Source organism: Xiphophorus maculatus, chromosome 2 (assembly GCF_002775205.1).
Source record: "Xiphophorus maculatus strain JP 163 A chromosome 2, X_maculatus-5.0-male, whole genome shotgun sequence".
Taxonomy (NCBI): Eukaryota; Metazoa; Chordata; class Actinopteri; order Cyprinodontiformes; family Poeciliidae; genus Xiphophorus; species Xiphophorus maculatus.
The window spans coordinates 30,308,277-30,447,789 of NC_036444.1; the positions used below are offsets into that span (position 1 = coordinate 30,308,277).

The window sequence follows — 139,513 nt, forward strand, 5'->3', positions numbered from 1 at the left end:
TTCCCAGAGCTCCACCGTCTATGAGCTGCTGTTCCGGTGCCACTAATCCCCTTCCAGTATTTGTAAGCCTTTTTCTGTCACTCCTTGCCAGATTTCTCCTTATTCCAGGCTGATCCGTTTATTCTCCTCTGGCCACACTTGTTAGAAGAATTATTATCTAGGTTCATTTACTTATGAGTTTATTTTAACAGTTATGTTTTCATATTATTATTCTGTTTTATGTTTACTTAACTTCTCTCTTTTGTAGTACTTTATTAATCTTTTGTAGTACATTATTAACTTTGTTTGGGATGTTTGCCTGGAAGCTAAAAACTTTAAAACATTCATGTGTTATCAGTTTCCTGCGAAACTGATTGGTTGCGGTCAGCCTCATGCCCTTGTAAGGGCATGTCCACAGAAGGTTCCAGAACATCCTATAGTAAAGATCGTTGGTCAATTTTCTGTGTGACTGTGTAAAGAAGCCCAACCTCCTTTTTCTATACATAATAAAGAGCAAATGCAGAGAAAGATCTGGTAGAGTTGATCACAGAATGGGCCCGGTGGAGTTGGGATGTCGTCGTCATCGCCCGTCAGATCTATCAAATCCGCTGGATCTTGCCTCTGCTGGTTAGTCGGTGTTGTGGCTCTGCTGGGCAGTCGGGATGGAGCCTCAGCTACCTCCGACTCTGCCCTGTCTGGGGCTTTCTCTTTTTCTTTGGTCTCTTTGTAGGTCGAAAGCCTCTGCAGGGCCTCATTACACTCTTGGTAATGACGTACCCTTTTAGCGAGAGGGTTCACCAGGATCCCGTCGATGCCCGCCGCCAACGTAGCTGTCTTTATTATGCTGTCATACTTCTCGGAGGGGCTGTAGACGATCCGCAGCTCACCAGCTTCCCATCCTTCGAGGAGCTCAGCGAACCATTCTAGCCATTCTTTAACCTCCGACTTTTTAGCGACCTTTACTGGACATCCGACGACTCCCAGTCGGTGATCATCCTTAAGCTGGGTGCAGTAATATATCCGAGTTCACACTAAGTGCTTCATCATTCTCTGAGCCACATCCTTATCGAGGGTGTAGTGAGATTCAAAGAAAGCCTTCTTATTCATCTCAGTCCAGGAATCCAATCCATCACCGAGTAATATCAGCTTTACAGGAAATTGTGATAACGTGGATTGGGAAAGACTAGGTCGATGACTCTCCCCGTCTCGGCTGATGTTGCTTGCCCCTTGTCCCGTCGCTGGCTTTGGCAGGGGATCCAGTTCCCTTCTTTCTCCTTCATCCATAGTTGTCTTTGTATTCAAGTTGCCTATTCCCCAAAGCCTCTCTTTGCGCTCTTGAGTAGGGATGGGTCCAGGCTGTGTTGGCTACTGGCTTCACTGTCTGGATACTGTCATTTATCCTCAGTAGAAGCTTTCCCTCACCTGTATGCTATACAGTTACTGCAAGGGTTGTGACCGATGGCCTCATCAGTCACCACTAACTCTCTTCTCTAAGAGCTAGCAATCCAAGTGAGCTATTCAGAATCACACATCTGTTTTTACTGACTTGGTATATTGGGCCCGCCTACTTGGTGGGGCCCCACGTTGGGCGCCATGTCTGTTATTACGCAATAGCCAGCTCCACCCACTCCTCACATCTTCTCCTGGGCTGACTACTGACCAGTTCTCTGTCTAACAGGTCCGGAAAATCTCTGAGACCTGGGTATTACCCTAAAAGAGATCTATAAGAGATAATCTATTCAAACTGGTGGCGAAAGCGATTCGTCTAGCTCTAACTACCTCCGATCCAGAAGTTACAACCCTTTACAGTTAAGAAACAATCAGCTGAGTAGCCCTCGCAGCTGCATAATTCCAATAACCACTTCTGTTAACGGTAGCTCGCTTCCTAAAATATAACTTGCTCTTGGAACCAGCTAGATTAAGTTTAGTGACTTAGATATAAGTCCCAGGGTCATTATTTACACTCACCAAAGGAAATTATGAAGCCTCCTATTTACTGGAATCATGTACATTAGTTTTACCTCAATTAAAAGAACTGAAAAATAATTAAATGACTCAATTAATTCCAATGTCCACCAACCTCATTAGAATTTTATAGTATAAATTTATTAAGCAAGCTTAAGCAGGGATATGTGACATATAAATTAACAATCAATCGTATATAATTCAAGAGCAGTATAATAAAATCAACATGTATAACCATACTATCCTGTCTCTTTTCCCTAACCTATGTCGCAAGTTCTGAGATAGATTTTTAGGGAGCAGATTCAACTCACACCCAGTTGTTAACGGATCTTTAGCAACAGGAACATCCAGAAGCCTTGGTCAGAGTCTTTGTCCTTGTGTGGAAAAATCCTCCTTTGAATAGAAGCAAAGCAGAACGGGTCCAAATCCTTCGAAAACCCAGCTCTTTTATCCCTCCGGGACCTTTGTCTTTTCTCCAAGTCTTTTGCAATATTTGGGTTGAGGCAGGACCGACGGTCAAATCAGGAACCGGGGCTTGGGCGTCAGGTTCTTGTCCCTTCTTGGCGGCGCGGAGTTTCGACTTCCCCGTGGTTCTGAGCTGCGGACCTCTGCTGTTTTTCAATCTGCCTCTCCGTGTTGACTCTTCTCCAACGTCGCGGACTAAGAACAGTTGGTTCCTCTTTTCAGCCCGTTTTTATACACTTCTCCACCATATGTGTGTATGGAGAGTTTTGGTCTACGTGACTTCCTGAGCATCTGCTGATTTTCATGGAAAGCCCCGATGGCCCCTCCTGTCTGCTGACTCTTGTGGAAACTCCCTTCTCTCCCCAACTTGCGACATATCCTGCCAGCCGGACCTCACCCATCCTGCTGACTTTAACGTTACTAACTTTCTCTCTTTTCTATAACTCTCATATTTTGTCTATTATAAATCATAAAACACATTCAACCTGTATTACTATAAAATTGATTTGAAATCATCACAACTTTGATATTCATTAACAATAAATCACATCTCTCCCTTATTATTTTCAAATCATTAACCATAATCATTACATTGTTGTTATCATTACAGATCACATTTCAGAAAATACATTTCAGAAGGTTATTATGTGATTACTTGTACTCATTTTACTGATTGTATTTCATACATATTCAATTTAATTATTATTTGAATCAAGCCACAAGATTGCTTTATCTCTCCCAGGCCTTTATGCACCTTTTCTGCGTGTACCTGGAAAGATCTCACAACCCCATGCCAGTTTTCTTGACACAGTGTTTGACGGCAGCTATCCAGGTCTGTTTTCAGCTCTCCTATTCTGCAGAAAAGTAATTTGTGTCTCTGGTTGATTCTTTGCAGGTTAGGACCTAAAATAAACCTATTAACACTGTTCCATTCCTGGTTCCAGATTTATGTCATCCCTGCCTTGAGATTTCTTAGGACTTTTTATTTTTCTAATTCTCTTTCACATTATTAAACCTTCACCTGCATCAAGATTATTCTGCTATCTCTACAACAACTCCACCAAACAGGTCAATTTATGGATTTATATGTTATTTATGTGAATTTAAAATGTGGTGAAAATGCAGAGTATCCCTTTGTTTCGTTCCATAAAGGAACGAAACAATAGATGTTCCATCCTTAAACACCTGTCTCTTTTGACTGATTTCTGCCTTTGAGAAGATGTGTTTTAGTTAATCCCATGACTGTGCTCTGATTAAACCAACGCTTTGCCCTCTGTGAAGGTCACAAGTTCACAGGGCAAAACATAATCAAGGTGTAGGTCACTTCCGGAGGAACAAATGCCGCAGCTTCTTACAGCACCTCATTCTTCTTCAATAAACCACACTTTAAAGAGACAATTAAGCGTTTTAAAATATTTTAACTCCTCATAAGCACCAACAATTGTTAGATATTTTCCTATGCCATTTTTATTGAGTTATCTGTAATTGATGTGTCCTAAAATTCAAGTGACCTGGGAAACTGAAGAAAAACATTGAATGATTTGTGATTTTTTTTTTGTTTTTATTGTATGATTATGCCAGCTGGATATCAAAGTACATAGAACCGGTCTTTTCCTATGTGTTGCTGTAGGAAGGCCTGACTCTACTCCCAGTAGGGAATTTTCATGGCAGACTTCCACTGTGGAATCAGATCCAGCATTATGTTTCCTTGTTGTTGGACTGATGGGGAGCCTTTTCCTCTGCCTCAGTGGGACTGAAGGAATGGTGTTTACTGCACATAGCCAACTGGCCTGTGAGACTACCACAAACACTGCAGTACAGCTATTAAAACTCAAACTGGGCTTCAAAGCCCATCAAACACACTGGAACAGAACTGGAGCTCCTTTTCGGACACATCTTGGCACATTTCTTTAATAACCTCACTTCAATATTTACACTTCTTACGACCACCAACACACACTACATCATATAACCCACAAGCACACACATGCATGAAACACCAGACCCCTCCCCACCCCAATCCTTATTGGCTCAATATTTCGTCACAGAGACAACAGCTGTTTCCAGGATGAAGAAGCTACTTTGAGGGTGCCAGCCAGTCTGCAGGCCTGCAACTAGAGACTCCCTTGGGTCTCGCATGGCCTTCAAAACGCACTCTCACACACGTGCACGCATTCACACACAGGCAGCACAACAGCACTAGGTCCCTCTCAGGAAGAAAGGAAATACACACTTCATCCATAATCTTAATGGTGAGTAGAAGACTACCTGGTTAGTCATCATCATGCAGTCTAAGTGTTGATGTCTTTTAATATGTTTTTGAGATGGAGACCAGAGGTCCCATCCCTAATAAATGAGTATTGATATTGTGTTTAATTTATTTACAGAACAAATGCTTTTTGTTTCAGTTCTTTATTTCAGTTACATTGTGACATTTAAACATTCTTCCAGGCAGAGGGACTGGCCATCCTTCCTGTACAGGGAGATTGTAGGGAAAATGTCAGTTTGTTTCAATTAGAGGTTAATTGTTTGAGTCTTACCTGTTGAGTGTGTCTCCTCGGCAGGGTGGAGCAGCAAAGGGATCTCCAGGTGCTGCTGAAAAATTCCTGGCACATACCATTTTCAATTAAGAGGGGTAATACTCCAAGGAGTTTATTAAGTTAAATTTATTCTTTGATTGACTTTAGATTAGTTTAGTTCTAATGATTTGCATGCATGTAAATATTTATTGGTACTATTTATTGTTTTGTGTTAGGCTTGTGTAAGTAATGTTTATTTCTTTTGTTTTATCACCCCTTTGCCTGGTATGAGTGTTGTAATTGTCCAAAGTATAAAAGCCAGCTTCTTTGTCTCACTGTGAAATGGGTGTTGATGTAGATGTGACCTGCAGCTCCAAATAAATCTACCTCGACTGCATTTTGTTGCCTTGCCTCCTTCCTAAACACAGAGCCTCTGCTGATCAATGGGACAGTTTTCATGCCTAAAGTTTACAGCTGAGAGTAATTGTATATAAAAATGCTTAAGCATGTTTATAGGATGATTCTTTCACAGTATTTGTTCTTAACAACAAAAGTCTGAAACTGAAACATATTAGAAAGAAAGTACATGCAAATTACAACAAAAAGACTTTGTGGTGGAGCAGCAATAATAAATTGTAATTTAAACTCGGGATGTCCCGATCATTTTCTTTTCTTTTTTTCCCCATTCTGAGTCCTTTGATTTTGAGTACTGGCCGACACCAAGTCCCGATCCAATACTTTTGAAGAAACAGATCCAGGATGTCCCTTTTTTCAACATTTTTTAACATTTAACAAAAAACTGAGGCTATGTAAATTAAATGCTGTAATATTGTTTTAGTCCGATAATTTCAGTAAAAAGAAAAAAACATTGAGCAACATGAAAAGCTATATTCATGTAGACTAGGGAAAATTTTGCTTCACATGAGACAATAACTGGGCTGTTTGCGCAGGGTTTTTTTCTATTTTCAATCATAGAAGATTACACAAAACGGTCCTGTCTGTTTAGTTCAACAAGCAGAAGATAGACTTCTATTTGGCTACCACAGATAAAATATTGCAAGTTTCCAGAATAACAAAATGCACAAAAGAAAATACAAGATAAAATTAAAAGAAGTCAGTGGTCTTTGGCTGCACAAGCAAATAGAATAGAATAGAGTAGAATAAAATGTACTTTATTGAAACCCAAGGGGAAACTGTTTATTAGTTGACAAGCTTCCCCATCCAAGGTGTTAAATATTAATAATAGAATATAACCATAAAATATAAAATTTGTTAAATAAGTGGTGTAAGTACTTCAATATGACTGGATATAAATAAATAAATAAATAAATAAATAAATAAATAAATAAATAAGCATTCACATGCAAATATGTTAGTCTATAAATAATCTATAAATGAGTGCAGAGAAAATTATATTTAAGTAAAGTTACTAAGAGTTGGGCATTGTAAAGTCTGATGGCTACTGGCAGAAAACATTTTCTGTGCCACTCTGTGCTGCATTTTGGTAAAATGAGTCTCTGTAATGAATTAATAATGTAATGTAATGTAAATGAATTAGCGCCTTATGATAAATGACAGTTCACATCCAAGCTTAGTACAGCAAAACAGAAAGTCCCAAAATGTATTTCTTGCCCAGTCTTGGGAAAACAGTAATCAATTTTCAGCAGTGCCCTCTGGTGACCAAAATATGCTACAACAGAGACTTCTTCTGTGGCGTTTCACTGACAGCTTAAAATCTAACAAACAACATGCTATCCCCAAATGAGCTGCATAGATATTGCCTTCTCATCCAAAATTCCTAATATTGTGACCATATTCCCAGCATTTAACCAATAATGTACTGACAGTTTCATTCGCCTTAGGTCCAATAGTATTTCATCAGTTTCCATCTGAAGGGCAGGGATTGCAGAAGTTCTAAAAGAACCAGAACATATCCGGAGTGCTTCAGCTTAGATCCTGTCTAAATCTAATAAAAAGGAATTAGCAGCTAATTAATAAACAATGTATCCATAATCCAACACAGACCAAATTAAAACATTATACATTGCGTTTATCAATGTTCTTCTGTACATGTAACTTAAATTAGAGTTTTACATCAAACTATACACCTAAGTACCTTATGTTATTGTTACGGTGCAAAACATTCAAAAGAGATTTGTTGATTGATGCTGCAACATTTAATTGAAAGTCTGTAACACAAAATAACTATTAGAAGTGCACTCGCTACACAGTGGTGCTTATACAGAATCATCTTAGCAACGGTTATCTTTTTATCTAACGCATATTTCCCAAGAAAATCAACATAGAGTCAAACATAGCAGACATTCCTGATATTTTACATATCGCAGATGGATTCAGAAAGGCAGTGGGTTTCTCCGTCTAAATACACCATGTTACTATTTTTATAACCAAAGTTATCAAATTTTTCTGATCTAACCCCAAGAGCATGACAAGTAAATAACACAGAAATCAATATTAATTTACATCGACTATTACACCAACATGGCCTATGTGACACATTACCATCTGCTCCAGTTTTTGCCCATCTACTCTAAGATCAACTGTAGGATTAGCCCTTTTCCTTGAGAAGCATATTGTGTATTTTCAACATACAAACAAAACCCCATTCATGTGACCATCTATCAACTCTATCATCGCTGATTGCATTTTATTTTTAAGATTGTTAATATTACCACCTCTCACCCATAATGACTCATGATCTGCATAGTGCTTACTGATGCTAAAATCTATATTATTAAAGATTTCATTAATCATATTAAAAAGTATTGGTCTACATACACTTCCTTGTGGAGTTCCATTTGTATAGTTCTCTCCTTTCTACATCTGATTCAGTTACTTTTTTTATTTCCTTGATTCATCGTTTGCCAGTCTATTTGCACTTCTTTTACAATAACCACCATTCATGCTACAATTATCTGAATCATCTAATGCTTAGCATCTTTCCATCTCACTTTATGGTTTGATTTAATCTGTAATGAAATCTGGTCACACCTCTGTCACTTATAACTTTAATAAAACCTTCAAGTTAGTTTGTCTCTTAGCACAATCATCTGTGTCCATCCCTGTGTGCCGATTGTACTTCTTTTCTTCGCACCAACTTCTGTCCAACAATAGAGACCAACTACATGGACGTATTTAAGTGTGCAACACATGCAGATAAAAAATAAAAATGCATCAGCAAAAGAAAATCACTCTGTAGCATTGTTGCTGTAACATAAAAGTAATGGCTGAGTTACAGTTGCGCTTTTGAAAGTTTGCTTTAAGCACACGCTAGAGAATATAGCAACGCTTATGACGCTTATGGTTAATGCGTAAGTTGGAGCCGTATTCTCAGAAAATGAGGCTTCATAGAAGGTTTATATAAATGCCAATGCAAGAGGACCTGTTCTGCAAGAGCATCTTCAAAATCGTCCATTTGTGTGAACGGTGATTCTTTCACAGAGCACAGTAACTTGTAGATGAAAAATGTCAATTCAATTCCAATTCAAAAACGCTTCATTGATCCCAAAGGGCTGTGACAGACTGGCGACCTGTCCAGGGTGTACCCTGCCTCTCGCCCGGAACGTTAGCTGGAGATCGGCACCAGCACACCTCCCGACCCTACTAGGGACAAAGGTAAAAGAATAGGATCCCAAAGGGAAATTAAATATTGTTGTTGTAACCCAGGTTAATATAGCCTCATTAAAAATAAGCCTTTCCATAGAAAACTAGCTATAAAATGCATAAATAGGAAATAAATAAATAGAGAATAAATAGGTCCTAAATTGGTAAAAATATAAAAAGTAATAATTACAAACATTAAGAATGCTGTATTTCATGTTATGATATTTTATTTGGTTAAAAATTTGTATAAAACAGAGTATTATTTTGTCAGCAGCTAAAACCGTCAAATTGAGTAAAATCTCTTATTCTGAAGGGTCACATTGATGTGTAGCCCATGTGACTTGCTCCAGCCAACCGGATTGCTACATTCTCTGGCGCTCGAAGAAGAAGCAGAAAGAGCGACGAAGAAGGAGAGAGAACGAAGAAGCTAAGAGTTGTGCTGTGAAAGATAGAGAGATAAGAGAAAATAGACGATTAAAAAGTCTACCTGCTGACTGGAAACCTTTTCCATTCTTCGGAGGAGGAGCTTTCCGCATTTTTTTACTGACTTCGTTCGGAGTGTTATATATTACAGAACTGGACTTGGTGAGTTAAAAAGTGTATTTTATTTTCTGTGAAGGATGTATTTGTAAGACAATTTTATTTCATTGAAACGGAAAGCTAAAGTAGCACATTTATGTTGTTTTATGTTCAAAAACCGTGGAAGTAACGGATGAGCTGGTGTGGGTGAAGCATGTTTCCTCCACACACACACACACACACACACACACACACACACACACACACACACACACACACACCACACACACACACACACACACACACACGATGTTCAGCCGCCAAATCGGGGAGTATGTTATTTTATTCAGTACAAAGTAAAGCTAAAAGAACTTTTGTTATGCTTTGTTGGTTATTAAACCAGGCCTTTTAAGGTTCTGCTGGAAATTGGACCGGGAAATTCCGAGTCGATTTCTGAGTTGGATTCCGCTAGTGAGAAACAAGATGGCGAGCCGTAACCCAGGAGCCCTGTAACCGCCGTCTAGCAGGAGCTACGCCCTCTGCTGGACATTGCAATTCATCCAAACTGGTAAGACCTGCCCATGTTTTCCTGCTGAAATAGCACTGGATTCAGAGAAACGGGATTAACCCTTCAGGATCATCAGAAAGAAAAGACACTGATTTGAAGCACAAGTTATTCGGTCTTTTGCTGGATTGTTTTTGTTGTGTTTTATTGCTTTTTCTTTTCTCGAACCACATTCAATATCCATTGTTAGTATTTAATGTGAAATTGTCTGTTGGTTATAATAGAAACAAGAAATGGTTAAAACAGGAAATTAAAAAACCTTAACTTCTTAAAAGAACTCTAAATAATTAAAATTAGATTTAAAAGATTAAAACAACCAAACTGTAAATTAAATAGATTAACAGTATCAACTTGAACTTACATGGAACTATAACCTAGGTTAAAATAAATAGTATCCTTTAATACCTAACATTAGGTTTAAAATTTCAAGCAGGGATAAATACAATATTCTGAAAGAAACGGGGAAACTATTTTGGATTTAATTTTGTGTCATTGTACGTCAATTGTTTGTAATATTGTTGTTTCTTTTCTTTTCAACAAATAATAAGCCGGCAGTTTAAACTTATTTTCTGGTCTGTGGTCATTAATACACCTGCACATTTCTCTACTCCCGTAGCCGAACCTAGCACTGGTCTGATTGTCTGTTCTATAAACTGTAAACACATCGTGAGTGATACATTGTAACCCATTAATTCAAAGTTTTCAAACAGTTATTGTAGATAGTGGTGGCTGCTGGCAGGAAAGATCATTTTCTGTATGACAGTGAATTTGAAGAAGCCTCACATGAAGAGGATGGTCAGGATTGTCCATAATTTTCTTGACTATATGAAGAATCCTTCTTTGCATCATTATTTCCAGACATTACTTTGCTTTGTTTACATTAAAAATGAGATGATTGTGTATTATGTCAATTTTACATACCACTGCTCCTTTGAAGGAAGAAATAACTCCCACTTACAATGTCTGGAGATGGAAATGGAAGAATGCTTTCATCAAAACCTCCTAGCATATTTAACCAGGAGAGTAATATCTGAGACAAAATGTAGACAGATGATGAGATCAACTTGGAACAGAGTCTAAGTGTTTTCCCCATCTTTATTTTTACAATTTTGGTATTTTTTTCAAGAACACGCAAAGCTGGAGAGATCACACATATTACCCCTACCAAACAAACAAAAATGCTGGTCTAACAAATTGATAACACATTAAAATGAAGAGTGTGTCATCAACCAGGCACTTCACTCAGCTTATGACATTTGTATAGATCACAGGTATCAAACTCCAGTCCTCAAGGGCTGCTGTCCTGCAGTTTTTAGATGTTCCACAGGTACAAAACGCTGGAATGAAATGGCTTAATTACCTCCTCATTGTGCAAATCAGTTCTCCAAAGCCTTGCTAATGACCTAATTATTCTATTCAGGTGTGGTGCAGCAGAGGCACATCTAAACGTTGCAGGACACCGGCCCTTGAGGACTGGAGTTTGACACCCCTGGTATAGATTGATGTGTTAGCATGTTTTCATTCTATTCATTTCATTCTGTTTCTGCTCTAGTTCTCTATAAATAATAATTGTGTTTTCCAGATATTGTGAACCTTTGTCCTTCAATTTTGCAGATCAGTCAGTGAATAAATGTGCACGACAATAACCAGACAATGGTACTGGAGGCTTACACAAATCTATGCAGACTTAGTAGATTTTGGTATTTCCCCCCCAAAATTAAAAAGCTTAGCAGTTCTAGTGTCAAACAGGCACACACTGCACACACACTACGGCAGCTTTGTCTTTCAGAACATGTTGCACATGTTGTTTTGAGTTAACTGCAACTGTCAGGACAACCAGCCATCTTATCTGCACCTGCCACTGACACAGCAAATGCATGTCCACACACAAACACACAGGAGAACAATGTCCAATTGATTTACTACAAGGCATGCTGGGAGACTGACATCCAGCTAGATATTAATCAGCTGGGGAAAGTAGGGACCGACCATTAGTGTTTATGCTTTGTCTTTCAACAGTTCTCAGTTTTGTTTTTTGTAATCAGAATATTTAGTGAAATTAAAAAAGATTCAACATGTACAGAAACTAAGAATTAGCAAATTATTATTGTGACTGTGTAACAATATAGCTCATAAATTTATTCATCCACTCACAGAAACAACAATGAAAACCTTAGCAGAATATATTTGAAGCCATGAATAATCACTTGCCTCGTCTCTGCTGTACATTTGTCTGACTTCTCAGTCCAAATCTGTGCAACTCTCATCTCATTCAGAAAAACATTTGGCGTTCTTACGGCAAATACACACTTGTGGCTGTACGCTGACTGACAGGCGTGGCAGGTGGGGCTCCTCAGTAGCAGCGTCCCACCTGTTGAACCCAACCCCCTCCATGCCCACAAACATGCTCCCTCATAACTGCTTTCCCCGCCCCCTCGACTTCTGACCCCATGACCAACTTCCTATCCCCATGGGCAAGGTAAAGGCCCTCCTGTCTGTACCAGCAACCAGAATCCCAGCTTCATAAATAAAACCTGATCTTCCCCTGCCTGGTGAAGCCCACCGCTGCCGTTCACAGGAACCCCTGCCACTTGGGACCCCCTCCCTCCCACCTACTCTGACACTTCTTAACTTCCTGTTAATATTAAACCTTAAAGTAGAGAATAACAGACTGATGATAGAAATAGCTAGTGCTTAAATGTCAAACTTAGTTTTATTTTATTTCACAAGAAAAGATAAAACATAAGAAAAAGAAGTGGACAAGGAGACAGAATATACTTATCACAAACTGATAGGATTAAAACCTTCTCCTTTATAAGTGATGAACTCTACGCCCCTGTAGTAACCCTCATAACTGAATTTGTCAGTTTGGTTGGCTTAAAAAAATGTAAATACTGAGTTGTTTTTTTAGAACATTTTTATTTTTACAGACCAATGGCATGTGGACCACCAAGTGTCTTTTTTTTCCCCATTATTTTGTGTGTGTGGTGTTTGTTGTGTGTGAGTGTGGCGTTTATCTTGTCTTTTTTATTTTTACCATGATATTACAACCTGTCAACTTTTCATATTCTCATTTTTTCATTTACTTCTAACTATAGTATAGATACACTATAGTACAATGAGTGGTAAGGTTAGATTCCTGTCCTGGAATGTGAATGGCCTAAGCAATCAAGTGAAAAGATCTCAGTAAACATGTTATTTTTTGTTATTTATTTTATGTTATTTTTTTCCAGGAAACTCATCTGTGCATCTGAGACCAAAGCAGACTAAAATCTCCATGGGTAAATCACATATTGCATTCAAATTTTTATTGTAGTGCCAGAGGCGTGGCAATTTTAATTAAGAATAAAATACACTTTTCTTTTGATGAGATAATCTCAGACAAGAATGGGAGATACTTAATTGCTGTGGGTACCCTGATGAACAATCCATCAGGGTACCCAGTGATTGTGATGAATGTTTATGCTCCAAATTTTGACAGTGTTCTATGTGTAAATAACCTTTTAGCAAATTACATTTGCTAAACTATATAACCTTTTTATATCCAAACATTTGTGGGAGGATCTTTTTGAGTTGAAACCCAACAGTAAGGTTTTCATATCACAAATACATACTATTATTGCTGCTTCGGGCAATCATTAAATAAAAAACATTGCTTCTAAATGGGAGCAGAAATTGGGTTTTAAAATTGGGAAAGATTATTGGGACAAAATAACTGACCGGATTTGTATATTATCATCTTGTGCTAGGCTTTCCCTTATTCAATTTAAGACAGAATACAACCTTCAATGTCAAAATCAAGACTATCAGAAATATATCCCAGTGTGTGTGAACTGTGCAGCAGATGGAACGCCTCCCCTTGTGATTTAACTCATATCTTTTTCAGCTGGTCATTGATTCAAACTTTTTTTATTATTTTGTTGTGCTCTCTATGGTTTGAATGTTACACTAAAACCCTGCCCACTAGTGGTGAATTTTGATTTTCCTGAGAATTCCACGATGAACCTTGGTCGAAAGCAAATGTTATCACCTTTGCCTCATGATTGGCACGACGCCGAATTTTGTTGGCATGCATGGAAAAGCTGCTCACCCCCTGGTGGCAACACTCTGAATGAAGGATGTCATGTCTTTCTCATAACTAGAAAAAAAAAATCAAGTTTAGGTAAACAGGAAATGCTGACAAGTTCTTCCAGATATGGAAACATTTTTGTTTGTACTCTTTGTACCAGAGTACAAAGAGTGGCAAATAAATTGCCACTGAAAATAAATTGCCACTTCTGTGATCACCTCACCACATTTAACTGATCCTCCAGCAGTTGTATTTCAGGTCATATTTTTAACATTTGCCTTTACAGGAGTTCTTTTTTAGAGCACACAGCTTTTAATCTTTTCCTTTAAGATTAAAGGAAAATCTTAATCTGACAGAAAAACTTTAACATTACAGTTGCGTTTCTACTCTTTTTATGTAGTGAGTGACGTTTCAACTCCTTACCGAGAATAGTTGTAATCCACAAGTAAACAGACCCTCAACGGATCGTCCTTCATTGGTCTTTAGGGGAGAAATGTCCAACTGTCATTCTGCTACACACTTAAAAGTTGGATGTACTTTTATGGAACAAACCTTGTTGCGCACCTGGGTCTGCTCCCCCTCTGGCAGCAGACAAGGCTCCTTCATCATTATTGTAAAAACATGTTTGAAGTATGAGCAATCCTTACAAATGTATCGATAACACAGTAAGAATATATATATACTGTATAATGCATTATGCAATAGTATTGAAAATGTATGCAGTTGTTTTGGTTGAAGTACTTGTAGAAAACCCATCAGTGCACAGGAGGATTATGCAAATTCATGGATCCTAACCCAGGACCTTCTTGCTGTAATGCTACAGGGTTAAATAGCACAGTTTGTTCTTATTTATGTGAAAAGGACAGGGAAGAGCCAAATGAATCATCAAGCACCGAGGTGTTGGGTGTTCCATGAAGCCTACCGGCCTCTTACCCTCCGATGGAAAAAGATGAGTGAAATTGTGAGCAACATGAAAATAAACTGCCATACTTCTCAAGACTGTGGGGAGAGGAGTGTGTTAGCTGTTGGCATGCATGCCGCTGTGTAAGCTGATACGTTCGACTGTGTGTGAGTGTGCTCTGTTGGTAGTCAGGCCAACTGTGAGTCTGCTTTGAGTCGATGGATTTTCAGCAGGCTGCGGGTTCAGAGAGTTGTGATCACGACAATAACAGGTGCTGGGAGATGGAAACATGATCAGTTGGACACATAGCAGATGTAAGCTGTAATTGATTAGAATGAGTTTTATGACAGTCAGGCCTTAGGCATCCAGCAACAGCTCATGCCTCATGGTGGTTCTTTATACCACAACTTCTTTTCAGAAAGCTGTGAATCTTTCTTATACTTATTGTAAAATAAAAACAATGACAAATGTAATTTCTTTGTCTCATTGAGATCCAAACTTACACTTACAAGAGATGATTGTGAATCTTCCTGACTGAACTATCGTCATCTACTGGGATAACTGTAGCCTGATATAAACTATCCCCTTGTACTACTCTTCAGAGTCTGGGCTGTCAGTTGTTAAGAAACAATTGCTTCCTGGAGGCATGGACTCTGTTGAAGTTTTACATTTTACCCGTCACATATGTAAGCGACAGTTTGGTGCTAAGAAGCTTACTGGAAATATCCTGTGCTTTAAACATCCGTCCTCCACTGCAAAGAGAGAACTGTGGAGTTGAGCCAGATGGCTAGTAATCTTAATTCAATATTTGGAAGCATGGCCAACACGGACTGAACGACTGCTTTCAGTCCGTGTCATTGCTAAAACTACAGGTAGACTACAATTCTGAAACAGCATAGAAAATGTATGTTATCATTTACAACTTTTGCTTCTGTTTGCTGATTGGCCTGTAGAAATTCTACCAGAGGAATCCAAGATAATGGGAGAAAGTCTCAATTGAGATGTAAGCGAGGTTTGAATCACGTGGTATAGCACATGAAGGCAATGTCTGGACTAGGCAAACTTAATTATGCTTGAGAAATGACTATGGGTGCAATTTTAAAGTACATTTTTAAGATTAAATGTCATTGCTAGAAATAAAGTCGGATTGAGAAACCCTTCAGCCCGCAAGAATGAAAACTTTTAGTATCTATTTCACTGGAAATCCAGCAAACACTGATACCTGATTTTCTACAAGTGTCTCATGGGCTGAATGTCAGAACTGGAGGAACGATTTCACACATGGATGCATAAAGAATTTGCTTTTGTTGTTATGACGATCTGTGCTACCTTATCAGGTTCTCGTATCATAGCCTATCTAGATAGATATCTGTCGGTCCTATCTGTTGAAACTGCTGGAACTGCTGTTGGGGTTTATTAATGATGCAGTTACATCTCCAGGCCCTGGTAAGGAGATTAATATAAATGACTCTGCAGTCGGGCCTTCTTGTTGTTACCTCTTCGGGGCGGAGCATAGTCACTCCTGAACATCCTGATTTAGAGCATGGACATTGGTGCATTAGAATCTGCCAACAGACTTCCACAGTTTCTGTGAGTGAGTTGAAAAGCAATTGAACACAATGAACATGAATAAATTCCCTCTCATGTTTCACAATTTCTAAATAAATGCACTACAATGCGTCTCATATATGTTTCTTTCCTCTCCATCTTGTGTTTTTTGACTAATGCAATGTATACTCTGGAATGACTTATAGACTGGAAAATATGATACTTAGTCATATACTTGCAAAAATAAGAGTTTGCAAAGGATGAGCAGACAGTGAAATTAGGTAAGTGTGTTTTTTTGTGCATCAGTATGCCTTAAAAGGGTCCCGTTTTCTAAAGTTAGGGATAACCACCACAGTGTTGACATGAGAACTGGTGTATATTTTTTTGCAGGTCTTATATAGAAAGTTATTTTTACATTTTGATAAAGTTATACTTATCACAAACTGATAGGATTAAAACCTTCTCCTTTATAAGTGATGAACTCTACGCCCCTGTAGTAACCCTCATAACTGAATTTGTCAGTTTGGTTGGCTTAAAAAATGTAAATACTGAGTTGGTTTTTTAGAACATTTTTATTTTTACAGACCAATGGCATGTGGACCACCAAGTGTCTTTTTTTTCCCATTATTTTGTGTGTGTGGTGTTTATTGTGTGAGTGTGGCGTTTATCTTGTCTTTTTTATTTTTACCATGATATTACAACCTGTCAACTTTTCATATTCTCATTTTTTCATTTACTTCTAACTATAGTATAGATACACTATAGTACAATGAGTGGTAAGGTTGTACCACTCATTGTACTATGAGTGCAGTTGTACCACTCATTGTACTATGAGCGCAGACCGTCTGCAGCGCATAGACGGTCTGCAGCAAGGGTTTTAGCCAAATGGGCATCTCCTCCTTCTTTCAACCCTCTGAAGAATTGTTTTTCCTCTCAGCAAGCCAATTAGAGGAACTGATGAGAACAAACTGTGCATTGGGACTTAGCTGGATGTGACAACAGGTCTGTTTTGATCAGGGGATGAGAGTGTCTTGGTTGCAGAGCTTAAAGGATTGGTGAAGAATGTAAATTCAGGCCTGCTATTGTGAGGGGTCAACATGGATGGAAGGGGAGGAGCTGACCTCAGTTAGATTACTGAGAGGCAAAACACTCAATGTCAAGGGCAGAGTGTGATGGAACAGAACATAAACAACCAATATTTTGGACTGGAGCGGGAGTTACAAACTGCAGTCAACATTCCTTTGTAACAATGTGAAAGACTGATGAAGTCCTTGCTGCTAACTTGTGTTAAAGCAGGTTCATGAGTGATGTGAACTTTTTTGGTGAACTTAGAACTTAAGAGTTATCCCTAGCAGCAGAAAAAGCAGCTCTCTATACTAGTGACATTTTCCATAAAGATGAGAGTTTTGTGACTGCTGTATGTTTTATTTAGTAAAAAAAAAAACACAATGAAGGAATTGAAAATTATTTGGACTTGTACTGTAAGTATGAATTTGAATTACAAACATGAAGTAATTTAGTTATAAACTCTGAACGAAGTGTTTCTGGGCAAAAGCGAAGTTTTCATCACTGATGATGCTGAAGGTTCTTCTACAGTTATAGTGGGAAGGAACTTACACTTGGTTTACACCCATCCTGTTTGTCTTCACTGGGCTTTTTAAAAGAAACTCACATTCTCTAGGGGAAGTGTGCTGTCATTCTGGCCAGTCCTGCATATCCACATTATTTGTCTTACTTTTCTTTACTCTTAATGCTAATCCTTATTTTCTTTAATTGCTGGAGGCACTAGTGACCTTGAGACAAAAGAAGCTGGACAGGAACAACAGGACAACTGCACCAAAAATCATAAGACCTTGCAGGGCTGTGCAGAGACCTTTGGGAAAATATTCTTGTCCATAATTTGATAGTTAGAGGGCACAGTTCCGCCTCTATTTACCATGAGTCGGGTGTCTTAGCAACATGGAGGCAGAGGCACTGAGAATCGTTCAATCATCTTTAGACAGAGGGTAGCCAGAGTCATTTATTTTTCTAAATTTGTATTTTTAACTAAGTACTTATTGTTGAGGGGCACAAGCAGGCCACCTGATGCACAGATTTTAAAAAATGAAAAGAAAACAAAAATTTGAGGCATCAAGTATAAAAATGGGGCCTGAGACCTTGTATCTTCTACCCACTCCTTTTAGAACAAATTGTGTAATATTGGATGTCAGTTTACATGACTATTTGTCATATCATTATCTGAGAAATGTATCCAAGGAACTTTGTGTTTTGGTAAAAACGTAAAACCATCTGGAAAGTAGACTCAAAGCAGCACTATCCTGTATGTGGGGGTGTGTGCGTGTGTGTGTGTCAGGACACACACACGCCCACCCCCACATATATTGTCATGGTGAGAGGTTACCAGGACTCGAAGGCAAGCAACAACTATGGACATCAAATGCAGTTTAACAGATTTATTGAATAGTTGAATGCAATGGGGAGAGAATGGAGAGGCGTTGATCTGCAGCAGGGAGGAACCGGGCCAGAGGAGGAACTGAGGAAAGGTGAGCGGTTAAACAAGGAAGCAAATGAAGGGAATGATGGTGTAACCTGGTGATGGCTTACTATCTGAGGGTTAGGATGAGCAGAGGTGGGTACATGGGTTTCCCAGCAGTTGGTGCAGTGTGGGATTTCCAGGTGGAGGAGTTCCAGCACGAGACTGAGGGTGCTGGCAGTAGCTGGCTGGTGGTCGTGGAGGTATCCAGGAGCTAGTTTTAGCAGAGCAGCGAGGATCAGGTAATTCAGGTAGTCTGAGCACCAGGAGGTGATCAGAGCTGGTTCTCTGAGGAGGGAATAGATGAGAGAGGAATCAGAACAAGTTAAACACAGTAACGGCAGCACAGAGAGCCAGAGTGTACCACTGTTGAAGCAAAATCATCTGGCGTCTGCCTCAGGGAAGCCACTCCTATTTAAGGCCTTTGCTGATGCAGAACCCAACCTATACTAACTATCTATCTATCTATCTATCTATCTATCTATCTATCTATCTATCTATCTATCTATCTATCTATCTATCTATCTATCTATCTATCTATCTATCTATCTATCTATCTATCTATCTATCTATCTATCTATCTATCTATCTATCTATCTATCTATCTATAGCTGATGAGAAAATTAAGAGACCACTTAAAATGATCAGTTTCTCTGATTTTATGTTTGAGTAAAATGAATAATGTTCTTTTATTCTATGCACTCCTGACATCATGTCTCCAAACTTCGAAGCAAAAATTTTGTATTTTAGATGGCTACTATGTATTTTCGATTGTTAGTTTAATAAACTACACTGCTGTGTGGATCTGTTCCATCAGTGCTGACTGATGCTTTTTGTGTGTTCCAGCAGTTCTGATATCACACAGCAGAGTCGCAGGCCCCTCTCCTCCTCTCATTATCCCGTGCAGATGTTCAGTCGGAGGTGTCAGGTGGCAACAAATCTAATTGATATCAAAACTCTGTTGTGGGAAACCAAAGTCCCTTTGTGATCTCAGGTTACAGCCCATTATAAGCCTGATCTGACTTTTGGTAGCCACTTCCAGCATGAAACTTGCCTGTCTTCACTTCAAAAGAGGTAGAAGATGAGAAATTATGTCCTTACAACACCTACAAAAAGACATACTGCGACTTTGTGTGAATTTTCAAAGCTTCCAGACCAGTTTGAGACTAAATTAAATTAATCAAGCTCATCAATCTTGCATGCCTGAGTAGAGGACACTGTCCCTGCAGAGAAAAGCTATAGCATTAATAAGCAAACAGTGAGTTTAAAATGGAAAAATGATCCATGGTAGGGTATTACAATGCAGCTGAGGGGAATTGGAAGCTTAAGGAAAGGATGTGAAGGTAATGACTTTAAACCAGCGTAATCCTTCCCATCTGGGTCGAGAAATTGTTTGGTATTTATGGCTGAAGTTCAGCACTAATAGGTCTGTTATTTTCTTCTGAGCAAATATAAACGAAAAAGAAAACTGGGAGAACGCTGTGATATGTTTTGTTTTCATTTTGTTTTGAGTTCAAACAACAGATCCCTTTCAGAGCTGTGGCTAATCTTCGTCTGTGTGTAGATCGGATGGAATCAGAATCTCAGTGTTGTATATACACAGTCTGCATGTCTGAGGTCAGATGACGGGACCAGCTCTCCTGTATGGCTTGTTTGAGTAGAAAGGGATGACATTTCTTAATATCATTCTTTTAAAAAATTATTCATATACAGCTTAAGAAAACCTTAAGAAACCACTTGAAGTTATCAGTTGATCTGATTTTACTCTTTATGTTTGAGTAAAATGAACATTGTTCATGAACCACTGACAACATGTCTCTGAAATTCCAAGCAAAAATGTATTTATTTGCAGAAAATGAGAAATGGTCAAAATAACAAAAAAGATCCAGTGCTTTCACCTTTCAGACCTCAAATAATGCAAAGAAAACAAGTTCATGTTTGTTTAGAAACAACAATACTAATGTTTTAGTTCAGGAAGAGTTCAGAAATCAATATTTGGTGGAATATTGATTTCTGAATCAATATTCTACACCTGCAGAAAATGACATTGTCAGTTTAATTTTAGTTTTCAGTTTTCAACATTGCTCTTAATTTAGGTTTAGTCATAATTTATTTATGATAATGTTTCACAAATGGCACCCCCAGGTCCTCTTCAACGGGACATTTGAGACCAGTGTCTATCTTTAAGAATATAAGTCATTCAGAAATATCTTAAATGAAAATAGAAATCCACCTAACAATCAGATATGAGTCCTACTACCTTGTCTTGCATTAAACAGAGAAATCACTGGATGAAGGAGTGCTTGTACCAGTTACTGTTCATTCAGAGAGGTCTGAGCTGGAGGCCAGAAGGCAGAACCTGGAACTCAGAGCATAAAGGCTGAGAGCCATCAGGAAGAGTGCTTTCAGTCCTCCCTATGTAATGTCACTATGTGATGCACAGATGCAATTAAAATTTGTCTGAGATTTTAGGGTTTTTGATTTGTTATAAAAGACAACCATGTATCACTACAAGATAAATACATATAAAAATACAAACAGTTGTGATACTTTGACTTGAACTTTTATTGAGCTGTTGATAATGTCAGCAACATTATCTGTTTCATTACTGTATGGCTACTACAATTGTGTAATTTCATTTCTGCTCTTTGAAGTGAGCAATAGGTCATTCTAAATTAAATGGCGTACTAAGTACTAACCTATTTTTATTGTTGTGCATTTTGATAAACTGTTTTTATAGAGTTGGAAATAAAATGTGAGAAAGAAAAATCATTTAACACTTTTATTAGAAGTAACTGTTGTAAAGTATTACTTTGGGATACATATATCCATGCTAGTTGCTGGGACTGTAATTTTTTACATAGAATCAGCCATTATCTGAAAACAGATTCTATGGTAGCGATAAAGAGTTCGCTGCCAATTTACAGGATGACCTTAGCACATGCTGTGTTCGGTCTGAAAGCCACATATTGCTGCTTCATTCAGCCTGTGGTATGTGCATGTTCATGCTGTACATGGGTCAGTGTCTGTGTGGTTAATAAACTATTTGAAGTATTGAGGTTCTGGAGTCCGTCTTGGTTCTTGCTTTCTTTGGTTTGAGACATTTGTTCCTGCAGCTGTACATTTTCTCACTTCTTCCAGCAGTGGACAGCTGCATTGTGAATTGCACTAAAACTGAAGTTTTACAGGGATTAGGCTGTGCAGTACTTCCATGTGTGTGTTTCCCTAGAGACGTTAAAACCCTGCACACAGAGCGCTTTAAGTTCTAGTATCAAGGCCGGGCTTCAAACTTTTACTACTTCTTTAAAGGAAAGCTCCAGGAGCTTTTATTTTATACTTTTTTCCCTAATAAAGGCCCTAAATGACCAGAAGTGAGGTTATCTCCACTCTAAATTAATTTTCATGTCACAATATGTCCCAATTTTTTTGCCTTTTCTTGCTCTTTAGTTGGATGGTTGTAAAAAATCAAGAAATGTGTTTTTTTCATTTCCATATCGAACAACTGATTTATCACAATTAACTTCTGAATGTAGCTGGAGTTTCTCACACAATACTAAGGGAACAAATGATTGCACCCTGGACTCTGTTGAGGTTTGAAATTTTACACAGTCAATAACGTTTGTCTGGGACGTATGTAATGTGCCAGTTCGACGCTATGGAGTTTATTGGAAATTGCCTGAACTGTAAACAACCTTCCTCCACTGTGAAGAGAGAAGTATTAATCTGAACAAGGCGGCTTTGAATGTTAGTTCAATATTTGGAAGTGTGACCAACATGGACCGAACGGTTTCGTTCACTTCCTTTGCTGTTATTGCTAAAGATACAGGCAGGTTACAATTCTAAAACAGTGCAGAAAATCAACATCGTCGTTCACAACGTCTCCTTCTATTGACTGATTGGTCCAGTAGAAAATCTCCTGGGGGAATCCAAGTAAATGGGAGAAGACCAGACTGTCTGTAAAGAGAGATTTTAACCACAAAGGAAGGCAATATCCAGCCTACCCTGATGTAAGTCTTTAAATGTTTTTCCATATAATGTGAGTTGACAGGTTTTGATGTTTCTGCTTTTCACCAGCAATCCTCCCGACCCCATTAGGGACAAGGGTGAACAGAAAATGGATGGATGGATGGATGGTATTTTTTATTCTTTTCCATACAACCTTGTCTTGTTTTCAGTCTTGATTGGAAATCTGTTATAGGCAGCTGGAGACTTGGTCAGAGGTTTATCTCCCAAAATAACAAGCAGAAAGAGAGTGGCAGGACATGAGAATAATTGGACATCTTGAAGCCAGCAGGGGTATGTCCTTACTTCAGAGATAACTTCCACCAAAAAGATTCCAGTGAAAAGAAATCACTCCAGTACTTCTTATATGATCAGAGGAATTTATGTCTGCAGGAGTACTTTTCAGTTTCTGGGTGAGTTTCAGATGTTTTACTGTTTTTAGAACACAATTACCATACATAGCATACCATCGGCACGTAGATCTGGACCTGAGCGGCCTGTCACTGCGCTACTGCAGCTGTATGGATGCACTACGACAGTGACCACATGGGTGAGCTGTGGTGCACCCTGCGCTGACTCACTGCATCTAGTAACTATAACACCTAAAATAAAATGACTGTTTGTGTCTGACGTTCTTCATGATGAAAGCAAACATTGTCTGACATGTTGTATTTATGCCTCCAAAGTTCAACATTCACAGATAACTCCATGACAAAGGCTCACAAAACAGAAACTGACAGCATTATTGGAAAATGGGAGAAGAGCTGAAAAAAAAATTCTATTCTAACTACATAAACGTAAACCAGGCAAAAGCTGACTTTTGTCTGCCAACCATCCCAGGCATACCTGTTGACAGTCAAAGCTGAGGGGTAGAATGGAGTTAATGCAAAATGTGTAAATGGACAGCCTTTTTTTAAGGCTGCTGTATGTAACTTTTATTAAAAAAATGTTGTTGCTGTTTTTTTAATACATATTTGTTAAAACTGTTGCTATGTTGTGACAGATAATCTGTGAAGAGATGGCTCTCCTCCACCTCCACCCTGAGCTGCTATTACCGGCTGAAGAAATGCAAAGCTCCCGACCTAAAACAACCAATTAGAGCCAGGAGGCAGGTCTTAACACTGTCAATTAACCTCATGTACTCACAGCTAAGTGTGCTAATGGTGGAGAAACAACTCACCATTACTGGAAAGCAGTTTATCCACTGTAATCAGAGCATTCACAACAGGCTGTGCCAGCTGCAGCGCAGCAGAGTGCAGGGGGAGAGAGAAGGAGGGATGAGCAGCAACATAGTGAGAATGATTGAGAGTGATAAGACCCGCTTCCTGCCTTTGATTGGTTGTTTCTTGTTGGCACTGGGAGAAGGCAGAAGAGCTCAAGTTTTTCACAGATGATCTCATAACATATTGTCACAACATAATGACAGTTTCAAGAAATATACAAAAAATATATTTTTCATAAAAGTTACATACTGCAGCTTTAACACCCCCAGGCAGCTCATCAGATACAGGACAGTTCTTCTGAAACATGGAGGTCTGTTTTCTCTCTTATCTTGTTTGCCGAGTTGTCAACTTTCAAATGGCTATATCTTCCTCTGTTTGTTATTTCTGCATGAATGACATCATTATAAATCTTAGAATCCACACTTTCAGTATCTGTAAATAACTCAAAATGTTATTCCTGGTTTTGTTGCTGCTTATCTGATTGATATGTGATCAGCTCCAGCCATGGAGGACAAAAGAGCTTGCATAAAATATAATATACACATACAGTTTTTGGGTATAACTTTAGGCACAAAACTTTAAAGTTTAAGGAAAAAACCTCAAATCCTCCTCAGCTTGTTATTCCTTATTTTAAGTTGTCCTACAGCACTGACTTTAGAAACCCTTTTCCTGTTCCGTAACAAAACACCATGCAGCAGAAAGAGAATTTCTGATATTCTAAGAGCCAGTTGTGTGTTGAGCATCGACTCAATCTGCTGAACCTGAGTGCCGTGCCAAGTTTCTTTTCATGGCAGGAAAAGGCAAAGCACCAGGCCAGGACTTCTGAAAATTCTGCTGAATTTGACATAGGCCCGCTGAAGTGAAAAGATCATGTCATGTATTTCTCCATGAACACTACTTCCAAGAAGACTTGGAAAGCTGAAATTTTGTAGCAGAAAGCTACCCAAGGATTTATCCAAGGAAATACCAATTTCATTTACCAACTTCAGACAAGCATATTAGAACTGGATAGAAAGTCTTGGAGAGCTTCCAAATAAAGTCTAATCTGTGGTAAATTATACAGAGTTGTAACTTATGACTGGCCAGATTTGATATATTGATTCTAATTCAATTTAAAAAAAGCCTAAATAGGCCTTTGCACCACTGCAAGCCACCTTGAAGCTAATTATGTCAAGCAATGAGTCACAATTTCTCTGACAGAACCTCCTGCCTTCCCTTGTCTGTCCACTGGCCTATTGAACAGCCAAGGATTTATCAAAGGTAAATATCTGAAGTAAGCAAGAGGTGATCACACAAGTCTTCCTTCTGACCTGAAAAACATGCTTGTTTGTGAAACAAAATAATCAGATTTGCAACAGAACCCCGACTCCACACACACACACACACACACACACACAGAAACTCAAGTTTCTGTGTGTGGTGAGTATTTTATTGTTATAAAATATTCTGATATTTTATAAAAAAAATATGATCTCAGATATGTCGGAATTTCTGTGTTCTGATCACTTTGGAATGGTTATATAAAAAAACTGGTTGTTGCCATGAGAATTGAGCCTTGTTACTTTACGTATTAAAATAAAAATAAATGTGTTCAAAAGTTTGAAATGTTATAATTTATGTGCATGCAGGGGTGAAAAGGGTATAGGGGGGGAAATTTATGATAATTTCAAGGGCACTTGACCAACAGGGCCACAATTTTTTATTTTTTTGTTCATAGAAATTAAAAAAATGGGGGGCTGTCAATTACAAAATTAATTATATTGTGTTTTCTAAAGTTGTTTTTAGCAGTAAAAATGAGATGTTATCCCTCCCAGACCAAAAAGCACACATTTGCCCTAAACACCCCCCTAGATCTGCATGAAATGGTTCGTTCTTGCTTGGACGGTTCAGTAGCAGACAGTGGAAGACAAGAACGACTGTGGCAGTTACTATACTGCTAAGAAACATTGTAGCTCCAAAGTGACAACTCTGGCACGGCTTTCTTAAGACGGGCTCTTTATTAGATGCCGTGAAAACTACAGAAATAAAACACAAAGCTTTAGACATAGATACATTTACAAACAGACAGGTGACACGTGCTTTGACAAAAAAGTTACCTCGTGGCCGCCTGCCACTTCGGAGGTCTTTAACCGAATGAGTCGTCGTTGTTCACTCTAAACCAAATATTAAGTAATTAAAACACCATAAGACACCATAACCAATAAATTCACAAAACATTACAAACATAACTACAAAATACCTTGATGACAGGACATGAGGCTGCTACACATAGCTCTGGCACGAGCTTCTGCTTCTTCTATGCTTACTTAAGTCTCGCAGCCTCACACATGTACACAAATCTCGCGATACCTTTCGACAAAAAATTATTTGACACGAAATAAAATACAATCATTTAACACAAATCTTAAAACGTGAACCAAACAACTTAAAATACATTATTTTATCTTTTAGAAATAAACATACATTTTTTCAAGAAATAAACTATTTTATTGACACTTACAAACATAATGAAGTTAGTTTAAAAAAAATAGAGAAACAGAGAGAGAAAAAAGTAAAAGTGCCAATTTGTAACCCAGTTTTTCTCCGCGAGGTGTGAGACTGTGTGAGATTATCAACCATAATCTCACACAGTAGTTTAGCTACAGACTACTGTTTGCCTCCATTTCTCTAAAATGTAATGAATCAAGGAAAGAAATTACCAGTGTTGTATAAAGTACTGAAATCTCAGAGTCAAGTAAAAGTACAAGTACCTCTCCAAAATATGACTTTGGTAAAAGTCGAAGTCACTGACTGAAATGTTACTTGAGTTAAAGTCTTAAAGTATCTGAAACTTCTTGTACTTAAGTATGGAAATTACTGTAAAAATGGATGTACTCAAGTAATGTAACGAAAAGTACAAGTAAAAAGTAAAACAAAGCAAATGCAGTTTGAATGACATTTTTTATATTTTGGTAAACTTGTCAAATACACTTAAAATAATGTACCCAACCAAGTGCAGGCAAAATTAAACCTGCTAATAGATATACCTGCAGCCATCATTTAGTTAAGAAAATTAGGTGCTTTACCTATAGCACAAGGTTAACTTAACCTGCTTTACAACTGAACCAGCTTCTTAGTATACCCTCCAGGACAGAAAATACAAAGTTTTTGTAAGCCTTAAGTTTTCCCTTCAAGTAAGGTCAGTGCTGAAAATGAGAAAAATAAATAGTACAGAAAATGCGGCCAACATGAAGAAAAAGAGCTGTTACGATTACTCTACTTCACAAATCAGTGAATCAGTCAATGCTACAGTCAGTAGGTGGTGCACACAACTGGTCATTATGCAAAAGAAAAAAAAATTGGGAGGGAAATGCAGCTTATTGGCATCTCTGTAAACCTGGTTTTGAACTTGCATGCCTTTCCTATATTCGTTAAATTTAGTCTAAATTGCTATCGCTATGGCTTCCGTCCCCCTTGAACAGAGGAGTCTAGGTAGCCTGCTACAGTCAACATTAGGCCTAAGCTAAATACACCACGTGTGGAACTGAAACAATGCCAAACAAAGTTCATTTATGGTCAAGATTTCACAATACAGTAGTGCCTAGTGACCAAGCTATAGTTACTGAAACAGGAGGATTATAACCATTTCATAAGACGTTACCTCGATGTGTTTCTTCAAGTTGGACGGGGAGTTTTTGTAAGATAGAATTTCCATGTGACTGCTACTGATTGCGAGACTTGCTTTGTGTTTAATGGGAGAAGCGAAACAGGTGTATCCTAATTAAAAGTAAAGAAATCAAGAAATGGCAAAAAATGTGGAATGAAGATAAGAAAGGAAGAAGATTATATGAAGTACAAAAGTCAGTTCAAATTCGAAGCATTAATGAAAGAAACAGAAGAGAAGAAATAATAATTAGTAGATTAAGAGTAGGTCATACCTACTTAAATGACATGCTTTATACAATAGGGAGGAAAAATAATGATAAATGTGAGAGATGTGGAGAGAAAGAAAATGTAGAACACATCTTGATGAACTGTAAGTCAAATGAACTCGAAAGGGAAGAATTAAAGAGAATAGTTAGAAATATAGGGCATGAATGGAATCTTAAAGGTATATTAGGAAATGAAGGAAACATAACAGATATTCACAAATTAAGAAAAGCATTGTTTATTTATCTTAAGAATACAAAATTAAAAAATAGAATTTAATAGATGTGAAGTAATGCTTCTACACACTCATGTACAGTAGGTGGCGGTATGCACCTGAAAGTTGCTTGTGATCCGCCATAATAGAAAAGAAGAAGAAGAAGGTGTATCCTATTGGTGGTGATGAACAAGCCCAGGCAAGCAGGCTACGGACTTTGTTCGGTAGCCTGCTTGCTACTTGCTAATCAGTAGGTGGGGTCAAAACACTTTGTTTCTCTCTCTCGCTTTTTTGTAACGAGTAACTAAACCACACATTGAAAATGTATCGGAGTAAAAGTACGCAATTAAGTTCGGAAATATAGTGAAGTAAAAGTGAAAGTCATCAAAAATTTTCATACTCCAGGAAAGTATGAAGTACTCCAAAATATACTTAAGTAAAGTAGTGAAGTATTTTTACTTCGTTACTATACAACACTGGAAATTACCAACATATTCATATATTGAACTTGTACCTGTACCTTTTACCAAACTTAACAACAGGTGAGTCAGTCAGCAGCAGCTCTAACCCATGTCCCTCCTGACCCGTTGTCTCTTAAATGAAATTAAAACTGCAGTATGTAACTGTAATTTTTTTTTTTTTGCATTTTTGTTAAAACTGTCATTATGTTGTCACAGTATGGCATGAGAGATAATCTGTGAAAAATCTATTTCCTCTGCTTTCTCCCAGTGCTCTCTAGAAACAACCAGTCAGTGGCAGGAGAGTTTTAGTGCTGTCAATCACAATCTTATGTGGCTGCTCATCCTTTCTCCTCCTCGCTCTGTCCTATGCTGTAGCTAGTACAGCCTGTTGTGAATACTCAGCCTAGTTACCAATGACAGCAGATAAACATTTTTCCTGTAATGATAAGTTATATTATTAGCACTATTTGCACTTTTAGCAGTGAGTGAATGATGTTGATTGACAGCGCTAAGACCCTCCTCCTGGTACTGATTGGTTGTTTTTGGCCAGAACATTGCAATACTGTAGCTAGTAATAGCAACTCATAGAGCAGGTGGAGGAGGTTGATTGTTTTCACATATTATCTGACATGGTGACAGCTTTAACAAATATAGAGAAAACATATTTTTTATTAAAGTTATATACTGCAGCTTAAAGAAAATGCAATAACAGCATTTTTACAAAAGTCTGGATTGCTTCATGTATATTTTGCATGTTGCCTATGACTGTTGCTCATGGGGAGACATTTCAATGATCTAAAACTATTGGAAAAAATTTAAGCAACCTACTTGCATACTGTATGCGGACTGTTGCATGTAAAATTCATGAGCAGTAAATATTGTGTTAGTATTAGTATTGGACCAAAAAAAAACAAGGCAGTTGCAAGCCTTTAAAATTGTGACGCTTTTGATGGGTCAGATAAACTCAAGAAATTGTAAAGAAATTGAAATGCCCATTGACCACTGGAGGCACCAGCATCCCTCCTGACCCCACTAGGGAGAAGGGTGTATGATAATGGATGGATGTTTGTTTTTAAAGAAGCAGTTCTTTTCTTGACCAACGAGGAACAAGATCTCACAGGTGTGTGTCCCCAGTGCAACCTTTTGTGGGTAAAAGAGAACTTCCTATGTTTAAGATTCATGCTGTGAACTGATGATATTTTTGCCCCAAAATATTTCTTACTGCTAACTGAACAATGAAAGGGTGTGGGAAGTGAAATGGAACCCGAAAGGATGTACAGTAGTTAATTACATTAAATTAAAACTGTCATTAGGCAAAATAATTCTTTCTTATTCCTAATGGTGTTTTGCCCAGATGCCTTTGGTTATGGGCTGGTTTAGTCCGAATGAACCTGATCTAGAGCTGATTGTTACCAATCCAACCTTTATCTTCCATTTATCCAGGATTACAACCTAAACCGAGAGACCTAAACTCTGCTCTCCCCAGCTACTTGTTCCAGCTCCTCCAGTGGAATCCCAAGAGGACCTGAACCAGCAGAGAAGCATAGTCCCTGCGGTGTGTCCTGGGTCTTCCTCTTGGTCTCCTCCTGGTGGGACGGGGCCGGAACACCTCACCAAGAAGGCGTCCAGGAGGCATCCTAACCAGATCCCCGAGCCACCTCAACTGGCTCCTCTCCATGTGGAGAATCAGCGTCTCTATTCTAAGCCTCTCCCAAATAATGAAGCTTCTCAAACTTATCCTATAAGTTAGAACCCAGACACCCTACGGAAAAAAATCATTTATATTCACAATCTCGTTCTTTTCAGTCACAACTCAAAGCTCGTTACCACAGATGAGGGTTGGAACGTAGATTGACCGTTATAACAAGACAGATCTTCACCACAACAGATCAGCACCAAGCCCCCCATCAATCTCCTGCTCCATTTTTCCCTCAATGGTGAAGAAGACCCCATCTGATGGCTCGATCCATGATATCTGATGTTTTTCTGTCTGAGGTCAAACGGTCTGTTGTCTGTTTTTCTGAGAGTTGAGGATGCCCAAAAAAATATGCATATTTCAAGCTGGGCTTTCACAACCTTTTGCATACAGTGTTAAGGATATAAACACCCCAACACTCAAAGTGTGGCATGATTCACCATGAAGGGCAATAAAAGCATGGGCCAGCTGGGTGACCTGAAGCTCAGAAGTCTGACAGGAGAAGCCTAAGCTCAGGAGATGCTGTCCACTGGTCTACCACCCGTTGCACCTCTCCAGATGCCCAGTGATGACAGAGACCCCCCACTATTGGCCGCAGCAGGATACTTGGAACTGATGTGAGCTGTCTGTTCTCTCTAAGGCTGGAGCGTGCCAGGCAACAGCTGCAGGGCTCAAGGTCTGTCCCCTCCTCTACAAAATCCTCAACATAATTCCGAAACACTTACATAAAACTCTGACCATGCCAAGCCACGTGGGGGAAAATAGTCCATCAATACAGCCATTGTTGTGTTCCAAGCCAGCTAAGCCTGGGATAGAAGAGGGATGAACCCACCTTTTGACCCCCCACCCCCACTCCACACACACACAGCAACAGTCATTAGTATGGTGATATGTTTTGAAAACTCTGCAGCTGTTTGCTGTATGAGAACAGGGAAAGTTCACTGCTCAAAACACACAAAGTTCTCTACAGACAATAACAGAACAAAGAAGCATTTTATATTTTACAGATCAAGCTTCACTCTAATGCACTCTTTGATTGGAAAGAATGCTAAATGTGAACTTTAATAGAGCTTTATCAAAGCTCTTCACACTACATTCAGTTAATCACCCATTCTACTATCCAATGGTGAGCTACTGGATAGTAGCCACAGCGGTCTGACATAGGCTGCCATACATTGGAAGCACCATGCCCTTCTGGTCACCACCAGACATGGCGGATCAAGTGCCTTACCCAAGGACACAACAGAGATAAACGGAACAGAAAACAACCCATCAATTGCAGAACAATCTCCTACCACCATTGTTGCACTAAAAGTTGCATTAAAAGTCCATTAAAAGTTTACTAAAAGTGTCAACTTTGCATGAAAAGTGGCATTATTTACCAAATGATACTTCATGACAACAGTCATAAATGTTCATGAAAACTAATTTATGTTCATTACAGGTGTTATATCATGTTTATAACAGTGTCATATCCGTTTTATGCACAACCCTTCAAATACCCAAAAAACTCAGAGTCTCGAAAACTTGCTCTTCAGCACTTAGAATAAATCAAAGTTGGCTCCAGCTTTTGTCTCCAGCGCTACAGGGTGGAAGTGAACAAACAGCAGTGTGCAAGCATAACATGACTGTAGTTGCATGTTGCACATTTGGTCATTAGAGGGCAGTACTGATTCATCATTTGGAGAAAACTTCTCCCTCACATGAATGTCTGAAAAAGTCAAGAGTACAGACTTTGATAAGTTGCTATAACGGAGAAAATCTTTTATGGGATACTGAGGAGAACTGTAGTCCTTTTGCACATTGGCATTTCCCAATTTAACATAAAACCCCTGACAGCCTGTGAGGTAATTTAGGATTTTCTCAGCAGAGCTTTTGAGAATGTCAAGATATCATAGATTGCATCTTGATATAAAAAGGTCAGTCATAGCAGGCAGGGATCAGATCTTATCTGACACTTTGCTCTATTGATTAATCTGTGGTTATTCTAGTGGCTGTGATCAATTATTCATGGGAATGTTTGATTTTCTGCCAGTAGACCTGTACATATACGTAGTTCTGGGGCATTTCAGAGTCTGAACATCTAACCCTTCTGTGAGAGGTTCTGGGTTGTGTGTGTTTGAAAACTTTGGGTCGAATATTTAGATATTAAATATTGCTTAAGTGACAGTCTTCTTAAATAAACTTGAATTTCTGAATTTGCCAGATAAATTCTAATGGCGGAGACATATAAGTTCATATGAAGTATATAGTACAGTCTTAATTTGGTTAACATTATGGATTGTGCTTTATGATTTTATGATGTGACTGGTTCTGTTTGTAGATTTTACAAAATACAGGTAAGTCAAACTATTACAAGCACAGTTCTAAAAGACTGTTTGAATAAATATAACACAGTAATACTCATGCAGCTTTTATAGACATTTTCTTTATGCTATTACTTTCCCACTTTTAATAGTTTTTACAAAACTTTTACAAAAGTCTAAATATCTTTTTTCCTGTGGAAAAAGATATTTACACAATGTACCTTTATAATGAACAGCTGAAGGGGAATCCACGTGGAGTACTCTTCCTCACTACAGCTGTTAGAATCCTCTTGCATATTGTTTTTAGTTTGGCATGTTTGTCTGTTTACTTGTCTCCTTTGGTTATGCTTTCTTTTGGATCTTTAGCCTATAGTTCAGTTTTTCTCAATTCTGGTCCTCAGGGGCCACCGTCCTGCATGTTTCAGGTGTTTCCCTTCTGCCACAAGCTTGACTTGAATAAATGGGGGATTAACAGGCTTCTGCAGTACTTGATGACATGCAAAGGAGGTCACATAATCTTTTTGTCAACATTTTCTTATGAAGGATTATTTTTACTCCATTCACCATCTAATAATGTCACGACATAAACTTGACTGTTTTCTTCTCTGCTTTCTTTTACAATGTGTGTTTTGGTTTCCCAGTAAGCACATTTTTGTCCAGATAAGTTTTGCATGTGGTCTCCAGGTTGAAGTTCTGCACTCCACGCTTTTTGGTTATAATATTTTTGCCTCTATACTTGTTTTTCTCATGTCTGCATGTGTAATATTGTATAATCTTGATCAGACTGTGACTGCTCTTGCTCTCTTGGGAAAAATAGGCCAATAGTTAGTGTCTGCTCTGCTCCGAATAAAAGACGTAAAAGTGAAGACAGTCAATTCATGAACTGTTGGGTTCTACAGCCAAAATCTATACAGACAATATACAGCAAAATCTATACAGACAATATACAGCAGGAGAGACGTCTTTAGAGATATATTTCTAATGTACTTTGGAGGCCAGTAGATTGTTACAAATATACCATCATTTAAAGATTTGAACTATATGCAAAGGTATTCTTTTTGTAGTTCTTAATAGGTAGAATAATAATAAAGAATTTAAAAAACCCCAAAAACAAACACCAAGATGAGATAATACACTAAATATGTGTTACATTTGGTTTGGGTTGAGGACCTTTTTTTTATAAGTTAACATTACAGGCTAACAGAATTATGAAAGAAGTTGAATTTCTGCAATGCTGCGCTGTGTTTGTTTTACTTCTCAAATGACAGAAAGATATTTTAAACCTACACATCAGAATGTTTGACTTTAAACATTCATCCAACAACTAAGTTAGGTCCAGGAAGTCTAAAGGTGTTTGTGATCATAATCAGATAATTGCATGAGTGTGTCAGTGTGTTAGGGCACTGTAATGCTGCTCCCCTCTGACAGCTGATTGGTTGCTGGAAAGGCTGTCTCCAGCAATCACTTTAATCCTCTTAGATAAAACAGAACCTTCATCCAATCCCCTTCACCAATCCTTTTCCCCCTCCTACTTTTCTCTCTCTCTCTCCCTCTGTCTGCCTGCCTGTTACATATGGAAGCAGAGTTTTTAATCCAAATGGATTGTGCAGCAAATTTGGCAGCCACGGAGAGGAGCAGAAACCACTGCGAGTGTGAAAAAAAGCAAAAACTGAAGGAGCCAAAGACAGATAAAATTGTCTTTGTCAGGTCCTAGCAGTCTGTGCTAGGTTTTCCATTCAGTTCATTGCAGATGGCTCTGAGATCTTCAAGGACTGCCTTTTTCCCTGACAAGGATCAGAGCTGACAGAAGATGCCACCTAAAGAACACGCTTACCAAGACAGTACGGAAGTCACAAAGGGTCAAAAGTCCATCAGCAGAAACCTTGGTACTCTGCCTGCTGCAAGCATGAGGAAACCATTCTCTTCAAACTCCTGATTATTCCTTTGAACTTTAAATCTGAATTCTCTGAGACATATGAACTGGGAATAACTTTGGGAAAGCAGGATGGAAACAGGAACATTGGGAATAAGGAGCTTACTGAGGATTCTGGGATGTTTCTGCTTGTGGATTCTGGCTGATGCTCAAATGAAGATCCCACCAGAGACGTAAGTTCTACCTTGTACTGTTTCTAATGGATGTTAATTTTCTCTTCTCAGTCACACAAAATGGAGCACCATACAGTAAAGGGTTTTCCAGCAAATGAATTAACTTCTCTTGGACGTGATGGTCAAACTTTTAAACCTTGAAAGTTTAAAAGTTTCTTGGCAAACAAGTTTCTTCTGTCTAGAGCAGGGGTCTCAAACTCCAGTCCTCGAGGGCCGCAGTCCTGCAACTTTTAGATGTGCCTCTGCTGCACCACACCTGAACAGATAATTAGGTCATTAGCAAGGCTCTGGAGAACTGATCTACACAAGGAGGAGGTAATTAAGCCATTTCATTCCAGCGTTTTGTACCTGTGGCACATCTAAAAACTGTAGGACAGCGGCCCTCGAGAACTGAAGTTTGAGACCCCTGGTCTAGAGTAATACTGCTGACTCTGAATCCGTGGAAGGAGATCCAGATTAAGGTGATGGCACAGAGGCATTTCAACCTCAAAGACTCATCATTAAATTTGAAACAATGTGAAATTACTCATTTCTGTCCATTAGACATAACTGATTTGAAGACGTGCAGTAGCAGAAGTACTTGATGACTTTTACTAAAAAAGTCCAATAGATTCCCAAGTACCTAATAAGTTGAGAAAACTACTCATCAGTCTATTCAATAACTTTTGAATCTTGCAATAGATGTCAGTTCATCTTTCAGTTTAAAAAGTTTTCTATTAAAGGAAACCCAGGAGACTGCATTGAGAGTTGAGCACGTAGCAACTCTCAATGCTACGTGCATTGAGAGCAGACAATTGCAGACAATTGCTTGCATTGTGTCGTTGACTTTGCAGCAATCCTTCATACTGAGCATGTACTGTATGTAGCAACAGCAGAAAGAAACCTTCAGCAGAACCAGAACCGAGCCCAGTACAAGTGACCAGCTGCCATGACTGACTGGAGGTTTGAGAAGACAGAGCAGGATGCACAAGAAGAAACAGAAGACCTTATGTGGAAGTACTTTTATGATAGTGAAAAGTAAAAAGTTAATAGAAGAAGAGGGAAAATATAAAGTTGTTGGCAGCATTATCAGTTGATGACAGCTTCCTGGAAGGTATCACAGCCAAACAGAACACCAGACCCAGATGTATACTCTACGAGAGGAAAAAACTCAGAGAAAACATACAGTCAGCTGTTGAGATAACAGCAAATAATGCAAATAGGAAAGAAGAAAGTAGTAGAGTAACAAAGTGGTCAGTTTGTCTTCCATTAGCAGAAACCCATAGCAGCATAACTACAGAGATTGCTTTCCATTTAGTTTCAAAGCCATAGCGTAAAGACCAATATAAAAGGAAACTCCATGAAGTTGTAATTGGCTCCAGATAAAACAGAATGACAAATAAGAGGGTCAGAAATCACAGTAATGTGGTAGACATGGTCCAGATTCTGTTGCATAACGATGCTATCCTTCTGACTGCATGTCTACCTTCTGTCCAGGGTGCAGCAGTGGGCATCTGTGTTCTCTGTTCAGCTCCGAGACTTTTCATCCAAATTCTCTGGCTCTCTGCTACTTCAGAAGGTAAAACAAAAACGCTTTAATGTATGGACAAACTTCACAGATGGATATGATTTGATTTTTCACTAAATTTGCTTCATTTGCTCACACTTAGACAAACAAATTCCCTTTTTGAATAATCCAATACAGCAGTTAAGAATCATCCATCCATCCATTTTCTGTGCACCCTTGTTCCTACTGGGGTCGGGAAGGATGCTGGTGCCTATCTCCAGCGAACATTTCGGGCGAGAGATGGGGTACACCCTGGACAGGTCGCCAGTCTGTCGTAGGGCAGAGTTAAGAATTAGCTTGAGGGAATCAGCTAAATACCCAACAAGTGTATATAAATGAAATACTGTGGCAGAAAAATAACAAAATATATTGTTAAATAATTTTTTTTTAAAAGTAAGCGAATATAAAGCAGGTCTAAATGACAGTAATGAGAGACATGTTATAAGGCTAGGTGTTATTAGATTTTTACACACACAAACACACATGTAGGAATCATTGTGATTCAGGACCTGGTCTGATCTGATTTTAGTCAAAATCTGTTTATCTTTCAGGTTTAAAATAGTCACCTCCAATCAGTTAGAATAGAATAGAATAGAATAGAATAGAATAGAATAGAATAGAATAGAATAGAAAAAGTGTTGGTCCCAATGGCTAAATTTAAGTGTGACAGCAAGAAGTTAAGGTAAGTGTGGACAAGTAATATAAGTAATAAAGGTAATGTGAAGCTGTCTTTGTTAATCCAAAGCAATATGTCACCTTAAGCTTGTTGGCAAGCTTAGGCAACTAGTTTTGTTGTTGTTGTTCAGAGGTGGGTAGTTCTGGTTACATTTACTTGACGAACATTTTGGAGACATAGTGTACTTTCATCAAACCATTATTACTATTTTAATCACTGAGCATATCTTCCTTACAGTTTGAACCAGAGATATTTGGGATGACTTGTTGGGTCTTTTACAAATAGTCCAGGTAGCGAGGTTATGGTACAGGTGGATAATTTGACACCAAAGATAACTTAACGTAATTTGAACTAATCTGCTGTTGTTTCTGCTCAAACTGAAACTAGATCTGCTTTTCTTTTCAGAAACTAAAGGATGTAGAATCCATTATCAAGATTACGGAGCTGAATGGAGATGATTTACTGAGGGACTACTCTGAGGAAATCGAACGAATGTTGGGAAGTAAGATGAAGTCTGTAAAGGTAAAACAAAAACCCCTCCTAGGTTATAATAGAGCATGTTTAAACACAGTGCTTGAAAGACCTAGTTCTTGTTGTTAATGGCAGAACAAAATATTAAAATGTAGCTGAATGTTGGATCAAAGAAAAGTCTTACGTTTGCTTCCTAAACCGAGTTGCTGGGTTTTCTGTAAGGCTGTTTCACAGTTCTGTGTTATGCGTATCGGTTCTCAATGTAGGTTTTCATTCTTATGTTGGGTATTTTAAATTCAGAGCCATATGGGAAGCCTGGCAATCAAAATCACATCCAATAAATAGAGCAGACTGAGAACCTTAGTCTTTTTAAAACATCTTTAAACAACATTAAAATAAATTCTGAATTGTACATGTAGCAAATGCAGTGACTTAAAAAATGGTTTCATATGAGCTCGCTTTCTGGTCTGCGTCTGTGCAGCTCATTTTTTGGAACAGTGGCAGCAGAGCTCCATTCTCTGTGGGAAGGCCAGAGCTGCATTAATCTATCAATTACAGATTCATTGCAGTTTCTGTATTAAATTGACAGAAGATGTCAAACTCTCCAAAGGTTCATGCAATTTTTGGGTTTCAGATGACGTAGCACCAAGGTCACCCAATGCAGATGGAGGGCAGGAAGTAAATGCAGCCCATTTATTTCTGTTGATCCAGCATCAAAATGTCTAAAGTTTGTGTCCTGTACGGTTGTTCCACGTTCTAATAGCGACAAAGATAAACGTTATTTTTGTGTTTCGAAGGTAGTTGGTCACAAGGGAGTTAATTTTAAGAAAAACTTACCGAAAAAAGAGGAGAAAAGTGGATCAACAATCTACAGCTAAAAACAGGCAGTGTGAAAACTATCAATGCCAGAGTTTGCAGCGCCGACTTTCTAACCGGTAACGATCACCTCATTTAAATTGTATTTTCAGATATTTTATTGGACAGTTACTTAGAAAGATAAGCATTCATATGTAAGGTAAGATATATTATTTTTACACATTGGTTGTTGTCCTCAGAGTGCTAATGTTTTTAGCAGCTAGTTAGAACTAAAAACCAGCGATCAGGCCCGAAACCTGGGAGTAGTGATGGACTCTGACCTAAACCTACAGAGCCACATAAAAACAGTTACAAAGTCAGCCTTCTATCACCTGAAGAACATTTCCAGGATTAAAGGACTAATGTCTCAGCCAGATCTAGAGAAACTCATCCATGTGTTCATCTTCAGTTGTATTGATTATTACAACAGCGTCTTCACAGGTCTGTCCAACAAATCAATCAAACAGCTGCATCTGATCCAGAATGTTGCTGCTGGCGTTCTCACTAAAACCAGGAAGATAGAGCACATAACACCAGTTTTAAAGACCTACACTGGCTCCCTGTAGCTCCAAGAAAAGACTTTAAAATACTGCTGTTAGTTTACAAATCACTGAACGGCTTAGCACCACAATACATCAAAGATCTGCTGTTGTTGTATCAACCCTCTAGATCTTTCATGTCTTCTGGTTCTGGTCTGTTCTGCATCCCCAGAACCAGAACCAAACGAGGAGAAGCAGCTTTCAGCATCTATGCACCACAAATTTGGAACAAACTTCCAGAAAACTGTAAAACAGTTGAAACACTGACTTCCTTTCAGTGCCTAGTCCCGTACAGAAAATATAATGTTTATTCAGAGGGACTTTCATGATAAAAAAAAGCTAAATAAATTACCGTATTTTCTGGACTATAGAACGCACCTTACTATAAGCTGCACCCACAAAGTTTTTAAAGAAAACTGAAAATGTACATATATAAGCCGCACCGGACCATGAGGCGCTGGTATCTCCGCCGCTCTCGGTTTTCCACATTAAGAAGGGCATTTACTTCCTGCCCTCCTTAATAAATCTGCTATTAAGGACCCAGTCCTGCGTCAACACCGAACCATGGATTTGTTCATGCCGAGCTTACCTGCAGTGTAAGAGCAGATCAATAGTGCCAGTTATTTGGATTTCAACAAAATGGAGGAATGAATGTCAATTTACTAATTATTAAGGCTAAATTTCACCTACATAAATGCAAATTTTTGAAGAAAAAAACACATTTTTTAGTTTTTTTGATCGAACTTAAACATTATTTATTAACAATTTAATCCTCCACTAATCAAAAAGCAGAATCAACAGTACGGGCTTGTAATCAACCTGTAATTTTGGATTATCTTTTATGTTAATGCACTGTGACATCTGGCACACATATCACAATTTGTGCTATTTCCTTTATACATATTTATATTGATTGTCGTTTTCTTATCTTCTTGCTTTATCTTATGCTTCCCCTGATAAATTATTATTATCTTCCTGAGTTTTGTTCACAGTACAATTGTATTGTTGTTTATTATAATAAATAAAGTTTAAAAAAAAAAAGATCGATAGTGCCAGATCGACATCCTTCAACTTAAAAGTGGCATTATATGAACTTCTGCGTGTTGTTACATGATGAGAGGCTATAAGTTTGAAAACATTTTCCAGTCGTGCCTGCTGCTAGTGTAACCTCGATAATTGTGATTGAGTTCTAGCTTAGTTCAAATCAGTTCTGCATTGTGTGAATAAGGGCCAGGAGACAGGATGAGATGAAATGATGACGGAACAGAATATGGACTGATCAGGAATTAGGTTCATCACAGCGGGTACAGCACCTTACGAGTGCCTTATGGGCGCTCTTTCACCCATTACACATGAACCCAAACTTGAAAGTAATGACAAGTGGAATTCTATACAACATTAACTATGTTACACTAGCATGTGCTTGTTCTAAATGAAAATTCTTTGATTTCCAATTTTGACTTCCAATGATTCACTTCCTGCTAAAGAGCCCTGTGGTGGTTGAAGAAAAATCCACAGAAAAGCCGCACCGGGCTGTAAAGTCACATGTTTCAAAGCGTAGGGGGAAAGTAGCGGCTTATAGTCCGAAAAATACGGTAAATATAACCTACCCAGCCATACAGTCACTGTGCTGTGACTCTATACTGGATAAATCCTCAAGACTGTAAGAGAAGTCCTTTTTACTTCTCTTAAAGTAAAAAAGATATTTTTTACTTTAAAAAGTCTTTTAAAGACTTAATAATACATCTTTTAAAATAATTTTAAAAGTCTTTTAAAAGACTTTTAATACGGATCATATCCTAAATATACGGTATTTTTTTCGAGATGCCTCGTCTGTTCCAGCCTATTTAGGGCATTTGGTTCAGTTCATTTGTTTTGAACCGAAGAAATCCACTTCCAGACCTCCATCTGAATTTTGAGCGTCATCCGGGTCACAAACCCAGCAATAAAATGCTTGCTCTGTGTTTGTTAGTCTTATGTCTAAAGAAAGAATTTCATGGAGTTTAAAACCATCATCTGTGAAACAGAAGTAATTTTGGTCTGACAGACCAAGGTAAACACAAGAGGTAATGCATCTATTTGCAGACAGGCTTTATGTTACAACAAGATCTGGGTTGTGGTCTTTGTTGTGAGCAGATTATGTCAGGCTACTTAAAAGGTTTAGAAATGGTTAAGGCTCTCACTGATTGTCATTATGCTGATTCAAATAACTTCAGCTGTATGAACAAATTAGAAACTGAAGGTGATTTGTACCTTGGAAACAGTTCCAGACCACTGGAGTGTTAGAAGTGAAACAGGGTTCTCCAGGTGAGACCACAACAAACTACATAAAACCAGCATTGGTGCAAAACCAATTCTTTTGTTCTAGTCACTGTACACAGAGGTTCTAGACATTGTTCATCCAATGTCTAGTTTTAATTTAATATTATTTTGTCTGCTCTATTTCTTGCTAGAGGTTAGCAGAGTCTGCAGAAGATGCTGACCTGTACCATGAATACAACAGTTCACTTAAGGTTAGTGGATCCTCCTTTTCATTATCACACACATCTGTCTGTCTAAAAACCTTGTTTTTCAAGCAAGGGAGATGCTGCTCCACACAACACTGCCCACAAGATCCATCCATCCTCTGGGCCCTGCCACCGAGGAGCTTTTTAACCACCTCGGCGACCTCGTCCACAGAGATTAGAGAGCCCAACCCAGAGTCCCCAGGCCCTGCTTCCTCAATGGAAGGCATGTTGGTGGGATTGAGGAGGTCTTCGAAGTATTCTGCCCACCGGCCCACAATGTCCCAAGTCGAGGTCAGAGCACACTTACCCCACCATAAACAGTGTTGTGCTGTACTGCTTCCCCCTCCTGAGATGCCGGATGGTGGAACAGAATCACCTCGGAGCCGTGTGAAAGTCTTTCTTCATGGCCTCTCCAACTCCCACGTCCGAGTTTTTGCCTCAGCAACCACCCGAGCCGCATGCCACTTTGACCGCCGGTACCCATCAGCTGCTTCTGGAGTCCCACAGACAGGCAAAAAAGTCCCGATAGGACTACTTCTTCGGCCTGACAACATCCCTCACCGAAAGTGTCCACCAACGGGTTCGAGGGTTGCCACCGCAACAGGCACCAACAACCTTGCAGCCACAGCTCCGATAAGCCTCCTCGACAATGGAGGCACGGAACATGGTCCACTCAGACTCAGTGTCCCCCTCCTGCTCTGGAATGTGTTCAAAGTTCTGCTGGAGATGGGAGTTAAAGCTCCGTCTCACAGGAGACTCTGCCAGACGTTCCCAGCAGACCTTCACAACACGTTTGGGCCTGCCAGGTCTGACCGGCATGCTCCCCCACTACCGGAGCCAACTCACCACCAGGTAGTGGTCAGTGGACAGCTCCATACCTCTCTTCACCTGGATAAAAGCCTGGCCACCAGGCGCTCGCTATGGTGCCCCACCTCCAGGCCTGGCTCAAGAGTGGGGCCCCAGTAACCCGGGCAAGGGTAATCTAGATCTATTGTTATTGTTCATCATAAGGGGTCTTTGGACTGCGCTTGGTTTGGTTCCTCACCTAGGACCTGTCTGCCTTGGGTGACCCTACCAGCATAGCTCCTAGGATCATTGGGACACTCAAGCCCCTCCACCACGATAAGGTGGCAGGAGAGGAGAGGCTGCTCACACCAAAAGCTGTTTTTCATTGACAGAATCAACTTGGCAGATTTTTCATGTAAACAAAAACCTATTTACTGCTCAACCCACAAAAGCATTTTCCTTTAAAATGTGGTGCCATTTAAATGGGAATACTGACACGTGTGTGGGTGTGTGTGTGTGTGAATGAATAGGGGCATGTATGAGTGTGTCTATCTAATTTGTTAGTCAGAGGTATAATTGGCCTGCACTGTTAGATAATGGATAATGCTGACTGTGAGTGAACTGGAGGTAACAGCAGGTTTGTTTGGAGCTGGGGCTGCACACACAGGAGCTTTACGACTTCAGCCGACACCTGAAATTAGATTACATCAACTTTAGCTCGCTGTGTGGAAAATGGGTCAACACCAATGCAAGAAGTCCTAACAAAAATCCTATGTGAATCCACTAACATAACCAATTTCTGCTGGCTGCTATAAAAAAGAAAGTAGCAACAAAAAAAAATGTTTAGAGACATCTATGTCATGAATATAGAAGAACTAAAGATTCACAATGCCCTTTGTGTTTTTTTTGCAGATATTCATCTTTTCTAAAGTTACCCATCTGACTTTCAATGTAATGTTACACTAATTTGGCCCAACATGAAGAAGTAATTGGCCCATAAACCTATAAACGGGTTGTGCCACCTTTGCCTTTAACACCTCCCATTTAGTGCTTGCACAGACTGACATCAGATTTTTCTATCTCTGTGGAGTAGCATAGGTCTTCTCTTCTTCATGAAACTGTTTTATATCTGCCATAGTGGAAGGTTTTAAAGAATGTTTGTAGAGTTTAAAGTCGTGTCACAGAATTAAGTTCAGAGGTTCACTAAACCTCTGAATTAAGTTCAAAATGTACTTTTTTCCCCCATCAGTTCTGACAAGGGCGTCCCAGTACGTAGCACCATAACTACCCTAGACCCATCACATTAGCAACACCTTGTTTGTGAGCATAATGTTAAATTTGTCTGTTTGATGATAGATAATACTTAAGTGTGATAAAAAGGCAACAACAGAATTCTGTAGGAGGAAAGACTTTTTATGGCACTCTACAACAGTGTCTTTGATGATATGACTATTCTTTGTCATTTAAGCAAAAGATGAACTACATCTAATTCTTCTGAAAAACTCTTCACATTTTTTAATTTGCAATGATTGGTAAAGAAGAGTTTAATTCCCTTTTGCTGTGTCTCTCAGTTTGATTATTACAACTCCATGCTGATCAACACGATGGATGAAGACGGGAACTATGTGGAGTTGGGTGGAGAGTTTCCGCTTGAAGAAAACGAACATTTTAATAACCTGCCTGTGAATACTCAACAGAGCAACATCCAGGTTCCCACCAATGTCTACAACAAAGGTTGTTAGCAGGATCACATCACACAACTGCTCGTGGAAGTAAAATTGTCCAAATCTTTCTCACAATTTTGTCATTTTCCCAAGCAGATCCCAAACTACTTAATGCCATCTACAACTCCGAGGCTTTGAATGATGTCTACGTTAACAACTTTCTGAGAGATCCCACACTTACTTGGCAGTACTTTGGCAGTTCCTATGGCTTTTTTAGAATCTACCCTGGTAAGTTTATCTTAACCTTTCTTATGTTCCTGGTTCTAAGTATAATAAACTGCAAATTTATTTCAATAAGTTTCTTTTATGTTTGTTTGTGCCTGTTTCAAATGTGGGATTATCACATCAGGTTCAAAGAAGCTCTTTCTGAAACATATGTCTGTTTGAAAGTTTTACAAATGTGTCTTTTTAGCACTTTTTAAAACATCAGCATTTGACCAAAGTGCTCCACAACAACCATGACAACCACAAAACAGTATATAGAATAAAACTAGAATAATGTGGAAAATTACAGAAGAATTAGGACTTCTGGGAACTATTAAGTATCTCATACTTAATCAGTCAAAAAAAAAAGCAATGAGAACATGTAGAGGAATATTTGATTACTTCTATGTTTTAATTTTGATCTTGTGATATGAAGGAGAAGCTAGTTGGTTCATCAAAGTCTTCCCTAAGGTGTGTGGATGTTAGGAAGATGCCAAAACATAGAGGAAGCTTTTTTAGATGACAATGTCCACAAAAGCATTGTTAGAGGTACTTTCGTATGGACAGGAAACAAACTAAATTCTGAAGGATGCCAAATATGAGATGGGAAAAATGCTACAAGCAAACACTACAACACTGATGATTAAGAGCAACTTAAAAATGTTGGTAAAGCTCCTGTATCTGCAACAGAGAAGTAGTAAATCTCCCTGATGACATGTTAATGTTATTAGTGTAAGTATTAGTTTCGTGGTCACAGCCAGCCCAGTCATATTTGAGTTATCCAATTGAGATTCAATTCCCAGGTGCAAACTTTCAAATGCACAACTCTTCATTCTAATTATACAATTGTCTGTTTTTATTATTCAAACCTCCACTCCATTCTGGAACGAATTAACCCAGAATAATTTTCATGACCAATACTAAGAAAATTACTTGAGATTCATATTACTCAAAACTTCTGCAACATGAGTTTAAATATGAGCACTTACAAGGTGAAAATATTTCAACTTCCTTAATTAGGGCAAAACCAATAAGTAAGGCACAGTTTTGTCTTAGTTAATATATTTTCTAATGAAGAAAATATGACTTAAATGTGTCATTTATTTTCTTTTTTTTGTAAAATAGGAAACAACATAACAGTATAAATAAGTGCTAGCTGCTAATTGTCTTATTAATGTGCACTTCCATTTTCCTTTCAAGTTGATGTTAGTGATGCGACAAAAGAAACCAGTGTGCCCCCCTCTATTATTCTTTAATTTAAACTTTAGTTGTAACAGCATTGGAGTGAACCTGGCAAATAGAGCAGAAAAATTAGGAAAATGTTTACCAAAATTTCTAGAAACAGAAACTGTACAGGCCAGCAGCTGAATGCAACGACCAGATACATGTTTGCTCTTCAAAAAGCATGCTTTATATGCACCAGATGCATGTTTGTTTTGAAAAGTGGTTATGTCATATAGAATAATTCATTGTTTCCCTTAGTAGTAATATCTGTTTGTATCAACATCAACTTGAAAGGAAAATGGAAGTGCACATTAATAAGACAATTAGCAGCTAGCACTTATTTATACTGTTATGTTGTTTCCTATTTTACAAAAAAAAGAAAATAAATGACACATTTAAGTCATATTTTCTTAATTAGAAAATATATTAACTAAGACAAACCTGTGCCTTACTTATTGGTTTTGCCCTAATTAAGGAAGTTGAAATATTTTCACCTTGTAAGTGCTCATATTTAAACTCATGTTGCAGAAGTTTTGAGTGATATGAATCTCAAGTAATTTTCTTAGTATTGGTATCAAATTATTACTTTTTTATTGTGACAACGTTCATGACTGTAAACTACCTCTGCCAGGTATTAAATGGACTCCTGACAACAACGGTGTGGTAGCCTTTGACAGTAGAAACAGAAACTGGTGAGTACTATCCAATTCTCAGAGCACACTGACATCAATATTAGATGTGTATTTTCACATTTTTTGGATTTCTTATTATGTTTTGTGCCCTGATGTCTCTGGAGTAAATGTGGAGAATGAATTTTGGCTATTGAATGGTTCTTAGGCAATAGATTGATGTGGTCTAATAGATTCTCTGGTTCACTGACCCTTCATTAGCTACTTTACTCTTTCGACTTGTTTTTTACTAGACATGGTCTTTTTCTGCTTACTTGTGAGATAAATAAACTTCACATGCAGAATAATAAAGTCATGGGAATTTATTATTCTTTCAATGTTTCACACCAGAGTACTGTGTTGCATGGTGCATATTTTTTTTAGCTCATTGTTTTTTTAACAAGCAGGAATAACTCTGCTCTGCAGAGTTCTGGTCAGACAGAGACCTGGTTCCCCTGAATGTGAGTAGGCTGAATGGCGACCTGGACCTGTGATCCTCTCTAAAAGACGTTAAGCTGTTTCCTCAGCCAGGTCACTGCAGCCGACATGGCACCATATGTGACTGTTCATGCGCTCTAAATAAAACCAGAGAACTGTATGTCCCTGAACATTTCACCACAAAGCGAGTTTTCACCTGAGACCCCAGACACTGCTAGATCTATGAAAATGTGTTCTAAAAAAATGTGAGAATACATTTTTAATTAAATAATTAACTTTAGGTTTCTGATAGTGATATAAATGTGTCTTTTGCTCCAATGTTTCACAGGTATATCCAGGCAGCTACATCTCCCAAGGATATTATCATCATGGTGGATATCAGTGGCAGCATGAAGGGATTAAAGATGACCATAGCCAAACACACGATTAACACCATCCTGGACACGCTAGGAGAGAATGATTTTGTCAATGTCATTGCTGTGAGATGCACTTTTAACAAGTCTCCTTATTCACAAACACAATGCTACTTTGCAAGTGATTGCTTAGATGTGCTTACTGAGTTGCACTTGTTTTCTTTATTCATATTACACCCTGTTAGTCTAGGATGCAACATAAGTGTTACATCCCCACAGTTCATAAGTGGGGGCTCGTCCGGGATCTTTTTGTTGAACATGGTGAAGTTTAATTTTGAAAATTGTGTGGCAGAGCCTACTATTGAACATGTTATTGACTGTAGGAAGGGTGATCTGTTTGGCATTACCGATTATGAAATACCTTTGTTGAAATCATTACTGAAGAAAGACCGTAAATCTGTTATTTAAAATGGACTACCTGACAAAGGAGTGTGCTTTTTTTGGCCTTTCTTATGCAAAAAGCTAACAATTTTAATCTTTTCTAGAGCCGACACCAAATTGAATTTGTGTCTCTATTCTAGACACTGTGTTAGTTAGAAGGGGTGGGACAGATTGATCCTTCAATTTTGTGCTTATTCCACCATAACACTATTATGTATCAGACTTTCATTGCAGAAGCGTTGGAAGGCATGAGATCATAGCAAAATACTGTTCATATATTGTCAGTTTGCTTACGTAAATTGATCACTAAATAAACCATGTTAGCAAAATGTAGTTTTTGGACATACTGAAAAATTATATTGTAAGAGTACCACAAGTCCCACACATGTATACCTCATATGTACACCTTTATTACAGAAACACCACAATTGTGATTTAAAAACCGTAACATTACATCCAGACATTTGTCTCACTTCAAAATACCAAATGCTTGACACTGAAAGTTAATATGGCTATTTTTGACCCTATAGAGCATTAAAATGAAATTTCCAGACAATCAAGTGTTCCTTTAATATAAAAGACATCAGACTGCACTGTTACAAAAAAGAAACACGATCTGTCCTGGTACAACGGAATTCTGTAAATTTCAATGAACTGATGCTAATTCAAAGGGACCTTATGAGCGCTTTCACATGTGCACATCATAACGGGAGTGAATCAGAAGCGGTACATATGCTATAAAGCCTCAGCAGCAGCCTCAGTAGTCTCACACATGCTTTCTGAATGTACTTTTTTTTGTGTCTGCCTCTCTGTAGTACACTGACTATGTTCGATACGTGGAGCCATGTTTTAGAGGAACGTTGGTGCAGGCTGACTTGGACAACAGGGAGGTAAGATAATTATCATCTTCTTTAGAGAGCTTAAAGAGCTGAACATGCATCTCAGCTGACATTTAACAAACGCATACAAGCGCGCATGCACACACACAACTTCTAAGATCAGTTTTATGGTCTGTTCTAATGCCAGGTCAAAATCTAGGTTAGAATGTTATCTGACCTCCAGGGGATGGGGCATTCCCAGTGGTAATTAGGTGAAAGGTGGGGTACATCCTAGATAGCTCATCAGTCCATCAAAGGGCAACTCAGAGACACATGGGACAGACATCCATACTTACAGAAACCATCAGTCATTTGGGCACTTGGAGAGACAAATTGAGCTAGTATGTTTATATATAGATTATAGGAGGAAACTGGAATATCTGAAGAGTACCCACTCACTCCCTTTTCTGGAAACCTGTTACTATGGTTAGTAGCCTCTTAGCCTCGTTTCCACAGAGCATTACGGTAAAGGTCAGTTCTGTATGCTATTTTGTCTATTTCTATTGTAAAAGTGGTTTATATACAGCTCTCCATACTGCAACAAGCTCAAGGCATTGTAGTGCATTACAATTGTTGTTGCACTTGTATGATGCCATGTTGGACGTTTTTTTTAACCCAGTCTGATACCAACTGGTGGTGGAATTGATTTTGTGATAATAAAATAGCATCAGAATAGCAGTGACCCATGGGACTGTTCAGTGCAAACAGAGTAATACTGTAGTATAAAGATTATCATACAAAATGTCTTCATCTCTAAATTACAGACTGAATAAAACAGAAGAGCCCAAGTATCTTTCCTTGTTAGAACAGTAGTGACACATTTGTTTTACTATCACAACTGAAACACAGTTTCTGCCATTTGGCCAGAATTCTGTAAGTGTTGCATGTGGTGTAAAAGAGTTTGCCATTTCTCTTTTAGCACTTTAAGCTTCTGGTGGAGGAGCTGCATGTTAAAGGAGAAGCACAAATAAAGAATGCCATGAAGGAGTCCTTTAAGATCCTAAATGAGGTTTGTTTATTTTTGGAATGATGGGTTGGAAGTCAGTTTTGCTGTTTTGTTATTTTTCAATCATTCAGAAAGGAATGCCTTGAATGTGGGGAGGAGTTTTACTGATCATCATCTTTTTTTGCCATCTGTATGTTTGCCCACAGGCGAGGATGAATGGTCAGGGCAGCATGTGCAACCAGGCCATCATGCTAATCACAGATGGAGCCATGGAGGACTTTGAGTCTGTCTTTGAAGAATTTAACTGGCCAGAGCGCAGGGTAAGGAATAGGAAGGAATTCAATAATGTTCTTACCAATATGATTTTAGCATCAAGGTTTCCATCTTTCCCTAGAGACTGATATTCATTAGCCTGGTAAAAACCAGTCTCTTTTTCTACTCTTTACTGGACCTTTGGCTATGGAGAAAATATTGCATGCTGGAGGCCTGAACTCTGATGAGGTTTTAAACGATTGAATCTGATTTTACCCAATCGCTAATGTTTGGCTATGACCTATGTATTGCGCCAACTCAATCATGATGGAAGCTATGCTATGAAGCTTAAATTTATGAAAAATGAAATGCTGTAAACAACCCCTCCCCCTACTGCAAAGCGAGACGTCCCGAGCTGCATCATCATCAAAAACAGTGGTTCCCAACCCCCGGGTCCAATTGGTACCAGGCCGTGGAAGAAATAATTAAATATAAAAACCCCCCTCCCCCCCCCGGTCCGCAGCAAATTTTTCAAGTCTTGACTGGTCTGCGGTACTAAAAAGGTTGGGGACCACTGATCTAAAATATCTTAAGGATTCCTCTTGCTCTGACTTTAATTGCCAATTATTTGGAAGCGTGGCCAACACAGACTGAATGACTTCATTCACTTCCTCTGCTGCCTCTGCCAAACTAGGCTGACTACTGTACATTTCTAAAACAGAATTGTCTGCACATCTTCCCAGTTTTGAGGTTAGGACCATTCCATAAACCTGATGGTTGTCTGCTTTATCTATTCCAATATCTGTTTTGGTATGTACTGTACATGGAGTCAGTGTCACCACTGTCCAAGTTCATCCAGCTAACCCACACTAAAACCTCCAGTAAAAGGTAAATTCAAGGGTCAGGCATGCCAGGCTCTATATTTGCCCTTGTCTCCACTCTTGCTGAGTGTTGGTAGTCTGGCAATGACCTTGATGGCTTTCCCCTCTGGATGGTGTTTTTTTATTGCTGTGCCTAAAGCTCTGTTTCAGCATGGTGCCTGAAATAACTCATGTTTTACCTTTTCAGAACATCAATGAATGGATTTTCAGATTTCTATTTTTTTTAAATGTTAGATGATGTATTTTCTTTTCTACTTATGTTGTGAATATCACATGTGAATATCACATAAATGCATATAACGTCATGTTAACAATGTGCAAAATAGGAAAATGTTTATCATATGTTTATAAAGTTCTACGTTTGTGACAATATAAGACACTGATGGTTTCCAACTTGTCCAGTAGAGCAAAAACATTGTTTGCATTTAGAAAAGCTCACTGACCTGGATTTTTATGGATGAAGTGTTTTCCCTAAACCTTCTCATCTGGCTTCTCTCACAATACTGAACTGTACTTTTTATGTGAGCATGATTCTTTCTACATCAAAGTTGAAAACATCTTCAGCACAACACGTAACAATTTGTGAATATTGTATAAAACACACCTTTCCATTAACATTATTCTCTGTTTAGGTCAGAGTGTTCACTTACCTGATTGGTAGAGAGATGACATTTGCTCAAAAAACCAAGTGGATTGCTTGCAACAACAAGGGTCAGTCCAGTGTGTGTGGGGGGTGGGTGTGTGTGTGTGTGGCTGTTAGATCTTACCACTCTGTGAACGGGCACAGTCATAGCGACTATGATCTTGTGGTTTTGTCAGGTTACTACACACACATCTCAACTCTGGCTGACGTTCAGGAGAATGTCATGGAGTATCTGCATGTTCTCAGTCGACCAATGGTTATCAACCACGACCATGACATCATCTGGACAGAAGCCTACATGGACACAGTGGTAAGTTGAGCCGTCCACAGTGTCCTTTCCCCAAACATGCTGCACATTGCTCATCATCTTCATTTTCATCTCCCTCATGTCTGTGACTTCATGTCCATCTTTCTACTTCCTTAAACTGTAATTGGACTCATTCTCCCATGAACCTGCTGGCAGCTTCCCAACACAAAGGAGGTAAAAATAAATAAATAAAAAGAATAATAAAAACTTTTTCCTGTGAGATGAATGTTGACCGTTTCTGTCATATTGATTTCTTCAAGTTCTTTTTCTGGCCAAATATTTGATCCTATTGCAAACTTTGTGCTCATAGTTAATTTCTTCCATTATGGTAGAAGCCAAATATTTTATCGACATGCTTATTATGTTATTAGTTACTGTCTGCTAGTAAAGTTCAAACTATCTGGATTCCAAGCATTCAGTCAGGGTAATGTTGCGCAGCACAAACTTCTGCTGAAAAGAACTTCTTTACTTTCCACTTATCTGGGAATGCAGAAAACATAATCTGATGTTCTTCACACTACTGGCTGCGATGGGCAGAATTGTCAACATGCATTTAAAATGTCCTTTATTTTACACAAAACAAAATTCAGCTTCATGATGCTATCTGGTCAGTCAGTTTTCTGCTCTCTGAAATGATATTTCTTTGTAAATGCCTTGTTGTGAATATGCACGTATATGAACTCAATTGAATTAATGAGGAACCACGTTCTATTGTCTTTTAGCTTTTCTACACCAAAGCTCAGAGTCTGCTGCTGATGACTTCGGTGGCCATGCCAGTTTTCAGCAAGAAGAAGGAAACGGTCAGTTCAACAACTCGCCCGATGATATTCTCTGCAAATCAGATTCATATTTATTTGATCAGCGGTACAATATTTAATCCATATTTCAGTGTAAATTGTAATGGAACAACTTTCTGAACAATTGATAAGTGAGCTTTATCATCATTCATACATGGCTGAAAGAAATAGCTTTTTTCTTTTCATGTTCAACATAAAAAATGTGGACATTACCCACAATATAAATTATGTAAAGTAGGTTTAAAACCAGTCAGTGAATAAAATAAATAAGAAAGGTAATATTACAAATTGTTAAAAGATGTTCAACTTATTGCTTTGCACACATTCAAACAGGTTTGAGAATTTATACCAACGTCCGACCCAGAATAGAAACAAATCCAAAACAAAAAATCATCTTAGATCTAGTTAATAGTTTTCATAGTTGAAAATATTCATATATTAACAGAAGACATTTAAACACTGACATTACCAGAGAAAGAAATAACTGAATCACTGAAACATGACGTTTAAGAGAGGTTGTGTGTAAACTCTGCCTTCATGATGCTCCTGTCTTCAGCTGTCGCATGGCATCCTGCTGGGTGTGGCTGGCACTGATGTTCCCCTCATGGAGGTGATGAAGCTGGCACCGAGATACATAGTGAGGCCGAGTGTTCTTCACTTCTCCAGCTTTTCAAAACTTTTATTCACACACTTGTGAATAAAGCTGAAAGCAGTGTTTTGTGTGTTATTAGCTGGGCCCGCATGGCTATGCCTTCCTCCTCAACAACAATGGCTACATCCTGGCTCATCCTGACCTCCGACCTCTGGTGAGTTCAGCTTCTGAACACTTTGTTTTTTGACATAGTGATGGATAAAGCAGTGCTGCTGAGCATCAAACTAAATCCAAACTTAGTGCCCAGAAATAGAAAGATGTAAGAAACTGTGGCAGTCACTGTCACTGACTGCTTAGCAACAGAACAGACTTTAAGGCAACTTAAAATCCTCTTCAGTTAGTGGCCAAAGACCAGAACAGGTCAGACGTAATCTTTTATTTATTTTTTCTAAAAGCAGAACATTTCTGCCTTCCTTTCTTACTTTATGCTGACAAAGCATATTCATGACAACAAACTCCAGCACTCAATACAGTCAGAACATGAGGAGGCACATTTATCCAAAGGTTAGAGGGATGTAAAATTATTATATTAATGTATAGACAATGGAAACAAAAGTATGCTTGTATATTATTCACTAGATCAATTTTGATGGAAAATATAGAACAGTCCGCTCTTCAGTAACACAAAATTTAAGAAGGAAAAAGTTCAAGTATGCACAAAGAATTTAACAAAAAAAAGTAGAAGAAATTCTGCAGAAGAAGGAAATGAAAAGGAATGATCTGAACTCATATACCACACATTAACATAACCCAATAGCATATGCATACACATACAGTATATAGTTAGCACAAAAGTAGAGTAATATGTGTTTGGTCTATCACTGTTTTCATATCAATTCTTCTTTATAATAAATCTTTACAAAATCAACTGGTGCCATAGATTAGGTTCCTCTGTCCATGTCAGACAGTTTATTCTGCTATTGACTCAGATTTTTTGTCCTGGGTGAATGAAGTCTGGCCAGCCCTTTGAGTATTTTAGCAGAGACCCCAGCTCAGATACACAGTAATAGTGATCCTCTGTTCTACAGTATAAAGATGGCAAGAAGCTGAAGCCAAAACCAAACTATAACAGTGTGGATCTGTCAGAGGTGGAGTGGGAGGACACGGAGGAAACGGTAAACACACACAGAATTAAGACTAAAATGGCTGCAATTTAAATCTGAATGTATTCAAGGAAAGACCCAACAGATTGTGTCTATGGACCTGATTTAGTTATGTGAAGAATCTTTTTGCACTATTATTGCAATTTTAAAGTGTTACATGTGTGTAACATGTGAAGTACAGAGATGTTGTTGAGTCACTGACTGAAAGACAGACAGATATTTGCTTAGTAATTGTTCATGTGGATGCAGATGTCATGCTTTAGTATTGTTCAGTTCTATCTAGTCTAACCTGTATTTTTATTCTTATAGCTGAGGACACCTATGGTGAAAGGACAGACAGGCAGCATGACCCTGAACATCAGAGCCTCTGTGGATAAAGGGGTGAGAAAGTTCTGTACAACGAAAGCTTTTTAATCCATCCTTAGAGACGACTGTAGTCAAATAAAATGTGTTATATTATAAACTTTAAGTGATTCTTGTTCACCCACAATGACTGTTTTACCAGTACTGTTGTTGTAACTCTGCTCACGCTGTAAAAACTGGAGTTAACAACTGGGCATCTCACAGGCAGGAAGTAGTGATATTATTCTGACTGTGCTCAGAGAAATCTTCAGAAACTGGAAGATTAATAAACAAGTTTCTTTCATGTCAGTAATTCTAATCATGTTGACTTAACCCACAATTCAGTTTATCGTAAAATTAAATATTAAATCAGAGCAATAAGAAAGGATTTTTAACACTGAAACTTATGTTCACTGTAAGTATCTGGAATCAGTTCTTCATCAGGTCTGCTTCTCCCATAATCATTGCTTGTCAGTTTTGTTTGTCTGAAAAGAGTACAGTCTGCCACTGAGCAACAGTCCACAGTCCTATTTGATTTATCCCAGCTGTCTCTGTGTCAGGACTGCTTTAACAACGTTTCTTTTATCCCTGTTTCTTGTCCTCGCCTTTTTCTACCGCACAACTTCCACACTTTGAACAGCCAACTTCCCCATAAGATGACCTTAAAATAAAATGTATAGATTTCAAACCTCAGATTCTTAGAGCTGCCACCCAGGAGAAAAGAAAAACAGAAATATATTGAGTTAAAGCGTAAAAACATTTTGTTATTTCTTCACTTTTATATGCTTTTATATTGATCTTATGCAATGTTATAATATTCTGAGAAACTGAATTTTGGGGTTTCATAATTTTCAAAGCTAACAGAACTAACTGCTTGACATATATACAGTATCACTGTGTGTAATGAATCCATATAAGTGTGAGTTTGAATTGAATTCCTGAAATAATGTTTTGATGTTATTCTGGTTTATTAACATGCATCATGTTCTATACATGCTATGGGCAATTTAATTACAATTTTTGTTTTGATATTGCATGAACAGATATGTTTTTTATCCAACAGAAAAGACCAATGTACCTCATCAACAACTACTTCTATACAGACATTGCTGAAACGCCTTTCAGGTACAACACAGTTCATCTTTTCATTTTGTCATGCTGCAGAAAAGTTTTATATACAGTACAGACCAAAAGTTTGGACACACCTTTTAATTCAATGAGTTTCCTTTCTTTTCATGACTATTGACATTGTAGATTCACACTGAAGGCATCAAAACTATGAATAACACATGTGGACATATGCACTAAACAAAAAAGTGTAAAACAACTGAAAATATCCCTTATATTCTAGTTTCTTCAAAGTAGCAACCTTTTGCTGTGATTACTGCTTTGCACACACTCTGCATTTTCTTGATGAGCTTCAAGAGGTCGTCACCTGAAATGGTTTTCACTTCATAGGTGTGTCCTGTCAGGTTAATAAGTGGGATTTCTTGCCTTATAAATAGTCATGAAAATAAAGAAAACCCATTGAATTAGAAAGGTGTGTCCAAACTTTTGGTCTGTACTGTATACAGTACTGTACTATATATATTTCCATATATACAAATGGAAAAAATCTACTGAAATGAATGTCCTTTTCGTGGCTTGTGTTCTTCAATAACACCAGTGGAATCTATCGGTTGTTTATTCGGTATAAAGTTTACCTTTGTTCCTGTTTTACCCGTTAGCTTTGGCCTGGTGCTGACCAAGGGTCATGGCAGTCTGATGTTTACAGGAAATGTATCAGTGGAAGAAGGTAGGATTTTCGGTTATGTTCTACACACCAGCAATATTTTATCTTGTCATTATAAGAAATCAAACAATATATTGAACTTAGTTGAATTATCTGACAATTCTCTTGAATGCTATTATTAATGCATAGCGAATGAAACTTCAACACATAACAATACGATCTTCAACTGATATCATCTCCTGTGATTTGTTTTCCTGACTTACATATTTTTACTTTCCATTATAGGTCTGCATGACATGACCTCCCCTGACCTCAGCATCGCCTCCGAGTGGTACGTCTGAAATGTGAACTGACATTTAGAGTAAATCTAGAGAATTTATAGTCCTTCTAACTCTTTTTAGTGACGGACAAAAAGCTATTAAAATTACTCCCAAAACAACTCTAAATTATGCAGATGTTAAATTACATTTTACAGCAATGGTACAACAACATAGGTATTTACATTTATATATTTGAAACAAAATTACTGAAAATATGGAATAAACTTTTTTCAGTCCCACTTAACATGTCAGTGCTGAATGTTTTTCCTGAATATTACCACTTTTAGCTGCTTATATTCAATACATAATTTGAATGTTAAAGTTGGAAATGATTTTGCATTGCAGTTGTTTAAGAACTTTTGGAGTTAAGTTACATGCTACAATAGCAATTTAAAAAAGTTACTTAACTAACGTTAAAATGTAAACATACTTTAGAAAATTATTATAATGTGCACTGAATTGTTCTCAGTGCCCATGCTCTTTTCTCTATATCGTTTTGTTTACTGGATGTTGATTGTCCGGCTGGTGTGCATTCTGCAAATGTGTGCTATAGTACCTGCAGCGCACTTCACGCCTCGGTGGGGAGTGTTACAGAAAAGTTCCATTGTGAGAGCTGGTTTCAAATACTCTGATCACTGGTGATCAGAGTATTTGATCACCAGTGATCAGATATTGGTGATCAGTATCTGATCACTGGTCACTCAACAAACAGCTGAGTTGGATCTCAGCTGTTTGTTGAGATCCAACAAACAGCTGGATCTCAACAAAAATGTACTGATTTCACTGAAAATCAGGCCTGCGTGAACAAAAACTGAGCTACATGAGCTCAGATCTGGGATGGGATATTGAGCATAGACATCCAAAATGAGTGTAGAACCATACTTCCTCTCGTTCGCCAGTGGGAGCTGTAGGTATCAACAAATCAGGCTTCCAACTGGATCAACAGTCCTTTGCTTTGTTTATCCAATTGACGAAATTGTTTTTTCTACAGGACTTACTGTGAGACAGACATCGACCCAGATCACCGAAAATACACTCAGTATCAAGCGGTCATCAGATACCTACAGGGGAAGGAGCCTGACCTGGAGTGTAGGTTTTACCTTCTCACAAAAACATCTTAACATTATTTGAGTAAATGCTTTCAGTTTGCAGAATGATGTGCTTGTATTTGATTCCACACGTGTTTTGGTTTTAGGTGATGAATTGTTGCTCCAGCAGATATTGTTTGATGCCATTATAACAGCCCCACTGGAGGCTTATTGGAACTCAGTGATGCTTAATGACAGGTCAGACCCCTGAAACTGAACCTCGTGTGAGCTTACAACTGGACTATAATCTGCTGCTGTAACAGTAATTTAAGTTCTCTGATAGAAATATGTATGTCATTCCTGTCTAATGTATTGTGACGTGGTGTGCAGGGTAGAGCCGGGGGTGGAGACAGCTTTTCTTGGGACTCGCTCGGGCCTGTTGAGGTTAATGAGATATGCAGGAACGGAGAAAAGAGTGGCAAAGTAAGGATGAGAACACCAACTTGTCATAGTCTGTCTCTGTAGCAGAAAGTAAATCTCACTTACGTAACAGAACATGTAGATGATACATCATACTGGTGGCTCTCATTAAAATAGAATATTATCAAAAAGTTTGTTTATTTCAGTAGTTCACTTCAATAAGTGAAACACAGTATATAAACTGAACTTTTATTTCAATTAATTATGATGATTTTCCTCTAAAAACTACTGAAAACATGACATTTAATTTCTTAGAATAGAAAATATGTTTAATGCCAAGTTAAAGATTGTTTTTTAATATGTACTTTTAATGTAGTAAACAGATTAGAAATACTGTACATGTGTTTTATTCTGATGTACTTTTATCTGAACAAATCTGATGTTCAGTGATGTTGAAAGTGATATTGGACAAAATCACTTTTTTAATTTGTTTAAAACAAACAAAGTAAAAGTTGATCTAAAGTTAAGTTTATCACTTACAGAAAATTCCTGACTCCATCAGACAAAGACAACCTGTTCACCATTGACCATTTCCCCCTCTGGTACCGCCTGGCGGTGGAAAACACTCCTGGGAGATTTTTGTACTATGCTGTTAATGACAAAGGTCTACACTCATATCTCTTAACTAAACATATTTGGTTTTTATTCTTTGCAAATAACCAGTCAGTAAATATATGAGTTTATTGAGAATTATTGTTCTCCTAACAGGAGTGAAGTATGTTATAGCAACAACAGCTGTCACCGTGTCATCTGGAGAAAGAATGGCCATGGCTGGAGGTCAGTGTCACTGCTGTAGTCCTGATCCACTTTCTGGAGAACGTCGTGGCAAATACATTTTCTACTAACAATATGGATTGATCACGATAAAGGAAATAAAAAACAACATTTGATGTTAACATGGATTCATGCTTTATCAAAAATCAAAAGCAATTAGTTTCTGATTTGAAGTTTTTAAATTTCACCTAGTCTGAATCCCTTAATCATTTTTAAGGGATTCAGGTCCACTTGTCTGAAGTGGACCTGCTGGAAAAAAAAAAAAACATATGGCCACCTTCCTAAAAAAAAGTGCCAAGTCAATTTTTTTTGCCAAAAGTATTTATTTATTGATTATTTATTGCCTAAATAAATCACTTTTGACAAAAAATTTCTTATTTAAAAAAAAAAGTGTCAAATTTAACTCAAATCTACTGATGCTCCTGATATATTTTTGTTTACATAAAAAGAACAAATTCAGACATAATTCAGAATGTGTCGCCTGCAGCTACAGAATATTAGTTGCTGGGATTTAACTGATCTTGCTAATGGTGGGTTACAATATAACCTCTCTCTGGAGCAGCTTGAGAAGGATCAATTCAGTCCCTGACAGATCAGTCACTACAGAGAATCACTAGTGTCAACTTGCCACCTTTTAATGGTATAAAAAAAATAATTCTTCCAAATCTAGCATTCTGTAGCATTCAGCTGAAAATTAAATAAAACAGGGAAAAAAAGATGTTTCAATCTGGTTGCTAAAGCATGTATAGTCTTAAACCACTACTTCATGATTTGCTCAGTCATCTGAACATCACACCAAATATTATTTTACAGTAAATCTAATGAAACTGAAATTTGCTTCAGCTCTCATTGTAGATTTTTTTTGATAACACTTTGTTTGACAGGTTGTGCATAAGAGTGACATGACACTGTCATAAACATGACATAACATCTGTTATGAACATGAAGGAGTCTTCATGAATGTTTATGACTGTTGTCATGAAGTGTCATTTGGTAAATATTGACACTTTTCATGCATAATTGCATTACATTTTGCACTAAACGTTCACTAAATGTGTCAATTTTGCATGAAAAGTGTCATTATTTACCAAATGACATGTCATGACAACAGTCGTAAACATTCATGAAGGCGCCTTCATCTGTTTGTTATGTCATGTTTATGACAGTGTCAAGTCAGTCTTATGCCCAACTTGTCAAATAAGTTGTAACCAATTTTTCTAATTGATTAAAATGAATTAATTCATGCTGATATTCATCATTTGAACATGTTCAATAAGTCACCAGCTTCAGTGTTGAACCACTGTGAGCTGTGTTCAACACTGAAGCTGGTGACTGTTTTGATGGTGGCGGTTTTACATTTTGTTTGTCATCCAAGTAGACATGACACAGCTGTGAGAGGAAAGGTTTACCACTGACTTTTATCCACAGATGTTAGGTGTGAATTCATTTTCTATCATAAGTTCACTTAAAAAAACAGAATAACCTAAAGAAATGTTGCATTTTGGTAATGAAAACACTGATAATAATAATTTGATAATGATCAGAAATTTCTCTACTGTAGTGTAAGTAAAGGATATTTATAAAAATTCTGACCCACCTTTCAAAACAGCAGGGGTCTTTGAGATAGAGATCATCCAGAAGAAATCAGGACAGAATAATGCTCCAGGTTTATAAATAAAACCTACCTCAGATGATTCACAACTTACACATTTTTAAGGGATTCAATTGGAAATCACAGCTGATGCTGTCATTGTGATGTAATTTGGCCAAAAACTGAACTTTGTGAAGTTATTTTGAAAAAAAAAATACTGCTGAGAGAAAATGAATTGCTATCCTTAGCCTGATGAGGAGTGCAACTGAGTTTGAGGTAATGTTTCAAACAAATTCATTCCTCAAAAGAGAGAAACTTCTAGAGAAATCCTTGATTATTAAGGATTGGTCATGTGACATCCTCACATGTTTATGCAGCAGTTGGTATTTAAAAGGAGAGTTTCCATAAATGTCGTACCTTGACAGAAGGGGCTTGTAGTTCAGAGCTTCTCCTCTAGGTGACAGCAGAAGTCTGTAAGTATTTAGATGTAGTTGTTACATTAAAGCTTAAAGCTGTATTCACTCATATATCATTGTCTGTGCTGAGAAGATATGATAGAAAAATACTAAATTAACATAATTTTACAAGTTGTCAAATATTAAACGGACAGAAGTGGTGGGAAACTAATTTAATTTGTATTGTTATGCATCTTAAGCTTGTAGTCAGGTGCTTTGATAGAGAAAGGAAAACACAAATAAAAAAACTAGAATGTCCAGATGTGCCAATCAGCACACCTATATATTTCATATGCAGAACACCAATGCATTTCAAATGTGCTACAGTTTTTAAATTTCACCTAGTCTAACTTTTTAAAGAAGTTATACAATCACTCCATGCCCAAAGAGTTTTAGCACAGTGACAGAATTGCAGAGTTTCTCCGTGGAGACACTGTTTGAGAACTGAAGAGCAAACTTGCCAAAGCAATTGGATCTCGGCGTGTCAGAAGCTGCTGATTCGATATCCATACACAAAGTCATAGCCGTCTTTGGGTGTGTCAGTAGATAAAGCTGGGATGTCATCCAGGTCAGTTTCAGTTCCAGACTTGGCTATCAGAGGCTGCCCGCGGCTCTTCATCTTTCTCTGGTACCGAGCCATGAGTGAGGCATAGATACAGCCGTAAGTTGCTGCAATAACCATCATGATGCACACTGTGCCACACACCACTCCCGCCACTATTTGTGTGCCATGTGCTCTGCGTACGCTGACTGGCCTATGTCGCTGCCGAACACACTCATCCGTGCTGCTGAGCCGCCCTGGCGGGCAGGGAGGCTTAGTGGCCTGATTCAATGCAACATCCTTGGTTGGACTTGCACAATAAGTGAACATCTCTGCTGGAATGCTACGGATGTCCCTGCCCTTCAGGTTCCTGGGAAAATTGCACTGCATCACATCTACCTGCCCATCTGTAAGACAAAGAGACATGTGAGTAGACAACATGACAATGTTGTATCAAACTACTCTCATCACCTATTTTGGACACGCTGACCTGCTTACCTCTGTAAATTAACCACTCCATCCAGTTCTTGAAATCCCTCAATTTGCAGTCACATTTCCAATGGTTTCCAGCCAACTGGAGCTGCTGGAGGTTAACTAGGGGCTCAAATGTAACTCTGTCCAGGGTCTTAAGCCGATTGCGAGCCAGGGACAACCAGGTGAGTCTCTGAAGCCCATCCAGGAGGCCCTTTGGCAACAATAGAAGGCTATTAGAGGACAGATCAAGCCCCTGAAGCTGCCACAATCCCTGGAAGACCTCCTTGCTTAAACCAACACTTCCATTCAGTCCGTGGCCAGTCACTGTGCCGTTAGGGAGGTCAGAGGCTGTTACAATAACACCAAGGTAGTTAGAAGAGAGATTTAACCACTGAAGGCTGCTCAGGCCAATGAAAGCTCTAGGCTGCAAGCTGTGAAAATGGTTGTGGGACAGATCCAGGAGCTCCACGTTGCTGAGGTTCAGCATATCACTGCTACCCAAGGAGGACAGGTTGTTCTGAGAAAGATGGAGCACTAGTGAATCCAAGCCTAGCTGCTTTTGGATGGGCATCAGAGAGACGAGCCCCACAGCAGAGCAGTCAGTTGTGTTGTGATAGCAGGTGCAGATAGTAGGACAGCCACTGACTGAGCCCAGAAGCCCCAGCAGAACCAGCACCACTCCAGTGGAAGCCTCATAGACTAGAAGACATGAACAAATGAAGAATAGCATTCTTAGAAACACTCCTGTGGACAGAGATATTAAAATTCTTACAAATTCGTTCTTAGTTTGGAGTTGCACAACAACAGAAGGAGTAACTGCATTCCTACAGTGTGAAGGGTGGGTTTATAGAAACTCACCCAAACTCCCATGGTGACTCTGTCCATGCCTCATGTCTTCAGCATTAACTCTGCCGTAAGCGCTGGTTTACATTTGGCTGGTCTTGCTTGGCGCTGGGTAACCCTGACATCCAGGTTCAACCTGAAGAGGTAATTAAAGAAAATGTTAAAGTACAATGGGGTTATGAAATTGAAGTAGAATTGAGTTTTTGATGGGGAAAACATAAAAAGACATGTTTCCAAAGTATAACATTCAGATGAGTCCATCACTTCCATAGACAGGTTTATAAAATCTGGGATGCAGGATACTTTTCATAATATTTGTGGCAGGATGAGTCGCTCTCAGGGGTTTAAGAAATTGCTGTGTTGTACCATGACAGGATGTCACTAGTGGATTAACTACAGTAGAGAGTTTTTCTCACTACTAAATAATTCATAGTCAACTGTTGATGCTATTACAAAAATTTTGAAGAAACTAGTAACAACTCACCCCTAAGGCAGTAGGGCAGAAAAAATTACAGAGCTGAATCAGTGCACTATGCTGTCAGTGCAGCATAGTGCATCCTCAAATTTCTACACACTCGTTAGCTACCAACTTTCAAACTACGTACAACCTTCTGTTGCCTGGGAAGCTTAATTTAACTTGTCCCCATGGCCAAGCAGATGGGTCTAAATGTTGCAATGAAAGGTGATGTAGAGAACTGGTTTGTTGAGCATCAGACTTTCTCTCAATCATGCCTTGCTGTTTGACAATATGATGGACAAATATGAATTTGACTGTTCCCTGAAGAACAGCACTTGTTCGACTCGGTTGAGTTAAATGTTAAGGTTTGTTGTAGGGAGGATTAAGGCGTAGGGTTGATTCACAGGAGCCGGTCTCAGGCTCTTAGTTTCAGTAAAAGGAACTCTTACTAAGATACATTGAAAAGTTTCATGCTCCCAGTGATTTGGGATTTGGGGGTGGCCCTATTCCTTTTCCCACGTGACTCCAAAAAAGTGAACAAAGCAAAACAATAAAGACAAAGGAAGAGTTTGGTGTGGAAGAACTTGACTGGCATTCATTTTTTTCTGTCTTCAACCCAAAAGACCATCTTTGGTATGAATTAGTATTCTAAAGGTGGTAAATTATTAGTGGAGTAGATGCTGTAAGCCAGGCCTCATCCTATGTCTGTGTCTATCCTTATAAATGTGTTTCTGTAGTTATAAAACACACTCCTAAATCTTGTGAAAAGTCTTTCTTGATGAGCATATGCAGGGGTGCACAACCATCATAGATTAAAGTTTGAAATGATACTTACATTTGTATGTGGGCGAAGGCAGACAAGTAAATACTTTTGATGATTGTAGCAGCATGATCAGTATGACCAACTGCTGTTGTAAAATGGGTAAACAAATCTGGATGAATACAAAGCATCACCCTCATACCCAATAATCACCACCTCCACTGTAGCCGTCCTACATCAGTCCCTTCCATCCCACCACATGAAAATAATACTAAACATTGTCTTATGTGTACATGCACCATGTATGTTTTGTACATCACTCATATTGAAACTCAGGAAACCCAGTGGCTACATTAGACTATTCATATATCTGTGTGACAAAATTCTGACTCAAGTTCTCATTTTTAACTGAGAACTTGAGTCAGTTATTGTACCTTCTAGTAAAAAAAAAATTCATTCATTCTAAGGACTGTTTAAAACCAGACGTAGCCTAACATGTCATTTAAGCTTCTGGTCCACATAAGTTAGATGCTCAGCAGACAGGAAAAAAGCTCAAAAGTTTCTTTAACAAAGAACATGCAAACGATGCAGATCTTTGTCCAGGTTATCCTGTTGAATGGGAACAGTAACTTCTGGAAGAAGACAAGACTGGGAAGAGATATAGAAATTATGGAGGAGAAAATGAGGGAGCTAATGGAGGGAGAACACCAGGGAGAAATAAGCAGAGCTTAGCGTGTTTGGTTTGAGTAGCTGATGATCTGATGGGGCTGGAGCTAACCTGATAGGTGTAGCCAAGTAAGGATTGATCGGTTGACCAGCGTTTTTCTCCAACCAGACCAGCCCTGCAAACGTTCCAGTAAAAGTTTGTGCTGTTGCTGAAGAGGAATGATGACTAGAGGGCCAGTGAAACAGCTGTGGCACCAGCAGCTAGTTTAGACAGCTAACCCAACAGTTGAAGGGTGTGGAGTAAGACTGAGGCTCCAGGAGCCTGTTCAGATGGTGGTCAAACACCTGGCCCGGTCCTTCAAATTAATTCTTATTTACATGCAATCTAATTAATTTTATTCAACATAATTATTTCCAATGCAGTCATATTACAACTCACTGTAAATCTGGCATGTTTACTTTTCCATTTTTCACTTGTTGGAACAGATATAACATTTTCTACTATTGGCTAAATTGGTTCTAAATCATCTACTTCATCTTTAAATATTCTTGAAATGTGCAGAAGCTTTACTCCTATGAAAGCCCTTAGTCACTTGTGGCCCTGTGGATTTGTTTTTTCTTTTCCCAAAGAAGTTTTATTTTATACCACAACACCTACATATTTGAAGACAGCTAAAAGAATAGAAAATATCTCTACCTGCTGCCACAATGTTATCATAACACAAATTTAGACAACACAGCTGTTTTACCTCAAGCTCACTTTTGGGGTAAGCTTGAGGTAAGGCAGGAGGCACAAGTAGCATTCTGTTTCATGAAAACTGGCAGTCTCAGTCTGTGTCTGTCTCAAAACTTCCAATCATTTTTGGACGTTTTGCTGTTCGCAATTTCTCCACTTTCCTCCAGTTTTTAGTTAACATCCCTATCTCACTAACACCCCACTCCCCTGAGGCCCAGTGCAGCAATTTTTCTTTCAAACAGCTCGAGAGAAACAGCAGGGCAAAAGTTCTGCAGTACCATCACACTGCAGCATCCAGACAGAGGCAGAGATGAGCAGGGAAAAAAGTATGCTAATGCATTTACACACAGACATACACACTCAGTGTGATATAATGGTGCACCCATTTTACTTTAAATCACAATGAATTAATGTCACCAACATCATGGGGATTACAGACTATACTTCTATATCTCTGTGTGTTTGCTGATCCTCAGGGTCATGCTGCTGCTCCTTTACAGAACATCAATAAAAAAAGAGAAGTTCAGCACTGAAGGTCTTTCTCTCAGCCAGTATAACCTTACTTGTCAGGCAGTGGCTGCGGTGAAGGTAAAATCTCTGCAAATCCTCCTACATCTTTCCCCACTCACATCGGCAAACCGACTTTTGCTGTTTTTATTTAGCAAACAGAATTACTAACATTTGTCACACGTCTGCAAAATGTTTGTACTGTACAGAAGTTTAGAAAACTAAGATATAGTTGTTTTTTCGAACAGTTTTCAAACTAGATGAAGATAATAAGAAATAGATTGTAAGCTATTATGATTACCATATTATGTGTGGTTTATTGCAGCATTGAAATTTTACAACGTCCAGAAGAACGACTTAACTTAGGTTATTGTATTTTGTGCACATAATCTGCACAAAACTGTCAAGCAACTCACCGTCTGCTCGGCTTTTTAGACTCCAGAGAGAGGCAGCGAAGATAGATCATTCCTGTTCTTCTTTATCTGCATTTTTCACTGAGGTACCTGCTATACGGAAAAGGGTTTTAGCTTGAAAAAAATCTTGACTCTGAACGAGCTAGAATTACCCTGAAAGGGAAAATGTATAAAACCTACAGGAACTTACTCTTCTTTGTAAAGTAGGAATCTATAGCTGGATTTGAGTCCAGTTCATCCACCCGTGATTATTGCCTCCTCCTCTTCATCGTCATCACTGGCTCACTGAGCTTCCTAGGTCAGGCAGAGCTCTCCATCCAGCGTGCAATCTGCCAACTTACTGAGCAGAGGAGAGAGAAAGAGAGCAAACAGAGACTAGACAAGACACACAGAGCTCCTGCTGTGTGTGTGCGGGCGTGTGTTGGGGTGTGTGTTCTTGCACACACACACACAGTTCTCCACAGTATTTCCCAACAAATACTATGTTTTTCTTCTTATCGTTCCCGAAGCCTGGGCCTCATAAGAAGTGCTGGTTTTAGATTAGGTTTAGTACTAAGTTTTGGAAAGCTTTTATGCTATTTTAACTCCACCTACTTTTCCAAAATAGTTCCTAATCTAATGTTTTCTATCATGAAATATTTCTTTATAATACAGATGAGTTATCATCAGCATCATCATTGTAATCATTTCTTTGAACATTTAATGACTTAAAGGTCATTCTTTACAGATGACCTAAAAGTTTTCACTTGGAGTTTGACTAATAATTTATGTTCTATAAAAAAATAAATATGGTTATCTCTGTTGAACTTAAACCTTCTATCTCCAATATGAGTTCATTAATTAATGGGAACCAGACAGCAACACAAAAGATGACCAGTAGATTGGATTCTTACACAAAAGCTAAATTACTTAAAAATAGGACCAGGATAAACCGTGGTTACTTTTGATTAAAGAATTGCATAGATTTTAACACATTGAAATTTTTTACGCAATTAATTAATTTTTTTTTACATACAAAGGTGCCTTTGTATTTGTGTGTTTCTGGTATGCCTATATATCTGATGCACAATCAGAGTTTAGAAACAACAGCGTTGACGATTAAGTTGCTTCTCCCAGTGAGAGCTAATTCTCTGTAAGACTGTGTTCAAGGTTTGCTAAAAGCAGTTAGCCTTGCAGCAAAGCTTTTCAAGACTAAAATAGCATCTCAATGCTAAACATTTAACAGCAGCACAGATGTCCCCAATGCTAATGCTAACACTCACAGTTCACATTTCCTGAAACACTTGAACTCTAATGGGTATAGCAACACTTTGCACCATTCTGATGCTTAAATAACCTAAATAAAAGACTAAAAACATTAAATATCTTTGATGTTGAGCTCATGTGTCTATTCAATAATTTAGCAACATAAAGGGACTTTGAATTTGAAATGTTGCTTATTTTGATAATAAATAGTTTGATTAAAACGTGATTAATTATGATTAATTATTTACAGACCCTGCAATTTTAATAGAGTCCCACCACTACCTAAAATGAAGATGCAGGACTTTTGTCTGACAGCTTCTATATTTATCATGAAGGGAAACAGAACACATGTCAGTAAAACTTTACAGTCATTTAAGCAAAGGTTAAATTCCTATTTCCATAAATCCATCCATCCATTTTCTATTCCTATGAGAAAAGGAGAGTCCACATTGGACAGGTCGCAGGTCCAACACCGGACAAACTAGAGACACAAAAAATAGACAAAAAAAACATGCACACACTCACACTTAATGGCAACTCAGAGGCCAGTAAACATAACCTGCATGTTTAGGGGTAGGGGGAGAAAGCTCTTACCTGTGCATGTATCCTACCAATATATGCACAGGTGGGATATGCTCATTTCTAAGCAGAAAGATACCACTGTAAGCAAAAGTGCTAACAGCTCCATCCTCTGTACAGACAGAGGTAAGGCTTGGGCGATTTTCTGCCCTTAGTCCTTCTTCAGCAAACAAAACAAAATGTTACCTCTGCAGATTCCAACTTGTCTTGCAGCTGTTCTGACACTGTGTGTGTGTTTGTGTCTCCTATTTTTAGCTATCGGGGTACAGATGTCCTTGGATTGGCTGGAAAAAAGGTTCTGGGCCATTGCCAAGCAGGTGAATGCAAGACAAAAGCACTCATGAGCAATTTGTGGGATGTTTGATAAACTGAATGATGTTGACTGTTAGTCGTCTCTTTTCATTTTTAAGTGCCCTCCTTTGCTCAAGTTCATATTTATTAGGGGTGCATCGATAAATCGACCAGCTGATGAATCAGCCTTGATTTCTTTAATTCTGGGGGATTGATGATCGGCTGATACTTCCATGTGAAGTTGATCTTATTCTCTGATCTTATCTACCTCAGCAAAGGTCTACAAATCAACTGTTCTCTTCTGCTCTGCTGTGAGAGGATTGACTGACCTACCAGGTCATGTCCAATCGTTCCCACTGTTATCAACTCAATGACTTTCTTGCTATATTTAGCGACATTTCACTCGGCAGGTCAGGCATTTAAAGATTGGTAATTGGCCAGAAAACTGCAATTGGTGCACTCCTAATAGATACCTCACACTACCATTGAACCTTCCTTATTTTATTGTGTTTCTTGATGCATCATCCTCAATCTGTGAGAAAAAGTGAAAAATTGAGATAGTTTTTCTGTAAACATAAAAACATCTTCTTACAGACTGCTTGTTGCACAATGTAGAACTAAACATATCTTTGCTTAGTGACATAACAAAGACTCTTTTCCACAATGTTAACATTTCCAAAAATCCCTTTTTAATTTCTGATACTTACATTCAGTAAAAAAAAAAAAAAAAAAGCAAGCTAAAGATACTTTTTTCCAGCTGTTGTTTTAGTAGCTAAGTATATATTCTGTATTAAATATCTGTCCTCAACTAAACTGAAACTCAAAGTCTAAATGTCTGGTGAGCGACAGCAGCTAGCTCACAGACCCCCAAAAGACTCATACAGGGTTTTTTTTCCTTTCTTTTTTTGTTGGTTTATCTGCTTAGTATTTTGCTGTTCACTGGTCAATACTGTTTGGGTAACAAAAATGGAAAATGAAAGACAATCATGGAACAAGATGTTAAGTTATATTTGATCTTGGTGCCTTAAGATAATATGAAATAGAAGATACAATCATAATCATTTTTATTATCAATAGACATTCCTAAATTAACCATAACCAGACTTATGCAAACATGAAGATGAGATAAAGCAAAAGTGAAAAGAAGGGAATCAGTGATTTGCTCTGTTGATTAGAGGTGGGAAGGACCAGCCACAAACCTGCTTTATCTCTAACTAAACTAAATCCCTCTACTGGACACTCATGATTCTTCTTCACTGTTCCTGTCTGAAGCAGACAACATGCTGAAAATATGACAATATGCATATGTGATGTAAGATTGTATCAAAATAGATCACTGTTAGATGTTTTTTACCTGTTGTGTTCGGTAGGTAAAGGTTCAGGATCAGGTTTTAGTGGAATGCCTATTTGACTAACAAGAAATGTTTGGAATCATTAGCTTGACTGGCTTCTGGCTTGCAGTGTTGTTTTTCATCAACCTCCAAACTGAAACTTTTAATATTGTTTTATTTTTTTGTATTTCAAGTAATTTCATTTCATTGTCACTCATTCTGCCCATGCCATGGATCCTGGAAAAGTGATTCTGTTTTTTCATGTTATATTCAACATCAAAATGCCCAGATTCTCAAATCATGAAGATAATCAAATTTTGTCTTTTGTAAATAAAGTCAGAATCGTCCATCTTGATGCATCAGAAAATACTTTTGTTTTCCCATTCCCTCAAATTATTCCCTCCCAAGTCATAAATATAGGACTAACTGGTGTGTGGAGCATGATAATATTGAACTGATTTAAATCTGTATCTTTTTGTCTTCATCACTTTTCTTTGTGTGTGTTTCTTCTAGCCCAGTGACACAGATGTAAGTAATTAGGTTTTATTATTATTATTTTTACTACTCTCATCAAGTTAAAGTGACCTTCTTTCTTTTGTTTTCAGTGCTCAAATGTTGAGGGGGTGTGTCCTCTGAGCTGTGAAAGTGATGTAAGTACATGACTTTACCTTTTTATATGATGATCTTCACAAAAGCTATTCCCTTTGATTTTAACAACAAATAACTACAAGAATTAGTTTTGCTCATATTTTATCAGGACCTGAGTTGCTACCTAGTTGACAACAATGGTTTCATCCTGCTGTCTAAAGAGAGGAATGAAGTAAGTTTCATCGGCAATTCTGCTCTTGTTATAACTCTGATGTAGCTTTAAACAAATACTACAGTTGTGCAATAACAGGTAAGTTATATTTTATTTACAATTAAACCACAAGAGCAGCTAAAAAAAGAAGTAATATCTGGTGCCTGTCTGTGTGGAATCCTTACTTCTACAGCCATAAAATCAAAATTAGTTTTACATATAAATGTGGTCATAATGGAGTTAAAACACTATGATATTCCTCTTTAATAAAAACTTGATTCTGGAGGTTTTTTTAGCCTTTAGTTATTTATTTCACTTTAGCTGAAGACATCTTGTCTCATGTAATAATTTAAAGACAACAGTTTTGTATTCGTTAAAATAGTCTGAGAGAGAAGCGCAACAAAATGGCAGCACAGCCAGACAATGAAATGTTTAATCTGATTCTTTGAGTAACGAATTCTGCTCCCAGAGGTTTCTTAATCTAAAACTTTGGAAGCAAAATATAAAATCACACATGGTTCTTTGTGCAATATTAACAAATTACTGTGATCAATATGTTTTTTTGTATTTTGGTTTTTCTTCAGTAGGTATTTCAAAGTGTCTTAGTACCTTTCTCATTTGCAATGTCACTGACTACGCCAACAAATAGAAACCCTACTAAATATGACAAAACATTTAAAGTAACATGTTGACTTTCTTGTGATTATTATTAATATTGTAATTTTCTTATTAAGTGGGAATTGCCTCGATGTGAGTCTGTTACATTTAAATAGTTACTCCCGGTCAGCTGATTTCTCAATGCAATTATCAAAAAACAAATAGTTTTTTGAATATTTTGAGAATTTTGGAACAGATGTTAATATTTCTTCCAGTAAAAAGAAAAATGCTGATAAAAAAATGACGTTTTACCAAAGTCTCCCAATGATTTAAGTAGTTTGGGGTTTAACCTAACATAAAGTCATAAAATGCATCGGTTTCATCTGCAGTTCTCAGTAGTCCTGTATTGTATTTCAAAGATCTGCATTAAGCAAAAGGTACATATTGATTAAATACTTTCTAAAGATATTTTTCCTTATGGTGGTGAGCAAAGTGTTTTTGAAATTAATTTAAGTTTTATTTATTTTTGAACCAATAAGTCCAGGCTACTTGGAATCCCAAAGCTGCATTTTTTTTTTAATAATTATTCAGATTTAGTTGTGGAACTGCTCTTCATCTCTCTGACTGTTATTTTGGATGAAAAAGGAATTTCAGGGTTTTGCGACTCTTTGGATCATTTTATGGTCTTATCAAAAACATCTGGATGGTTCATGGGATTTAAATGCAGATTAGGATTTAACCCACGTGTTTATGCTGCATTAAGGAGATTACAGCAGCTGTTACACCTGCTAGCGTCATCTGACCTTGGTGGAGCATTATAGAGAGGTGCCAGTTTGCAGAAGGTCTGATGGTTTATATCCATGCAGGGAAAATTCATCAAACCTGCTTTTCAAAAAACTGTACAATGTTATGTCTGTCAGACGAGACTGAGCAGCAGGGTCGGGCCAAGCCTCCATGGGAACCTAAGCAAAATTTGGTTTTGGGGCCCTCTAGTTCTGCTAACAATGTGGACTGGCTGTAATCAGCAGTCTGATCATTAGACCATTCACACACCTGCTATAAACGTATTGCATCTCTGGCAGTGCTGTTTACATTATGTACATGTATAATAGGATACATTTATTGGCCAACTGATTTATCGACCAGTTGATTTCTGGGCGCCTATTTCCTTAATTTTGGGGGATCATGATTGGCCGGTACTTACATGTGAAGCCCATGTTATCTCCTAATCTTATCTTTGTCATCAAAGGTTTAAAAATCAGTCTCTGTCCTCTTCTGCTCTACAGTGAGAGGTGTGACTGACAGACTGACCCACCAGGTCAGGTCTGAACATTTAGAGTTAGCAATATTTACTGTTGCCAACTCAGCGACTTTCTTGCTACATTTAGCAACATTTCAGACAAAAAAAAATTCATATCAACCAAAATCAAAATTGGCAGGTCAGGCTTTTTAAAGATCAGTAACCAGGGATCGGCCAGAAAACTGCAATCAGTGCAGTCCAACTTAAGATGGAATACATGCACACATATTCATAACATTCTTTGATTAAATAAATTTCTCTTAAGCGTTACTCCAATAGCTAAAAATGTAATTTATACCAGGCGAGTTTTTCTCACTTGACAATGTGGACCGGTACCGGACTGATTCTGAGCCTTCAAATGATTTTAACAGAAGTTTCACATAACTTAGAAGTTGATGTAAAAACAATGTTTGTTTCAGCCACAAAATGATTATGCTCAGCAGCAAGAAACATATCCCCAACTACAGCATAGAGCAGTTCATCAATGGACCTTACCACAGGGACTGCTTTTCATTGGCTGATGCTAATTCTACGTGGTCACGTGCGTGGCCGTCTCACAAACACACGCTTCCGTTACAGCGTAATGGCAGTACTGATACAACTTCTACACCTTGAAGCCTGTCTGCTACACAGTCTTACGTTAGCTAAACAGATCAATATCCAATGTGTACTCTATCTGACATACACTAAAGATTTTATTTGAGCAGAAAAGGCTTTGGACTAAACTGTTAGCCACTCTAGTACACTAAGTACAGCTAGTCAATCAACCATCGGCGTTATTAATCAGCGCTTCAGCCCCGCTTCAGGGAAGCGCTGATTAATAACCGAGAAATAAATATCAAGCCTGGAAACTTGATATCGTAACGAACTGAATGTTATGTTTTTAACGTAATCTTTGCTCGTCTTGCGGGGCGCAGGCGATTGCCACGGTAACAGGTGTGCTTAAACTACAAAGAGAGAAGGAGAGAGAGTGGTTTTGAGTTGATCACCTGTTCGGGTTATTTTATCTTTGTTTACCTTTGCTGTGGCTCATTACAGCCACTGTAGTTTCTAAATGTTGGACTAATTTCCTCGGTCGTTTGTGAGTATACGTCATTCACAACAAACATCAAATAGAACAAATATATTTCACATAATTACCGTGGTAATTACGTGAAATTAAATTAATTATATCTCAACTTCAGAAGATTTGCCTTTACCTTTACAGAGCTCTTTGGTTCCTCCTGTCAGTCTGTAGCTTCTCATATTTCAGTCATCAAACCAAATTTCAGATCTACCATAACTGACTGACACCTGCTGGCCTCAGGTTTGCAACCAGCTTGTGACTGAGAAACCAGTAACCTGCTCCCAGATGATGACATGGACTTGTTAGTTCCTCTGTCCATTGTAGTAGCTGATATATTGTGAAAATCCGGTAGAAATGATGCACTAATCCAGTCATGTTTACATAGAAACAAAGGCTTTGTTTGTGAGACTTGCGGTCGGTCGGTTGTGGGCGGAGCTTTTTAAGGTCCACGTAGCAGCTATGTAGCATGACGTAAAAACATTTTGCTAGACAATGTCAAACATTGACAAGTTTTAATTATTGTTATCAAACGTTATGAAACACACTGTTTTCAAGTCAAAAATACCTCAGAAATATACAGAGCCAAGCAGGAGAATCAACTCCTTTAAAGTTTAAACTCAGTTTCATACAAACACAAAGAACCTAGCATAAATGTTTGGCTGTTGAACTGGACCATTCCAGGCCGCTATCAAGCTAATTTTCTGTTAGCAGCTTTATAAATCTTTTACATTACATTATGTTACCAAGACACATTAAAATACACCTTTATCTTGGCTTTTTCTATTTTTCCTCTTTCTTTTCTCCCTCCCTGAAGGATAAGTCCGTTTGTGAGACATTGTTTTGCTATGGGCCTCCATGCATTGCATGGCAGGCACCTATTGTTCTACACCCAATAGAACTCCTCTTTATTGGGGCCTGCCCATAGCAATGCATAAGGAGAGCTATTTGCTAGTAATCAGCACTTTTGGTCTTTCGGGATTTGGTTAAAATCTGCAAATTGTGCATTTATTTTATGCATCAAATAGTACAGCTTGTTTTTAGACTTATTAAATTATGTCAGTAGACTTTTTACGTTCCTGATTGGGGTAGGATTTGTAAAATTTTGGAGTTTGTGTAGAAGTGTAATACTGTATACTCAAGACAGAAATGGATTAGTAATCTGATGTCCACATTACAGCTGCCTGTGAGATCGGGATTAACTGCTAAGAATCATAGCATGAGGATTAATCCTAAACCCACCAACTTGCTATAAATATACTTATTCACCACATTCACACACGTCCGGCAGGTCGGCTGTACTTTACAAAACAGATAAATTATTCTATTTAAACCTTTTTTTAAATCAAAAATGTTTAATCGGTAAGGTTTAGACTTACCAGCTAAGTGGTGTTCAAATGTAGAAAATACAACTACGTACCCAGATATAGTCTGATCTAAAGTGACCTGCAGAAGAAGCTCATTTTTCATTTGCATGTTGACTGTATTCCCAGTGGCATTACTAAGCATATGACAAAGTGCTGCTTTGACGTGTTTGCTGACCTCTGAGTTTTTCAGGCAGGTGTGGAAACACTGAGAATCTACCAAGTGCTACACCACCATTACGTAAACATTAGGCCTATAGAATATTGCAACAAACACTTTTACAGTAGTGAAATGACATCACTACTAATAAGAATAAACAAGAGCAGAGAAAATTGTAGGGAGCATGGCGACCCAGCAAAAAACAAAAAAGGCTTGAGCAGAGATTTTAAGTTTGTGTTGCAAAAATGTTAACTATTATATCCAAATACCTGTGATTCATCCTCTAGATTAGAAACTAGAAAACTGAAGGAATTAAATATTTTTCTATATAAAAATAGATTAGACAAGTTTAATCTGAAATGTCTTTTCAGAGAACTAACATCAACATTCATAAGGTGCTTAAAATTTTCTCCTTGGATCGTTAATGACAATGCTAATTGTTTATGAGTGCTACAGCTTATTGCTGAATGAACAGTCCATTTTTACATCAGGTAATTGCTCTTTTGGGCATTATATAACTGATTTTAACCAACCATTGTTACACATGGGATTAGTGTGGCCATTTAACATGAAGCTTACTGAAAATTTAAAAATAAAAGCCTTGACAAATTTTACATGAGATTATTGCTCTTTTGAGCATTATAGAAATGATTTAACCCAATCACTGTTACTCATGGGATTTGTTTGGACATTTAAAATGAAGCTTACTTAAAATTTCAAAATAAAAGCCTTAATACTCCCCCCTGGTTAGTGCACCGCCATAGGCGGTGCAATAATATTAGCCTGTATTATCCTTCTCTCTTAGGTTAGTGAACTGCCTTGCTATGCAAGGCAGTTCGCTGGGTCAATTAGCATTAACCTTTTAGCTTAAATAAGGTATTAGCTATTTTTCTGATTTATTAGCCATGTCTAGCATACTGAATGGAGTAAGTCAATTATAGACAACATCCTAGTGATGCCCCACATGCTACTGACAGCATTCACACTAACATTAGCATTTTGGCTAATTTTAGCTGATACACTTACTTTATCATACTGAATGGTGCAAGTCTATGTTAGTAAACATTCTTGTCATTCTCCTCATGCTATTGATTACATTGCAGCTTTTTTTAAGCATTGATGCTAATTTTTAGCATCAGAACGCTGGGTCCAAACCTACGGGCACACTTTGGCAGGCAGTTAAATTTCTTCAGGGATTTTCTAGTTGGGCCCTGCCCATAGCAATGCATAGGGAGAGCAGTTATTATACTAAATGTCTCATGTTAATATTCAGTGGTGGATTTTTTTAACCTTCATAAATTTACTTTAACAATTAATTAAAAATTATATTGCTCCACTTTTAGCTACTGTATATGATCATGCTTTCCATCTGCCAAGGATCTGCAACCTGGATCTCTGGTGACACAAGTGGCTCTTTGGCTCACTTATTCAAATGAAGTATTGCTCTGTTTTTTTTTTTGTTTCATTCTTTTTCAAGTGTTGCCATGGAAAAACACTGACGACCTATTCTAACTGACCTCTATGCATGAACGATTGCTCTATGGATCACTTAGAAAAAAAAACACTGCCATAAAATAATGTCTATCACTGCACAAAGGTATTCAAACAATATTATCATTTATTGCAATAATTTTTGAGACAATTAATCGCTCAGCAAAATTTGTTATTGTGACAGGCCTAGGTAGGAGTTCATCCTGTAACCGGTGGATTGGCGGTTCTAACTCCCACTCTGTCTGTCTCAGTTGTCTGCCTTGTCTGCTGGTGGCCGCCGATGGTTCATGGCAGTTTCTCTTCTGTCAGTCTGACCTCAGGCAGCTGTGGCTATGATGTAGCATGACACCATCAGGGTATGAATCTGTGTAAATGTAGTATAAACTGCTTTGGGGTCCTCTGGATTTGATAAAGCACTATAGAAGTAAAGGCCATTTACAATTAGTTTGTACTTCATAAGTAGAAATCAGTGATTAATCCAGCTAGACCTGGCAGAGCAGAGCATGCTGTCCTCCTAGAAGCAAACTGTTTGGATGACCAAATGGTGTATAGTCCAATAAAGAATCTCAAATCTCTGTGCAATAAATGCCCTGTTGGGTCATTTAACCTGACCCAAGTTTAAGGAAAGACATATGAAGGGTTCATGTAACTTCTTAAGGCTCTCTTTATTGCTCCGTCCAAACCCCTTACACTTTTTCCAGTTTCCAGAGTGAGGAAGGTAGTGAGACAGACCTAGTATCACTAGGTCTAGCCATGGTATTGGCTAAGACATTTTTGCCAGTTTTGTTTTGTATAACTTTTGTAGGGTTCCCTTTGGGATCCTTTCTTTTTGGTCGTGGGTGTGGCAACTGACTGGGATCACATAGTCAGCTACTAACTCCACCACAGACTGCTCTTACTCTCCCCATAGCAAGCAGTTCTACTGCTCTGTTTTGGCATGAGCTGAGTCATGACAGTTGCCTAATAATTTTGCACAATGACAGTGATATACAGATATTCTCCTAAGAAAACCAAAACCTCATTTGCTTTCTTAAACGTTGATGTTTGAAGTATATAAACATTTTGGATTAAGGGAGCCCTGTGATCAATTCTCAAATTAAGACTTGCATAATTGTGCACACATTGTAGAATCAATTTGGAATGTATGCAACTGAACTGCGTGTGTGTGATTTGAACTGTATGATTTGAGTGCTGTGAAAAATGCATTGTGAATCGGCGCTACATTATAAATAAACTGAATTGGTTTGCGTGTATGGTCGTTTGTCATACAGTCTGATGGACTAGAGATTTGTACATCGCCTCTTACCTAGTGACCGCTAGAGATAGGCACTAGCTTCCCTGTCCGAATAAGCAAATCTAAACAATAGTTGGTTATTTATGTAAACAGGAAGGTCACCTGTGGTCAGAACTCCTTCTAGTTTAACTCCTTCTAATTTAGAAAGCTATAACAGTGTTATAGTTTGGGCTACACTTGTAAAAGCATAGGGTGACTTTTATAACAATTTTACAAGAAATTTCATTAAACAGTCCGATGTTGTCAAATTTCTAATATACAAAAAATGATAATCTCTGCTTCATTCAAATGGTATTCCATTGTTTATCACAAGCATAGTCAAATTTTTCACATAAGTACTGTTATAGGTGACCGCAGACTGGATCTTCAGTGTTATTATGCTCTGACTTGTATTTTTTACATTCTGACAGAAACCAGTCAGAAGAGCAGTACAGTGTATAGTACATGAAGCACCAGTTTGCTAAATGCTAACATTAATTTAAATAGAACTGTGCTATATGTCTATGTTATGGGAGTGTAATAAAACACAATATTCTTTGCAGGTTGGTCGTTTCTTTGGGGAGGTGGATGGGTCCGTCATGGCTTCACTGATCAAAATGGGAATGTTTAAAAAGTAGGACTTTGTCAGACACCTTTCAGCTGAGCCGTTCTGTTTGCTGCCAACCTCAACCCAACCTGAATGTTTATTTGCAGAGTGTCTCTGTTTGACTACCAGGCTATGTGCAAGAACAGCCACCATCATGCCAGCAGTGCTCGACCTTTGCTTAGTGTAAGTCTCTCAGCACACTTAGCAACTTGTGATATAATAGAGTTCTGACAGCATAGATCAGAGTGAATCACAGGAAATCATTTATTATGACTGTTATTATTATTGTGTGTAGTTCAACATATTTTTTTTCCTTTGAAATCTGCAAATTCCTTCCTCCTGTTTAGCCGTTCTACATGATTTTGGCTTTGATGAGATGGCTCTTCTCCAACGCTTTGATGTAAGTATCTGTATCTGTAATGGAGGATCAGTGCCGTATACTCTGTGATTACTGTGGATCTGATTTCCGCCACTCAAACACTGGTACCAAAGAAAGTTTCAACTGTTGGGTCAGTAACAGAGAAGAAAATTAGACTGGCCCCAACCCAGCGTTTTAATTATCACATTCAGTGACTCCTGGTAAATCAAACTACTGTTTTTTTCTAAGGTGTGTGTTTGTTTTATCCTTTAGGTTTGTGCTGGACTTCAACTTCTGCGGTCTCTGGCACTCTGACTATTTTGTTGATGGTAAGATGAAGTTAATATGGTCATCAATCTTAGTTATTATATATTTTTAAGCTCTCCCAAACACAGTTAAAAAAAGAAAAAGTCTGAATAAAATATGTCAAATAAAAATGTGTGTACTCATCCAAAAATGCTAAGCTATACATTAGAACTCTGTGAAGTTAGTTTAGTCAGAAAACGTTATAAACTGATTGCACCGAACACCCATTTTTCCAATTTGAGATGAGTTTATTTCAGAAAATGTCCCATAACGCCAGGTGATCAGAGAATCTCCATGCAAGACATTTTTTTCTGATGTTTGCAGTGTGAGTTAGAACTTTGAGGCACAGTCTTCTACCGTGTTTCTGAAGCAGGGAGAGTTTGGCGTTTTGAAGTAAAGGCATATGACTTTGAGCAGGTCTAGAGTTATGCTTCCTTGCACACATATTGGAAACCAGTTTGACCTGGATTTATCATAAAATAAAGCAACTAGTGAATAGCTGTTGTGGTGGGATGGACTTAAGGTAAGATTTAGCACCTATTACAGAACTGGAACCTTAGAGATTATAATTTTAGAAAGATCATATTTATTCTATGTTCTCCTGTTTTAGCTTCTCTTCATTGTCTCCCTGTTAAATCCAGAATAAAATATAAGATTCTCTCAATAACCAACTTCATCATACACCAGAGACCTGATTGGTCCATATATTCCTGACAGAACACTTTGCTTTCAGACTGCAGGTTCACTGCTGGTTCCTAGAATTAGCAAAAGTAGAATATGAGTCAGATCCTTTAGTTCTCAGACCACTCTGCTGTGGAACCAGCTCTCAGTTTAAGTCTGTGAGACAGACACCCTGTCTTGTTTTAACACTAAGCTTAAAACTTAGAGCTTAGGCTATACTACCTTATAGTACTCTTATAGTAGCTTAGGCTAACCTCTGTAGCTATGCTGCTATACTGTAGATCTAGTCTGCAGGAGGACAAACTGATCATTTCTCCTGCATCAATCAATCAAATTTTATTTGTATAGCACATTTCAGCAGCAAGGCATTTCAAAGTGCTTTACATCATTACAAACACAGAAACACAATGCAACTTAGAATCATCAATCAAAACATGACATTAAGTCAAGTTCCATCATTAAATTCATAATTGATTACATTTCAAATACAATTCTAAACAGGTGGGTTTTTAGTTTAGATTTAAAAGAAGTTAGTGTTTCAGCTGTTTTACAGTTTTCTGGAAGTTTGTTCCAAATTTGTGGTGCATAGATGCTGAAAGCTGCTTCTCCTCGTTTGGTTCTGGTTCTGGGGATGCAGAGCGGAAGACCTGAGAGATCTGGAGGGTTGATACAACAACAGCAGATCTTTAATGTATTGTGGTGTTAAGCCGTTCAGTGATTTGTAAACTAACAGTATTTTAAAGTCTATTCTTTGAGCTACATGGAGCCAGTGTAGGGACTTTAAAACTTGTGTTATGTGCTCTATCTTCCTGGTTTCAGTGAGAACACGAGCAGCAGCATTCTGGACCAGCTGCAGCTGTTTGATTGATTTGTTGGACAGACCTGTGAAGACGCTGTTGCAATAATAGAATAGAATAGAATAGAAGTACTTTATTCATCCCAGCAGGGAAATTACTTCGCAGTTACAGCATAGAGACAAGACACAATAACAACTACCACTGAGTATTAGTTGTAGATAAAATACAAATTTAAAAAAATATATATAAAATGCTATAAATTGTAAAATATAAAATGCTGTTAATATAAAAAGCAACTTAGAGCAGTCCTTGCAGATTCAAAAAATGCAGATATGTATATGTAAATATATGTACAGCAAGTGTGCCACAGTGCAGTTGTGCAAAATTGGACTGATTAGTGCAGAACAATGATTTAGCTTTTATTGTACAGTGAGATGGCATGTGGCAGGAAGGGTTTCCTGTATCTGTCCCTACGACAGCGGAGCTGGAGCAGCCTATGTGAGAAGGTGCTCCGCTGTCTGTCCACTATGTGGTGGAGAGGGTGCTGTTTATTGTCCATAATAGACAGAACCTTCTTCAGTGTCCTCCTCTCCACCACAGTTTCCAGGGACTCCAGCCTTAGTCCCAGTACAGAGCCAGCTTTCCTGATGATTTTGTCTAGTCTATTAGAGTCGCTGGCTCTGATGCTGCTTCCCCAACACACAGCAGCAAAGAAGATGGCACCAGCAACAACACTGTGATAAAAGGTCTCCAACATCTTGCTGCACACATTGAAGGATCTCAGCTTCCTTAAAAAATAGAGTCTGCTCATCCCCTTCTTGCACACAGCGTCAGTGTTAGATGCCCAGTCCAGTCTGTTGCCGATTACAACTCCCAGGTATTTGTAATCCTCCACCTCCTCCACCACTTCCCCTTTGATCTTCAGTGGCCGTGAAGGTATCTTCTTCCTTCTGAAGTCAGTCACCATCTCTCTGGTCTTACTAATGTTGAGCCTCAGGTGATTCTGCTCAGACCACTCCACAAAGCCGTCCACCAGTGTCCTGTACTCCCCCTCCCCTCCATCCCTTATACACCCGACAACCGCTGAGTCATCAGAAAACTTCTGTAGGTGACATGACTCAGAGTTGTACTGGAAGTCAGTGGTGTACAGGGTGAAGAGAAAGGGAGAAAGCACAGTTCCCTGTGGAGCTCCTATGTCACTGACCACCACATCAGACAGGACACTGCCCAGACGGACAAACTGTGGCCTGCCTGTCAAGTAGTCAGTAACCCAGGAGATCACTTAGTCGTTGACACCCATCCTCCGCAGCTTCTCACCCAGTAGCAGAGGCCGGTAGGTGGATTGAACAACTTGGGGCAGTGTGGATGTGTGGGGGGATGGTGGTGGTAGGGGAGTAGCAGGAGGTGAGCTAAACCTGTTGAAAAACTGGTTGAACTGGTTTGCTCTATCCAGGCTCCCAGATGTCTGTGTGTCTTTCCCCTTCATCCCAGCGATTTGCTTCGTTCCTTTCCACACATCTCTCCCACTGTTCTGCTCGAGTTTAGACTCAAGCTTCCTCCTGTAGTAGTCCTTGCATGTCCTCAGTGTCTCTCTGAGTTCACGCTGGACTCTCCTCTGCTCCTCCTTATCTCCAGACCTGAAAGCTATCTTCTTTTTGTTTAGAAGTGCCTTCAGGTCACTGGTAATCCAGGGTTTGTTGTTGGAGAAGCAGCTCACGGTCCGGGCTGGCATGACAGTGTCCTCACAGAATCTGATGTTGTCCGTGATGCAGTCAGACATGTTGTCGATGTCCTCCCCATGAGGCCCACAGAGCACATCCCAGTCTGTCGACCCAAAGCAGTCCTGCAGTGCCTCAGCTGCCTCCTGTGTCCACCTCCTCACCGTCCTGATGCGCACAGGCTGCCTACTCATACTTGGGAGTCATCCTTACCAAGATGTGGTCCGACCTGCCAAGGGGGGGCAGGGCTGTGGCGCAGTATGCATTTTCAATAATCAATACGACTGAAGATAAACGCATGGATGAGTTTCTCTAGATCTTGCTGAGACATTAGTCCTTTAATCCTGGAAATGTTCTTCAGGTGATAGAAGGTCGACTTTGTAACTGTCTTTATGTGGCTCTGGAGGTTCAGGTCAGAGTCCATCACTACTCCCAGGTTTCAGGCCTGATCGCTGGTTTTCAGTTGTAATAACTGAAGCTCTGCATTGACTCTAGATCTATAACTCTAGATCGTTCCTCTTTAGGTCCAAAAATAATAACTTCAGTTTTGTTTCTGTTCAGCTGGAGAAAGTTTTGGCACATCCGCACATTTATCTGTTCTAAGCGTCTGTTCAGTGATTGGATGGGTTCAGAGTCACCTGGTGACATTGTAATGTAGAGCTGTGTGTCATCTGCATAGTTATGGTAGCTAATATTATTTCCTGTTATAACCTGAGCTAGTGGGAGCGTATAACTATTGAATAAGAGGGGTCCTAGGATTGAACCTTGGGGTACCCCACATGTGACCTTTGACCTCTTTAATGAAAAGTTTTCAATTGAATCAAAGAAATTCCTGTTCTTTATGTAGGATTCAAACCAGTTAAGCACTGGACCAGAGAGTCCGACCCAACTCTCCAGTCGATTCAGTAATATGTCATGGTCAACACTGAGGTCCTACAGAACCAACACTGTGGTTCTCCCACAGTCCGTATTTATCGTATGTCATTGAACACTTTTACGAGGGCGGTCTCCGTGCTGTGGTAACCATGGAAACCAGACTGGAAGGAGTCTAAGCGGTTGGTTATTGTTAGGAAACTAGTTAATTGTTTACGCACATCTTTTTCAATAACTTTGCTGATGAATGGGAGGTCGGAAATCGGCCTGTAATTCTGCAGTAGTGATTTGTCCAGATTGTTCTTTTTTATCAGTGGTTTGATTACTGTTGTTTTCAAAGCCTGGTGCAAAACGCCTGATGAGAGCGATGAGTTTACTCTTTGGATCAGGTCATCAGCAATAACAGGCAGGACTTTCTTAAAGAAATGTGTGGGTAAAACATCCAGACAGCAGGAACTGGAGCTTAGTTGACTTATAATTTCCTGTAGGGTTTTATAATTAAGTAGTTGGAATTGGGTCATTTTTCCTGTATTTGTTTTGTTTGGGCACAGCATTGGTACTGACTTTATAGTGGATGTACAGATTAATCCTCTGATTTTTTGAATTTTCTCTGAAAAGAAGCTGGAAAACTGGTTGCAGGCGGCAATACATTGGAATTCAGGCGGTAAGGTCACAGGAGGGTTTGTGATTCTGTCAACTGTTGCAAATAAAGCTCGAGCATTGTTAATGCTTTTGTTTATGACATCTGCAAAGAAAGCCTCTCTTGCATGTTTTAGTGTTAAATGATAGTTACGTAGTCTTTCTTTATAGATGTCATAATGAACATGGAGTTGAGTTTTACGCCATTTTCGTTCTGCCCTACAGCAAAGTTGTCTTGCAGATCTAACTGTTTGTGTATTTCTCCATGGAGATTTCTTTTTTACCAGACACAACCTTCATTTTAATTGGGGCAATGGAATCAATAATATCCGAGACTTTAGACTGAAAATCATTTACCAACTTATCTACATCATTACAGCTTAACACTAGAAGGCCCTTCTAGTGTTAAGGGTGAGGAAGAAGAGTAGATTTGATTAAAAGTTTCTGCTGTGTTTTCAGTGAGAGAACGTTTTGTGATGGTTGCTGTTTGTATAAGTGGGTTAAAAGATAAAGAACTTTCAAAGATAACAGGAAGTGATGCGACAGGGCGACATCAGTTACAGAGACATTGGAAATATTCACACCCTTACTGATAACCAGGTCCAGTGTGTGTCCTTGAGTGTGCGTTGCTTGTTTGACATGTTGTGTTAGACCAAAAGTCTCTAAAATATTAGCGAGCTTTTTTGCCCCTCTGTCTTGGGGGTTGTCAACATGAATGTTGAAATCACCGACAATTATTAAACAATCATAATCAATACATATGAGAGATAGAAGCTCATTCAAGTCAGTAAAGAAATTTTCCACAAAAGTTGGAGTTTTGTATAGAGTTACTGTCAAAGTTCGTTTGCGGCCTTTAACCTCAATTCCAAGATACTCAAAAGAGGTGAAGAGACCCAAAGAGATTTTACTACAATTTATGGTATTCTTAAATATTGAAGCCACGCCTCCTCCTTTGGGAAAAAAAAATGGAAAAAAGAGCTAGTTTAAGTGACTTGGAGGCCAAGAGTTCTTCAGTCTGAGGTTCCTTTAGGCAAGGGAACAGTCTGATGTTTGAAAACAGCTGTATTTTATGTTTCTGTTTCTTGTAAATTTTCTTTTAGTGACCCGGACAGTGCCGGGGGGGCAGACACATTCTGGAGTAAGAAGGGTGTAAAGATAAAATCTGGACCCCGGCCTCAGACCTCAGAAACGCAGAGTGATGGATCCTCTAGGAAGTTAGAGTCAGGTCGCTTAAATGAAGTGAGGTCTGCTACATGAGCGCTGGATCTGCTCGTCTCCAAATTAACTTACTTGCTGTTATTTCAACTTTAAGCTTCATGTTCTCTCTGTCTGTTACTCTTCATTACAGCCACATCTGATCTGGCAGTTTTAATGTTTTCTTTCTATACATGATACAGCTGATCGTGTTTTTCAGTGTTTAGCCCAGTCTCCTGTAAAGCTGCTAGTCAAGCTTTTGCTGTGACTAACTGCATATCTTCTCTTTTACCCTGAGTCTAGCCTTTAAATCCAGGTCATAACTCATCTCAGAGATGCTTCTCTCCTAGATGAAGCTACTAAGAGAGCTACAACTGCTATTAATGTCTTCTTTTTGACTTATACACAGTACTCCGGAATTAGAGCTCCTATTTCTTTTTTGTGTGTGTGCTGTGTATTCTCAAACCACCACCAGGTGGATTGCTGCAAAGTTACTGACATAATGCAGGTCGTTGTCTGTTGTTGCTATGTCCAGGAGTGGATGCAGAAAGTCAATGACTCGATGCAATCTGCTGGATTTCTTAAAACAGAAAACATTTTGAACCAATTTTTTAGTAATTAGAACCTGGATGCACTGCACAGTAACTAGGCTCAATTGGAATGTATGTATGATTGGAATGATTTCTTTTTTTTTATTTTGAATTTGAAACAGTGTCTGTGATCATCTAGAGCTGCTTTATGCTCAAAACCAGCTGCTTTAGAACATAAAGCAGCTCTAAAGTATTTAGATGAGTCTGCATCCAAACACAGACTGAGTGAAACCAATCATATGACCACTTGTATGTTGTCGACTAGATGAAGAATTAGATTATATTTAATTATTTCTGATACTTTTTATGATGATTGTGTTGTACTTTCTTTGTATTAGATTTATTGACAACATTTGTGAAGTTAAGTCATTTTAACCTTGTTTTGTAAACATGCAGTGAATAAATCAGTTTTTTGCACCAGAGTTAGGAATATATAAACACGTTTTCACTGAGTCTCTTTTATGTGTATACTTGAAATTTTGAATTGACGTTTCTGACTGTATGCAAAATAGGTTTTGTGAGGGAATGCAAAACTTATTGAGCAGTAACACAATAGTTCCTGCAAAATTTTCTTTTGCAAGGGAATGCAAAATATTTTTTTTCCCCCATGCTCCCTAGGGGACTCCGTAAGATATGGATGAGACTGAGAGAGCAGCTGTTGTCTTGCTGCAGTAGTCAGGCTCATCTGTTGCTCCTGGAATCATTTCAATAGGAAGTGTCCATAGTTAATGACAGGTGCTGCTTCATTAGTTCTTTTTGTCCAGAAACCCAACTCATTCCGAAACTGTGTGTGATAATCATGATGCCTGGAGATGTGTTATTTTTGCTCTACGTTTCGTCATATGACAGCTTTATCTCTCATTTTCAAATGCAACACGCTGTTTCATTTTCATCATCATCATCATCATCATCATCATCATCACTTCCAACACCATCCTCTCATTCTGTGTGGTCACTACCATTCTCCATGCATTCAGCCAAAGCTGGCTATCACACATGTGAGTACAACATGCCTGAGTGTGTGGTGGTATTAGGACAACTACTAAGAAAATCCTGTTTTAAATTTATCTCATCTGAACTGATCAGAAATGTAAACATTCATTCATGTTGTGCTTTTGTATTTTCAGCTCATAAGCAAAAGAAAGTGGATGCGCTGCAGCCCTGTGACACTGCTTACCCCGGCTTCATGTATGACTCATCGGTCAGGGAGGCCAACAGTCTCATCAAGTGTGGACGCTGTCAGAAGTATGAATGTTAACACACACACACACACACACCCACACACACACACACACATGTGTTTGCGTAGCTATCTTTGTGGGGACTTTCCATTGACTTCCATTCATCTCTATAGCCTAAACCTTACCCTTATCCTAACCCCAACCAAAACTCAATTCACACCTTAGTCCTAAATCTAACCCCTGACCCAAAAACGGCGTTTCCCCTTGTGGGGACCGAAGCCTCGTCCCCACTAGGAGCAGTAGGTCCCCACAACGTAGAATGTGTCAGAAAAATGGTCCCCACAAGGTGTTACAAACAAAAACACACACACAAATCTAAAACTTTCCAATAACTTCCTGTTTTTATGGCCTATTTCTTTATTCAGATCATCTTTATAAGGGACCAAACTGTGCTAACATCTTTAAGCAAATTTTAATATCAGATATACCTTAGGTTTAAATAAATTGCAGTTTTCAAACAATGGTTCCATGTACTGGGGAGAGAGATGTCCAAGTAAATGCCCCTTTGTTAAATCAAAAATGAACTATGATTTCCAATTTCTTGGAATCAGTCTTATTAGCCATGCACATGGTTACTTCTACAATCAATAATTATTTAAATAGATCCCATCTGAAGTAGGCTGAAAGACCTCAGGAAGTAACATATCTTACTTCCTCAGGAAGTAAGACTTCCTGAGGAAGTAAGACATAAGTCACTAGACTTTTCTTAAAGTCTAGTGACATTTAAGAATAAATGAAAAACAAAATAACTGACATCTATAAGTTTGGAAAACCATTTCTAAATATTTGGAACTTCAGTGAACAACAGTGGTGGAGCTTCCCGGCAGGGTGTGGCTGAGCAAAATGGCTCCAAGAATCCAGAACAAACCTACAATGAAGACACAAATTATCGTAGAGCGTAATATGGAGTTATGGTATGAGAGCCTTCAGATATTATGCATGCATGCTGCTGATGCAGCACAACACCTGCATTGATAGCAGGTGTTGTTGTGGAATTGTGGTATTTTAAAATTCAGGATTTATTTTGTTAAAACTGCCAGCTCTGCAGCATATCGCCATCTTCAATTGATTTATGACTGGTCATAAAGAGCTTAGAGGCAGTTCAACTTTGCGAGTTATTGCAGAACTGCTTTTAGAAAGGAGCTAATGCTTTTATTGATAAACCTTGCTTGTGCAGATGTTTAATGTATTGTTGTCTGTCAACACAGTTTTGAAGGGAAAGTCACTGAATTATGAGTTATTATTATGGCTAGGTATTAACTTAGTCCGGGCTTCAGCGAGGCTGCATCGTGGGACAATAATCAGCTTTTGTTTTTTTACTCATCTCCATTCAAAAAATTCTAAGTGACATATTTTCAATAAGATTATGTTTAACTCTTCTATGGTTTATTAAACCATAACAAAACTCATAATCAAAATCACTTTGTTAAAAAAGAGATATGCTTAAAACTAAAACGCCTCATCATTTTGTTCCCTTATCAACATCACCAATTTTGAATTTCTGAAGTTTGCATTCAATTACTGTTCAACCTTTTAAGAAATCTGATATAACTTCATTCAAATACAAAAAAAGAACTCCTTAAAAGCAATAAAATAGACCTTTATTCAATATATGATCCAGATATTAATTTTAACCTCCTATTAATCTTTGTCAACATAAAAAATAAGGAGATTAAGGCTTGTGGCATATAGATGATACTAATAAAAGAAGCAGCTTTTAAGGAGCAGTATCTATTTTCCAGACACATCGTGCTATTGTATATGTTGTGCTCCCTTTATTTTGTGAGTTAGTTCCTTAAATAGTACAGCTACCACGAGCATCCGGTAAAGAATGAGGAGAGTTTTCCGGTCTTGGTTTTTTAACCGAGCTGAGAGTGGCTCTACAAGAAATACAGAAGACAACAAAAAAGCCATTATTTTTCGCTCGCTATAAACGGTTATTTCCCATTTGTCCACCAGATGGCAGCAAGAGACCACAAACAAACCAACCACAAAGCACATTATCACAAACTTAACTCTTTACATTGCCATACATATTTAAACTGCACAGGTATACAAATGCTGATCGAACACTAACAAGACTTACTTTCATTCATTTACATGCTCTCAGTCTTTTGTACAACAGCTCTGAACGATCTCCAACTTCTTCAACTTTCTGCTTGTCTACCACTGAACATGTGCTCTCATTATCAGCTTAACATTGCTCAGAACCAATCACAGCAAACATTACTCAGGCGGCTTCCTGAGCTCTTAAAGTGCTACACACACAGTTATATTAATTGGTCCATTTTCAACAGTGTAGCATAATCAAGTTACTATAGTGCCTTCAGTTTATATAAGAATGATATATACTGTATATCAAATAGGATTTAAAAGGAAATTTGACTTTGTAATTTAAGGCCTTGACAGTGGGTCTCTGTCGCTTTAAATTCACTTGGCATCATCGTTTGTGTTTCAGGATGTTTGTGGTGCAGCAGGTTCCTGACAGTAACTTGGTTCTGGTTGTGACACAAGCCACCTGTGACTGCTCCCGTCAGTTTGGACCCATCCTGCTGCAGCCAAAGGAAATTAAATATATCCTTCTACTGTTCAACAAAACGGCTCCCAACTAAATGCATACATAGGTTCTGTTCTGGTCTTGGAAAAAGAATAAAAAATAAGAGCGAGATCTCTGATATCGTCTCGTCAGTAGCTGCTGTACCTTGAGATCTGCTCAGCACCTGCCCTCTGTGTATGGAAAGCTTTTCTTAATATCTGGAAACATAACGCAACTGTGAAGTGCAACAGGATGAAATCTCAGAAGGTGCGAAGGCGTCCAGAGTCCTGCCACTCCTACCACCCAAAGGTCAGTGCTGAGAGTGAACATGTTAATGTTGCAGGTTTATATTTTTAAGTGCTGAGCAACTACATAGGCAAAATCTGGGCATGTTTTAGCAAATATTATTTTTAACAAAATGTCAAAATGTGTGATTGGTTCACCAGGAGGATGCCAAGGACTGTGGAGGAGCATCTGCCATCTCCATGTCTCTTTGTCTTTTTGCTGCATCTCTGCTTTTCTCAGTGCTCCTCCAGTGGACATAAACCAGGAAAAACCCATCAAACCACCAGAAGACAAGAAAACACCAAGCATTTTTTGCTGTAGTCAGTTTTAAACAAGCATTCTGTGTTTTTCTTTGCTAACTGTGTGTAGGACTATTTTTTTTCCATAATATTTTTTGTTTAATTCAATTTAGAATATTTTTGAAATAAGTATTATCGGATCAAAAATATGTAGGAGCAGAAACAGCAGCCAACTCTCCTGAGCTGACTTGTTGTGGGGGAAGTTGTTGCCTCCTGCTGGTCAGGTTTAAGAAGTGCAGCTTCAGCGTGTGAGTCGTTGCCGTTGTACTCAGAGATGTAGCATTCTTGTTACTTTTTCATACAGAAATGTTGTGTATGCGTTGAGATTTACATTGTAAAAAAAATCTGTTGGTCAGAGGTTACCGGGAACACACCACTCTGTGAAAGTCTTTAGTCATGATTCATTTCCTTTTGCTTGCTTTTCTTTGTAATATTTGTGAATATCACAAGACTTTCCAAGTCTTTTAAATTTATATTTATTTTTTTGTTTGTTTTTATTAACTCATGAAACACTCAGTACCCAAAACACAATGGATCAGCATATTCCTGCGGACTTCCTTGAGTTGAACCTATAAACAAAGACAACATAGTTATTGACAGAAAAAGCTATTTTAGCACCAACAGGGTGAGTCAGAAATGATCTAGTTGCTAGCTGTAAACTCAGAAGACATTAAATTATCGTGCACCTAGTAGGTCCTGAATCTTCTAGAATTTCTTCTGACCTTAACTGATATTTTGAGACATTGTCATTAATACTGTATATATTAAACTAAAGGCTGGATTACAGTGATGACAACTGAGGCAGGATGTTATGTAAATTGTGAAGGGATTAGCAACCCAATAAAGCATACTGTCAAGTGACACTGTGGCCATCTCTCCAAGTAGTGAAAGAAGATCAAATATAAATATATACAGTATATGCTGCTTGGAAGCTTGTGAACTGGTTGAGTAGTTTAGATTTTTCTTTTTTTTTTAGCCACAATTTTCTTATTTTCTCATTACCAGTTTTTGTATATGAAATGTCAGGTTTATGTTCATCGATTCCATTTACCGTACTTGTTTTGAGGGAAATGTGTGAGTTGCAAGCAGACTACATGAAACATGGAATTAGAGCATCTGCAAAAGTAATTGAACCACAGCTGCACTGGTAGGGTCAATTAGGTAAAAGACTCAGGTGTAACACATGTGATTGCTCAAGTAATCAACTAAGCAGACCAATCAAATGAGACATAATTGGGAAAAGTTTTGAGGCGCAAGGGAGAGGAAACTAACCAAACCACTGTTGGGTCAAGGCGTAAAGAACAGATCAACAATGACGAGAGGAAAGGAGACACCTGAGGACATCAGGAAGAAGGTGATGACTGCCCATCAGTCTGGGGAAAGCTACAAGACCATCTCTAAAAGAGTCCAGCTTCGTCCATCCACTGTAAGAGAAATCATTTACAAATGGAGGGCACTAGGAGTCACCACAACTCTGCCAAGAAGTGGACGGCTGTCAAAACTTACAGAAAGAAGCATCAGAAAAACAATAATGCAGGTAAAGATCAACCCACACATCACCTCCAGAGAGCTGCAGACCTCTGGGATAAATATACATGTGTCTACAATCAGGTGAAATATCAATAAACATGGTATTCATGGGAGAGTTGCTAGAAGGAAGCCTCTGCTCTCAAGAAAGAACAAAGTTGCCCATTTAAACTTTGCCAGAAAGCACTTGGAAGTCCATTCTCTGGACAGATGAGTCCAAAATTTAAGTATTTGGCCACAATCACAGGCACCATGTGTGGATAAAAATCTACACTGCATTTACACTGTGTTCCAAATTATTATGCAAATTGGATTTGTCATAAAGATAAAAAAATTTTTGTTGTGCTATTAAATTTATAGATGGTATTGTGTGACAGGGTTCTTTGAATCACTATAATTAATTTCAGAGAGCTGGTTGATTAGTTTGTCTGATGAGCTCAATTAAAGGAAATCTACTTAAGAAGGATGTCCCACGTTATTAAGCAGGCCACAGGTTTCAAGCAAGATGGGAAAGAGAAAGGATCTCTGCTGGAAAATCATCAGAGTGTAGTGCCGTATGACAAGGTATAAAAACATTAGATATTTAACAAAAACTGAAGCATTATTGTACTGCGAAGAGATTTGTGACTGATTCAGAACAAAGATGGGTTTATGGGTTTGTACAGATAAAGACATAATGAGGAAGGTTTCTGTTAGACAAATTCATCGGATTAAGAGAGCAGCTATTAAAATGTCCTTACAAAGCAGCAAACAGTTATTTGAAGCTGCTGGTGCCTCTGAAGCCTCAAGGTGGAGGATCCTCCAGAGGCTTGCGGTGCATGAATAGGCCTATATTCTTTGCATGAATATTTGTATAAATATTTTGGTAATACTCTTTACAATACCAGAATGTTCACATAACTTGTACACTTTTAGCAGTCTGAGGACACATTTTGAATATTAAATCAGGTGTTATGATCAATTACTCAGTACTTGAGAAGTTTACCAAATACTTATTACACTTGCTTAATTAAACGTGTTTAAGGTATGCTACCCTAATTGGAGCACAATTTGGGGGTATTCTAACTGACCTCTATGCATGAACGATTGCTCTATGGATCACTTGGACAAAAAACACTGCCATAAAATAACGTATATCACTGCAGCGGACGTCCCACCCCACGAGAGTAGGACGAGGCGCCGTGGTGGGGGTCCCTTATTTTGATTTCTGAAAGTTATTCTACACACTTCATTCTCATGGTAACTCCCAGTAATTTTACTATATAAACAATATACGATGTATTTGTTTTTGTTTTTTCTTCTGTACATAAACATTCTCACAGAAAGACATATGGCTAAACAGATCACAGGTAACATTCATAACCAGTGATGTCAGTAACGCGTTACTGATGTCGGACCACTTTTTTCAGTAACGAGTAATCTAACGCGTTGCTATTTCATATCCAGTATAGATTTTTCTATAAGTTACTTATCAAAATCATTTTTGCGTTACTGTGCGTTACTATTTTCTTTTGGAATCTAATTTTATTTCCTCTTCGCGTCTTGTCGAGTGATCGCCGTTTTTATGCGACAGTATCAGCAGCGACAGAAACGTAAACAATGGAGGGAAGCGGGAGATGCGCATTTTGTTGGTAAAAAAAACCAGGAATTATTTTGAGTTTCTGTCGCCAAGTCCGATTATTATAAGCGGTTGTGGGCTTTTCTTTTTTTTAAAGTCGCTAGCAAATTTAATGAGTCGCTGCTTGCTCTTTTTGGGCTCGTTTTTGAACGTGAAGTTGCTCATTTGGGCTTGAAAATAAGCAGACATAAACCCCAGAATGTGTCCAACCTCCAATTAGTTTTACTTGGGCTCTCCCTGTCCATTTCCCGGATGATCCGTCCCGCTGTGTCTGTGTTAATGTCAAGTTAATACCTGTCAATTACGTCCAGCTATCCAGAACATTGGAAACATCGAGACTAATATGAACAGCGCAATAAATGTGAAAATAGCCACGAATGAACGAGTCCGTAAAGTTGTGCAACTAAAGGCCATTATAATTATTAATATTAAGATAAGTGTCACAAATCTGTGCAGCAGCCATCTGAATTGTGGAGCCGCAGGAGGAGCTCTGCGCTCTGACACCAAACGCAGGGCCTTAATGCAGCCTAGAGGCTGGGGGGGGGGGGGGGGGGGGGGCAGATTTAAAATCCTTCTTAGAGTTTTCCAGACAATAGTGGACCATACAGAAACATGCACAAACTACTAACGTTTTTTTGTACTGTAACCATTAAAAAATCTCCCCTTCAGTTCAACCTTATTAGTGGAGACACATTGTTAATGTTATATATAAAATAGCTTCCAATTAAGTATTGGCAAAGATCAATGTAATTTTCACAGTGTTGTTGTTAGCAGCTGCTGAAAGTAACTAAAAAAGTTACTTTTAATGTAACTTAGTTACTTTCCAAATCAAGTAGTCAGTAATCTAACTGAGTTACTTTTTCAAGGAGTAATCAGTGATCCGATTAAAGTTACTTTTTCAAAGTAACTATGCCATCACTGGCTACAGATATGAATCGCGGTACTATCGGAGACGACAAATAGCCCTCTAATACATTTCAAACGGATTTTGAATACATCTCTCGGTTCCTGAATGGGAAGGAGTTGTTCAGACTGCTTTTATCATATAAACTGACTGGGTATCTCACAAAGATAGAATTCTTTCTCCACCTTTCTGTCTCACACACACATGACAGCTGAGCCGCTCTTTAGAACTACAATGACTCAAGGTTAGGACTACAACATGGAGGACACTCAGTGCCTACAAAAGAGGTCAGAGCTGAATGTAAGCACTACAACATGGTGGAACTGTCAGTTACTACTGAGGAGGACTGAGCTGGCCTTTAGAATTACTTGTGTTTTGGGCTTTTTATAACTGATTTTACCCAACCATTGTTACACATGGGTTTAGTGTGGCAATTTATAATTAAGCTTAATTAAAATTTCAAAATAAAAGCCTTGACAATTTTTAGATCAGTTAATTGCTCTTTTGGGCATTATATAATTGATTTTACACAACCATTGTTACACATGGGATTAGTGTGGCCATTTTAAATGAAGCTTACTGAAAATTTCAAAATAAAAGCCACAAATTCCTGTCAGGTTAGTGCACCGACATAGGCGATGCAATAATATTAGCCTGCTTTATCTTGTTCTTTCAGGTAAGGGAAAGGGTCAAAGGCTAATGCTAATGGATAGGACTACAAATACGCCATATCTGTAGTTCTAGCTAACACTGAGTTAAAACAGAGGACTGAGCTGCCATTTAGAACAACTGGCTGTTTGCCAGTAAATAACTAATTTAACCCAAACAACAATTCTATATGAAGCTTACTGAAAATTTCAAGATAAAAGCCTCTATATCCCTCTGAGGATAATCACAGATTGACTTCCATGTATTTCTGAAAAATTTCTGAGCTCAGCGCACACCATCTTTCTCTCATCACTGTTATTACTGAGTGAGCTAGAGATATGAATCGTGGTACTATTGGAGATGACAAATAGCTCTCTCAGACGCTTCAAACGGTTTTCGAATACGTAGCACAGTACCCAACCGGGAAGGAGTTTTTGCGGACTGCTTTTTTCAGTCAAACTGGCTGGCTCAAAGAAATAGAATTCTGTCAGCTGTGAGTGAGACACACTCACAGCTGAGAGACAGGCTTCATTACCAGAGCAGCAGAACAAAGAGCAGAGCAGAGCAGCTGATTAGTACTACAAAAACGCATCACTGTAGTTCTAACTATGGAACTATGGCAGAACATACAGGTTAGAACTACAAGATGGCAGAACTGTCAGTTACTACAGAGGAGGAATGAGCCTGCCTTTAGAATTGCTTGTGTTTTCTGCATTTTATAACTGATTTTAACCAACCATTGTTACACACAGGGTTAGTGTGGCAATTTTAAATTAATCTTAATAAAAATGTCAAAATAAAAGCCTTGACAATTTTTACATCAGGTTATAGAGCTTTGGAACTGACGTCACTGCGTGTGAATTTTAGATATCGCGCAGTCGCTCGGTGCCAGTTTTTGAGTCCACAGATCAAAACAAACTTTATTCCCGTTTTCATTGTGCTACCGACCGCATTGAAGTTGTTTTCAAGTTGGATATTGAATTTTCGCGCTCCGCGGAGTAAGGGGCGTTTAGCTCAAGGTTGATCCAATTTATGAACGCTAATTCCGGCCAGCTGTTCTCTACCGCTCCCTCCTCAAGCTCTCGGAGGTTCGGAGACCGTCAATTTCCGAACCAAATACTGCTGTAAATAAATGCCTTGCCTTGTGACCAACTGATACAAAAAAGTGATCATTCATGCTATTACACGAGGCACACTATCTTCTATTAAAATTTTAAGTAATATTCAATATTTTAAAAATTTGAATATTAAATAATGTTTTCTTCAATAGTTTCCAAATCGTGTGCCCCATTAACTCAAAATCAGTGTGAAATTGTACTACTAGACTGTACACTGTTAAAAGTCATGCCCTCGATTAACATTTTTCTATAAGTTACTTCCAATTAACATAATGAGTTATGTAATTTCAACTTAATTTCCTGAGTTATTGGCATTTCAACTCGAGGATGTGAGTCAGTTCAGTGAAACATAAATTTAAATGTGTGAACATAACTTGACAATCTGAGTTTTAAAATGGTAACCGGATCTTATAAAAACTGATCACCACTGGCAGTATTAATGCGAGATACAAATAGTGCCGGAAATTCGCTCTTTATCTGATAAGGGACTAAATATGATGTAAGATTTAGTCAAACTTTATAAAGTTCTCCATCCCAGTTAGAATTGCATATTAAATAAAGAAGAGGAACACCACCTGACCAGATTAAGGACGTCGAAAGCAAAGTCGCGGATGAATACCATTTTTTCCAAGACCTCAGTCCAAAGGCGTTCAAATTCGGCGGGACATTTTTTCGAAATGCGAAGTGAGCTGGAGTCATAGAGAAGTAAGGTAAGCATTTGTCGTTTTTGATAATGCCATCCATTTTAAAAATATGTTAAGAGCTAAAAGTTCGTGTCTCTGTTACATGTTTAAACACAGGACATTGTTGACAGTATGAATGTTTTTGTGCTCTCATTTGTTGTTGTTTTTATCATTATTGGATTATTGTGTGTCACATCACGTGACCTGTCTAATTTAAAACACTCCTGTACAATAAAGGGTGTGTCCTTCATGCAAAGAGGGTTCAACACAAAAGCCACAACCCGTGTGAGTCTCATGCTGTCACGTTGAACGCTGTGCCGAAGAGTGACTCTGCTAACAGGTTATGGGCCCAGAGTCAATGAAGAAACGGGTAAATGTCCCGACAGACAGTGAACAAGGAAAATGAACAGAAGAGAAAAAGACTTGCCGCACAGCCGCTGGTCAAGACTTCTCTTTGATGGAGACGAGAAAAATTACAAACTATGGGAGACAAAGTTTTTAGGACATCTACGATTGCAAGGGCTGAAAGAGACAATTTTGAAAAGCCCCACCGATGAAGACGATGAAGAGGAAGACGAAAAGAAAAACGCTGAGGCTTATGCAGAGCTCATTCAGTTTTTGGATGACAAGAGTCTATCACTTGTCATGCATGACGCGGCAGACGACGGACGTGCGGCGCTTGGAATCCTGCGGGCCCATTACGCCGGCAAAGGACAGCCCCGAGTGATTAACCTGTATACCGAGCTGACTTCACTGCAGAAATCACCCTGTGAGACAGTTACCGAGTACATCATCAGAGCTGAGACCGCGATCACCGCGTTGAGGAGTGCAGGTGAGGAGCTGAGCGATGGACTTCTGATCGCCATGATCCTGAAAGGACTTCCAGGGACATTTAAGCCATTTGCTATTTATATCACTCAAAGTGAAGATGGTGATAAGTTGACTTTTGCAGAGTTTAAGACTAAACTCAGAAGTTTTGAAGACATTGAAAATATGCGTGCCACAGTATCTGAGGACAATGTGATGAAAGCTAAGGCACATTTTACGGTGGCCGACAGGTGCAAATGCGCAGCAAAAGAGAAAACATGCAAACAAAAAAGAAGACACCCCCGAATGAAATGCAGCAAACAAAAAGAGAGACGCAAACACCCCTGAATGAAATGCAGCAAACAAAGTGTGTTGAAAACGGAAGTGCTCCAGACCACTAGGGGGAGTCAAAGAAAATAGTATTCATTTCTATGGGACCAGATGCAAGATTCTTCTTCTTCTTCTTCTTGGTATTTATTGGCGGTTGGCAACAAACTTACAGTAGCATTACCGCCACTTACCAGTATGGAGTGTGGTTCGAGATGGTCTATAAACTTTCACTTTCTACCTTTTCCCTCCATTAACTCCTGATTAAACATACCCCCACACATACACACCTGCTTATATTATCCAACTTGCTTATAACTTTATATACCCCTCTTTGATATTCTTTACACATTCACACCCAACTTGCTCTACTCATATCCTATGAAATAGCTTTGTTTTTTTAAGATACCAAATAATTATTTGAATATGTCTACTCCCGAAATCTCTCCTCAAAAATTCTATTAAATTAAACCTTTCTTTAATACCTACACACTCTCTCAGCATGCATCTTCTCTCTTCTTCATACTTACAACACTCTAAAATAACATGCTCTATTGTTTCAGACTTCTCACAATAATCACACTTTCCAGATGCAAGATTCAGAGAGATACCTTTACTTTCTTTCAAATTTCTTTCTCTGAATCTTGCATCTGGTCCCATAGAAATGAATACTATTTTCTTTGACTCCCCCTAGTGGTCTGGAGCACTTCCGTTTTCAACACTTTTTGTTTGCTGCATTTCATTCGGGGGTGTTTGTGTCTCTCTTTTTGTTTGCTGCATTTCATTCGGGGGTGTTTGCGTCTCTCTTTTTGTTTGCTGCATTTCATTCGGGGGTGTCTTCTTTTTTGTTTGCATGTTTTCTCTTTTGCTGCGCATTTGCACCTGTCGGCCACCGTAACATTTTGGCACGAAATGCGCACCAAGAGGTGCAAATGATCCTGGAGCAGGAAGTTCTGAGATTGTGTGTTTTAAATGTGGGAGTAAAGGCCACATAAGCAGAACCTGTCAGCGGAAGCAGTGGTGCAGTTACTGTAAGAATAACAGTCACAGCAACGCAACCTGCAGATGGAGAAAACGAGACAACGCACGGAAAGTAGCCGAAGAAACGGGCGGCGATAAAGAGTTTGCTTTCCGGGTGAGCGACGCTGACACGCAAGTGGACGACATCAAGAGGAGATGTCTGATGGTGGACGCTGGGGCGACGTCGCACATAATCACCGACATCAGGAAGTTTTGGAAGCTTGATGGGAGTTTCCAGGCCGAGACGCACTGCATGGAATTGGCTGATGGATCCAGGTGTCTTGGGGTTGCTAAGCAACGAGGAGACGCGGAAGTGTGTTTGATCGACAGTAGAGGTCGACGTCTTAAAACAGTGCTGAGGAATGCATTATACATCAGTTCATATCCGCAAGACATCTTCTCAGTGAAAGCTGTAACATCCAGAGGAGCAACGGTGACCTTCAAAGAAGGAAAGAACGTACTTCTCAGAGGCAATACCAAGTTCCCCATTCACGTATGTAACAAATTGTATTACTTATGTAACACGGGGGAAAGAACCCGGATTATGACTGAGGACGTGGCCCTAGAGCCAACTGGTAAACTACTGAAATATCAAGTAGTCTAGAGTTTCCCAATTAATGATACCCAGGTAGGTCTGGCTGAGAATGAGGAAACAGAAATAGTATACAAAATAGGTTTTATTTATACATTCTTTTACAATATTAAAAATAGACTTTATTATTCTAATTTAAAACGCAATAGGCTCTAAAACCCCGGACAAGACTAGAAGCAATTGGAACCAAACGAATACAAACCAGATTAGTAGAAACACAAAATAACACAAAATAATGTTAGGAAAAAAAGAAAAACAAATCCCGCGTTGCCCCAACCCCGTCCTAAGGTTGTGCCCAGTACACTAATAAAAATAAGGAGCTATGCTGTTCTGGTTCTACACGGTTTGTGGTTCTGAATAGTTTGTGGGAGCACAATAGGCAACAGCAGCAATCTGCAATACCAAAAGAAAACAATGACGCATCCGCTGACAATAATAGACAGGTAGAGTAGTGACATAAAAATCCATTTATCCTACCAGTATTAAATGTCCACGATCCGAACACTCACAGCAACCCGATGAGCACGGCGCCAGCGCTCATCTGCCCTGAGAGCCAACTCAACCAACGGACCAAACAAACACACACAGATTGGCGTGCACACCCGGTGCCTATATACGCTTAATGAGCCCGACAAGGCTGTGAACGGAAGTGACGGTGGGGAACGGGGCCGAGATGTGTTCAAAGACCCAAACCACGGTGGGAATTTACAACCACTAGATGTAAACTACGTCTTCCAATAAAACCACCCGGTTACACTTACAAACGATGGACAACGAATGTGGTGATCAGTGTAAAAAATGTTATGACTTACAAAGTTGGCATGAGATTCTTGGACACTGCAATTACAGAGATGTACTGAAGCTAGAAAATGTTGTTCAAGGCATGGAAATTAAAGGGAGAGGTGAACCGAAGCCATATTGTGAAGTCTGCACAAAAGGAAAATTTGTTCAAACTAGGAACAAGGAGCTAGATGCAAGAGCTAAAGAACCGCTAGAAATGGACCACACAGATTTAGCAGGACCTATAGACCCAATGTCCAAAGATGGTCACAGATATGCACTATCCTTCACAGATGATTATTCCAGTGCAGTCTTTGTATACTTTTTGAAAAACAAGAGTGACACAGTACAAGCTACTGAAAAGCTTATTGCTGATATGGCTCCACATGGAAAGATTAAATGTATGAGGTCAGACAATGGTACAGAATTCAGAATTCACAGGAAAAGAGTATCAGGCATTACTGAGTAGAAATGGTATTAGACATGAGACCTCAGCACCATATTCTCCACATCAAATTGGTACGGCAGAACGAAATTGGAGAACTTTGTTTGACATGGCTAGATGTATGTTAATTGATGGTGAGATGCCAAAAATGTTATGGCCGTATGCAGTTCAGACAGCTGCTGTAGTGCGAAATAGATGTTTTAATAATCGCACAAACCAAACGCCTTATTTCATGTTGACGTCCTAAGACAGCCTAACATTTCTAGGATGCACAAGTTTGGATGTGTTTGTTACACTTACAAACGAGAGAAAGGGAAGCTGGATTCAAGGTGTGAAAAAGGCATTTTTATAGGGTATGACAAGAATAGTCCAGCCTATATGGTCTATTTTCCAAACAGCAGGAAAATCCAGAAACATAGGCTTGTGAAATTTGTATCCAGAGAGAAAAATGAGACGGGTGTAAATTTGGATGATGATGATATGATTAGAATTAGTCCCAGAGCAACCAAAACTTCAGAGGCTGATCCAGTAAATGTTTCTGACCAGAAATTGAGCACAGAAGAAGAACCAATGGCGAGTACCAGTCACACAACAAGACATGAAGAACCTGAGAGGCGATACCCTGTCAGAGAAAGAAAGAAACCAGGTTATTTAGATGACTATGTATGTGGCATTGATGATGAAGAACAAATAGCTAACATTGATTATTGTTATAGACTGATAAGTGGAGTACCTCAAACCTACAAAGAAGCTGTAACATCTGTGAATGCAAAAGAATGGGTTACAGCAATGGATGAGGAAATCCAATCATTAAACGACAATGTTACTTTTTCCCTGACCAATTTACCTGAGGGTAAAACTGTAGTGGGGGGTAAATGGGTTTATGCAATCAAAAAGAATAGTGATGGATCAGACAAATATAAGGCTAGATATGTTGCTAAAGGATTCAGTCAAAAGAAAGGTATGAACTATGATGAAACGTTTTCACCAACTGCTAGCATGACGAGCATCAGAGTGTTGATGCAAAAGGTGGTACAGGAGAACATGTTTGTTCACCAGATGGATGTAAAGACAGCATATTTACATGCCCCAATTGAATGTGAACTTTATATTGAACATATTGGACATAGCTGTAATGGGCCAGGAAGATACTGTTTTAAACTGTACCGATGCGTGATACTAATCGAGGACTAATAGTAGCTTAGCTAACGTAGACATGAGCTATTGCTAACATAGAAGGGCGAGAACTTTGGGTCGAACTACTTGAAACGTAAAACGTAATATGAAATAATCTAAAAAATACGCATTACAACGGTCAGTAAAACGTGCAAATTTTAACATCCACTTACTTCGGACGGTAGACCACGAACACGATCACTCGGCTGACCCGCCATTCTCTTGTTTCTTCTCTCAGTTTGAATTAATGCTTTTCCCAGTCAGAGCGGAATAAACTTCCACCACCTAGTGGTCGAATTTTTTACCCAAGTAATTACAGTTGTATAGGTCCCAAATGCGGATTCATATATAAACAATCTTATAGTATTAAAAAGTAGACGTGGGTGTAATGACATATGTATTTTTCTCTCACAAAAATATGTCTAAGCCACGAGACAAGTAAAGAGAGAAATACGTATTGAACTATGGAAAAAAGAAACAGTTCCGAAGAAAACTCAGATGCCCCAGCTTTTACTACCATGTAAACGCACCATCTACACACAAATCTTGGAGCTTCCACCAAGGCGTGAAATGAGTCTCAAAAATAGTTGTGCACTCGTTTTACGCACACACAAATCTTTTTGACACTATTTTCACTCCATAGTAGTTGGGCTAATTTTCAGTTTAGTGCTTGAGACTTAGCGTTTTTGCTAACATTGAAAATATTTAGCACAATTAGCTTCCTCTAAATAAAAATTTCAGAATTAATTAATAAAATTATCAGCTGCTTAGAATTTTAATGTCAGAAATTTTACTTCAGTCTTCTGAGACCAAAAGTCAAAATTCTTTCTTTTTTTCAGTGGCCCTGATCTGCGTCTGTACAATGCAGTTTTCTTATAATTTTATTTCAATCTGGAGAGACTCACGCAGAGAAAAGCAGCAGTTAGAAAGTTTTATTGACCCTAAGTTCTTTGGCGCTCGGACACCGGCAGAAGACGTGCGTTCTGAGAATTGCTTCAAGTACGTACACCTCGCTGCAGCAAACAGAATGGGGCGGGGACGGACAACTGTCAGTCTCATACCTTATATGGAAATGGTGGGGACGGACCACTGTCAGTCTCATACCTTATATGGAAATGGGACTATTTCATTCCGGAAATGAAGGGGGCGCTAGTGACACTATTTCCTGTGCCGATCGTGTTATAATAATTATACTAATAATAACGTATTTTATTTGACAACGTCTTTTAAAACACCCAAGAACACGTTCAACGTTAAAAATACAAATTAAATAGTAAAGAAATGGCTACGAAACGTGATATGTCACGTGGTATGTCTGTCACGTGGTAAGTCACTTTTTTATTTTCAAATCTTTATTAAATCTTTATTTAAAATTATATTAGTAACAAACGATCTAGAATAAGCAACAATAAGGAAACATTATGGAGATGTATTTATCTATCCTTACACCCAATCTATCTCAAACAAAAGTCATAAAACATGAATCAAATCAATATTTTGGAGACAAATGTACATTACATTAAGAGCACATTTATCCATCCATTAATTATCATGATTGATCCCTATAGTGGGGTCATGAGGGCTGCTGACCCTGGACAGATCGCCAGTCCATCGCAGATTAAGAAAACAGATATAAACAAATGAAGTTCAAATAATATATTTTGATGTTGTGAATGGTACTCTTAAAATAAATAAGTTAAAATCTAAAATATAACAGCCTCTGGCTTATTAAATAAGAACTAGATGGAAAAGAGGTTTGGTCAGTAAAACATTTAGTCAACAATTTTGGCCAACTTAGTACGTCCATTCACAGGGCACTTTTGTTGTTTATTTGCCAAATACTTTTCTTATTATTCACATTGTGAATATAATTTACAAACAAACCAAAGGACTTATTAACTTCTAACAAGTGCCATTCTGAAAACTAGAATATTTTTGGTTGCAGGTGACCTGGCTCTGCTATTATCATTGTTTACCATAATGTCTCATTGGAAACTTTTGCTATAAGGACTCCAGTTCAACCAGTAAACTGATTGGTGTCCCACTATTCCATTTAGAAATCCCATATCAATTCTATCAATTGATTCATAAAATAAAGACCTTAAATATCCAATTGTTGCAAAACCCAAAGGGATTAATTTAAAACTTTAAATGTAGCTTCAGCCTGGAAAGACTCACAGAAAGTAGGTTTTAGAAAGTTTATTTGACAAGAAATAATCTTTGGGACTCGGACCCCGGCAGTAGACACTGCGCTGGTAACTGCCAGAGAGAATGATCTTTTTTCTATATGAAAACCTTTTTGAATAAAGTCACTGGTTACATTAATTAAACCAATGTGTAATTTCTAACTATAACTGTCTTCATCTCACCTGCTCAGCCAATCACCTGATCATGTGTCTCCATCCCAGCCTAACGGCGCCGGGCTCATCTCCCTTCATCAAGTCCGGCTCAGGATACCTTTAATGTTATGTTTGTATTATGACTTTGTAACCGAACAATATGTTTCTGTATCTGCTTACTTTATTACAAAAACCCCAACAGTTGATTCTGTTCAAACATAAACAACTTGGCTGTATGTCAGGTTTGTAAAGAAAATTTGTATTGATTCCAGTCATTGTTCAAAAAGTATAGAAAACATTGTATTTACACATATAAAATATTGCAAGTTATTAGCTATGCTTGCATTTAAAATTTTTAAAACAAGGTTATCCTATTGTTAAATAACGCTGTTACAATATATTTACAACTACTTTATTGGTTCTACTCTCTCCAACAAATTACAGCCACAATGTAACTTTGTGTGGAAACGGCACCATTTCTATGAAAACTAAATAATGTAAATCAACTGAACTACAACAAAAGGAACATTCAAAAATGTAAATAATATTGAAAGAACACATTATTAAAAAGGATGACTGCACAAGTCAAAAGGCAAATATTCTTTAGCAGAAATGATTTAAAATGGCATGTCACAAAAAAAATAAACAATGTGTGACAACTGAAATGTGTGAAAGACTGAGGAAAGCAACTAATATTCTCCTTGCATTCAGGAGAAGTCAGGGCAGTGTCCAGGTCGGCCATCACAGTAGTAACCAGGGTACTCTCCTCGTCTTCCATTGCCGGTGAAGCCCACAGTCTTTATATTACCGGTTGCAGGAAGAACACGTTACAAACGCAAAAGGAATCCGGTTTTCTGCCTTGAATGTTTTTGAAATTTTGCCCCAGTTGATCTCACCTGTTAATGAAAAATCGATTTCATGTAGTTGAAATCTAATTTCACATGTTTTAGGTGAAAAAGGTCAAAGGTCTACCATCCAGTCAAGCAAAGTGAGTCATCTTCCTGAAAACTGGCTCAGACACAACGGCTTCAAAGCAGTTGCAGGTCAATGCCAAGGTGAGGTAGGCTGAGTCTCCCTGTGCCGGTATCACCTCCTGGAGAACAGCTTCAAGAACCTTCAGAGGCATCTGAAAAAAACAAAAAACCAAACAAAATAAAAAATCACATTGCACATTATGATCAGTAAAACAGCAGTTAATAATAGCCATTTCACCAAATACTTTGTTACTCTTACTAGTGTAGTTTATTGCAGTTACTTACTAAAACTATATTGAAGTAGTGCTACTCGTCTTTAGAGTATCACATCTGGGTACTACACCCAAATATAATGGCAGCTGTTAGTTTATAAAATATATTAGACTTTCCAGAAATTTAACATTGGTGTACAAAACATATTGTACACCAATTAACCTTTAAAAATAAAAGAGAAACACTAGAAAACTGGTATGTAAAAAATATTTTATATTTTTCAAATGTAGTTATACATACCATTATGTTGAACCATAGCAGTTTGTGCTAAATGGTTCTGTAGCTTGTATGAGCAAAGGGAATAGCAATATTTATGTTCATGTTGCAAATATATATGTGGATCTGTATAATGAAAATAAAAAACAAAGTTTGAGAATAAAATACATTTCTCAATTATACACGTTATCTACTTTTCTATTTGTATCTAATGGTGCCCTGCGGGATAATAATTAGCTATGGTACATGCTAAAATTAGCCTTCCCCTGGATGAATTACGAATTTCACTAGTTTACAGCTGTTAATTGTATTTTCAACCTAATCTAGAAAAGCGTATTGATTTACTATGTGAAAAAATTTTAAGAAGGTAAAATTACCTTTTGTTGACTTTGTGAGTTTTGCATTGTTGATCGTGTGCCGAACACCAGTGGAAGAACCTCTCAAACTTCTTTCTTTCTTCTTCCTTTCCTCTTAACCTGCGTCTTAAGGTATTTATACCAGTGATTATGAAAATAGCGCCCCCTTCATTTCCGGAATGCAATAGTCCTATTCCCAAATAAGGTATGGGACTGAAGGAAAGGTCCGTCCCCGCCCCTTTCTGTTTGCTGCAGCGAGGTCCTTCTCGAGAGCTTGGATGATTGGCTCGGGGCGAAGCTCAGGGTAGTCTTAACCCGGACCCGGACACTGGTGGTGGAGTGGAGCCTGGAGAGGAAGGAGCCTGGAGGGAGTCTGGAAGATGCCCGGGAGGATGAGGGTGGAGACGGGGAGGAGGTGGGTCGAAGCACGACTGAAGCAGGTGGATCTGTGGTTATTTGGCCTTTTGGAGGAGCTCTTGCGTGGTGATTGGCTGGAGCAAAGCGACAGTCTGGTGCTGGTTGGCTGAGACGGAGGCGTGGTAATTGATGCATAACACCTGTTGGCTGAAGAGAGCCTCCCAGTTTGAATTTACGTCTATAGACTACATTTATGTAAAAACATGTGGACCTACAGTACATGTTCAGTTTCAGTTTTATCAGTTTAGCTTAATCAAGCTAAATGTTTTTAATTTAGCTTGATTAAGGGTAAATCTATACCAGTCTGGGACAAAAAACAGCAAGGTTGCTGTGGTATCTGCATATCTCACAAAATTTATTTTGAAGTTCATAAAATAAGTTCTAAGCACACACCCAACAAAACAAATAAGACAATAACTCATAAATGGAACACTTTTCACGCAATTAATAGCTATTATTTATTTCTTTACAATACAACACCTTCATATACTGTAACTCCCAAGCTTATATATTTTATATCAATATGAAAAATAAAATGCAACAGGGAAACAAACAACATTCAGACCACATTTCTTACAGAATGTGCATAGATGCACCTATGAGGAAGTGTGTTATATTGCTGTGTGACAAAACAAGCTTTGAACTAGCTTCCTTTTTCTTGGTAAACTGGACGCAACATATGTTTGTCTAAAAGCCTTAACTTCAATCAGCATGGTGCAACTCCTGCTGACGAAACCCAAATGTATTCCTGAATATGGACTGAGGATGGATTTGACCCACTGCAGCCTTTAAAAAGATGTTTGGTCCAAGAGTGTGTTTGAGTTATTCCATCATGATGAAGAAGCTCGTTGCGTTTGCTGCTCTGCTTGTTGCTGTTCTCAGCAAGGGAGACTTCCATGGGTAAGTGAGCCAGCAAACCTTCTTCTGACCATTGACTACACTGAGTCAAGCAAAATTCTGTTATTTTTGCTTATTTTTTTATCAGTGTGCAAGAAGGAAGGCACACGGAGCAAAGTCTGCTTTGTAATTATTATGAATGTACACAATGTTGACAACATACAAGTAATAAGTAATAATGCTTCAAAATTTGAAACATACGTTATTGAGCAAACGTCAGTGATGTTTTAGATTTTTTTTTACTTACGTTTGCACTAAGTAAGTGATAATTTCAAGTAATTTAAATGAAGAAAATGCATTTTAAATTTTTTAAGTGAATTATGATATAAAAAATTTTAAAAATCTGTGTCTTGTGGGTTGATTGGGATACCCCACTGTCATTTCCACTTAAAATTGCCAAAAATATGCATAGACATATTGAGTCGGAAGAACATTATTAGAACCTCGTGACTCTGCATTCTGAAGGAGGTTTGAGCTGTTGAGCCATTTCTTCAGGAGCAGCTTGGTCTGCTCCTGAAGAAATGTACTCCAAAACCCCTAAAATCTCATCATGGGGCCTACAGCTGACTCTTACTGCTGGTTATATTAAAGTCCATGTTTGCACAGTCAGAAACAGACTTTACAAGGAGAAGGAAACTTTTGCTTTGTAGGAAAAACATGAAGCCAGAAAATAATCACAGAAACTGAAGATAAAGACTGGGTCTGTAATAATGTTCGTTGGACAAATGAGTCTAAAACAGAATTATTTTCACACAGAAACAGAGGACATGTTTGGTGGACATATTTACAACTGATGGTAACCACGTCAGTTGGTTACCATTTAAAAGTGTAAATGGTAACCAACTGATGTGCAGGAGAAAAATGACTGGCAGGTGTACATCGTGCATCCATCTCATAGCCGTAAATAACCCATCTTGTGGTCCAAGACATAAAAGGCAGAATGACAAAACAGCGGTGCTATTGTTTCACCTCTTACACTCTAGCAGCATTTACATTCTATATGTGCACAGTACTTTGCTAATATTCCACTAATGTAAAAAAAAAAACAATTTTGCGATTGCGGTGTTTCCATTGAATAAAAAAGATAATTACAATCACGCATGAATGAGTTTATTCAAGCGATCACCTCATCCTACCTGCAAAACCTTTTTAAAAATTGGTGTTTCCATGAAGCAAACTTAATTTCAAAATGTCAAATTGAGTAATTAATATAATATGGTCAATGGAGACACAGCTTCTGTCTCCAAGCACACCATATTCCTTACATCCTTGCTCAGTCATTTGGCTAACTCCTAGCATGCACTTGTCCTTTATATTAAAAAAACATCAATTACTACTCATTGAGAAAAATGTATTTCAGTTTTCATTAGTAGTTTTAAAAAAATCCTGCACCATAATTCATGGAGGAAAAGTAAAACTGTTTTCCCAAAGCAAAATTGTCAGATGTGATCTTGGGTGCTTGCAATTCGCAAATAAAGACGATTAAAATGTTCATTTCATAAGTACTATTACTCTCCAAGAGTGACACATAGCCTTTCAGGAAGTAGGGTTTTGTTTATTTCACACTCAGACAGGGCCAAGGTAAAAAAAAACCAATGTCAGAGCTGCTTGGCGAAGATAAATGTTTTTTTTAGTATCCAACATCTGCAAAAGCAGAGCCACACAACTTTTTTTTTTTCATGTGCTACCACCTCAGTAAGTAACTTGCTGGAATAATGTCAGGTCTAAATACCTATTAAACAAAACACAGGAAGACAAGAGAGTTAGATTCTTTGTTTCTCGCGAGGAGAGCAGACAGAGATGTGCTTTCAGTTACAAATCTCCAACCGCTCTGAAAAACACATCTCCCGCTCCTCTATTTTATTGATTTCAGGATCCCTGCCACACGGGGCGCTGCAACTCTATGGGGTGGGGTCAAAACATTCATCATATGGTTGCAGCGCTAAATAACATTCACTATTCTAGACACATGTTATCTATACTCTAAATCTTTCTTGCTCCAGGCACGGTGTGGAATAAGACACGTTGCATAGCTTCAAAGCAACGGCTTTGTATCACAAAGCAGCACAGAGCAGAGTTCATTGTCAGGCTTGTAAAACTCTGCTGGGAGCAATTAACACCTCTGTCTTGTAGGAAGTCCTGCAGGGCAACAGCTGCTGAGAGTAGCTGTCACCCCTATTTCCCAGGGAAGTCTCAGGATAGAATCAAAGTTATTTAACACACAGAAACATTATCTAAATTTAACTACAAGGCTACATGATACAACAAATATTTGATAATTACTAATAATACAATTTATCCAACAGTTCCCTCCTGTTTATCGAATATTTGGGGACGTCTTATATCCCTCCAAAAACAGTCACTTCAAATGATTTTCAGCTGGGAGATCATTGTCTGGAAAGCAAACATGTTTACACTCAGGGGTCATACCCAGTCCAAAAGCCAGGATCTGGATACCTGTCAGAAGAATCCTCATCAGAGTATTCTTTGTCAACATCAGATTTTTTCTCTAATAAAGGATACATCTGTGCCATCTGGTCCTCCATGGGTGAAATCGCTGTGGTAATGAGACGGTGAAACAAAGAACGCAGGCACGGAACAAAACAACATCCACACAAAGTCAAAATTGCAGCAAAAACTGCAATTGATACTAAGACAGAGGACACAAGGTTTCTATACTTCCCAAAGGCATCCATCCATGCATCCCACATGGAAGTATCCACTCCAGAGTATTCCTTCATTTTGCCATTAAGGGTACGGAGCCCTGTAATGGCCTTCGTCAAGCTCCCATCAGCTGCTGTATTGTTTGGCAAAAATGTGCAACACTTTTCTCCAAAAATCATGCACACCCCTCCTTTCTCAGCCAGCAGCATATCAAGAGCTATGCGGTTCTGAAAAGCCATCAGTGAAGTAGCAGCCGGCTGTTCATGCACTGCCTCGAAACCAGCCTGTGTCCAGTTGCCCAGTTTTTGTACATTGTAATGGATGTAATTTATTCTGTCTACGTTTTTGTTTATCGTGCACCACCAACAAATTGTAGATTCAAAACCAGCCCCAACCTGATCAACTAATTTATATTCATCAGGCACTCCACGAGGGACTCCGATGGCATCGATGTATGTCGGATCAGTATCTGTATTTTCCATGTCACTTCACGTTTCTGTAAGTGTTGCCTCTTCTGAAACAAAACACTAGACAAAGAAAGTATTAGATCTTCAGCAGATGTAGGATATACATATACAGGTACTAACAAAGAAACTAATGCACAAAACCCTGTAATCACCAGCTTCAAAAGACATGTTTCCAAAGTAATGTTTTGCCAAAATGTTAAACATATGCAGATCTTCCTCTTAAACCAATCTTATAAAATAGAACAAAATAAACAAAACAAAACAATAAACAAAAGCTTAAAATTTGCTGCAGTTGTACAGTTTACATTTATCATTAAAACAATGAATATCAATGTGAATTAGACAGTCCAGTTTAAATTACTTTTATAGTACAAACTGGATCTTACTGGTTATTTGTCTAAAACATTCAACATGCTTTCCTTAAACAAAATTCAAAAGAGTTAAACCCGGAGAAATTATAATGTCAATGTATAATTTAACAAATCTGGACATTTTCAGAATATACCAATTTTACCTAGGACTTTTACTTATCGTTGAATTTAAAGTTTTATTCAAAATCGTTTTAAATGGATGTAAATCAAAACAAAAATCAAGTTTAGAAAAATCATTATAATCCCACCTGAGTACTTTTACTGATTAGTGATAACTTCAATCAATAACAGATTCTTCAAAACATTTCTTAAAGCATTCTTCAAATAAAAAATTTTATTCAAGTAATATAAAAGATAAACCTATAACATATTCTCCCCCCTGATGATGCATTATCTGCTAATGCATCACATTTCTACTACGTTTAAATAACGATGTTGATAAAACAGGTTTATGATGTTCCCTGGGAAATTCTACCAAAGTCAATGCTGCCTTTTTCCCAAAAGGTAAAACTCGTCAAAACAAACAAAACAATTTATGTTAGCATGCTTTAATCTTCAAGATTACTATTTTCCCAAAACACTTCACATTACAGTTTTAAAGCTCCTTATCACATTTAACTCTTATGATTGTCAGATAATTCATTTTACAAACTCCTCAAAAATTTTCACTAGTGTTTGACAAGGCGTGTTTACCAATTAAGACTCTGTGAAGGTTTTGCATTAACCAGCCAGAGAGACGTCGAAGAAAATTCAAAATATAGTCAACAAAAAAATCAAAAAACGATAAATTGGGCCCAAACTAAAATCAACATAACAAAGTACAATTCAGTCGGTAACAGAACAAACTCAAGCACAAACCGACCTAACAAGACATGACATGAGGGGAACTTAAATAGTGGCTGATCAGACCATTAACACACACTAGCGGTAATGAAACACACAAAAACCTAACAAATACTGGTCAGAATATTACCAAATCTACAAATGAAAGAAATTAAACTAAAAACCAAATTTCCCCCTCCCTGGGTGAACAAATGGAATGGCCCGCTAAGGAAGTTTGACACCCATATATGGACACCAATCAGCTGGAGCTCATCTGTATGATGAGCAACAGGGCCAGAGGAAACTGGTAACTCAAAAGAAAAAAAAATTAATTTGTTATATTTAACAAAATATAAAGAACGGACACTTAAAGTTAACTAAATGAGTGCACAACAAATAGCCAACCAAAGAGTCAGACCAACAAAAACAAATTCAAAAATAAAAATCCAAACTACTCACTACTCAATATATAAAGTAATATTAAAAGAAAACAGTAAATCAGTGTTTGGATGTAAAAAACTTATATTTAACATTTTCCATATTATTCCTTGCTATTTGCATGTTTAAACTATCTACACTAACCCGAGCAACCTTTTGTCAGATCACAAAACAAACCCTGAAACCTACCATAAACCCCTCCCTCACCTCTTGGAGGGAGTGACCCCATGGAAGGAAACAGAATTAATAAGGATTTTAGGAGGAACTCTTAATTCTTCTACTGCTTTATTAGGCTTTGGCCCTCGAATCATCAGATATGTTTTAGTTTCTTCTAATTTTAAAATTTGAACTTAAAAACCTTTTGTCGTTCCACTACTGATATTTTGTCAGGAGGTACTTTTAGATGTTGGGAGTGAAAGTGATTTACATCACACCCTCTCGTTCTGTCTTGCGAAGCTACTACAAGTGGGGGTTTCTTCACACTTAAAAAAAAATGGTGATTTGCAAAGAGGCTTCACATGTTAATTAGTCGAATCTAGTGTAGTAGCAGTTACAGCCCAACTCTGTGGCCCCCCTGCGGAGCTGCTACAAGGGGGGGCTGCAAGTCTCCTGATCTACATTATTCTCTACAAAAGTTCCACCAGATCCTCTTTGATTAACCCATAAATTATTTCTAACTTAATATTATCCTTCAACAACAAATTTGTACAGTGTAGCAAACTTTTTCTATATTCAATCAATTTCTAGTCAACAAGTGAGTTACTTCTATTTTATTCTGTCTTATTCATCCATAATTCCTGTAGATTTAATAATATTTTATCTATCCTAAAGTTTTGGTCAGTTTAAAAAGACTGATTGTGAAACTATCTAGAATCGGTTGCATACTGCAGTTTGTTGTTATCGGAGCAATGCCTCTTACAGTTAGAGCCTGTTTCTCTAAAGATTTTTTTTGTTTTATCTGTATCCTCTACCCATTTTAAAAGTCCCATTGTAGCTAATTGTATTTTATTTTTATTTCCTTATTTCATTTGCAGCCCTCTCTTCTTTCTGTAGGCACTTTTGAAATGAAATGACCTTTTGTAATACATTAAAAGTTCTTAAAAAAGAAATAAATCCATAAATAGAGTAATGTTAATGTATCTTACCATCCCCCCAGTTGAGACATGCAAAAACGCCATGGCTCAATATAGCAGCCCACTTATACAAGTTGTTTTTTAACAGGAAAAATAGGAGTGTTACATGGAGTATTTTCACACTGCACTATGACTCCTGCCACAATAAGATCTTTAATTTCTAGTTTTATACCCTCCTGTGCATCTGTTTTTAAAGGATATTGCTTAACTTTTGGTCTAAACTCTGTTTTGGGTCTAATTTGCACTGGCAAAGCTTCCTTCACAAGACCCACGTCTGTGGGCCCCTTTGACCATAATTTATCAGGAACGTCTTTTAAAAGAACTTCCTCTTCTTCTGTAAGTAACATTTGTCAGTTTTGTTTGGAGTACAAATGCTGTCCCTTTTGCACCCCTGTTGTCCAGAACAATGCTTTTCTAGTTAAACCAGTAGAAGCACTAGTTTCTATGTTTGAGGAAGTAGTTACCCAATCGGTAGCTGCTTCTCCTTCCTCAACAAGATTACCTAATTGATTCCACTGCTCATTTCTTTGTTTAAACAGAGATACATGCAGGGAGGTCCACGTTCCGTCTAAAGATTTTAAATCATCAGGAAGAGCGACAGCTACAACGGCTGTGTGTTTTGTATCTGTATACAGATAGGTCACTGTGATTTTAGTTGGAGTGACCTTGTTGAGCCTGTCTTCATAATTCTTATCAGGCCCAGCCGCATTTTTGAACCAAAGAATTATGTGTTAGTTGTCTGGAGGCATTTAATCCTGGGGGGCAGAGATGGCTCCCTCAGTCAGGAGTGCCTGAGTAAAGTTAGGTGGGGGTCTGTCGGGCACATCTAATGTATAACAATAGTGTGGATTTCCATTCCCCTTAACAACAAAGAAATCTCCCCTTTTTTTTATTTTTTTATTTCTGACTGCCTTTTAACTGCTATGTGCCCATCAGTGGTTGGAATCAAAGCTAATCCTAGCTACATAAGGCCATCTCTGCATGAAAAGTGTTATGTCTGGTCTTACACTGTCCATAGATAATAAATCCTGTAGATTTAAATTGGACCTCTTCACTCTCTAAACTTTCTTGATAAAATATTTGCTCCTCATCTTGGAAAAAAGCTCCTGAAACCTTTTTCTTTTCTTTTGAGACCTTTTCTGCGTATATAGCGTGGTTAATGTATTCATTTAAAGTCCCAGTCCCCAATCCTATGTAATGTTTAGCTACCCATGTTCTAATCGCATCTTTTGACCCTGCGTGTAATGCATTCTTTAGCTGCTGTTTATATGGACCATTTTCATCATCATTTTCCACCAACCCACTGTGTGTTCTAAATACTTTTGTCATTCTCAGGCTGTATTCGTCAAACAATTCTTCCTCCTTCTGTTTGACTCTACTTATCTCAGTGTAGTTTGCTCTGCGTTGATATCTTTGAACTGTCCTTGCTGCTAAAGCATTAACTCTGTTTGTTAATTCGTTACTATTGTGTGCAAGAACTTGAGGAGGGTTCCCTGCTAATAATGGGGTCCAGTCTCCTCGAACATGATGCCAGTCACTGCCTAGAGCAGTCATCCAGGCTTGTTGAACCTCATGTCCGTTTAAATGATAAGATTCACATATGTTATTCATGTCTTCAACAAAGCGGTTCACATCCTCTTTAAGAGGTGTGATCCCTTCTAGCGCCTTTTTTATATCCTCCAGGGTCCACGTTGTATATACCAGAATCGTGGGCGCTGCTCCATCTTCCCCTGCATTAGGATTTGCTACTTGTATCATAGGATAAAGATCAGTCGTGTGTGGCTGACTATTTGGCTCTTCTGAAGGGCAACATGGGGGAGGGAGAAAAAGCCCAGTGGGAGCTGCAGCTCCCTGCACCAAAGTTTCTCCCCAGTTCTTAGACCACTTAAAGTTTGCTTTTTGCGATCTAGTAAAAGGTCCCTCACTACCTTTTTCCTCATATTGTGGGGGTGAGGGCAAGTCGGGGTATAGTTTTGCATTTTGTATTTTTTGTTTCTCCCCTTCTGTTTTGTTATTTTGGTATTTGGTAACTTCAGCTACTTCCCCTCCCCCTCCTGCTGCTCGACTGCCTCGTCTGCCTGCCTTTTCACACTTCTGAAACTTGTCTCATCATCCTCCCTTCTATAAAACATCAAATTCTTTGATTTCTTTCCCCCCTCTTCTCTTTTTTTTTTTTTTTTTGCTAATTCTAACCAAAATTTTACATCCACATACCCTTCTTTGCACATTTTCTTTGGGTTTGACTTTGTTTTTGCTTTATTTTATCCTGCAGTACTGTTAGTTTCTGTGAGTTTAGACGGCAGTCAAAGTTATAGTTTGTTATCCATTTATCTAAATGTTTTATTTTATGCGGATCCTGATTTTCAACATATTTCCAGTCATTTGATTTTAAACTGTCTGTTGGCTTATTCTTGCTTATACTTTTCCCCATTTTTTTTTTTTTTTACAATTTGGTCCAGTTTGTCCGACTCCTAGGGAATCCTATAAACTGGAGATCTTTTCAGTAGGCCAGCAATTAAAAATACCTGTAGTGGTAACCCCCGCTTCAACTCGTTCGAGTGGGGGGTTCTTACCTCTGCATCCAAGACAGGTTTGCTGGTTACAACCCTACTGTTTTTTATATGAGATAAAACACCAAGCGGTATTTATATCTCCAATCACACTCACACGGAATTTAAACGCCCGCCTCGTCGGACTCCGCCATCCGTTCCAATTACAAATTTAGTGCCTGATTTAAATATTTGTATTGTTGTTTAAATTTTATTTTTATATATCGAATTGAAAAAAATTTTTTTTTTTTTTTTTTTTTTTTTTTATCGCCAAATTGATTAAATTTATTGCAGGTTTATACTAGGCTCCGTGCGCCTTTTCCACGAAATTTTTGATCAACGACTTCGGACGCCCTTCACGGATTCTATGTTTTATTTTTACCTGTTAGAGTCTAGAATTTACAGGGTTTTCTTATTCGCGCAATGACCCTCAGTCATTCGCCACACTTTTAAACAAGAATCCACTCACCCTCTCCTGTCTTCCCCTCAGAGCCGTCAACCGTAAGATCCCAGCAGGCAGGCAGAGCGCCAGCCCTTGAACAGGTTCTGATAAGCTTCCACTAGGAAACTTGCCGTGCGCACGGTCTTTACTGGGGTCCACCATGCCCGCTGGAATCCTTCCGGTATTTTGGCATCCGGCTGCGAAGGACCAAATAATGTCAGGTCTAAATACCTATTAAACAAAACACAGGAAGACAAGAGAGTTAGATTCTTTGTTTCTCGCGAGGAGAGCAGACAGAGATGTGCTTTCAGTTACAAATCTCCAACCGCTCTGAAAAACACATCTCCCGCTCCTCTATTTTATTGATTTCAGGATCCCTGCCACACGGGGCGCTGCAACTCTATGGGGTGGGGTCAAAACATTCATCATATGGTTGCAGCGCTAAATAACATTCACTATTCTAGACACATGTTATCTATACTCTAAATCTTTCTTGCTCCAGGCACGGTGTGGAATAAGACACGTTGCATAGCTTCAAAGCAACGGCTTTGTATCACAAAGCAGCACAGAGCAGAGTTCATTGTCAGGCTTGTAAAACTCTGCTGGGAGCAATTAACACCTCTGTCTTGTAGGAAGTCCTGCAGGGCAACAGCTGCTGAGAGTAGCTGTCACCCCTATTTCCCAGGGAAGTCTCAGGATAGAATCAAAGTTATTTAACACACAGAAACATTATCTAAATTTAACTACAAGGCTACATGATACAACAAATATTTGATAATTACTAATAATACAATTTATCCAACAAATAATATCACTGTGTTTTTTTGTAGGCATCAGGTTTTCCGGATTGTCCCGAAAGATGATGTCCAATTGGCCCTTGTTAGAGTTTTGGAAGACATATTGGACTTGGAGGTAATTTTGCAATTGAAACTATTCATTTGACAGTAGAAGTTAAAACAACACAGATTTATGCAGCATGTGAAACATCTGTGTGTTTTTACAGCTGGACTTCTGGAGATGGGTGACGCCTGTGGATGTCAGAGTTCCCTCTCATAGCCTGCAGGTTGTCAAGACCTACCTAGAGAATCACTGCATCAAGTACTTCACCATGATTAAAGACTTACAGGTATGCTACAAAACTCAGCAATATGTAGTGTAACCTTCTATAGGGCGAGGTTTGTGAAACTGCGTTGGTGTTCTATCACACTCTTTGATTCTGAGGCATCACTTAACCAGGCTATGTTGCAGGCTTTGCTGGATGAGGAGCAGAGGCAGATGAAGTCCATCACTCCTGCTGGAAACACTGACAGCTTCGACTACACCACCTACCACACCCTCAGTGAGGTTAGTTTAAGTTCATTATCAGTGTATACGCAGAGCTGAATATTAGATGGAGAATGTTTATTATAATATCGGGTTTTGTCTAGGGCTGTGGCGATACAATAATCTCACAATACAATACACAATATTCTGCTCATGATACGATATATATCACAATTTTCAGCAAATGATACGATTCTATACACTTTTACAATTTTCTGAAAGATTTTAGAGGGACAGAGTGATTTTGGTGACATTTTCTGATTGTTCTGTTGGATTGAATTAACTGAAAACTGAATAAAAGCATCAACTACACAAAACCTGGCTCTGATTGGACAGAGACGTACAGCTGGACGAAATGAGTCAAAGATGTGGTGAGAAAATGAGCTTCTGTCATTTAATTCATGTGGATTTGACATAAAACTCAAAGTTTCAACAGTGATCTGGTAGCTGAGTGGGGAGATTATCAGCCTCTGTAGACTCTCAATATGCAAATGATTGCACGTATTTTTTTCTTTTGTACATACTGTTTTTGCATTTTGGACCTTGAGTCACAGAAAAACATAAAATCCGATTTGGAAAAATGAAAGTTTATTTCACTGAAACCCTCAAATATTCATAATGAAAGTTTTTTATAATTTAGAATGACAATATATAGTCTACATTTCTTAAACTGATGTAAAAATATTGCAAGTAACATAGTTTTATAACATTATTAGAATGAAAATGAAGGCAATTTCTCAATTGTTTGTATAAAATTTTTGACAAAACAAAATGCCAAAAATGTATAATTGTGTGTGTGTATGGCTATAATTTTGGACTGTTGTTTGGACTATGGGAAAAAGGCTTTTCTTGGCTCCCGGAGTTAGCCGTGGCTGGAAGCTGCTTACTACTAGCTGCTGGGGGAGTGGCATTGCCTCACCCAGTAGTGATCGACTCCTTGCAGCTGCACAGCGCTGCCATTCCCCTGCTGGGGTCTCTGAATAGTGGCCTCTCAGACTGCTAGGATCTCATCATACTCTCATTCTCTTTATCAGTTACTAATATGAATGATCAATCAGCCATCCCCATCATGGCAGTCCTTACTGCACCACAGACTTCAGCTGCGAGTTTCCCGACTTTGTCTTCCAGCTCAAAACAGAGCGCCACTGCCTGCTGCGGATTCATTCTTAACATAAATCTTTACATACAGAACAGAAACCACTAAGCTAAAAATAAATTACTAAGTGGATGACACCGATCGCTCCGATCAATTTTGCGATCTCACTGTATTTGCTGGTACTCCGTTCCCGTTTCTCTTTCACGATTACTTGCGCAACTTTACTTAGTTCCTTAGTAACAAAATACAGCCCATCGTTATTTAAGATTTGAGATTTCCAAAGACAAGGGAATCTAGTGTTGCGGGTAACACTTTATTTGACGGGTTGTGAATAAGACTGTCATGACACTGTCATAAACATGACATAACACCTGTCAGGAACATGAGTAAGTCTTCATGAACATTTATGACTGTTGTCATAAAGTGTCATTCGGTAAATCATGACACATTTAATACAAAGTTGACATTATTCAAAATGTCTTCGTTATGACAACTTGACATTAACCAAGACATCATGATCCGACATAAATTTGTTATAAAAGTATTACTGATTAAACTTTAGCTTTAATAACATAAAGCTATATAATTTTAAAGTTTAATCGGTAATACTTTTATAACAAGTTTATGTCAGATCATGATGTCTTGGTTAATGTCAAGTTGTCATAACGAAGACATTTTTATCTAGGTTAATTGTCAGGTGCGTTTCATTTTACTTGCTTTAAGCTCATTCCCTTTCACATTACCAGAAAAGCCGGTTTTTGACATTTCTCTGACATTTGGAAAAATATGGTTTACTTATTTTGGCATAACTCCATTGTTACTTGCCCTATTAACACAATTTAAAAACTAATGTGTAGTTCATAATGTGCACTTTAAACACAAGTTGAAAGTGAGACTGGGGGAGGCGGAGTCTTGCTGCTACGGCATCACAAATCAGACATGTTAAAAAGGCGTGTATAAGCTTCTGGACCCCCATAATTTATAATTGATACCCGCAGATGAAAAATCGATACTTTCCGAGGGGGGAATTTTTTTTATAAATATCGTAGAATCGATATAATTATACAGCCCTACTTTTGTCTTACATAATAAAAATGGCACCAAAGATTCCAAAATTCAACTTCAGAGTCAGGGTTAATCTTTTTGACTTCCTTTCAGATCTACAGTTTCCAGGACATGTTAGTGGCTGAGAATCCAAAGTTGGTCAGCAAGACGGTGATCGGTCAGAGCTATGAGGGTCGTCCGCTTAATGTTCTCAAGGTAGAAGACGTTTCAGAAAATCTACTCTCTTTCTAAATGAAACCATGACTTCCAATGGAAAGGGAAATCACACAACCAACACATTTACCATTTGCGCTTTGCTGTGTCTGACTTCTTCTTCTGCTTCTTGTCTCTACAGTTCAGTACTGGTGGAAGCAACCGTCCCGCTATCTGGATCGACACTGGAATCCACGCCAGAGAGTGGGTCACTCAGGCCAGTGGCATTGTGTTCGCCAAGAAGGTGGTTTGATATTTTACATTTTACACCTCAGTACCTGTTGCCTCTGAGCAGGAAAAAAAAATATTTATTAATATTTATTTGTTGCGTTTTGTTCGCAGATTGTGACAGAATATGGAACAGACTCTGCTCTCACTGAAATCCTTAACAGAATGGATGTTTTCTTAGAGATGGTGGTCAACCCTGATGGATACCACTTCACCCACACCAACGTGAGACGGGCACAGTTAAACATAAACTATAGGACCCTGTTGTTCTTAAGACAACTGAAAATATGCATCTTTTTAGGAACTTTGTCATTTGAACAACATGTCAGATCAGGTGTACATAAGTAGATAACTGAAAAGGAAAAAAAAAAGAGAATATCAAACAGTTTCTCTGTTGTTTCCAGAACCGAATGTGGCGTAAGAACAGGAAGCAGAATCGGGGCTCCACGTGTGTTGGTGTGGACCTAAACCGGAACTGGAATGCTGGGTTTGGAGGTAGAACTTTTTGTCCTTAAGGAAAATTCAAACAATCGGTGATGAGCAAAACTAAAAAGTTAGTTGCACTAACTATAACAATATAACTATTGTTGTAGTTTAGGTTTTAAACCAAAACTATAACAATCAGGATAAGAAATGGAAAAATGGTTGTTAGTAAATCAACTGAACTTTCATTTTAAATCTTATTTAATTTATTTAGTGAGTTATTCCTCTAACCCTGTGCAACACTCTGATCAGCTTTAATGTTGTGCCGTGTCTTATCAATAAGTGACATTCCTTTAGATCTCGTAAATTCCATGATGCATTTTTTTGTACTTAATTCAATTTAATCCATGTAAAAAATCTATATAAAACTTTTTGTCTTCCCTGTTTTGTTCTATGATGCTTAAAACATTTAGGACATGGTTCCAGCAACAATCCATGCTCAGAGATCTATCGTGGAACCAGGGCTCATTCTGAGCCTGAAGTCAAGTCCATTGTAAACTTTGTGAGGTCTCACGGCAACATCAAGGCCTTCATCTCCATCCATTCCTACTCACAGATGCTTTTGTTCCCCTACGGTTACACCAGGAAACCTGCCAAAGACCAGGCTGAGCTGGTAGAAACACATCTGCTCTAGTCATTTGCACAGAAGTCTGTTATGCTTACTCAAAACAAGAAAATTTATACAAGGTTTCTTGTATCCCTTTGAAGCGCTTTTGTTTGGTAACTATGGTCAGTTTCATTCTGCAGGACCAAGTTGCTCAAAAGGCCATCACTGCTCTGGCCTCCTTGTATGGCACCAGCTACAGATATGGCAGCATCATCACCACTATCTGTGAGTCCCCAAATCATTTGGCCACAGTAAACTTCATTGTGCATTTGCAAGAGATTATATCCTCAGCACAAGGTGCTGTTTGTAAAGTTACACAGTAAAAGGTTAACAGCAATTTCTAGGTTTAGGGGGAAAAGAGCGGGAGTTAATTTTTCAAAGTCATGTTTTCACTAAATATTTAAGTTAGAAGCTAAATAGTTAGTACGAAAACTTAGCTTTCTAATTAAAAATTTGGTTATAAAGCTAAATATTTAATTTGCAAACTAGTTATTTAGTTCCAGACTAAATGTTTAAGTCTGAGCTAAATATTTGGCTAGTGGTCTAAATATTTAGTTAGCAAGCTAAGTATTTAGTTTGTAAAAAAAAAAAAAAAAGTTTGGCTTGGAGATTAAATATTTAGTTTACAAAATAAATATTTAGCTCAGACTTAAACATTCAATTGGGAATTAAATACTTATTTTGAAAACTAAATACTTAGCTTCCTAACTTAATATTTGAAGACTAAATATAATTTGAAAACTAAATATAGTTTATAATCTAAATATTCAGCTTGTGAAATAAGTATTTATTTTGAGATTCTGATTTTTATAAATATCTGAATAACATGTTGACTTTGAAAAATGAACACCCACCTCTAAGACTGGCTAACGAAACCAAAATATTGCAGTCAATGTTTTTTTCCGGTGTGATTTTACTAACAGCACCCCATACTTGAGAGAAAACAGGTGTACATAACAATTCAGACTCACTTACAGCATACAAGAAACGTCTACCAGTACCAGTAGTGTTTTGGTGTATAAATATAACTAATATAACCTTTTCTTGTTAAGCTAGTTTACAGCAACATACCTTAATTTGAATAGTCAGAGGAAATCAGACAACAATTGTGTAAAGTACCTTTGTTTTCACTGCAGACCAATCTAGTGGAGGCTCCATCGACTGGACCTACAACCAGGGAATCAAGTACTCCTATACCTTTGAACTGAGGGACACCGGCCACTTTGGCTTCATCCTTCCTGCCAATCAAATTGTTCCCACTGCCAATGAGACATGGCTGGCTCTGAAGGTCATTATGGATCACACCTTCAAGAACCCGTACTAAAAGAACAGAGTGAAAGCCTTGAGGCCTTCCATGTAGTTTTATTTGCAAATATAAAACAAAGAAAATAAAAATGCATACATTAAAATAAAGGATTATTGTTTTACTTTTGCAACAAGTACTTTGAAAATGATTCTGCATTTTATATCCGGGTTAGTTAAAAATATATAGAAACATGGTCTTATATGTGTTATAACTACAAAGTCGGTCTTCTATCACCTCAAGAACATTTCCAGGATTGAAAGAATAATGCCCCATAAAGATCTTGACCAATTCATCCATGCGTTTACCTTCAGATAAAAAGGGAAAATTGTAAAGCGTACGTCTAATGCCGTCATAATACGAATTTGACCTCAAAAGACTGGTAATAGTAAAATAGCATTCACCTTGGCCACCGGTATAAACATTTAGCTTTTTTCACCAATTCACTTTTATCTAAGTTGCTCTGACCAGAAATACTTTCAATGTCTTTTACAGGACAAACGTCCCTATCTTCGTTTATAGATATTTCTGTAAATAGTTGTATAAATTGTTAGGTTTTATAAAACTTTGAGCTGACGGTTAGCTTTAGCCACTGAGACATGCTAAGCTTGATTCCTAATAAACGAGCCGAGCATCGACTACAGGATGATTTCCCCTAGTAACATTTTTATGTATCAATTGACCCTTTGCAACTACATTACTTAATCCTTTGAAGCGCCATGATGGACGTCAGAAATGAGTATCTGGAGAATTGAACTGAGCGACTTAAGTTGTTATCCCAGGTTGTTTTTGTCAGTTTATTCATGGTTTCTTCTTGTTCGAGTCAAGCTAATTCGTCTTTCCAGGAAAAAAAAGTCAAATTCATTATTTACAAATAAAATTATGCAACCACTTCATTTAAGTTAAACATCACTTGTTGAAGGGATTGCAGGGTTATTTCCAGAGTCTGCTGTTCTGACCTATGTAGCTCTGGACCGGCTGTTGCTGAATGATGTGTGACTGGACAGCTTACTGGATTTTTTTTACAGCAGTCAAGGCTTTTTACATTTTGGCAAAAGAATAAATGCATATGGTCATTTTTATCCAACCATAATAAATAGGGATGCATCAGTAAATCAGTTGGACAAGAAATTGGTCCAAATTTCTTTAATTTTGGGAGATTGATTAATACTTATGAGAAACTGATCTTATACACTGATCTTATCTACATGTTAGATTTAGGCCTAAAATAATGGCAAAAGTCATTTTATGGCAAAAACAACTCTGGCCATAACCCCCCACTTTTGGCAAAAAATGACTTGGGTCATTGTTTTACAAAACAATAAATAAAAAAATTTGGATCAGCCAAAATCAGAATCGGTTCACCCCAAATTAAAGCCGCAAAAAATTTAAATGAACTGAAACTCTGCACAGGAAATTATACTTTATTATACTTAAGTAAGTCTTTCTAAATGCTTTCCGCTAACTCTCACATTTCTAATTGTACCTTCAGTTTCTTTATTTTATTTTATTTTTTTTAGTTTCTGACTGGCTTCAGTCTTACTGTTTGAGTAACTGGAGATGATCAGCTCCTCCATCTGCTCCTGGATCTTATCCAGCTTGTCTAACGTAAACATCCAGCGTTTCTTGGCGTCCTGCGCCGACTGCTGGGCCACAGACAATTTCCTTTCCTTGGAGGATTTGGGAGCGGACAGGCATGACTCTGGGAAGGAGTCGGTTGTCATTCCACTTAGAAACTTCTGGGTGATTACCTTGAGACCTTGGAGAAGAGGAAAGAGAAAAGCAAAGGCTCTTGAACAGGAACATTGCTTAACTAAAATATTGGTTGACAATCAAGGGAATCGAATAATTAGATGAAAGAGGTGCAAACTGAGAAATAGAATGAAAAAAAAATACTTTAAGGAAATACCTGCTCATGAATCGCTTAATGTTGCGTGTTTATGAAAACAGGAAGTTGAGAAACAGCTGCTGGTTATTGGTCATATTAGGCAGTCAAGCTAAAGAACATTGTGTTTTACAGCATAAGAGATGATGCAGAGATAACTCCTTTTTTTGCTTGGTAATTATTCATATTTATGTCTAACTCACTAGATAGTGTAGCAGGATCTCACATGAACAGCCATCACATGTCTGTGACTAGTAAAGTGAAGTCTTTACTAAGTCTTTACTCTTAGTAAAGACTTTTCTTTACTAAGAGACTAAATGTGCTTCTACTTGGTTGGGAAAACTGCACGATCATTTCCTGAAAAGTTGCTTTCTTAAACTCACTGTTCAGTGACAAAATGTGTAAAAAATTTTTACAGAATGTCTGCCATTTAATGTGTAACTGGACATGCAGGTAGAAAAAATAATTACTTGAAAAACTGCTAAGGATGTGAGAGAGAAAAGAAAAGTGTGTGTGTGTGTCTTTGCATTTGACACATTGTAAGGATTATTTTACTAACACATACTACGTTGTGTGGACCAGCTGCTCCTTGTGGGACATAACAATTGGTGTTTTGGGGTTATCAGTTAGGTTTATTGTGCATTCACACAAAAAGCATTATGTGCATCAAAAACGCATCCTAAGCACGTGCACTTTGAATGCAGATGCTTGCCTTTTTTTAAAAAAGGTTTGTTTTGGCTCTAGTAGGCTTTATTTGTTGGTGAATTGACAGGAAAGTGGGTAATGAGAGTAGGGCAGAAGACATGTGGCAAAGGTCACCAAGCTGGGAATCAAACTTGTAACAGCCAGGACTAAGGCCTACTTATGTGGGTTGTGCTTAACTCCTGCGCTACCATAGCACCCCAGACTCTTGACATTTTGCTCTACACCTACCATTCCAAGCGTCTGGTTTACATTCAAAGTCTATGTGGAGGCATGTCAAGAACTCGTCACACATCAAAATCGCTCTAGCCTTTGTTTTCCACTGCCGGCCTATTTGTTGGACGCGTCAAACACTAAAAACGCTTCAAATAGCGCTGTGAAATGTGCAGTAACAGGCCCTCGAGGTGCCCGTTGAATGTAAACCAGACAGGCAAAACGCCAGGTGTAGAGCAAAATGTCAAGCATCTGCATTCAAAGTGCACACAGGTCGAACTTGTAGCGACTCCAACATACATCCAAATAATAATAATAAAAAAGGTTATTTACAAGAATGTTAAGCCTAGCCAGAGCTCAGTACTGAATCTAAAAGGACTGAAAGGGGTTGCGGACAAGAAATATCTTTAAAATCGAACAGGTTTGGAGATGTTTTGCAAGGCAAGAAATGAAAATACTGAGGCAAGATGTACCTACCTGACAGGCTCCCAGCAAAGAACCATCATTACTGAAACTGATTCAGAAGTTGCTTTTATAACTGGGAAAGTTCTAGTTTCTCTGGTAGACTATTTCACTTATAACAAGACATTTTCCTCCAAATTATAAGTGGAACCTTTTCATCAGCATTACAGAATTATTGACTTAAAACAAACTCTTATGTCTTGCTGATAAGTTATTTGTAAGTTACCTTAGGCATGTCTCCAAGGTGGTAGGACATTTGCACATAAAATTAGACCAAAAAGACTTGGTACGATTTTGCAGTGTACCAGTAATTTTGAGATGAAGTTTGGTTTGCCAAAGACAAAAAGATTGCCAGCTCTTACCCCCACAGAGTATGACGAGGTTCTCAAAGCCCCAGGCTGGCTAGTGTTTGAGTTATTCCATTATGATGAAGAAACTTGTTGCATTTGCTGCTCTTCTTGTTGCTGTTCTCAACAAAGAAGACTTCCACGGGTAAGTGAGCCAGCAAACCTTCTTCTGACCTTTGACTACAGTACAGTGTGTGAGAAAAAATCTTATTATTTCTGCTTTACTTGTACCAAGGCACAAGAAACCAGGGATACAGTCTGCTTTCTATAATTCTGAATATGTGCACAATGTTATCCACATGCAAACATAAATAATATTGCTTCAAAATGAGAAAAGTACATTATTAACCCTTGTAAAAAATAATATACTAAGTGAATAGAATAGAATAGAATTACTTTATTCATCCCAGCAGGGAAATTATTTCGCAGTTACAGCAGCATAGAGACAAGACACACAACAACCACCACTGAGTAGCAATTGTAGACAACAGTGACGTGCGGTCAGGGGAGGCAGGTGAGGCTCTGCCTCACCTGTAATCATGGAAAAATAATAATGATAAAATCATTTATATTGCTATTTTCACCCTGGTTTGTGGTTTTGTACTATACCTATTTTTCATTTAATTTAAAAAAGTTCAGATTACTTTTTCTTCAAAATCGCTGTTTTTCTGCATTTTCCCATTCAAACGCTCGGAAGCGAAGCTGGTGAGGCAGCAGCGAGCTGAGCCTCACCTGGGATTGCGCAACCTCTCGCTAACTGCATTGGCTGCCATTCTGAGAGCATGTTCCTCCTGTCTGTACGTCGCCAATAAAATGGCTAAAAAACATTTAATGTATGAACTGATTTTCCATAATTTAGCTTATGTATATAATGTACAGTGTTTTTTTTTGTCACCAACTGTGTGCGTAAGGTGTTTCATGTGCTGAAGCGCGATCAGAAACGAGGTGAGGCAGGCAGTTCTCTTGCCTCATGGCAGGGGGCGCTCATGATCCCAGACATTGTGACTCCACAACTGCAGAGTAAGATACTGTAAGCGAGCTAGCCATGGAGCTAGCCATACAGCAGGGGTGTCCAAACTTTTTGCAAAGAGGGCCAGATTTGATAAAGTGAAGATGCCCGGGGGCCAATAGTTTGTTCGGACATTTTTTAACTACAAAAGTTTCATGCAAATACACACCGTTATAAAACAATTTTCATTGTCACAATTATCTTTATTTTTCAAATGACAAAATAACCAAATATAAGCCACTCAGGCAGATGAGAACAACTCTAAAAACCCAAATTCTGCCTTTCATTCATATCTGGAGAGTCAGATAACATTGAACAAACTGTATGAAATACCTTAAATTTACATGAGTTTAAAAATATCTTTGCCTCAAGAACATTTTAAACAGGAGTTATAAGTAATGCAAAGTTGTCTGTTATTAAATCTTAAAACAAGTGAATTTTGCTCGTCATTTACAATATCTTTCAGAAAGTAATAGTTTGTCACATCTACAGGTTCATAACATCAACAGTAATAACCAAATCGTACTCAAGAGTTTAATAAAAATAAGTGCCATAAATCCAGGTGCATAAATGTTCGATTCGCTCTTCACTGCTGATAGTGACAGACGTTGCCGTTCAAAATACTCAATTTCATGTCCTCAACTCTCAGTGCCACACTGTTACTGCCAGGCAAACATTCGCAAATTCTTGCTTCTTCTCAGGGCAAAATGTTCTCCACCATTTTCATAACACAGTCTTTGATAAATGTATCTTCAGTAAAAGGGTTGCCATGTTTAGCTATTAACATGGCCACTTCGTAGCTTGCTTTGGTGGTATTTTCTTTTGACTCACAGGCCGGCGTGAAGAATCGCTGTTGTGATGCCAGTGCAGCTTGGAGCTGCTTCACTTTTTCAGCATGGTCACTTCCTGTTAGCTTGTTGTATGTGTTAGCATGTTTAGTCTGGTAGTGTCTCTTTACGTTGAAATCCTTAAACAAGGCAACCGTCTCATTACAAATTAGACAAGCACAATTGCCTTGATTTTCAGTGAAGAAGTATTATAATTCCCATCTCTCTTGAAAGCGGCGGCCCTCACTGTAAACTTGTTTTCTTTGCAGTGGCCATGGCAGAAATGAGTGGAGAGGGGTTCGCTGCACGGAGGCAGAGACTGATAGTATTAAAGTGGTGCTGCCACCATTTGGTGAAAGGAGGAATTACAGTTTCAAGTTTTATGATTTATTTATTCTGTTTGACAGTGGAGGCGGGCCATAAATAATACATTATAAGACCGAAGCTGCGGGCCGTATGAAATCTGACCGCGGGCCGTGATTGGCCCTCGGGCCGGACTTTGGACATGCCTGACCTAGACTCTTCAAACCTAGACTAAATTATTCTGCTTTAATAGCAGAATATTTTAATCCATGTTTGGGATTTGAGAAACCTTTCCGTGATTTGTGAAACTTCACTAAAGTTTAGATTACTATTCAGATTTGTTCCATGCAGGGTTTTTTTCAAATTCAATTCTAATTCAGAACCACTTTATTAATCCCAATGGGAAATTAAATGTTGGTGTAACTTTTCAAAGAGTTATTGTAGATGGTGATGGCTGTTGGAAGGAAAGATCTTCTGCAGCAGTCTGTTAAGTGAAGTGAAGTTTCACAAATCAGAAAAAGGTTTCACAAATTAGTACAGAATAATCCAGATCAGGATTGAAGTGTCTAGGTGTTGTAGTCTTGGAGCTGGAGCAGTTCTACTATGACAGAGATACAAAAAAAAGTCTTGAAGTTTCACAAATCTGAAAAAAGTTTCACAAATACCAAATATGTGTAGCCGCTCTCATCCGACTCATCTGTTGTACATGTACTCTGCGTTGTGTGTATAGGCAAAGGGAACCAGCAGACGAGGACACCAGGGTGTATTGCAGCAGTAGGGCAGATTTATTCTGTTTAAAACAAAAAATGCATCAGCACTCCAGTTCTTGGGCTCTGGCTTTCCCACACACACCTCTCCCCAGCGCAGCTTGGCGCGAACTCAGGACTGTGGTAAAACCAACCAAAATTCTCTGACATTCACAAATAATAAAGTAAAATGTCAAGACAATTAAAATAAGACCAAACAAAAATAATCTGCCCACTAGTTACAATATTTTATAATTCAAACTGAAAATATACAAAATACATTAATCTAACATTCAGATAACATTTTGAAACAACTCACATACCTGTTTAAAACAAAAAATGCATCAGCACTCCAGTTCTTGGGCTCTGGCTTTCCCACACACACCTTAACAAATCAAAAGAACAAAAATAACCACATTGGCACGGTAAACTCAATAAATGTCCTTAACGTGGGAATTAAGTGCCCAGTACAGTGCTGCGCTAAACATAAAACAGTTGGGAAACAACATATAAAAACTTGCGAGTTTGGCAAAAATACTTTTAAGGACATTTTGAATACTTCAACAGACAAACACAAGACAACTTTGTACGCTTACCTCTCCCCAGCGCAGCTTGGCGCGAACTGAGGAGGGCAGCGCGAACACACAGGATATGACAAGGAGACAGGAAACAAGAAAATAAAAGCTTCTCCGCCAAAATAAAATACAATTCAAAAACTAAGAAAAACAAATATACACAGGTAATGAGGATGGATTTGAGGTGAAATATAAACAGTTTTACACACTTGTTACATCCACCCCTCCTATATTTCACCAAAATCCAAGTCAGTCCAAATTTTGCAATCCTAATACAAGAAAAACTGACAAATTTGATAAATATTTAACACAGGGCTGCCATAACCAAGTACAGCATTCAGCTTGAGAGCCACCTACAAAACAGGTTTCGAAGGAACATATGGTTGATCAGGCCTCTGCCCTTCTCAGATCAATATGATGCCATTTACACCATATAATTCTGTGTCTACTTTAAACCCATAAACACAATACCGGATGTATATTTGAGGAAAACAATATTCCATTACAGTTATATTGCTGAACTGTCCATATAAAGACTCTAAACAAAGGAGTTCACTCAAAACCAAGTAAGAATGGATTGGGATTTTTGGCTCACAGAGTTTGCCAAATCCCTAAAATCAAAAGGTCTTTGAACCATGGATTCAATGAGTCTGTTCACCCTTTTGCTGACCCTGCCCACCCGAGTCCTAACGACTTGGTCAGTATTCTCTGGAGGATGACACATGTCCATGTTGGCGTCTGAATTTACAGGAAGAGCCTCTGTGTCCATAGAATGAACTTGACTCACTGCATGTAACTCTTCTTCTGCCAGATGACTATCAGCATGTTCACCTGAGAGTTCCAACACACTGTGAGGCGTTACAAGACTCTGGTTGGATAAGCCTGGTTCTGACACCTCTCGATCCAGAGAAACATCGCTGTCACAGTTCGTCGATTTACTCATCTCCCATGCATTATCTCTATCATCCAAACTTCTCTCTTCCGAAGCATCAAAGGAGTCCGACAGGCCTTGCGCCTCCTCTGCCCCGACAACAGCGATCTCATCCTGGGGTGTTCCCACGGGTAGAAAGCTGATGTCCAGTATCAGATTTCTGTGCACAATTTTTTTGTTACCTTGTTTGTCCTCCAACTTGTATGTGTGAGTTTGGAGATTCCTGTCAACAACTGTGTAGACTTTAGCACTCCACTTGTCAGATAACTTTTTCTTCCCTCTTTCACCCTTGTTTGCTAACAGGACCCTGGCTCCAATGTTCAAATGGGTACCTTTCACTTTTCTGTTGTACCCTTCTGCCTGTTTATCTTGTTCTTCCACAGCATGTGCTTGAGCTATCCTAGCTGCTTCATACAGATGTGACATGAGTGTTTCGGCATAGTTCTTATAATCAGTAGTCGCCGGATCACACAACACCTGTTTGAAGATCACATCCACAGGGAGCCTCGGAACCCGACCAAACATGAGTTGGAATGGGGCAAATCCTGTAGTCTCATGAACTGTTGCATTATATGCAAAAGTCAATGTTTGTATTTGTTCAGGCCATTTGTTCTTCTCTCTGAGTGGCAATGACCTGAGCATGCTGCCAAGTGTGCGGTTGAACCTCTCGGTGCCCCCGTTCCCCATGGGATGGTATGCAGTGGTATGAGACTTTGATACTCCCGCCAGTCGAAGCAATTCAGCAATGAGCTCACTTTCAAAGTTTGCTCCCTGATCTGAGTGGATCCGTTCAGGAAATCCATACACACAAAATACGCGGTCCCACAACCTTTTAGCAACCTGCTTTGCTGTTTGATTGGTGCATGGAAATGCGTGGGCTAGCTTTGTGAAATGGTCAGTCAGGACAAGCACGTCCACTGAGTTTTGCTTTTTATCCTCCGCACTCCAGAAGTCCAAACACACCAACTCCATTGGAGCAAAGGTTCTTATGCTTTTAAGAGGGGCTCTAGCAGAAGGTTCTGGTGTTTTGGCAAGAATGCACCTCTGGCAACATTTGACATACTCCTTCACATCAGTATCCATCTTCGGCCAAAAAAATCTCTGCCTTGCCAGGTGAAGAGTCCGTGCCTGCCCCTGATGTCCAGCCAGGTCATGAATGCCTTGCAAGGCTCTGTCCTTGAGGCAATCAGGAAGAACAAACTGATGTCTTTTCTGTTTGCTGAGGGGATCTCGAGTGACTCTATAAAGGATCCCATTTTTGATCTTGAGCCTCTCCCACTGTTTAATGAACACCATAGCTCTTATGCTGAGTCCTGCTCTTTCACGTCTGGATGGACGCCTCTCTCGGATAATGAATGGCAAGATTTTGGAAACATCCGGGTCACGGCACCACTGTAGCCGCTCTCATCCGACTCATCTGTTGTACATGTACTCTGCGTTGTGTGTATAGGCAAAGGGAACCAGCAGACGAGGACACCAGGGTGTATTGCAGCAGTAGGGCAGATTTATTCTGTTTAAAACAAAAAATGCATCAGCACTCCAGTTCTTGGGCTCTGGCTTTCCCACACACACCTCTCCCCAGCGCAGCTTGGCGCGAACTCAGGACTGTGGTAAAACCAACCAAAATTCTCTGACATTCACAAATAATAAAGTAAAATGTCAAGACAATTAAAATAAGACCAAACAAAAATAATCTGCCCACTAGTTACAATATTTTATAATTCAAACTGAAAATATACAAAATACATTAATCTAACATTCAGATAACATTTTGAAACAACTCACATACCTGTTTAAAACAAAAAATGCATCAGCACTCCAGTTCTTGGGCTCTGGCTTTCCCACACACACCTCTCCCCAGCGCAGCTTGGCGCGAACTCAGGACTGTGGTAAAACCAACCAAAATTCTCTGACATTCACAAATAATAAAGTAAAATGTCAAGACAATTAAAATAAGACCAAACAAAAATAATCTGCCCACTAGTTACAATATTTTATAATTCAAACTGAAAATATACAAAATACATTAATCTAACATTCAGATAACATTTTGAAACAACTCACATACCTGTTTAAAACAAAAAATGCATCAGCACTCCAGTTCTTGGGCTCTGGCTTTCCCACACACACCTTAACAAATCAAAAGAACAAAAATAACCACATTGGCACGGTAAACTCAATAAATGTCCTTAACGTGGGAATTAAGTGCCCAGTACAGTGCTGCGCTAAACATAAAACAGTTGGGAAACAACATATAAAAACTTGCGAGTTTGGCAAAAATACTTTTAAGGACATTTTGAATACTTCAACAGACAAACACAAGACAACTTTGTACGCTTACTTCTCCCCAGCGCAGCTTGGCGCGAACTGAGGAGGGCAGCGCGAACACACAGGATATGACAAGGAGACAGGAAACAAGAAAATAAAAGCTTCTCCGCCAAAATAAAATACAATTCAAAAACTAAGAAAAACAAATATACACAGGTAATGAGGATGGATTTGAGGTGAAATATAAACAGTTTTACACACTTGTTACATATGGATTAAAATATTCTGCTATTAGAACAGAATAATCTAGTCTAAGTTTGAAGAGCCTATGAGTTGTATTTTAGGAACTGGAGTCCTTGTTGGGATCCGGAGCTGTTCATCCACCAGAGGGCGCTGGAGGCCTTGTTCCATCTGAGGGCGTCTCCTGAACCACGCACCTGAAACCATTCTGCCATCAGGAGCTGTATAACTGGAGGAGGCTGCTGACACTTCCCTGCCAGATTGTTAGCTAGTTATGGTACCGGCTCACTCCAGCTCTACTCTTCCTGTTTGCTTCCTGAATTCTGATCCATCTGTGTCTCTGACCTTTTTCAGCTGATTGACCTGAGACGTGCTGAAGATAGATCCAGCCCAGGACCCCTCCGAACCTACAGCTCGGCAGCCTGCTTCTGGCAGAACAGTTCAGACTTACCTGTCCGTCCTCCAACGCCGCCGCAGCCCGCAGCCCTCCGCGCCTCAAAACAGACTCCGGATTTCCCAGGTTTTTCCCCCCAGTCCTTTCTCCTCCCGATCGGAGGTAAGCTCTCAGTCAGCGCCATCTCCAAATTTCCTCGACCCCAAACTTACCGTCTGTTTCTTCCCTAGCTGACCTGAGATCCAGTCCCAAGCGCTCCCGGATTGTTTATCTGTTTTTTTCCCCCTTCCCTTTGGTTGTAATAAATCTCTTTAATCAATCTCGGCTTCTGGTGTTGTTCTGCATGTGGGCTAAGAAGTTAGACCTCAGCATGACAGTCCTAGTGTGATCCTGATGCAAAAATGTGGTAAAATCAACCTTTATTTAGGTTTCACAAATCAGACAAAGGTTTCACAAATCACAAACATGGTTCTAAATATTCTGGTATTAGTTGAGAAGAATTTGGTCTAGGTTTGAAGAGTCTAGGTGTTGTAGTTTTGGAATTGGAGCAGTTCTAGTGTGATCCAGATGCAATAAAGTGGTCAAATCAACCTTTATTGAAGTTTCACAAATCAGTAAAAAGGTTTCACAAATCACAAATATGGTTCTAAATATTCTGCTATTAGTTGAGAATAATTTAGTCTAGGTTTGAAGTGTCTAGTTGTTGTAGTTTTGGAATTGGAGCCGTTGTACTATGACAGAGATCCAAAGAAAGTTATGAAATCAACATTTATTGAAGTTTCACAAATCAGAAAAAGGTTTCACAAATCCCAAACATGGTTATAAATATTCTGCTACTAGACCAGAATAATCCAGTACAGGTTTGAAGTGTCTAGGTCGTGTAGTTTTGGAGCTGGAGCAGTTTTAGTATGATCCTAATGCAAAAATGTGGTAAAATCAACCTTTATTGAAGTTTCACAAATCACAAACATGGTTTTAAATATTCTGCTATTGGAGCAGAATATTTCAGTCCAGGTTTGAAACTACAACACCTAGATGTTGTAGTTTTTAAACTAGAGTCGATTAAAGATGCTGAAGGCAGTGAAAAATTAGGTGGACTCGCCTTTTCCCGAATCGCAAGCTAGAATTGAAAACCAACCTCAGCTTAGTCATGAGAATGAAGTCAACGGTGAAAACAGTTGCCCATTACTCTCCTCATGACTCTTGTCTTATTACAACTTTTTTTTAAAAACAGTTTATATGAAAAAAGACAAAATTATTGTCTCATTCTCTACAGGGGAGGAATTATTTTTACAAAAGTCTCATGTTAATATCTCATGTACAAAACGAAACACTACAGTTACGCATGTATTGCGTATGAGATACAAATATTTATAGTTTTACTTTGTGTTTGGTCTGCTTAGCTAATCAGACAGACGGGCAAGTGTGAGGACCCATGGCTGCCTTTTATTTCTGCCCGAATGTAATAAAGCGATAATAAATACATAAAACCAGCTTAAAATATATTAATCTGTAGACTTTATTAATTTTTCCTGTAAAACTCTTCAGTTTATATATAATTTAGATGAAAATATGTATATTATTTAATACTATGTTACCGATTGCAAACATTTTTTCACAGGCATTGAAAGAGAAAGTCTTTATTGGGCTTCGATCATCCTCCCGTTGACATTTCTTACCAAAAACGTCACTTGTAAGCACAACATGTTGGCGTTAGAGGGTTGGAGGTGACGTAGCAAAACAGAATACTGTAATTTCTAAAAGCTAGAAAGTTTTCTGGGGCCACAGAGAGGATGTCTCAGATGCTGAGACTTCTCTCGGGGGCTGTTTTGCCTCTTTGCCGGGCCGGAGGAGCCCGAGGTCGCACACTGGGTTCAGGAAGCCTCGCGGTTCGGGTAGGTAACTGCTGACTGTTTCTCATTCTCTGCTGTAAACACCACTGTGACCCCTTCAGGGACACTTCAGGAGTTAAATGGACACATTTTACTGTAATACGGCTTAATCGAAACATAATGTTGCGTAACAACAACATTAATAAATTGAACATGAGGCCAGATTTAGCAGATTATCTAAAATCATTTGTATCTTGTTCTCCGCTGTATTTTTTTAAGCTCAAGTTTCACTTCACGTGTTTAATCAACAGTTAAGATTTCGTTTTCATATCTACTCAATTATTATATCAGAACTGATGCTTTGTTCTGGATATTGCTGTTTCAGGTTTTGAGCAAAGGTTTTAAAATGAGGCTGAAGTTGACATCTGATTAGCAGCTTCATATTCGGCACTAGACTACAGGGCTATTTACCAAACCGAGACAACCTTTAAGTAGTTGGAGTTTAAAAACTAACATACATAGAATACTCAAACGTGAAGCGAGTTGCATTATAATAATTAGAGATGACATTAAACACAGATTTTTTGTACATTTTTGCTGTTAAATGAAAACACTACACCTCTGTGAGCTCGCCCTCCCATGTGGACCAACTTCCATAAGAGAGGCACTTTAGCTTATTAGAGGCAATTGTTGGCTGCCTGGAAACCACCGAGATGACTTCAGATGACTGAAAAGCATGTAACGCTTCTTTAGACTAGCGGTCTAAAGAAGTCAATACAATTGAGAAACGTCAATTGTATTGTGAAAACACAAATATGTAGATTCCATAACTTTTTAGCTATCAGACCACCATTCATGGGGTCCTGCTAAAAATATCAACTAAATGTAGTTTTTGAGGACGCCAAGTTAGCTGTGATTAATATTGAACCATGGTGGAAGCATTGCATCAGCCACTCAGAGATGCAGTCTCATGCTGTGAAACAGATGGTCACTAATAAGAAAAGGACCAACTCAATAATAAACTGAACTTGACCGCATTGTTTAATTACTAGAATCAAATAATATATCTGACTTTGAAACTGTTTGTCTGTGTTCTGTATATAAATTAGATGCTTTCTTTTATAAAGTGCACTGAGATCACATTTGTTTGACAGTTTTATTTGTCGCTATATGAATAAAATAAAGTAGTTGATGTAAACCGCTTTATAGATAGACCCTGTTTCACGGAGAAGCTGTGTCACAGAAGGGTTAAAATTTTAGTCTTTATAAATAAAAACAACAGAAAAATAAAAAACAAGGATGGCTGAGTTTCTGTCCTGTTAACAATTAAAACAGGTTAACACCAGAAAGGTGAATTAATCACACTATAGAGCAAAACTCGCTGAATATACGTAACGTCCATTTTGCTTCTCCGCTGATCAGTGGCATTAAGGGTTATTAGACTCTATCAAAGAATAGTTCTGGGAGAACAGCAAACAATATTTTAGACTCAGCTTTGCCTCTGCAGTCCAGAACTTATTCTAATTTATTTTGGATGAATACCTGGATGAAAACATTTAAGCAATTCTAAATTAGAATAATGGTCGCTGAAGGTTATTAAAACAATGACAGAGCAGATTAGTGCTGTAATCAAAGCACTATCCTGACCAAAACAAATATATTCTTTCCTCATACTGTGTAAACTCTTGAGGTGCTTCTATCGAAGTCTGTGTGGTTCCTGTTGGTAGAGTTTTATAACTGCTGTGTTCTGACGTTGTCTTTTTTTCAGGACTGTAGTTTTTTCAGTCAAAGTCAAGCTAATTTCCTGTCTCGTCAAAGAACCTGGTTAGCTAAGCGATGCGTCTATTCCACCGAGCCAAAAGGTGAGAGCTGCTGGATATGATCATCTGCTTGAATTAAAAGACAATTTCTTTTGATTTTTATTTGAAACTTTTTGTAAAGCTTTTTTATTACTGTTATATGCAGTAATAAACAATTAGAAAAAGATAAAATGGCGTCAGAAGGGTGTGGGATGGGTATAAGGTAACAGGTTTTTATGTTTTAATTGTCTTTTATTGATATTCATAAAAACACTTTCTGTAAATAGCATAAATTTCATAGTTTTATGTTTTTTATGTAAAGAACACAAAACTAGACCTGCAGATGGAAATTAGCTCCAGAGCTAAAGCCTGTTACCAGCATCTTTTCATATATATATTTTTTTACTAATACTCCTATATGTGGTCCTTGTCAAATACCGTATTTTCCGCACTATAAGGCGCACCACATTATAAGGCGCACCTTCAATGAATGGCCTATTTTAAAACTTTTTTTTATATATAAGGCGCACCGCATTATAAGGCGCACCTTCAATGAATGGCCTATTTTAAAACTTTTTTCATATATAAGGTGCATAGAATAGACGCTGCAGTAGAGGCTGGGGTTACGTTATGCATCCATTAGATGGAGCTGCGCTAAAGAGAATGTCAACAAAACAATCAGATAGGTCAGTCAAACTTTATTAATAGATTACAAACCAGCGTTCTGACAACTCCGTTCACGCCCAAAATGAATAAACAGCTGTTTTATTATTTTCCCCGAGGTAAAGTCAGTGACGTGGTATTTTCGTGACACAGTTTAGCTTTTAACAACAGCAAGGTATAACATGTAGTGCAACATTTATATCACATAGTGGAGGGGAACTTTTCCTCGATTCAATAAACACGTAAAAAACAGTCTGATACTGTTACGGTAAATCAAATATTAGTGCAATCACAATATAGTAACACTCTAAATCAGTGGTCTCAAACTTGCGGCCCGCGGGCCAACTGCGGCCCTCGGCACGATAGTTTGTGGCCCCCGCCTTAATATGAAAGTTTAATGTTAGTGCGGCCCGCGAGTTTGATATAATTGGCACTTTTCAGTGTTGTGTGCAGAGCTGAACGAACTTACCAATCACGGTGGAGTATATTGCTCTCGGGGACGGGACATCGGCTGGGCCTATTTGCATTTTCTATTTGTCATTATTTGCATGCGGTACATGCGCAATTTCCACGGCCGCTCCCGCTTCACGTGCTTCAGCATCCAGTCTAGACCTGGAAGTTGCTGATCAGTGTAACGTAATTAAGGTTAGGCGCCGTAACGCTTGGGTTGTGTTTAAGGAAGGAGAGGAGGCAGCAGATTCGTCAGGACGATCAAAAACTCACAACCACACTGGTACTGGGAATTCCACAGTGTTGTCCTTTAATAAATACGCTCTTCACCAACCTTACAAAGCCTGGTTGAACGGCTGCTATATTATCAGACATGAAAATTGAGCAGCGTCCAAACAACCCGTAACATTACTAAAAAGTTAGGGAGCTAACATGTCCGTCTAGCACGTTTTTCCCACGCTCTCTACAGAGAAGCCATGGCGCATACTTCTGACATCATTAAAAATACTAGAGTATCTTAAAGAGACACTACACAATTACGGCTGTTACAGCGCCTGACTATGGCCAAATATGGTAATAGGCAATCAGAAAGGTTCGGCTGAGGAGACCGTGTGTGTGAATGCGGCCCAGCCTCACCCAGACTCTACCTCCAGCGGCCCCCGGGTAAATTGAGTTTGAGACCTCTGCTCTAAATAGTGCGAAGCAATAACAATATATCAATAACTCAATGCGCTTCTTCTACGGGGGAAAATGAAGTCAGCGGCTTACCGTAGTTGCGAGAACTGTTTTGGATCAAAATTGATCCATGTATAAGGCGCACCGGATTATAAGGCGCACTGTCGGCTTTTGAGAAAATTGAAGGTTTTTAGGTGCACTTATAGTGCGGAAAATACGGTAAATTACTGAACAAACCGGGAGCAGATTGCTCATCAGTTTCCTTTAAAGGGGCATTATTATGTAAAATTGACTTTTTTGTGTGTTATATGTTATGTTATTCCTTCATCAAAGACATACCTGGAGTGTTGCCTTGATCCTTTCATGCATGTTTGATCTTTTTGATGATCCTTTAATGTCCCATGGCAACCATTTCGCTCCTTCAGACTAGCCAGCAGCAATTAGCAAACACCTGGTACAACAACTAATCTGCTGAGCTCATTATAGGAGCTACTTCTCAGAGCAACACTAGAAAAAAATGTTGTTAAAGGGTTAATAGAGGAGCCATGTTGTGGAGACTTCCTGAAGGCGGAGTTACAGAAAGAGTCAAAGTTTCTTAAAGAGACAGAGGCCCAATTTCAAGGTGTTAAATTACAAAGTAAAATTTCTCTTAAGTCATATTTGACACATGGAGCATTCTTATAACAACTAAATTTAACATAGTTACTTGATTGTGCTGTAAAAGGGCACTATGTAACACTGCTAGTTTAATCAGCTGACAGGATTTTCAGGTCGTCTTTTCACTCGTAGCAGTAAAAGTCACCGCTACGTGTGACTTTTACATGTTTTCCTGTTCAAACAGGCCTGTATATTGCACATTTTGCAGTTGCAGCTCATTTAAATGATTTCAATAAAATATATATTTTATTGCAAAATCAGTCTATGCTATATTATAACACAAAGGAGTGTTTGCAGTGAAATATTTGTAGGCTCTTATATTTTAGTATTGCCAGTCATCATCATGGAAAGAAGTGCCTCTTGGTGGTGCAATAAATGTTCTTGTCTGCATTTCAGATGGAAAAGAAGGAGCACCAGCAGGAGGCGGGGGAGGACGACCAGGAGGAGGAAAGAGAGGAGGTGGAGGGAAAGACTGGTGGAGTCGGATGCAGAAGGTTTGTCAGGGGAAAACAAGCCATGAAGATCCAACCGTAAAATTATAATATTTGTAAGCTTTACAAATAGCTTATAAAGGATGGAACAGATGGTTCTATCCTTTTGCTAAAATGCAGAAAATTATAAAAATGAGCAAACTGCTGAGTTTTGGAGCAGAACATTGCAGAGTTTCTCAGAGTATCTCCCTGTTGGGTCTTGAGGGTCGTATTCTGCAGATGACCTGTACAAGTCTTCCCTTCTGCATCTTAAAAAAAAGAAGTTTTGCTTTGGAATCTAGTGAGAAAACTGTAAGATGTCAAACGATGTGTGTCTTGTGGGTTATTTTATTGTTGCCTGGTACCTGTAACGGCCTCAGATCATCTTTATTTGGTGCTGGGTGTGTCTGTTTTTAGGGCGACTTCCCCTGGGATGAGAAGGATTTCCGCTACATGATGCTCACTGTTGCTGGAGTCAGCTCGGCGCTGCTCTACTTCTACTTCCGAGACACTGGCCGAGAGATCAGCTGGAAG

At 38.5% G+C, this 139,513-nt stretch overlaps 3 protein-coding genes and 1 long non-coding RNA gene across 6 annotated transcripts; 3 read left to right on the forward strand and 1 right to left on the reverse strand.

Annotated features, from left to right (window-relative positions):
- Positions 1-34,115: 34,115 nt before the first annotated feature.
- Positions 34,116-88,880, forward strand: LOC102231641 (voltage-dependent calcium channel subunit alpha-2/delta-4-like). 3 transcript variants are annotated; one of them, XM_023327001.1, is made up of 38 exons: positions 34,116-34,604; positions 36,081-36,162; positions 37,232-37,348; positions 41,145-41,204; positions 43,556-43,718; positions 43,805-43,936; positions 45,768-45,828; positions 46,571-46,721; positions 47,852-47,926; positions 48,834-48,923; positions 49,067-49,180; positions 50,626-50,704; positions 50,813-50,946; positions 51,100-51,117; positions 51,666-51,743; positions 52,297-52,377; positions 52,472-52,546; positions 53,421-53,507; positions 53,805-53,876; positions 54,901-54,962; positions 55,565-55,632; positions 55,855-55,900; positions 56,881-56,978; positions 57,085-57,175; positions 57,308-57,400; positions 57,880-58,001; positions 58,106-58,174; positions 67,694-67,755; positions 69,574-69,588; positions 69,666-69,710; positions 69,818-69,880; positions 77,671-77,741; positions 77,822-77,897; positions 78,062-78,114; positions 78,346-78,401; positions 85,848-85,868; positions 85,998-86,115; positions 88,570-88,880. In XM_023327001.1, exons 1-38 carry the CDS (start codon positions 34,504-34,506, stop codon positions 88,721-88,723), a joined length of 3,153 nt encoding a protein of 1,050 aa, XP_023182769.1. In that variant the 5' UTR covers positions 34,116-34,503; the 3' UTR covers positions 88,724-88,880. The 3 variants fall into 3 exon arrangements, with proteins under 3 accessions (XP_023182769.1, XP_023182780.1, XP_023182775.1); XM_023327012.1 differs by lacking the exon at positions 85,848-85,868; XM_023327007.1 differs by lacking the exon at positions 51,100-51,117.
- On the reverse strand, positions 60,685-65,891 carry LOC102231378 (leucine-rich repeat and transmembrane domain-containing protein 2-like). The gene is made up of 5 exons (XM_014474611.2): positions 65,805-65,891; positions 65,618-65,707; positions 62,091-62,211; positions 61,257-61,931; positions 60,685-61,165 (listed from the first exon to the last, which is right to left on the reverse strand). Exons 3-5 carry the CDS (start codon positions 62,122-62,124, stop codon positions 60,702-60,704), a joined length of 1,173 nt encoding a protein of 390 aa, XP_014330097.1. The 5' UTR covers positions 62,125-62,211; positions 65,618-65,707; positions 65,805-65,891; the 3' UTR covers positions 60,685-60,701.
- Positions 88,881-106,085: 17,205 nt separating the features above from the next.
- LOC102227745 (carboxypeptidase A1-like) lies at positions 106,086-121,640 on the forward strand. Its single transcript, XM_023352007.1, has 11 exons — positions 106,086-106,351; positions 116,065-116,146; positions 116,238-116,360; positions 116,483-116,578; positions 118,812-118,913; positions 119,053-119,154; positions 119,253-119,363; positions 119,543-119,633; positions 120,035-120,234; positions 120,369-120,453; positions 121,365-121,640. The coding sequence occupies exons 1-11, from the start codon at positions 106,248-106,250 to the stop codon at positions 121,550-121,552; spliced, it is 1,284 nt and encodes a 427-aa protein (XP_023207775.1). The 5' UTR covers positions 106,086-106,247; the 3' UTR covers positions 121,553-121,640.
- Positions 121,641-132,195: 10,555 nt separating this feature from the next.
- LOC111612069 lies at positions 132,196-132,752 on the forward strand. Its single transcript, XR_002754387.1, has 2 exons — positions 132,196-132,595; positions 132,664-132,752. It is a non-coding gene; the product is annotated as an uncharacterized LOC111612069 (long non-coding RNA).
- Positions 132,753-139,513: the final 6,761 nt, after the last annotated feature.

What these genes read in the sequence shown, in the direction of transcription:
- LOC102227745 (XM_023352007.1), top strand. Translation starts at nt 106,248, where the DNA reads ATGTTTGGTCCAAGAGTGTGTTTGAGTTATTCCATCATGATGAAGAAG. An exon ending in AGCAAGGGAGACTTCCATGG is followed by an intron (nt 106,352 to 116,064) that starts GTAAGTGAGCCA and finishes GTTTTTTTGTAG; the next exon opens with GCATCAGGTTTTCCGGATTG. An exon ending in CAGCATCATCACCACTATCT is followed by an intron (nt 120,454 to 121,364) that starts GTGAGTCCCCAA and finishes TTTTCACTGCAG; the next exon opens with ACCAATCTAGTGGAGGCTCC.
- LOC102231378 (XM_014474611.2), bottom strand. Translation starts at nt 62,124, where the DNA reads ATGAGGCATGGACAGAGTCACCATGGGAGTTTGG. An exon ending in GAGTCACCATGGGAGTTTGG is followed by an intron (nt 61,932 to 62,090) that starts GTGAGTTTCTAT and finishes CATGTCTTCTAG; the next exon opens with TCTATGAGGCTTCCACTGGA. An exon ending in GGAGTGGTTAATTTACAGAG is followed by an intron (nt 61,166 to 61,256) that starts GTAAGCAGGTCA and finishes TTTGTCTTACAG; the next exon opens with ATGGGCAGGTAGATGTGATG.
- LOC102231641 (XM_023327001.1), top strand. Translation starts at nt 34,504, where the DNA reads ATGGAAACAGGAACATTGGGAATAAGGAGCTTACTGAGGATTCTGGGA. An exon ending in CACCAATGTCTACAACAAAG is followed by an intron (nt 43,719 to 43,804) that starts GTTGTTAGCAGG and finishes TTTCCCAAGCAG; the next exon opens with ATCCCAAACTACTTAATGCC. An exon ending in GAGCCTCTGTGGATAAAGGG is followed by an intron (nt 53,877 to 54,900) that starts GTGAGAAAGTTC and finishes TTTATCCAACAG; the next exon opens with AAAAGACCAATGTACCTCAT.